At 41.3% G+C, this 142,423-nt stretch overlaps 10 protein-coding genes and 2 long non-coding RNA genes across 12 annotated transcripts in view; 2 read left to right on the top strand and 10 right to left on the bottom strand.

Moving 5' to 3' along the window:
- LOC101469109 (extracellular calcium-sensing receptor-like) overlaps positions 1-1,768 on the top strand; it is a 4,111-nt gene extending 2,343 nt beyond the window's left edge. Inside the window, exons 8-12 of the mRNA XM_076892043.1 lie at positions 1-206; positions 318-441; positions 566-759; positions 985-1,266; positions 1,346-1,768. The exon at positions 1-206 is cut by the window's left edge and continues 4 nt beyond it. Coding sequence (XP_076748158.1) covers positions 1-206; positions 318-441; positions 566-759; positions 985-1,266; positions 1,346-1,768 — 1,229 coding nt within the window. The remainder of the gene's footprint in view (positions 207-317; positions 442-565; positions 760-984; positions 1,267-1,345) is intronic.
- Positions 1,769-4,424: 2,656 nt separating this feature from the next.
- LOC112435945 (extracellular calcium-sensing receptor-like) lies at positions 4,425-8,466 on the bottom strand. The gene is made up of 9 exons (XM_024805050.2): positions 8,357-8,466; positions 7,785-8,079; positions 7,530-7,616; positions 6,980-7,249; positions 6,557-6,763; positions 6,206-6,481; positions 5,641-5,868; positions 5,422-5,545; positions 4,425-5,335 (listed from the first exon to the last, which is right to left on the bottom strand). The coding sequence occupies exons 1-9, from the start codon at positions 8,464-8,466 to the stop codon at positions 4,425-4,427; spliced, it is 2,508 nt and encodes an 835-aa protein (XP_024660818.2).
- Positions 8,467-17,247: 8,781 nt separating this feature from the next.
- Positions 17,248-22,897, bottom strand: LOC101468817 (extracellular calcium-sensing receptor-like). The gene is made up of 11 exons (XM_014408842.3): positions 22,758-22,897; positions 22,190-22,484; positions 21,932-22,018; positions 21,429-21,698; positions 21,033-21,239; positions 20,674-20,949; positions 20,067-20,294; positions 19,847-19,970; positions 18,867-19,760; positions 17,555-17,594; positions 17,248-17,317 (listed from the first exon to the last, which is right to left on the bottom strand). The coding sequence occupies exons 1-11, from the start codon at positions 22,865-22,867 to the stop codon at positions 17,248-17,250; spliced, it is 2,601 nt and encodes an 866-aa protein (XP_014264328.3). The 5' UTR covers positions 22,868-22,897.
- A 10,995-nt stretch (positions 22,898-33,892) lies between these two features.
- LOC101468510 (extracellular calcium-sensing receptor-like) lies at positions 33,893-37,927 on the bottom strand. Its single transcript, XM_004558262.3, has 9 exons — positions 37,818-37,927; positions 37,245-37,539; positions 36,996-37,082; positions 36,494-36,763; positions 36,079-36,285; positions 35,716-35,991; positions 35,109-35,336; positions 34,890-35,013; positions 33,893-34,803 (listed from the first exon to the last, which is right to left on the bottom strand). The coding sequence occupies exons 1-9, from the start codon at positions 37,925-37,927 to the stop codon at positions 33,893-33,895; spliced, it is 2,508 nt and encodes an 835-aa protein (XP_004558319.2).
- A 6,947-nt stretch (positions 37,928-44,874) lies between these two features.
- Positions 44,875-53,651, bottom strand: LOC101468219 (extracellular calcium-sensing receptor-like). The gene is made up of 9 exons (XM_024805049.2): positions 53,542-53,651; positions 52,840-53,134; positions 52,594-52,680; positions 52,049-52,318; positions 49,859-50,065; positions 49,498-49,773; positions 46,092-46,319; positions 45,872-45,995; positions 44,875-45,785 (listed from the first exon to the last, which is right to left on the bottom strand). The coding sequence occupies exons 1-9, from the start codon at positions 53,649-53,651 to the stop codon at positions 44,875-44,877; spliced, it is 2,508 nt and encodes an 835-aa protein (XP_024660817.2).
- Positions 53,652-59,583: 5,932 nt separating this feature from the next.
- Positions 59,584-64,098, bottom strand: LOC101467916 (extracellular calcium-sensing receptor-like). Its single transcript, XM_012921007.3, has 9 exons — positions 63,992-64,098; positions 63,419-63,713; positions 63,170-63,256; positions 62,610-62,879; positions 62,187-62,393; positions 61,113-61,388; positions 60,784-61,011; positions 60,581-60,704; positions 59,584-60,494 (listed from the first exon to the last, which is right to left on the bottom strand). The coding sequence occupies exons 1-9, from the start codon at positions 64,096-64,098 to the stop codon at positions 59,584-59,586; spliced, it is 2,505 nt and encodes an 834-aa protein (XP_012776461.2).
- Positions 64,099-73,445: 9,347 nt separating this feature from the next.
- LOC101467609 (extracellular calcium-sensing receptor-like) lies at positions 73,446-78,351 on the bottom strand. The gene is made up of 9 exons (XM_004558259.5): positions 78,242-78,351; positions 77,667-77,961; positions 77,439-77,525; positions 77,041-77,310; positions 76,617-76,823; positions 76,265-76,540; positions 74,653-74,880; positions 74,444-74,567; positions 73,446-74,356 (listed from the first exon to the last, which is right to left on the bottom strand). Exons 1-9 carry the CDS (start codon positions 78,349-78,351, stop codon positions 73,446-73,448), a joined length of 2,508 nt encoding a protein of 835 aa, XP_004558316.3.
- A 5,480-nt stretch (positions 78,352-83,831) lies between these two features.
- Positions 83,832-87,824, bottom strand: LOC101467305 (extracellular calcium-sensing receptor-like). The gene is made up of 9 exons (XM_014408840.3): positions 87,715-87,824; positions 87,115-87,409; positions 86,885-86,971; positions 86,409-86,678; positions 85,961-86,173; positions 85,602-85,877; positions 85,056-85,280; positions 84,830-84,953; positions 83,832-84,742 (listed from the first exon to the last, which is right to left on the bottom strand). The coding sequence occupies exons 1-9, from the start codon at positions 87,822-87,824 to the stop codon at positions 83,832-83,834; spliced, it is 2,511 nt and encodes an 836-aa protein (XP_014264326.2).
- Positions 87,825-91,753: 3,929 nt separating this feature from the next.
- Positions 91,754-97,268, bottom strand: LOC101467010 (extracellular calcium-sensing receptor-like). Its single transcript, XM_004558257.6, has 9 exons — positions 97,159-97,268; positions 96,584-96,878; positions 96,356-96,442; positions 95,882-96,151; positions 95,458-95,664; positions 95,105-95,380; positions 92,994-93,221; positions 92,782-92,905; positions 91,754-92,664 (listed from the first exon to the last, which is right to left on the bottom strand). The coding sequence occupies exons 1-9, from the start codon at positions 97,266-97,268 to the stop codon at positions 91,754-91,756; spliced, it is 2,508 nt and encodes an 835-aa protein (XP_004558314.2).
- Positions 97,269-100,469: 3,201 nt separating this feature from the next.
- On the bottom strand, positions 100,470-104,592 carry LOC101466742 (extracellular calcium-sensing receptor-like). The gene is made up of 9 exons (XM_076873568.1): positions 104,360-104,592; positions 103,774-104,068; positions 103,528-103,614; positions 103,030-103,299; positions 102,631-102,837; positions 102,260-102,535; positions 101,681-101,908; positions 101,468-101,591; positions 100,470-101,353 (listed from the first exon to the last, which is right to left on the bottom strand). The coding sequence occupies exons 1-9, from the start codon at positions 104,590-104,592 to the stop codon at positions 100,470-100,472; spliced, it is 2,604 nt and encodes an 867-aa protein (XP_076729683.1).
- A 16,085-nt stretch (positions 104,593-120,677) lies between these two features.
- LOC112435891 (uncharacterized) lies at positions 120,678-121,568 on the top strand. Its single transcript, XR_013093054.1, has 3 exons — positions 120,678-120,745; positions 121,308-121,399; positions 121,489-121,568. It is a non-coding gene; the product is annotated as an uncharacterized LOC112435891 (long non-coding RNA).
- A 4,290-nt stretch (positions 121,569-125,858) lies between these two features.
- Positions 125,859-126,564, bottom strand: LOC143421958 (uncharacterized). The gene is made up of 4 exons (XR_013101559.1): positions 126,334-126,564; positions 126,216-126,251; positions 126,037-126,110; positions 125,859-125,936 (listed from the first exon to the last, which is right to left on the bottom strand). It is a non-coding gene; the product is annotated as an uncharacterized LOC143421958 (long non-coding RNA).
- Between the last annotated feature and the right edge of the window lie 15,859 nt (positions 126,565-142,423).

The following is a 142,423-nucleotide window of genomic DNA, read 5'->3' as shown; positions in this document are numbered from 1 at the left end:
TGCAGCACTTGCAAGAAGTGAACTTCACCACACCACAAGATGAAACATTTTACTTTCAAGGAGCCGATATTCCAGCAAAGTATGACCTTGTTAACTGGCAGAAAATGCCTGATGGGACACTAAAAACTGCTTTGATTGGTCAAGTGGATGGGTTTGATCTCCATCTTAATGAATCAGCTATTCAGTGGATCACAGGATCCAATCGGGTATTTTATATGAAAATAATGTAAACTGTACATTTGTAAATTTGTGCATTTCTTGCTCTTAACTGGAATACACATATTGTGCTTAAAAATAAGTGTTGGCTTATTATTTAGGTGCCTATTTCGGTGTGCAGTGAGATCTGCCCCCCAGGGACCAGAAAGGTCAGCAGGAAAGGAAAACCTCTCTGCTGCTTTGACTGTATTCCATGTGCTGCAGGAGAGATAAGCAATAAAACTGGTGATGGAATTGCAATCTAAACCCCTCCTTGTAAATCCATTTGATTTAAAGTCATGTACTTCTGCTGTTCTTGTTTGATTTTCCTTTCTCCTCTTCTTTCCTTCTCCACTCTTTTTACTGTTAGGTTCCCTTGACTGTGAGCGTTGTCCCCTAGAGCTCTGGTCTAATGCTAAACGTACTGCCTGCATCCCTCGCCAGCTTGACTTTCTTGCCTTTAATGAGACTTTGGGAATTACTCTTACTACAGCAGCTGTGACCGGTGTCACTGTGACAACAGTTGTCTTTGTGGTTTTCCTTCACTACCGTCACACACCTGTGGTGAGAAAGAAATGTTCACAACATTATAATGTACATTTTAAAGAAAACATCGTGTGCAGTTGGCAAGTACAGTTTTTTTGTTGTTAGGTTTTATTTGACATCTCATGTCAGTTTTTTCTTCAAGATTAAATAATTGACAAAATATTAAAACAACATAATTATTCCACATGTGGCTGATATTATCTGTGTCACTACTTTTATAAAGCTGCACTTTCTTAATTTTAGGTGAGGGCTAACAATTCAGAGCTGAGTTTCCTGCTTCTTGTGTCAATCAAGCTCTGCTTCCTGTGCTCACTCGTGTTCATTGGTCGTCCATCAGTCTGGTCTTGTCGGTTCCAGCAGGCAGCTTTTGGGATCAGCTTTGTGCTTTGTGTGTCCTGCCTGAAAGTCAAGACCATTGTGGTTCTGGCAGCATTTCGCTCAGCTCGGCCTGGTGCTGAAGCCTTGATGAAATGGTTTGGTCCAGGCCAACAGAGAGGAAGTATCTGTCTTCTTACATGCATACAGGTCATACAGATGTTCTGTTTTGAATTTTTAAGTCTTTGTATTTTTACATCTGTCTAAAAACATTTTATTTTTCATATAGATTATCATCTGTACCATATGGCTATCCCTCATCCCCCCCGTGCCTCGACAAGATCTGGGTTTTCAAGGTTCAAAGGTCACTCTGGAGTGTGCCATGGTTTCTGTGGTGGGATTTTGTCTGATTTTGGGCTACATTGGCCTGCTGGCCTGCACCAGTCTCATATTAGCCTTTTTTGCTAGGAAACTTCCTGATCATTTCAATGAGGCCAAACTTATCACTTTCAGTATGCTGATTTTCTGTGCTGTTTGGGTGGCTTTTGTGCCTGCTTACCTTAGCTCTCCTGGTAAATACACTGTTGCTGTGGAAGTTTTTGCCATCCTGGCTTCTAGCTATGGTTTACTTTTCTGTATTTTTGCTCCGAAGTGTTTCATCATTCTTTTGAGGCCTGAGAGAAACACCAAGAAATATATGATGGCCAGGTAGCAAAAGTAAATTAACAAAATATGACAAATAATTATTATTTATGTATTTATCTATATCAGCACTTCATCTTTATGTATTTATCTTTGTTTGTTGTTAAATTAATAGAAAAACCTTGATTCACTTTATCCAGAATTAAGAATGATCATGCAAAGTTTTAATATATTATTGCAAATGTATATACAATACGACTGTAGTTTTATAGACAAACCTTCGATGAAAACAAAACACCATATTAACTTATCGTGTCAATGTGGGTTTTTTTTTTCTTTCTCTCACCCTCTCTCTCTCTCTCGCACTTTTTTTCCGCTTCACTCAGCATGCGAGCCTTGTGCTTTACGCTGGGAAGAGGGGGGAGGGGCGGTAGTAGTAGTAGGCGGCACTCAGTAGCACAGGAACAGAGCTAAATTTTTTTTTAGGTTTGCTCAGAATCCGGTTGTTCAGTGATGACGCGACGAATCCTACTTCCGGGTCTAAAGTAGTCTGCGTTTAATATGGCTTTTGTGTTGTTAACATGTTTAATGTTATGTATTTTCTTCTATTTGATCTCAAAAAGCTCCTAAAACAGTCAGTGATCACTGTTGACCTCCCTCGTCTTTTATTACCGCTAATCATTTATTTAAGCTCAGTTTTTAAAACCTTAGGATGTAGCTACAGCCCAGCCCATGCAGCAGTATATGAATGACTAACCTCGTATTGTGGATGGATTATCTCAGTTGTTCTCCTGGCTGAAGTTTGGTCCTTTTACAGCATCCTGCCATGCGATTACATTTGTTCCTGACCACCGAGAACACTCACGGTAACTTTTATCGAGTGGAAAAAAGGTTAGCTTGTTTATATTAAGCTAACATAGCTGTGTCGCTAGCGGTCACGTAGCACATCATTATATACCAGCTAGCCCAACTTCAGTAACCCTACAAACGTCACTGCTGTTTAGTTTTCTGTCTTCATTTATGCTGGAAGTGATAACAGAGCTGTACGTTTTAATTTGTTTCCAAAACCCCGCAGTCAGGACATGCTATATTGTATTTAGATAGAAGCTAGCGAGCTAACTCCCTGCTAACTTCTAACTCCGTTAAATGTCATAAATTCCGTTTTCATGGATGCCTGGATGTTAAACTCAATTGTTACACCTGGTAGAGCAGAACGCTGATCATTTTATTAAAGATGAAAGACTTTAGACAGTTTTTCAACTCTAAGTAATGCCATAGTGATCGTTTGATATATGGACCTGCAGCGGAGTTTAGACCCAGACACGGCTAGTGACGTCAGACTGAACAACCGGATAGTGGCACAAAAATAACGCCATACAGAGCGGGAGGGAGAGAGAGAAAGAGAGCCAGGGACAACAACGTCACATTAGAAAGGTACAATCATCCACAACTATTTCCAGTTGAAGATGATAAAGGATTCAGAAAGTTTATTCATACAGGTCCATATGACAGAATATGCATCTTCTTTTTGTTTTCATATTATAATTTATATTTAATTGTATTGTGGTTTGCAGTGTTTTGTGTTGTGTCACTTAAAATTTGTAAAAGGAAAAAGCTGAAAATTCAAATAGTTAAAAGTTGAAATGTGAATAGTTGGTTTTTGTATTATATGATTTATTTATTACATTTTATGTGGAGTGAATAAATAAAAGTATACTTACGGTGGCCCCTACAGACAAAGCACATACAAACTTCTAATCACGTACAAACCCTGAAGCATGTACAAACTCCAAAACACGCAAAAACTCCAAAACACGTAAAAACACGTACAAACCCCGAAGCACGTACAAACTCCAAAACACGTAAAATCTCAGAAGCACGTAAAAACTCAAAACACGTACAAAAGACAACAGAAGTGCTCCAGGATGCTAGGGGCAGTGTTGAACTTTTGTTACCTAGTGGCTACACAAGCCAGCAAGTACCAATGACCATATTTGGTGTGTGGTAATAACAGGTAAATGAACATTTTTTATTTTATTTTTTTTATTTGACTATATATGAATTCTTGTGTATAAATACACAAACAATACACATATGCTTTCATGCTTTCAATTGTGTAATTTAAGTGATCTAGGTAGCTCTGTTTTGGAAGAGTTTGTACGTGTTTTGTCTCTAGGGGCCACCGCATATATTTATATATAAACATTTATAGATAAAACCATTTTTTTTACATTAGTAATTCCTTTTGTGCATAATTTTATATTATTGTTAATAACAAATTAATTAAAGCAACAAAACAACCTGAAGAGCCGGTTCGGAGCCGAAAGAGTCGGCTCATTTTAGTGAGCTGAACCGAAAGAGCCGGTTCTCTAAAAAGAGCCGGAAATCCCATCAGTATTGCACAATGCTTCATGTGTTACTGTGTTTTACATCATATACCACAAAAATGGCTGAAGCACAAAATAAAAAGCTTAGTTTAGTAAAAGAATTATAATTACATTTAACTTACATAATAGATACATTTTGACAATGAAGTGTAACACAGTCAGTCAGTTATATTTGAAAAGATTTATTTAAAAGAAAGAAAAGAGGAAAAAGAGTAAATAACTATTATTTAGATTTCTCAAGAGGTTTTAATATTTACATTTATTATTTTTATTAATATATTTTATTTTCTGATTTACTGCACAGAAAATGAAGATGTTTTTAACATAAATGAAAACATTTTATGACACAATCCCACGGCCCATAACAGCTTTCTTTGTGTTCATCTCTGGTCTCAACAGGATTATGTAACATTTGGGTCCAAACAGTGTGATCAAGAGTCCAAAACTTGAAGCAAGAATGGCAAACACCTCCACTGCATCTGCAAGTTTTCCTGGTGAGCTGATATAAGCAGGAACAAAGGCCACCCACACAGCACAGAAGATCAGCATGCTGAATGTGATGAGCTTGGCCTCATTAAAACTATCAGGGAGATTCCTCACCAGGAATGCAATTAGAAAACTGAGGAAAGCCAGTATGCCAATATAGCCCAATAACACTGCAAAACCAACAGTGGACCCAACTGAACACTCATACACTATCTTGTCATTGTGGTATTGGGTGTTTTTATGTGGAGTTGGAGAGGAAGAGACAAGCCAGGTAGTGCAGATGGCTGCCTGAATAGATGTCAGAAATAGAACTGTTCCTCTCTGCTGCATTGCACCAAACCACTTCAGACTGGCTCCCCCTCCTGGCTTGGAGGCTTTGAACACAGCCAGAACAACCATGGTTTTTACCAGGATGCATGAGACACACAGCACAAAGCTGATCCCAAATGCTGCATGCCTCATTTGGCATGTCCACATCCTGGGTCGTCCGATGAACAAAAGTGAACACAGGAAACACAACTTAAGTGACATTAATAGCTGGAAACTAAGTTCTGAATTGTTGGCACGTACTATAGGTGTTCTGCGATGGCAGATAAAGATCCCCAGAACAACAGCACATATAAATGTTCCCAGTAAGGAGATTGCTGTCAAACAAATACCCAAAGGGTCATGATAAGAGAGAAACTCTGTTTTCCTAAGAACACAGTGGTCACGCTGTGGGTTTGACCAAAAATCCTCTGGACAACTGGTGCACCCCAAGGAGTCTGACAAAGAAGTGTTGATGTTGAAATGCATACTATATTTCACAGAAATTAAATCAAATATGTCATACAGAAAGACAAAGACCTACTGCTCTTGTTAGTGATCTTTCCCTCAGAACAAGGGATGCAGTCAAAACAGCATTCAGGCTCTCTCTTCCTTCTCACCATGTGGGTACCAGGAGGACAACTCTCACTGCATACTGATCGAGGTGGCTATTGGACATAAAAAATAAATATTTATTGCCTGCTACAATTCTATATACTGTAAATGTCATAAAAGGTACTTGTCAAATAAAAACATATCTAACCTGTTTGGATTCAAAGTTCCAGAAGATTTTGCCTTCATCAAGTATGAGTTCTTCACCTTTTAAAGCTGTCCTTTTAACCTCACCCACTTTCTGAATTTTAGTGCTTCCATCAGGGAGCCACAACACATTAGTAACATCATAAATTGGTACCACATCACCATTCTCATCAAATGACACTTGATCGCCAAATGGAGTGGTGAAGTTCACTCTTTCCATGTAATAAACAAGCTGTTTAAAAGGAATGTATAATAAGTAAATTATTTTTTGCTCCAAAACTAATTATAGAACCAATGATTTATTCATAGATGGAGTGTAAAATGATATCACATCTGCCATGGCTCCAGTAACTTTACAGTGCAAACAGTGGCAATTTTTCAGTTCAGTAATCAAATATAATATTATATCTATGGTACCTACATATATAAAGTCATTTATATCTAAGTCTCAATCAACCAAGGCACATTACTAATAATCCTGTATAAAAGTTAATGACCTGAAGTTAATGAAATTCTGAAAGCATGCAAAAACAATTTATCCAAAGGTGGAGTGTAAAATGATAACACACCTGCCAAGGCTCCAGTGACTGCAAAGAGGCACAGCTTTTCCCACTGAAAGGCCCTCTTCCTGGCTTGCACCGCAGCATATCATCAAGGGAATATGCCAGTGCATAAACAGCTTTGTACACATTATACTCAGGCCGCAGGTTGGAAATGTCCAAGTACTCATTGTCCACATTTCCTAGATCTTCCTGTCCAGTGCATAGTGCACCTCCACCTTCCAGCCAGCCTGCTGGAGCTGGAGCAAATCTGCACTGAAATGTAAATTCCCAAAACTGATTCACCTGAAATATTTTGAAAAATGTTTATTACACATTATGAAAATATACACACACAGAGTAAAAGTGTCCAAGTCTCACCAAGCTAATTCCGTAGCTAGTGTTGTGATGTAGATCAGGATGTATTTGCAACAGGAATTCCCTGAGCCCTGGTATTTCTCCTCGGCGAATGGTGATACCCAGTGTGCCACCCAGGTATGGCATAAAGTGAGGTGTTTGGAGCACAGCAGATTCTGTCCAGGCTTCGCTGGCTATCCACTGTAGACCTGTCACATTTTGCCTTACTACCTGTGTATTAAATTAGACCAAATCTATGAAGTAATACTGAGCCTCCAACTTCTTTACTGAAACAGTTTTTGATCTTTAAAATTAATTCTGAATGATTATTCTTCTGTATTCATTTCTGTACTGACAATGATACGTAATACGTGTTTTACACAATTATGAACTATAATTATGAAGACCTCTGTAACTAGTAACTATTAAAGTGTTTTAAAGCGAAACCTCATCCATAAGGTGCATCATGCGACTAGGATCTTCAAAGACAATGACAACTCGAGCTGTAGAGGTTTTCATCACATCAACAATCCTCCGGAGTTCATCTGTGTCTTTGTCCCAGGGTAAAACCTCAGTGTAGGCCAGGCAACCTTCACCAGACACACTCAGCTCAGACTGAAAGGATCTGGCTGCATGAAGCCCATAATCATTATTACTGACAAGCAGACCTGCCCAAGTCAAGCCAAAATGCTTTAGAATCTGGATCATTGCACGTACCTAAGTGAATATAGATTAAAGTGTAAGTGTATTGAAAAGAAGAAACAAAACAAAATTTCTGTGCATAATCTGTCTGTCAGTGTCCACAGAACAGCATTTAAATACAATTGCAATTTAGCTTTATTCTCTGAGACAATAGAGAAAAGAAATAGAGCATAATTCTCAAAACTAATTATTATTATTATTTCTAATATTTTCATATCTGTCTGTGTTCTTCTTTTACACAGATATTGAAACAGACTTTTGCGTTTCCATTTTAATTTTGATGACAAATTTTCACCTGGAAAGTATCACTTGGGATCGTTCTAAACAAGGATGGATACTTTTGACGGTCACTCAGGCAGGAACATGTGGCATAATAACTCACCTGTGAAAGATATAGACTGCATATGTATATTGTGGAGCTATCCATGTAGAGATATCTTAATTTTGTCATCATGACTGCATTATTTTTTATTTCATAAAATGGTTTTACATTTTCAATGAAATCAACGCAATCCAAGAAAACTGTTACATGGTCAAGCAGAAAACTTACCATAGGTACTCTGTACAAGCCTAAGACGTTGGAGATGGCAATAGAAATTGTAGAGGACGGATCACCCACAATCCCTACAACTGGAGGATTTCCAACACATGTATCATCTACTACAATTTGATCCTCTTGACCACTGGCTAATGATAATGCTCCACGGAATCCAATTCCAAGTTCAAAGCAGTTATCATACAGAGTGTATCCCAGAGTCACATTTGGTAGCAGGTTTGAGTTTCTGTTGATCTCATCAATAGCAAATGCCATGGTTTGTGCGAGCTTAAATCCTAGAACATACACACTAAGACGAGAAAAGTTTAATTACTAAAAAGTATAATACAATACAGATTTTTAAAATATAGGAAAATGAGCACAGTGAAAATGTTGCAAAAGGAATAATATTATAAACAATCAAGGAAAGTGAATAACAATTAAAGACATATATTAATGAAAATAAATTTTAAAAGAGAAGATGTTTTGTCTAGTTATTTCAGATATAAAATACATATTCATATTAGGATTAGGTTTGGTGGTTTTCTTTTTCTGTTTTTTTCATTCTGTTTCCCTGTCATAGTTACCCATGGCAAGTAGGCTGTTGTGGCTGCGAGGTAAAAGACAGATCAGGAACACTTGAAAAGAAATGGACTTGAAACAGTCCACCCAGAACCACATCTCCAGTTTTGTGCATCTCATTTAGATGAAACTGTCCCTGCAGCTGACAGGACAAAGAAAACTGAGGAGTGGGTAGAGGAGAAGAAACACAGGAATACAGCAAAACAACCACGACTAAATTGTTTTGCAAAGATAAGCACATGACAGCTTTCTGAATATTTGAGACCAGTCATTAGGTTTTATTGTTTGCCATTCCCTTTTATTGACTTGCTGTGTTGTTTAATCTTGCACACCACCCATCAGGGAAGAAGGAGGTGTATACTTTTCATTTGAGATTGCTTTGTATCCAGGCAAACTCAGGGAACACTGTGAGTAAATTAGTCATCAGTAATAACTCACTGAAGAATTGTCAGAGTAGTTGTTCAGTATTCAGTAGTTGTTTCCGTGTGCATATCAAGTGACATAAAAGACAAATAGCAAAAATAACATATCATAATTCATGTACATCAAAGTTCATGTGTAATGTCTCAACAACATCATATTAAAAACTTCAGTCCATATTTGAGTTGAAAGAGAAAACAAAATTTTTGAGGGGACGATAAAAAACATAACAAAAACAAATCCGCATGAGCATGGGCGGGACGGGACATAAAGCTGCATAGGGCAAAAGGAAACTAGAAAACTTAGTGGATGGGGAAGATTGTCCTGAGTATAATTGAAGAACAGCCCAAGGGGACGGCCCAAATGAGAAACTAGACAGTGAAATTTTTCAGGGCTAATGCATGAATGCAAAACACGGGACAAGCAGATCTTCTGTATTCGAAGTGAAAGCCCACCATCTGAGTCCCGATGACCAAGCTATTTACCCTATCTCTAAGGGAGACCCAGGCACCCTTTGAAGGAAACTCATTTCCACAGCTTATATCCACAACCCTTATTTGATCACTACCCAGAGTTCATGGCCATAGGTAAGGGATGTAATGTAAAATGACCTGTAAATTAAAAACTTGCTCAGCTCTTTCTTTACCGCAACAGACTGGTACAGTGTCTGTTCATTTTCCCCAAATCTGTGAATAAATCTCAGGCTCCACTTTCCCCAAACTTGTGAACAAAACTGTTGAGGGGACAACAAATTACTTATTTGATCACTACCAGAGTTCGTGGCCACAGTTGAATAGTTGTAATCTAAATTGACCTGTAAATGAAAAACTTAGCTCAGACTGTACAGTGCCTGTATCATTGCACATGTTTCCCAAATCCATCAGTGAATCTCATGCTCCACTTTCCCCAAACTCGTGAACAAGACCCTAAGATATTTAAAGTAAAGATGAAATCTTGAGGCCATCATAGTGGAGAACATCCACGAGCCTGGACAGACCAAGATATTATGTCCACACTTGCTCACTTTCTCAAACATCCTTGAGAGGATAAAGAGCTTGTCCAGTTTCACAGCCTGGATGAAAACCTCATTGTTCCTCCTGAATCAGAGGTTCAACTAAGAGATAAACCCTGCAGTGTCCTTCACAGTGTCATGATCAGAGATGGGCAGTAACGCGTTACTTGTAACGCGTTACTGTAATCTGATTACTTTTTTCAAGTAACGAGTAAAGTAAGGGATTACTATTGCAAAATCGGTAATTAGATTACCGTTACTTTCCCGTAGGAACGCTGCGTTACTGCGTTACTAAAACCGTGATTTTTTTTGCGAGAATGTCTCATGACAGTGACGTAAGCAAGTGCGACGTTGGTGACAGCAGCTGTGTGCAGATCAACAATGGATAATATATCGAGTGCAGGAGAGAGTATGAGCGTGCAGCGTTTAAAGTGTGGAAGTACTGACCTTACTTTGAGTTTGATTCCATAAAAAGTGACAAAAACATTAGCGTCCATCGTGCGTGGGAAGAAAACTTCTTTTTACAGCGAAAAAAACCCCTAAACTTCCGAGCAAGCACCGAGTAGCTACGACGTGATGGGAAACTCACAGAGACACTCGCGCAGATTCTTCAACTGACCGCAGCACACCTACACCAGGGTAACCCTCCGCCTACCCTGCTCCTGCTTTACAGGTGAAAATAGAGCAAAAGGACCGCTGAGTCTTTGACTTTATTTATTTTCTGCTGTGTTTTACTTGCATCTGTTTGAAAGAGTGAGTGAAAACACAAAAAATATTTTATTTTATGTGCTGGAATGTGTAGAAAATAGGTTTAAATGTTAAACTAATTTATTCAAGTCAGAGAATGTTGCATATAATTAAATGTTTTGCTTGATGCATAAAGTTAAAAGATTAAAACTGATAAAACAAGTTAAAAAAAGAGACTTTTCCATTTGATTACATTTTGTATGATGGATTATGTAGAAAAAGTAGAATTGGGCTGAAAGATCTATCACTTTATCACCTCTTCAGGTTGTAAATCGTGTTTTTAAAAAGTAACTAAGTAACTAAGTAATTAATTACTTTTGAAAATAAGTAATCAGTAAAGTAACGGGATTACTTTTTGGGGGGAGTAATCAGTAATTAATTACTGATTACTTTTTTCAAGTAACTTGACCAACACTGGTCATGATCCCTCAGCTCAGCTCCATTCAAATGTGAAGAAAAAGGCCTAAAATCCAGCCTTTGTGGTAATGTAAGATAGTCCTGTCACAGAGTTTAATGCATGTGCTTTTGGTGATAGTTATTCCTTCTTTAATCAAATAAGGGATCTAATCAAAATATAATCAAGAAGAAATCCACACTCTATCCAGCTGTTTTTGTCTGAGTGTCAGGCTTGAGCATCCAAATTTTTTCAGAATACTCCCTGATTATATTTACAAAGCATCTGCTGTTGCTCAGCTTACTATGTGCTTCAACTGGACTTGTGTTGGATTAGTTTTAGCAAGATTGTTGTCTGGGGGCTTTTTGCCCCCTGGTAGTGTCTGCCATGGCAAATTGGTACTGGGTGAGGGACCAGACAAAGAGCAATTCAGAAGACGACTATGAGAAGACCATCGAGGGGACTGTTCACCCTACTCGAGATAGAGTTACCCGGTGCAGCCCGGGGAGGGTGCCCTAGGGTGAGCGTCTGGTGGTCGGGCCTTAGTCCATGCGGTCTGGCTGGGTGTGGGAGTAGTTCGGAGAGGCTATGGAAAAAGACTTTTGGACTGCCTCAAAGAGATTCTGGCAAACCGTCAGGAGACTCAGGATACACATACAAGGTCCTAAATTATCAGGCCGCATTTTATCTTAATGACCTTATAGTACCGAATCACTCCATTAGGGCACTTTGCTCTCGCACTGGAGGCTTACTTGTTGTTCCTAGAGTATTTAAAAATAGAATGGGAGGCAGAGCCTTCAGTTTTCAGGCCCCTCTTCTGTGGAACCAGCTTCCAGTTTGGATTTGGGAGATAGACACTATCTCTACTTTTAAGATTAGGCTTAAAACTTACCTTTTTTTAAAAAATCATATACAGTGGGGCAAAAATGTATTTAGTCAGCCACCGATTGTGCAAGTTGCCCCACCTAAAATGATGACAGAGGTCAGTAATTTGCACCAGAGGTACACTTCAACTGTGAGAGACAGAATGTGAAAAAAAAATCCATGAATCCGCATGGTAGGATTTGTAAAGAATTTATTCGTAAATCAGGGTGGAAAATAAGTATTTGGTCAATAACAAAAATACAACTCAATACTTTGTAACATAACCTTTGTTGGCAATAACAGAGGTCAAACGTTTACTATAGGTCTTTACCAGGTTTGCACACACAGTAGCTGGTATTTTTGGCCCATTCCTCCATGCAGATCTTCTAGGCCACTCCAGGACTTTCAAATGCTTCTTACGGAGCCACTCCTTTGTTGCCCGGGCGGTGTGTTTTGGATCATTGTCATGTTGGAAGACCCAGCCTCGTTTCATCTTCAAAGTTCTCACTGATGGAAGGAGGTTTTGGCTCAAAATCTCACGATACATGGCCCCATTCATTCTGTCCTTAACACGGATCAGTCGTCCTGTCCCCTTGGCAGAAAAACAGCCCCATAGCATGATGTTTCCACCCCCATGCTTCACAGTAGGTATGGTGTTCTTGGGATGCAACTCAGTATTCTTCCTCCTCCAAACACGACGAGTTGAGTTTATACCAAAAAGTTCTACTTTGGTTTCATCTGACCACATGACATTCTCCCAATCCTCTGCTGTATCATCCATGTGCTCTCTGGCAAACTTCAGACGGGCCTGGACATGCACTGGCTTCAGCAGCGGAACACGTCTGGCACTGCGGGATTTGATTCCCTGCCGTTGTAGTGTGTTACTGATGGTGACCTTTGTTACTTTGGTCCCAGCTCTCTGCAGGTCATTCACCAGGTCCCCCCGCGTGGTTCTGAGATCTTTGCTCACCGTTCTCATGATCATTTTGACCCCACGGGATGAGATCTTGCGTGGAGCCCCAGATCGAGGGAGATTATCAGTGGTCTTGTATGTCTTCCATTTTCTGATGATTGCTCCCACAGTTGATTTTTTCACACCAAGCTGCTTGCCTATTGTAGATTCACTCTTCCCAGTCTGGTGCAGGTCTACAATACTTTTCCTGGTGTCCTTCGAAAGCTCTTTGGTCTTGGCCATGGCGGAGTTTGGAGTCTGACTGTTTGAGGCTGTGGACAGGTGTCTTTTATACAGATGATGAGTTCAAACAGGTGCCATTCATACAGGTAACGAGTGGGGGACAGAAAAGCTTCTTACAGAAGACGTTACAGGTCTGTGAGAGCCAGAGATTTTCCTTGTTTGAGGTGACCAAATACTTATTTTCCATCCTAATTTACGAATAAATTCTTTACAAATCCTACCATGTGAATTCATGGATTTTTTTTTCACATTCTGTCTCTCACAGTTGAAGTGTACCTCTGGTGCAAATTACTGACCTCTGTCATCATTTTAAGTGGGGGAACTTGCACAATCGGTGGCTGACTAAATACTTTTTTGCCCCACTGTAGTTAAGGCTGGATCAGGTGACCCTGAATCCTCCCTTAGTTATGCTGCAATAGGTGTAGACTGCTGGGGGGTTTCCATGATGCATTTAGTACTTACTTTTCAGTCACTTTTCTCAATCAGCATGTATTAATAGACCTCTCTACTGATTCAGTAAGAGTACTAGATGCTACAGTTCCTGATAATGCTTTGCTTTAAATGGGGAGAATCTTGAAGGATGGCTGTTATGAGGAAAAGCAACCCAGAAACTTTGTCAGCAGCACACATCGTTGTGTGCCTCAACTGTCGGTCTTTTACCCAAGCTAATCTGCCATTTTTTTCTTCTTAGGTTGGGTTTATGGATTAAAGATCTGATCTAAATTATCATATTAAAAATTGGGACACTTAGTCAGTGGTGGACCTTGGATTCATTGGGTGTTTTGGTCATTATCCCTACACCCTCATCCAAGGAGCCCTGCCAGGGTTGGTCAGGCCCGGAGTGTGTCACTGGTTTATGTTAAATTGTTATCGCTCTTTTTCTTTCTACTGTTTATTTTCTTCTTTTAATTCACTGCAACTGAGAAATAATACTTACCTCTTTAGCATTTACGGAGCCACCATACATACTATGACCATAGCTACTGAACGACACAGGAAGTCATTCCTGCCCATGGCCATCTCCCTGTACAACTCCTCCATCTAATACACTGTAAACACTGCAATAGTTACACCCTTTTTGTGGATGCTCTTTTCTACTCCGTAATATTCATTTCAGTATTCTTGATATTTATTTATAAGCACCTCTGTAAATTCTTGATATTCATATTTGATTGATTTGTATATATTAGTGCTATTTCTTAACCCTTTAAGACCTACCATAGAACCAAGTCTGCCAAAGCTTATCTTTATATTTTTACATGCTGTAGTGCCATTTTTGGGAACATTTGCTATACATCAATACAACCATTATAGCCCAAACTTTAATAATATGTATTCATTAAGTGCATAATAACTACACAAATTGCAAAAAAGTGCAATAAACTACAAAAAAATTGAAAATCGTTTTTGTTTTGTTTTTTACATATATTTCTAGTTAGAAAAATTTAAGAGGTTTATCCCTCAAAACTGTAAGTACAAAAAAGTTGCACAAAATAGTTTGCAACAACAGGAAATTTATTTTGAGTTTCTTCACAGTTTTACTTTTGAGATACACCAATTTTTATATACTGCAGGAAAAACGAAAATAAATACTACAATGCAAATTTGCAAAACAAACAAACAAACAAAAAAACAGCATGTGCATTTCCAGCAGTGCAACTTGAGTTCTAAGCATCCCAGAAACTATACAGAAAAGCATAAAGTCAAACATGACTTTTAAAAACACCAGTATAGGATTATAAGACCCTGAAGGTAAAAAACTAAATTTTGCACAAAAATGACATCACTTCCAGTTTCGGGCAGGTAATGGCGGACATGCGATAGTTCGCGCTGACGTATATTCCAACGTAGGAAGTGTTATGAACAGCTGGTCAGATTAGCAAAGCATGTTTCTGAAATATTATGTTTTTGTTGCTGTGCTTTTTATGCAATTTTTGCAAAGCTATATGTGGAAGGAAACTGTGACCTAGGACAAGCTGATGACATAAGATGTAAGTACAACTCCTCTGGTTTCATATGCAAAAAAAATTATTGCGCTAGCTCACGTGGTTGCAGTTCTACAGGGATTTAAAAATAGTTGCGCAAAACGGAGTGTGCCCGCTCTGACTGGTTTTAAAGGGTTAAATTTGTAAAATCTGTAACATATTGTATTGTTTAAATAGTTTAGTCTGTTACTGTTATTGTCTTGGAGCAATTGCATCGGACATAATTACCTTAGGAATTAATAAAATATTCTGATTCTTAGACCTAGACTTAGAGCATTTATTGTCATTGTGCAGTTTCTTGCGCAGTGAAATTGGGTAGCTGGACCACAAAGGTGCAAAAGTAAAGAAAACAATATACAACAAGGGGGAAAAAAGCAATATATATGTATACATTTATGTGAGTAAACTATATACATGGTGTATGTGTAGAAACATTGAAACAGAAACATTGTGGGGCCATATACAAGGGCTGTTATATAATATAATATAATATAATATAATATAATATAATATAATATAATATAATATAATATAATATAATAAATAAATAAATAAGGGTGGAGGGGCTAAGGTCATTTAGGGTGGGGATGGTAATTCCACCGAGACCAAAAATATTGCACATGGGCCAAAAATATTGCACAGAACAATGAAAGACTGAGATACTGAACATGGGATGGCAGCAACATAGTTGATCAATAGCAGAATGGTTGTATGGGAGAAGTCTGTTCACATTCTTAGTTTGCATTACGAGTTCTGACAGCCCACGGGAAGAAGCTGAAGATGATGTTGCAGGGGTGCATGGGGGTGCAGTCATTAGTGTAGATGGTGTGTAGGAGTGGACTCAGCACACATCCCTGTAGTGAGCCAGTGCTGAGTGACAGGATGGATGATCTCTGGTTGCCAACCATGACTGATTGTGAACAGTCTGTGGGAAAGTTCCATACACATATGGGGGGGGAGAGTCCAAGTTTACCAGCTTGGCTATAAGAATGTCTGGGATGATGGTATTGAAGGCCGAGCTGAAGTCAATGAAGAGCATCCTTACTGATGTCCCAGGATTCTCCAGGTGATGGAGAGCGGAGTGGAGGGCAGGGACAGTGGCATGTGACAGGGAGAGGTTGAATAGTCTGGTGAACTGAGGAGGCAGCTGGACAGCGCAGGCTTTGAGCACTCTACCAGGTATTCCGTCAGGGCCAGCAGCTTTCCTTTGATTAACTGCGCTGAACACATTGCGAACCTGGTGTTCTTGGAGGCTAAATGTGTGAGGGCTGTGCTCAGAGGAGGCTGTGGGCAGGGTGGTGTGCATGGTGGGGGTGACTGCAGCTTTCTCGAAGCAGGCAAAGGAGTGGTTAAGTTCCTCTGCTAATGAGATGTCCATGTTATCTGTGTTTTTCCCATTGCACTTGTAATTGGTGATGTGTTTCAGGCCCTCTCATACCTTTCTGGAGTTGTTATCAGAGAGGTGATCTGATAGCTTGTTTGAGAAGTCCAGTTTTGCTGCTCTGATGCCTTTTTTAAGGTCTGCTCTTGCTCTGCTGTACATGTCCTGGCCCCCAGATTTGTATGGCGAGCTGCGTGCCTTTAACAATGCCTGAACCGTACTTGTCATCCAGAGTTTACGGTTGGGGTAGACCTTTTCCGTGGTGACAGTGTCCATGCAGTGCGTGATGTAACCCAGATGTGTGAGTCTCTAGGCCATCATGTTCAAAGACACTCCACTCTGTGAGGGCAAAAGAGTCCTGCAATTGAGCACGAGCTTCCTCAGAAAAGGTGCTAATGGTTCTGATGGTGGGCTTTGTTCTTTTCCTGAGTGGTGTGTATGCCAGGACGATGAGCAGAGAGAGGTGGTCGGACATACTCAGGTGGGGGAGGGGAAAAGATCTGAAGGCTTGCTTAATATTTGAGTAAACATGGTCCAAGGTGTTATTCCCTCTCGTAGGGCATTTCACATGTCGAACAAATTTAGGCACAGTTCTTAAGCATGCTTTGTTGAAATCCCCTGCAATGATACTCCCTCTGGATATTCCCATTTCTTTTTGGAGATTGTGTCGTGCAGGTAGGCAAGGGCTGAGCTAGCTTTAGCGTCTGGTGGTAAGTGGACTGCTGTTATTAGGACTGCAGGCAGTTCTCTGGGCAAGTAGAAGGGTCTGCACATGACAGACATTGCCTCTATGCCTGGGGAGCAGACTGTGGTGATGATCTTAGTGTTTGTGCACCAGTTGTTATGTGTGTAAATGCACAATCCTCCTCCTTGGCTTTTCCCCGCTGTAGTCTTTCTGTCACTGCGGTGCATTGTGTGACCTGATAGCTGCATCGAGGCGTCGGGGATTCCCTATCGTAGCCATGTCTCTGTGACAACCAGGACACAACAGTTGCGTAGAAGTTGCTGTGCTGTGAGAAGTAGGTTCAGTTCGTCTATTTTTTTGATGACCAACCGTGCGTTGGTCAGGAAGATGCTCGGGAGCTGTAGTTTGAAAGGCTGCTTCTTTATCGTAGCTAGCAGTCCCGTCCGGCACTCCTGCTTTTGTTTGCGTTCCTTCCGCCACATGCATTTCTTGGCAGACCCAATAAGAATCCACAGAGCACCGAATTTTCTCACTATCTCCAGGAGTATGTTGTGCATCCTCTGATAATCACTGGTAATGGGGATCTGGCTGTTGCATCGAATGTTGCATAATTCCAGATGGCGGTAGGTAAATTTGGCTTTACAGTAAGAAAAACAAAAGAAAAAGAAATGTGGAAAAAAGAAAAAGAAAAGCACCTAAGTGGAGAGCATAGAGCTGCTGCATCTGTGCGCGCCGCCATCTTGCACTACTCCCAGTTCTCAATGGGAGATAAACTCTGGATGACATGCTTCTTACAGTCTGTTTGGAGAGACCTTCTAGGTAACTGTTGGAGAGCCTTGTGTCTCTGGGAGCCTGGAATTGTCACTATAGTTAAGTATTGATTGTAGCACATTTTGAAATGGAAACCTGTATTTGTCATGATCCTGGGTCCTTTTGACCCAGCGTTTTGGGTTTTCTCTTCGTGATTTTGGTTATGTTCTTCCTCTGGTTAGTGTTTACTCTGTTCTGTGCCCGTATGTTCCTGTATCTAGTCCGCGTTTCTTAATTTGTGTCCTTTCATGTGTAAGTTCCTGTTTTATTGTGAAGGTCTGTGTCTTATGTGAGTGTTTTCATTTTGCCTCCCTAGTCTCGTCATGTTAATCACTCCCAGCTGTGTTCCCACCTGTATGTAATCTCCCTGTGTTCTCTGAGTGTATTTAAGTTGTGTCTTCTGTCATAGTAATTGCTGGTTCGTCTGTGTTGTTTCCCCTCGGTCTCCCTGCGTCTCTCCGTATGTATTTCCCCGGACCTCCCTGCATCTTCGTTTCTGGTTTGTCTTATTAGTTTACCCAGTTTAGGTTTCTAGTTTCATGTTTTGCCACCCTTGCTGTTCGTATTGACCCACTATTATAAATAAACACTCACCTGCACCAGAACTGCCGCCCTTTTGCCCCGCAAACCGTGACAGTATTAGTTGTTTTCTTGAAATGATCAGCATGGTTTTGATCATGATCAGTTCAAGACAGACCAAATATGCAAAAATATATATTAGAACTGCTAAATGAATTCAAGTTGAAAGCGTAGTTTATTAAAAGAGTTTCAATTATATTTAATTTCCGTAATAGGTAAATTTTACAGTGCAGTGTAACAAAGTCAATGCTTCTCTTTGAAAAGTCTGGTTGTTTTGTATGTAAACTGCATTTTAAAAGAACAACAACAAAAAAACCGACTAAATAACTGTCTTTAATATTTAACATTTGTTCATTTTAATTGTTTATTTAATTTTCGGTCAATAGAGTGCAAATAATTTTTTTTTTTTGACTTGAACTGAAAATTTTATGACACAATCCCACGGCCCATAACAGCTTTCTTTGTGTTCATCTCTGGTCTCAACAGGATTATGTAACATTTGGGTCCAAACAGTGTGATCAAGAGTCCAAAACTTGAAGCAAGAATGGCAAACACCTCCACTGCATCTGCAAGATTTCCTGGTGAGCTGATATAAGCAGGAACAAAGGCCACCCACACAGCACAGAAGATCAGCATGCTGAATGTGATGAGCTTGGCCTCATTAAAACTATCAGGGAGATTCCTCACCAGGAATGCAATTAGAAAACTGAGGAAAGCCAGTATGCCAATATAGCCCAATAACACTGCAAAACCAACAGTGGACCCAACTGAACACTCATACACTATCTTGTCATTGTGGTATTGGGTGTTTTTATGTGGAGTTGGAGAGGAAGAGACAAGCCAGGTAGTGCAGATGGCTGCCTGAATAGATGTCAGAAATAGAACTGTTCCTCTCTGCTGCATAGCACCAAACCACTTCAGACTGGCTCCCCCTCCTGGCTTGGAGGCTTTGAACACAGCCAGAACAACCATGGTTTTTACCAGGATACATGAGACACACAGCACAAAGCTGATCCCAAATGCTGCATGCCTGAGTTGGCATGTCCACATCCTGGGTCGTCCAATGAACAAAAGTGAACACAGGAAACACAACTTAAGTGACATTAATAGCTGGAAACTAAGTTCTGAATTGTTGGCACGTACTATAGGTGTTCTGCGATGGCAGATAAAGATCCCCAGAACAACAGCACATATAAATGTTCCCAGTAAGGAGATTGCTGTCAAACAAATACCCAAAGGGTCATGATAAGAGAGAAACTCTGTTTTCCTAAGAACACAGTGGTCACGCTGTGGGTTTGACCAAAAATCCTCTGGACAACTGGTGCACTCCAAGGAGTCTGACAAAGAAGGGTTGATGTTGAAATGCATACTATATTTCACAGAAATTAAATCAAATATGTCATACAGAAAGACAAAGACCTACTGCTCTTGTTAGTGATCTTTCCCTCAGAACAGGGGATGCAGTCAAAACAGCATTCAGGCTCTCTCTTCCTTCTCACCATGTGGGTACCAGGAGGACAACTCTCACTGCATACTGATCGAGGTGGCTATTGGACATAAAAAAATAAAGATTTATTGCCTGCTACAATTCTATATACTGTAAATGTCATAAAAGGTAGTTGTGAAATAAAAACATATCTAACCTTTTTGGATTCAAAGTTCCAGAAGATTTTGCCTTCATCAAGTGTGAGTTCTTCACCTTTTAAAGCTGTCCTTTTAACCTCACCCACTTTCTGAATTTTAGTGCTTCCATCAGGGAGCCACAACGCATTAATAACATCATAAATTGGTACCACATCACCATTCTCATCAAATGACACTTGATCGCCAAATGGAGTGGTGAAGTTCACTCTTTCCATGTAATAAACAAGCTGTTTAAAAGGAATGTATAATAAGTAAATTACTTTTTGCTCAAAAAATAATTATAGAACCAATGATTTATTCATAGATGGAGTGTAAAATGATATCACATCTGCCATGGCTCCAGTAACTTTACAGTGCAAATAGTGGCAATTTTTCAGTTCAGTAATCAAATATAATATTATATCTATGGTACCTACATATATAAAGTCATTTTTATCTAAGTCTCAATCAACCAAGGCACATTACTAATAATCCTGTATAAAAGTTAATGACCTCCATGACTTAAATGACTACTTTTGCTCACAAGTATGGCAAATCCCTTTTCAGAAATTCTGAAAGCATGCAAAAACAATGTGTTCAAAGGTGGAGTGTACAATGATAACACACCTGCCATGGCTCCAGTGACTGCAAAGAGGCACAGCTGTTCCCACTGAAAGGCCCTCTTCCTGGCTTGCACCGCAGCATGTCATCAAGGGAATATGCCAGTGCATAAACAGCTTTGTACACATTATACTCAGTTCGTAGGTTGGAAATGTCCAAGTACTCATTGTCCACATTTCCTAGATCTTCCTGTCCAGTGCATAGTGCACCTCCACCTTCCAGCCAGCCTGCTGGAGCTGGAGCAAATCTGCACTGAAATGTAAATTCCCAAAACTGATTCACCTGAAATATTTTGAAAAATGTTTATTACACATTATGAAAATATATAATTGTTGTGACACACAGTAAAAATGTTCAAGTCTCACCAAGCTATTTCCGTAGCTACTGTTGTGATGTAGATCAGGATGTATTTGCAACAGAAAATCCCTGAGCCCTGGTATCTCTCCTTGACGAATGGTGATACCAAGTATACCACCCAGGTATGGCATAAAGTGAGGTGTTTGGAGCACAACAGATTCTGTCAAGGCCACGCTGGCTATCCACTGTAGACCTGTCACATTTTGCCTTACTACCTGTGAATTAAATTAGACCAAATCTATGAAGTAATACTGAGCCTCCAACTTCTTTACTGAAACAGTTTCTGAATTATTACATTTTTGTACTCATTTCTGTACTGACAATGATACGTAATACGTGTTTTACACAATATAATTATGAAGACCTCTGTAACTACTAATCATTAAAGTGTTTTAAAGTGAAACCTCATCTATAAGGTGTATTATGCGACTAGGATGTTCAAAGACAATGACAACTCGAGCTGTAGAGGTCTTCATCACATCAACAATCCTCCTGAGTTCATCTGTGTCTTTGTCCCAGGGCAAAACCTCAGTGTAGGCCAGGCAACCTTCACCAGACACACTCAGCTCAGACTGAAAGAATCTGGCTGCATGAAGTCCATAATCATCATCAGTGACGAGCAGACCTGCCCAAGTCCAGCCAAAATGCTTTAGAATCTGGATCATTGCACGTACCTAAGTGAATACAGATTAAAGTGTAAGTGCATTGAAAAGAAAAGAAAAACTTTAAATATAATTGCAATTTAGCTTTATTCTTTGACACAATACAGAAACAAAATAGAGCACAATTCTCAAAACTAAGTATATTATTATTTCTAATATTTTCATATCTTTCTTTGTTCTTCTTTTACACAGATATTGAAACATACTTTTGCGTTTCCATTTTAATTTTGATGACAAATTTTCACCTGGAAAGCATCACTTGGGATCGTTCTAAAGAAGGATGGATACTTTTGACGGTCACTCATGCAGGAACATGTGGCATAATAACTCACCTGTGAAAGACACAGACTGTATATTCGGGAGCTATCCATGTAGAGATATCTTAACTTTGTCATCATGACTGCATTATTAGTATTAGTTTTGTTTTCATAAAATGGTTTTACATTTTTAATTAAATCAAATTAATCCATGAAAACTGTTACATGGTCAAGCAGAAAACTTACCATAGGTACTCTGTACAAGCCTAAGACGTTGGAGATTGCAATAGAATTTGTAGAGGTCGAATCACCCACAACCCCTATGACTGGAGGATTTCCAACACATGTATCATCTACTACAATTTGATCCTCTTGACCACTGGCTAATGACAATGCTCCACGGAATCCAATTCCAAGTTCAAGGCAGTTATCATAAAGAGTGTATCCCAGAGTCACATTTGGTAGCAGGTTTGAGTTTCTATTGATCTCATCAATAGCAAATGCCATGGTCTGTGCGGACTTAAATCCTAGGACATACACACTAAGACAAGAAAATTTTAATTACTAATATATATAATACAACACAGGTTTTAAATTACAAGTAAACGAGTGCCTTTTGAAAAAGTTGCAAAAGTAGAAATATTATAAACAATTAAGGATACTGAATAACAATTAAAGACATATATTAAGAAAAAAATGAAAAAGAAGACGCATTGTTTAGTTATTTCAGATACAAAATACATATTTATACTGGCACTAAGTTTGACAGTTTTCTTATTCTATTTTTTTCCTGCTTTTTCCCTGTCTTTGTTACCCATGGCAAGTAGGCTGTTGTGGCAGCGAGGTAAAAGACAGATCAGGAACACTTGAAAAGAAATGGACTTGAAACAGTCCACCCAGAACCACATCTCCAGTTTTGTGCATCTCATTTAGATGAAACTGTCCCTGCAGCTGACAGGACAAAGAAAACTGAGGAGTGGATCGAGTCGAAAAAACATAGGAACACAGCAAAACAACCACGACTAAATTGTTTCGCAAAGATGAGCACATGACAGCTTTCTGAATTGTTGAGATCAGTTATTAGGTTTTATTCTTTGCCATTCCCTTTTATTGACTTACTGTGTTGTTTAATCTTGCATCAGGGAAGAAGGCGGAGTATACTTTTCATTTGAGATTGCTTTGTATCCAGGCAAACTCAGGAAACACTCTGGGAGTAAATTAGTCATCAGTAATAACTCACTGAAGAATTGTCAGAGTAACAGGTGTTTCTGTGTGGGGCGACTGTGGCTCAGGGGGTTGGGAAGCGCATCTGTAACCGGAAGGTCGCTGGTTCAATCCCTGGGCTCTCTGTCCTGGTCGTTGTGTCCTTGAGCAAGACACTTTACCCTACCGCCTACTGGTGTTGGCCAGAGGGGCCGATGGCGCGATACGGCAGCCTCGTTTCTGTCAGTCTGCCCCAGGGCAGCTGTAGCTACAAATGTAGCTTGCCTCCACCAGTGTGTAAATGTGAGAGTGAATGAATAGTGGTATTGTAAAGCGCTTTGGGTGCCTTGAAAAGCGTTATATAAATCCAATCCATTATTATATCAAGTGTCACAAAAGAAAAATAGCAAAAATAACATAACATTATTCATGTACAGTAAAGTTAACGTGGAATGTACAACAGCATCATATTAAAAACTCCAGTCCATATTTGATTTAAAAGAGAGGGACAAAAAATTACTTATTTGATCACTACCCAGAGTTCGTGGCCACAGTTGAATAGTTGTAATCTAAATTGACCTGTAAATTAAAAACCTAGCTCAGACTGTACAGTGCCTGTATCATTGCTCATGTTTCCCAAATCCGTCAGTGAATCTCATGCTCCACTTTCCCCAAACTCGTGAACAAGACCCTAAGACATTTAAATCCCTTCAATTGGGTTAGTAATTTGTCTCAGATGGAGTTGGCATTCCGCCTTTTCCGGCTGAGAACTATGGTCTCTGACTTGGGGGTGCTGATTTTCACACTTGGCTGCAAACCACTCCAATGCAAGTTGGAAGTCACCACCTGATTAAGCAAACAATTTCTCTCACCAGCCATGGCAGGTGCGCCATCCGTAATAATAATATTATTAATATTAATAATAATAGTGACTTTATTCCATGGTAGTTTTATGTCATCTACAGCGGAACAAACAGCAGCAAATGTTCCTCTTTTTTGGTCCTTAAGGCTCTGGAGTTCAAGTAGCTCTTCACTCATCTTCATTTTATTGTCCACTCTTCCAAAAACAATCAGTAATTGAGCGTTGTCAGATGCATCTGTGCTTTTGTCGCAAGCTATCGAAAAAAAGTCAAAATCCACTCCTTTTGCATCCAACTGTTAACTCTTAATATTAGATGAAACTTCTTCAGTTCTTTGTACCACAGTGTTACGAGCAGTGTTGGGCAAGTTACTTTGAAAAAGTAATTAATTATAGTTACTAGTTACTTCTTCAAAAAAGTAAGTGAGTTAGTAACTGAGTTAAAAGATTCTAAAAGTAATTAATTACTTGAAAAGTAACTCTTGCATTACTTTAAAAAAAATGTTTAACCCTCTGGGTTCCAGGGTATAATTGGCCATTTTAGACTACTTTTGATGGTTCCTCTACATTTCACCTTTAAATACTATTTACTTTGCCTTGTTTGGTATCATCCTTTTCAGCACAACCTCACATTTCTGAATTTACAGTTATGTTTTGATTTTGACATACTGTATTAACACAATTAATCTAAAATCAAAGAAAACACATAAAGTCTGAGTAGAAAAAGTTGTATTTTTTACTGTAACAACTACAAACATGTTTATTGAATCATATTTCATATCTTTAAATGCAAATATAAATTGTCAATTTTAAAACCATATGCACAAGTTTTGCAAAGAACTCCTCCTCCTCCTCCTCCTCGCGCTAACGCCCTGGCTTCGAGCATGGGGAGCGCGAGCGCTTTGCCCAGTCGCTCGAGGAAGAGCCGTCGTTTGTTGAGCTTGCCCGCCATCCAGTCAGGGTGAATTTCCCTCCAAAACACGAACGCGTTGTAGGCCGCGACGTCGACCACCTGCAGGTCTTTCTCCTGTAGCTGTACGTGCTCACGACCTTGTCCAGGTTGTCGACGCCTCCCTTGGTGCGGTTGTAATGCAGCACCAAGGGCAGTTTTGCACTGCCGCCGCTGCTTCTGCTGCTGTTGCTGCTGCTGCTGCTGCTGATGCGGCGGCTAGGCTGGGGCCGGAGTGGTGGTGGTGTTGGTAGCGAGTAGCTGTGGTGAGGAGCAGCACGTTCTTGTTCTTCTTGGCCACGTAGGAGAGGATGATCGTGTCGGGCCCTCTTCCTCCTCCTCCTCGTCCCACGGAGCCACCAAGTACTACGGATTCGACGGAGCCCACGGCCCTGCCCTTGACGCAGCGCAGCTCTCTGGGGATCTCGGGTCTGTTTGATCGCAGAGTGCCCAGCACGCGGTGTGGCCTCTTTCGCGATGGAGCCTGTCGGCAAGCTCGCGCGAGGTGAAAAAGTTGTCGCATGTGACGTTGCGTCCCGGCGTCAATCCCTCGGTGAGGTCCACGACCACTCAAGTGGACAGGTGCTTTTCGGGAGGGCCGCGCTTGTCTGGCTTGCCGGGCTTGCCGGTGTAGACTTGCATCTTCCACGTGTAGCTGGAACACGCATCGCATGCCACCCATATCTTGATCCCGTACCTGGCTGGTTTGCTGGGCATGTACTGTCTGAACAGACACCTTCCTGATGGCGAGGGAGAGAGAGACGTGAGTTTGAAAGAGAACACACTTGCAAGCATGGAAGATAAAGTCACGTAAAAGCACAAACGCAGAATCCAACAATGACAATACCAGACGAGAGGGCGAGGGAGAGTGGGAGAGAGAGGGAGAGAGACGTGAGTTTGAGAGAGAACACACGTGCAAGCGTGGAAGATAAGGTCACGTAAAAGCACAAATGCAGAACCCGACAACGACATTAGCAGAAAGCTAGTGTTGTCGTCGTTCCTGCTCCTCTTCCTCCTCTCATCCGCACGCAACACACACACACCACGTACCTCTGAACGGCACCAGTCTCTCGTCGACGGTGACCTCCGGTCCCGGGCGGTACATGGCGGGCAACCTCGCGCACCTCCTCTTCCTCCTCTCATCCGCACGCAACACACGCACCACATACACAAACGCAGAACCAAACAACGACAATACCAGACGAGAGGGCGAGGGAGAGAGGGAGAGAGACGTGAGTTTGACAGAGAATACACGTGCAAGCGTAGAAGATAAGTAGGGTTGCCAACTCCCTGAAAAATAAATAAGGGACACCTTGTGGCCAGGGCCGGGCAACCCAGTTGTCTTCACCCTTCCCAGTGTGGTGAATTTTCTAGCTCTTTTTTTGTGTGTGAAATTATTTTTTTAACCATTTGACTTGAAGTTGATTTAAGCAGATGCATATTCTTTGTGATATGAACACATGGGAAACAAATGATCATTTAGCCATTTATTTTTAGCTCAAAATGAAAACATTAACACAGTAAAACAGGTCTCTTTCTTAAACAGAAGCCTGTCATGCTTAACTTTTGAGAATATAAGTAAATCTTTCTTTAAAAGAACTCTGTCCTGCTTAACTTAAAATTATATAAATTAATAGAAAACAATAGAAAGAAAAATATTCTTGTAACTGTGCACATATAGTGCATTTAGTACAATTGGCTTCAGTTGAGGTATTATTTCAGCTTTTCTAATGCTAATCAGCTGCTCCTGTTTGTAAACCCGCTTGTTCCCATGATTACGCATCATAACTCATCATCATTATTCATCTATGTATTACTTTTATGTATTAGTCATCTATTTGTTGTAATCATCTATCCTTGCAGTTGTTTATTACACAAAATAAGTTATATTATCACACTTCTGGCCACATAGCGCTGATATTCACTGCACATGCCCATATTAACTTTTTCCAGCCAGGTGTTTTCCTTTTCCCATTCCTCCCTGTGCTTTTGCAGCCTATTTTTCTTTCTCTGAGCGAACAAACGTTGCTGCTCTAACGCTGGGCTTACACTGTGCGATTTTTGGCCCATTTTGAGACGATTTCTGAGTCGTGCGACCGATTTGGTGATCAGACCGATTTTGGCCTTCATCGTGCGTCGTGTAGTATACGTGGGGTAACGAGAAGCGATTAACACCTCACGACCAGCTCCCGATCATCAATCGCTCATGAGGGTGTCACCGCAGCCGCTCACACTGCGCATGCGCAGAACGTAAACGTCGGTGAAAAAGATGGAGCAGCACGGCTGTGCAGCGTGTGATCTGGACACAAGCCATGGAGGCACAACTTGTAGAACTCTGGAAAGCTCATCCGAGCCTTTTCGATGTGGCATCACAAAATTATCACGACCACAACAACCGTGAAAATAGTTGGATCTACACTGCTGCTCAATCACAGCTGCCTGATCAATGTTTTTCATTAGCAATTTAGCAAAGTTGATGGTGGTGGTGTGTCTGTGTGAGTGAAAGACAGAGAGGGAGAGAGTGACAGATTTTCTGTTATAACCTTCATTTTATGGACGCACAGTGTGAGCTCTCAGGTCGCATCAGAGCATCGGGCGGTATAGTGTGAGACCTGCATCGTGACCTACCAACTTCTAACCCCTGCGAGTCAATCGTGCAGTTTGAAAATCGCACAGTGTCTGCCCAGCTTTAGGTGTACTGTCATCCGAGACTTGCACCGCAGTGTCGGCGTTTGTTTCCCTGTTGGCCATGCTTCTTGTTGTGGTCATCTGTTGTCTTCCGGTATTTTCTCCGTAAGCGACCTTTCATCGACCAATGAGATGAGCGGTAATCTGAATTGTCATACTCGAATTGTCATAAGTGTGCTGTCAGCTCATTGGTCACAAAGCAGGAGAGGGGCTGGGAATTATGTTTTCAAACAAAGCGTTAATTCCATTAACATTTATAGACTACTTTTGATTCTCACTGTATTACGGGACAAAGTGCGTCCCTTATTAGCTCAATACGGGACGTGTACTTTTGTTTCGAAATACGGGACGATTCCGTATTTTAAGGGACGGTTGGCAACCCTAAAGATAAGGTCACGTAAAAGCACAAATGCAGAACCCGACAACGACAATAGCAGAAAGCTAGTGTTGTCGTCGTTCCTGCTCCTCTTCCTCCTCTCATCCGCACGCAACACACACACACACCACGTACCTCTGAACGGCACCAGTCTCTCGTCGACGGTGACCTCCGGTCCCGGGCGGTACATGGCGGGCAACCTCGCGCACCACTCGTCCCACATGGCTTTGATGGGGGCCAGTTTGTCGTAGCTATCGCCGCCGCCGCCGCCTAACCTGGCTCGTCTGGTCGGCATCGTGGCTCTGAACACGGACCTGCCGCTCTCGGCGTCCCACAGGCTCTCGCAGGCCTCTGCCCGGGACCTGTACACGCCGGCGAGCACGAGCAGCCCAACGTAGGCTCGGAACTCGATGTGGCCCATGGGTTTCAAGTAGGCCATGAACGAGGAGGCCTCGTCTCGCGCCGCAGCCACGGCTTCTTCGGTGGGGCATCGTCCTCGCAGGTCGAGGTCATTGTTGTCGTCGCCGTTGTCGTCGTCGTTGTCGTCGTCGCCGTTGTCGTCTTCTTCCTCCTCTTTGTCGTCTTCTTCGTCGTCTTCTTCTTCTTCATAGTCTTTGTCTTCATAGTCTTTGTCTTCTTCTTCATTGTCATCATCGTCATAATCGTCGGCTACATCTGTGTCGCGAGTTTCACCGACATCGCCATGCCCGCGATCGCGCCCAAGATCATCAACGCCACCTGAAGCACGGCCGGCGTCCTCTCGCCAAAGCTCCGAAACCCCCCGCCCGCAGTTGACGTCTTCTTCGTCTTCCTTGTCTTCTTTGTCTGCTGCTTCTTCTTCTTCTGTGTCTTCGTCTTCTTCTCTGCCTTTTGGCTCGCCTTGTGAGCCATCAGCCTGGCATAATTGCAACCGAATTTCTTGGCCGTGCTCGCGTAGGCCGCGCACACCGCCCGGGAACCCATGGTCCGCTACCTCGTCGTTTTCGCTCTCCTGCTCCTCCGAGCAGCACTCCTCCTCTGCGAGCGTTTGGGCTGTCGAGTCGTTATCCTCCTCGGCCTCTTCCTCTTCTTCCTCCTCTTCCTCCGAGTTCTCCTGTTGTTGTTGCTGCTGTTGCTGCTGCTGCTGCTCTTGGTCTTCTTCGACCCCTAGCCCTCAATAGCGAAACGTGGCCGGTCGCAACAACGGAGCGACCGTAGCCCACCCCGCGTACGCCAAATGCGCTGGTGATGGTGAGCGGGAGGAGGACGACGACGATGACACCGCCGGCGAAAGCGGCGGACCGGCGAAAGTGGACCGGCGAAAGCGGTCCACTAAGGTCGGTGTACCGACCTTAGTGCTCTTTGGCTCCCACGGTCTAGTGCGTGACATTGTCTTCTTTGTCTTCTTCTTTCTCGTGGCACCTTGTTGTTGTTGTTGTACAGCACGCACCCGGACACCGCCTCTGTAACCAAACCCCAACACGCTTAGTACCCGCCATCCACGCTCTTATCATCTCACCGCGCAACACGCTGTGCTTTCGCCGGGGTGTTTCTCAACCCCCCCCCCCCCCCCCCCCCCTTCTCTCCCTCCCATCCCCTCGGGGGATTTCGCGACCCCCGCCTTTCCCTACTCCCTCTCTCTCTCTCTCTCTCTCTCTCTCTCCCTTCCATCCCCTCGGGGGATCTCGCAACCCCAACCTCCTCCCTCCCTCCGTGGGGGACCCGCATCCCCCGACCCCACCGCTCTCCCCCTGGCGGGTGCAACTGTCAGGACAGCAGTCATGTCCATCCTGTGAGTCCTCCTGAAATAGAAAGACGATTTAGAGTCTCAGGAACCCTTTGCAGATGATTTGAATTAATTAACTCATAGTAGAGTGGCACTTTAAGTCTAAAATATTTAACCTTTTCACAATATTCTGGTTTTGAAGTTGGGTTTTTCTTAAGTTCCAAATCATAATCATCATAATTACTAAATGGGCTAAAAATGTCTAGTTTGGCATATAATGAGTATTTAATATCGGTTTTACTTTTTAAGTTGAATTACTGAAATAAGAATAAGAATAATAATGATGGATTGCATTTATATAGCGCTTTTCGAGGCCCTCAAAGTGCTTTACAATTACACTATTCATTCACTCTCACATTCACACACTGGTGGAGGCAGATACAGTTGTAGCCACAGCTGCCCTGGGGCAGACTGACAATAAATCAACTTTTGCACAACATTCAAATTTGTTACACCTTTAAATATCAGGCAAAATGAAATGTTATATTTACCTTCCTTTTCGATATATGGACCACCAGGACTCAATTCGCTGGTTATTCGTTGATGAACCAAACATGTGACTGGACTCTCCGTTGAAGTGGTCATCATGATGGTGACGTAGTGCGCACTGAACTGCAGTCATAATGCCGTTTTCTGTCCCACAGTCAGTTCTCAGTCTCATCGGTACAACACCAAGGCTCCCAACACATGACAATTAATAGTAAGCTATGACCACTGGATTATTATTGGTTGGTCCACATTCTAGCCACAAAACCTTGCGTGAAAATCCATCAATGCACCCTGAAATGGCCAAACCGAATGGTTTGAGCTTGTCATAACCATCAGCATGCCACATGTAGTTGGGTCGCAGCGAATGATAGGTTCTCCTAATGAATCTTCTGCGTGTTCTCATCTGGCATCCATGAGGATTAAGCTCCCGGAGTATTTTCATCACATCATCCCTCTTCACTTTAAGATGATGCTTTTGTTTAAGTACCTGCCACATTGTTCGATACCCAAACAATCGCCCAGGTCCTTGAAGCTCCGCTCTGATTGCGTTAATGATCGTTGTTCTGGAGAAAATGTTTTCTTCGGTAAAGTCCAGCATTATTGAGTTTACTTTTAAGACTCCTTAAACTCATCTTTACACCATGCAAACTTAACATCATGTCCACGATTACACTATATGAGTGACCTTCGTTGAAATATTTAATGCAGTACTGTAGGTTGTCTGACCCTTCTGCCTGGTCTTTGTCCCGCAAAAGCTCCAGAGACCGTCCACAGGAAGCACAAAAAGGGGTGAAGAGGCTGAAGCTAACGCCACAAAACGGGCAAAACATTTTCCGGTTCTCTATGTAGTGCAGCGAGCACTGTCAGGGTAATACGGAAGCGCTGTGAAGGGTGAGTTTCTCGACGTTTGTTGACATCCCGAATCCCTATTTCAAACAATCCTTTTCCGTCAAAGATTTTTAATTTGTTGCATTTTTTAAATTTGTTGTGGATTTTTAATTTGTTGCGGATTTTTAATTTGTTGCGGATTTTTAATTTGTTGCGGATTTTTAATTTGTTGTGGATTTTTAATTTGTTGCGTTTTTTAAATTTGTTGTGGATTTTTAATTTGTTGCGGATTTTTAATTTGTTGCGTTTTTTTTTAGTTGTTGCAGTTTTTTAATTTGCTGTGGATTTTTAATTTGTTGCGTTTTTTTAATTTGTTGTGGCTTTTTAATTTGTTGCGTTTTTTTTATTTGTTGTGGATTTTTAATTTGTTGCGTTTTTTAAATTTGTTGCCGTTTTTTAATTTGTTGCAGATTTTTAATTTCTTGTGCTTTGCACTTCCCAGCCACCGTACTATCAGCCCAAATAGCAAAGAGAAATTAAAAATGCATGCCGTGAAAGAGTTTGGGTCTTAGGAGGTTAATAGCTTAATTTTAAAGGGGAGTGTCAAAAAGTCAATGCTTCCCTGGCGGGTCGCGGAGTGTGGGAGTGCCTACTGGGGTCAGCGGGGGAGCTGGCCCCAGGGAGGGGTTACCTGCCCCTCCCTTCCTTCCCTCCCCATCTCCAGCTGCCTCCCTCTTCCCGCTCCACCACAACCACCCACACATGCAGGGTCTTGGAGTAGGGGTATGTCACCAGGGTGCTGAGGAGGCTACCCCCCCCCCCCCCCCCCCCCCTCCCTCTGTCCCCTTCTGGCTGCCTCTGCCTCAATTTTATCCCACAACTTAGGCATTCACATTATTCACACTCTCATTACACATACATATAGGATCTTGGGGGTGGGCACAATCACGGAGTCCAAATTACCATCAGGCTGTACACCTCACCCCTGGTGTCGTTGCCCACCTCTCAATTTTAAATACACTTAGACATTGAGGGCTATCAGGAGGGACTATGCGCTTACATGCTGCTCCTTGGCAGGTAGCTCCATGCCCTCCTGGGTTTTAATTGCACCTTAGAACACACATGCATCAACACTACAATGAGTGGGTGGAGGGAGGTTTGGAGTCTTCTCCCACCCCCATTCTCTGCGGCCTGCTGGAGCGGGAGGGCTAGGTGGAGTTGGCCGTCCGACTGCGGTCTGGAGTGTGGGGCCTCCCTGCTGCTACGGAGTCGGGGTGGTCTGCCTCTCCCCACCGCAGGGAAAAGGGTAACACCACCTGGGTCTGGGTGCAGTTCCCCCCTCCAGGGGCAAGGGTACCTAGACCCGGTTTGTAGAGTATGCTTGGGGAGTGTGATCGTGTGTACAGCGTCTCTTTATGTCTGTCTCCACGTTGGTTGAGTGTGGAGTGAGTGCATATGAGAGCATGAGGGTGGGAATGGATGTTTGTGTCTGTGTGTGCCTGTATGTCTGTGTCTATATGTCAGGCTGGGTATCAGACGCCACCTCTCTGGGGACACCTCAGGCCCTCCAAGGTTTGGAGGCCTATCTCCACCTACCACCACTTCCCCTGCCGGTGGCGGACTCCCTCAGGTGTCGGTGCGTTGGTGGTTCTTTGTGTCTGGGGGTGGGCGTCCAGGTACACACCGGCTCACTCCTTGGCGGCCGCTTATCGGGGCCTGGAGCCTGGGGCTCGCTCGGGCCCCTTCGGGGGTGGGGTGCCCCCGGCCTCTCGGCCTGGGGCTCGGTCACTCAGGCACAGCTGGCGGCCGGCGGAGCTCACGGGCGCGTCACTGCAACTCCCCCTGGCTTCTGCTCCGCGGCTGCTGAGTGAACCCTCATCTGGGACTCTCCTCAGCTCTTACTGGAACAGTGGCGCGGCTGCCCCTCTGTTGGTCTTCCTTGGTCTCTTGTGTTCTGGGGGCCTCTGGATGTCTGGAGTTTTGATCTCCTCCATACCTGCTTCACACCCTGGAGGACGGGGCTGTGGCCCCCCCACACTCCCTAGTAGATCGTTACATGGAGAAACCTTTGGAATACAAGCGCGCTGATCCACACAGGTATGCACACGGGTGTTCACTGCTCGTAGACCCAAATTACACCTTTCTTGGCTGCTACTTCGAAGCACATCTGTCCTGCGTGCTGCACAACAACATTGAATATTTAGTATTTACTGCTGTTTACACTTAGCTAGATTAATGCGATGGTGTTGTGTTTAGTATGTTGCTTTGTTTTTTTTTTGTCTTTTTTTGCTTGTTTTCTATTCTTCTCCCAACAGGTGATCCAGGAGATTTTTATTTTTTTTCTCCCCCCCTTTCTCACTGTCCCTCTCCCCTTCTGTTTTTCCTTTCCTTCCTCTTTCTTTCTCCCTTTCCTATCTCTCACTCATGTCTGTCCCTTCTGTAACATCTGAAAATAAAATATAATAAATAATAAAAACAAAGATCGACCAAATGGACCAATACGGCAATGCCACGATGATCCATTTGGCAAAGTAAATCCATTGGGTATCCTTGTTGGTCTTCAGACAACAATTCTGATGGCTAAAGAACCAAATGGGACAAAAAAGTCAATGCTTCTCTTTGAAAAGTGTGGTTGTTTTGTATGTAAACTGCATTTTAAAAGAACAGCAACCAAAAGACGACTAAATAACTGTCTTTAATATTTAGCATTTGTTAATTGTATTTTTTTTTATTTAATTTTTGGCCTAAACTGTGCAAAAAAAAAAAAATCCGTTTGACATAAACTGACAATTTTATGACACAATACCACGACTCATAACAGCTTTCTTTGTGTTCATCTCTGGTCTCAACAGGATTATGTAACATTTGGGTCCAAACAGTGTGATCAAGAGTCCAAAACTTGAAGCAAGAATGGCAAACACCTCCACTGCATCTGCAAGATTTCCTGGTGAGCTGATATAAGCAGGAACAAAGGCCACCCACACAGCACAGAAGATCAGCATGCTGAATGTGATGAGCTTGGCCTCATTAAAACTATCAGGGAGATTCCTCACCAGGAATGCAATTAAAAAACTGAGGAAAGCCAGCACACCAATATAGCCCAATAACACTGCAAAACCAACAGTTGACCCAACTGTACACTCATATACTATCTTGTCATTGTGGTATTGGGTGTTTTTATGTGGAGTTGGAGAGGAAGAGACAAGCCACGTAGTGCAGATGGCTGCCTGAATAGATGTCAGAAACAGAACTGTTCCTCTCTGCTGCATAGCACCAAACCACTTCAGACCGGCTCCCCCTCCTGGCTTGGAGGCTTTGAACACAGCCAGAACAACCATGGTTTTTACCAGGATGCATGAGACACACAGCACAAAGCTGATGCCAAATGCTGCATGCCTGAGTTGACACGTCCACATCGTGGGTCGTCCAATGAACAAAAGTGAACACAGGAAACACAACTTAAGTGACAACAATAGCTGGAAACTAAGTTCTGAATTGTTGGCACGTACTATAGGTGTTGTGCGATGGTAGATAAAGATCCCCAGAACAACAACACATATAAATGTTCCCAGTAAGGAGGTTGTTGTCAAACAAATACCCAAAGGGTCATGATAGGAGAGAAACTCTGTCTTCTTAGGAACACAGTAATCACGCTGTGGGTTTGACCAAAAATCCTCTGGACAACTGGTGCACTCCAAGGAGTCTGACAAAGAGGGGTTGATGGTGAAATGCATCCTATATTTCACAGAAATTAAATCAATTATGTCATACAGAAAAACAAAGACCTACTGCTCTTGTTAGTGATTTTTCCCTCAGAACAAGGGATGCAGTCAAAACAGCATTCAGGCTCTCTCTTCCTTCTCACCATGTGGGTACCAGGAGGACAACTCTCACTGCATACTGATCGAGGTGGCTATTGGACATAAAAAATAAATATTTATTGCCTACTACAATTCTATATACTGTAAATGTCATAAAAGGTACTTGTCAAATAAAAACATATCTAACCTGTTTGGATTCAAAGTTCCAGAAGATTTTGCCTCCATCAAGTATGAGTTCTTCACCTTTTAAAGCTGTCCTTTTAACCTCACCCACTTTCTGAATTTTAGTACTTCCATCAGGGAGCCACAACGCATTAATAACATCATAAATTGGTACCACATCACCATTCTCGTCAAATGATACTTGATCGCCAAATGGAGTGGTGAAGTTCACTCTTTCCATGTAATAAACAAGCTGTTTAAAAGGAATGTATAATAAGTAAATTACTTTTTGCTCCAAAAATAATTATAGAACGAATGATTTATTCATAGATGGAGTGTAAAATGATATCACATCTGCCATGGCTCCAGTAACTTTACAGTGCAAACAGTGGCAATTTTTCAGTTCAGTAATCAAATATAATATTATATCTATGGTACCTACATATATAAAGTCATTTATATCTAAGTCTCAATCAACCAAGGCACATTACTAATAATCCTGTATAGAAGTTAATGACCTCCATGACTTAAATGACTACTTTTGCTCACAAGTATGGCAAATCCCTTTTCAGAAATTCTGAAAGCATGCAAAAACAATGCGTTCAAAGGTGGAGTGTACAATGATAACACACCTGCCAAGGCTCCAGTGACTGCAAAGAGGCACAGCTGTTCCCACTGAAAGGCCCTCTTCCTGGCTTGCACCGCAGCATGTCATCAAGGGAATATGCCAGTGCATAAACAGCTTTGTACACATTATACTCAGGCCTCAGGTTGGAAATGTCCAAGTACTCATTGTCCACATTTCCTAGATCTTCCTGTCCAGTGCATTGTGCACCTCCACCTTCCAGCCAGCCTGCTGGAGCTGGAGCAAATCTGCACTGAAATGTGAATTCCCAAAACTGATTCACCTGAAATATTTTGGAAAATATTTGTTACACATTATAAAAATATATAATTGTTGTGACACACACAGAGTAAAAGTGTTTAAGTCTCACCAAGCTATTTCCGTAGCTACTGTTGTGATGTAGATCAGGACATATTTGCAACAGGAATTCCCTGAGCCCTGGTATTTCTCCTTGACGAATAGTGATACCAAGTGTACCACCCAGGTATGGCATAAAGTGAGGTGTTTGAAGCACAGCAGATTCTGTCCAGGCCTCGCTGGCTATCCACTGTAGACCTGTCACATTTTGCCTTACTACCTGTGAATTAAATTAGACCAAATCTATGAAGTAATATTGAACCTCCAACTTCTTTACTGAAACAGTTTTTGATCTTTAAAATTAATTCTGAATTATTACATTTTTGTACTCATTTCTGTACTGACAATGATACGTAATACGTGTTTTACACAATATAATTATGAAGACCTCTGTAACTACTAATCATTAAAGTGTTTTAAAGTGAAACCTCATCCATAAGGTGCATCATGCGACTAGGATGTTCAAAGACAATGACAACTCGAGCTGTAGAGGTCTTCATCACATCAACAATCCTCCCGAGTTCTTCTGTGTCTTTGTCCCAGGGCAAAACCTCAGTGTAGGCCAGGCAACCTTCACCAGACACACTCAGCTCAGACTGAAAGGATCTGGCTGCATGAAGCCCATAATCATCATCAGTGACGAGCAGACCTGCCCAAGTCCAGCCAAAATGCTTTAGAATCTGGATCATTGCACGTACCTAAGTGAATACAGATTAAAATGCAAGTGCATTAAAAAGAAGAAAATTTTTTAAATATAATTGCAATTTAGCTTTATTCTTTGACACAATACAGAAACGAAATAGAGCATAATTCTCAAAACTAAGTATATTATTATTTCTAATATTTTCATATCTTTCTTTGTTCTTCTTTTACACAGATATTGAAACATACTTTTGTGTTTCCATTTTAATTTTGATGACAAATTTTCACCTGGAAAGCATCACTTGGGATCGTTCTAAAGAAGGATGGATACTTTTGACGGTCACTCAGGCAGGAACATGTGGCATAATAACTCACCTGTGAAAGACACAGACTGTATATTCGGGAGCTATCCATGTAGAGATATCTTAATTTTGTCATCATGACTGCATTATTTTTTATTTCATAAAATGGTTTTACATTTTCAATGAAATCAACGCAATCCAAGAAAACTGTTACATGGTCAAGCAGAAAACTTACCATAGGTACTCTGTACAAGCCTAAGACGTTGGAGATTGCAATAGAATTTGTAGAGGACGGATCACCCACAACCCCTATGACTGGAGGATTTCCAACACATGTATCATCTACTACAATTTGATCCTCTTGACCACTGGCTAATGACAATGCTCCACGGAATCCAATTCCAAGTTCAAGGCAGCTATCATACAGAGTGTATCCCAGAGTCACATTTGGTAGCAGGTTTGAGTTTCTGTTGATCTCATCAATAGCAAACGCCATGGTCTGTGCGGACTTAAAACCTAGGACATACACACTAAGACAAGAAAAATGTAATTACTAACATATATATAATACAACACAGGTTTTAAATTATAAGTAAACGAGTGCCTTTTGAAAATGTTGCAAAAGTAGAAATATTATACGCAATCAGGGAAACTGAATAACAATTAAAGACATATGTCAAAGGAAAAAAAATGAAAAAGAAGACGCATTGTGTAGTTATTTCAGATACAAAATACATATTTATACTGGCACTAAGTTTGACAGTTTTCTTATTCTATTTTTTTCCTGCTTTTTCCCTGTCTTTGTTACCCATGGCAAGTAGGCTGTTGTGGCTGCGAGGTAAAAGACAGATCAGGAACACTTGAAAAGAAATGGACTTGAAACAGTCCACCCAGAACCACATCTCCAGTTTTGTGCATCTCATTTAGATGAAACTGTCCCTGCAGCTGACAGGACAAAGAAAACTGAGGAGTGGATAGAATAGAAAAAACATAGGAACACAGCAAAACAACCACGACTAAATTGTTTCGCAAAGATGAGCACATGACAGCTTTCTGAATTGTTGAGATCAGTCATTAGGTTTTATTGTTTGCCATTCCCTTTTATTGACTTGCTGTGTTGTTTAATCTTGCACACCACCCATCAGGGAAGAAGGCGGAGTATACTTTTCATTTGAGATTGCTTTGTATCCAGGCAAACTCAGGGAACACTCTGTGAGTAAATTAGTCATCAGTAATAACTCACTGAAGAATTGTCAGAGTAGCAGGTGTTTCTGTGTGCATATCAAGTGACACAAAAGAAGAATAGCAAAAATGACATAACATTATTCATGTACAGTAAAGTTAATGTGGAATGTACAACAACATCAAATTAAAGAGTTTCAGTCCATATTTGATTTGAAAGAGAGGGACAACAAATTACTTATTTGATCACTACCCAGAGTTCGTGGCCACAGTTGAATAGTTGTAATCTAAATTGACCTGTAAATTAAAAACTTAGCTCAGACTGTACAGTGCCTGTATCATTGCACATGTTTCCCAAATCCGTCAGTGAATCTCATTCTCCACTTTCCCCAAACTCGTGAACAAGACCCTAAGACATTTAAATCCCTTCGATTGGGGTAGTAATTTGTCCCAGATGGAGTTGGCATTCCACCTTTTCCGGCTGAGAACTATGGTCTCTGACTTGGGGGTGCTGATTTTCACACTTGGCTGCAAACCACTCCAATGCAAGTTGGAAGTCACCACCTGATTAAGCAAACAGTAACACATCATCTGCAAAAAGTAAAGATGAAATCCTGAGGCCATCATAGTGGAGAACATCCACCAGCCTGGACAGACCAAGATATTCTGTCAACGCTTGCCCACTTTCTCAAACATCCTTGAGATAAAGACTTATCCAGTTCGACAGCCTGGATGAAAACCTCATTGCTCCTCCTGAATCAGAGGTTCAGCTAACAGATAGACCCTCCAGTATGCTGGTACAGACTTTCCCAGTGTCATGATCCCTCAGCTTAGTTTCATCCACACATGAAGCAAAAGGCCTAAAATCCAGCCTTTGTGGGTGTAATTTAACACAGTCCCATGACAGAGTTTAATGCAGGGGTGTCCAAACTTTTTGCAAAGAGGGCCAGATTTGGGAAGGTGAGAATGTGTGGGGGCCAACCATTCAGCCTGAAATATTTTGAATCATTAACATTAAATGCAAATGAATGACCTTATATTTCTTTCCTTTTTTCACACACAAATTTTATTATAATTTTTTTATTATGAATTATTTATTATTAAATGTTTTTACCAAAATAATGTATTCGAAAAACACAAAATGAAGAAAAATTAAACATCTAAATTCAAAACATGTGAACAGGAAAAAAACATTAAGAGTTAACTTTTTCAAAAGTGCAAAACATTGTGGGCCATATAAATCTGTACATCACTCGTTCTTTAGTTGTCTTGTTTTGTTTTATTGACCATCATTTTGACCACTTTTTTTTACCATCACGGGTTTTTTTTTTTTTACTTTGTTACAGACTAGGGTTGTTAATCCATTTCTCTCACCAGCCTATGGCAGGTGCGCCATCCGTAATAATACCAGTGACTTTATTCCATGGTAGTTTCATGTCATCTACAGCGGAACAAACAGCAGCAAATAAATCTGTTCCTCTTTTTTGGTCCTTAAGGCTCTGAAGGTCAAGTAGCCTCATTGTTCCGACACACAACACAAAACTATCCACAATACTACACACTAACTACACAAGACAACACATTAACTACACACTCCAAAGATGCTAAATGTCACAAATCTCTCACATCTCAAAACTCGCTCTCTTTTTTTCTGCTGTCTCTCTCTCTCTCTTGCCGTCACTCCTAAAACTTCCTCCTCTTCCTAAACGACCAAATGTCATGTTGCCATATCATTTTTTGATTGGTCGACATGGTGCGTTTTTCCACCAACACGAACAGGCTGTTTTTTGTTTTATTTTTTACATTTTTTGGTCATAAGCAGAGCGTGCTTGCCAGCACTGTCCTTAGACATTAAACGTGGTGAAACTATTCAGGAAAAAACTCCGCATATGTATTGTTTATCATGACTGTGATTTTATGTGGCCTATCAGCACAATTTAAAAGCTGGTATATATTACCTTGTTGTTTTTTAATCTTAAAGTGGTCATGTGATTGGCTTACCATGACTACTTTATTCTTCCTCAGTCAAACAACAACACTCATGCGATTGTTTTGCCCCCTTAGCTCCAGATGTTGTGCCAAAAAGTGATCATCTGCTAGAAAATGATTGCTGTCCACAGCTACATCTGTGCAACTGATGGTGCAGTAAGCTGAAGACAGCTTCAACCGACTGTTTGTTGAAAAATAGTAACGTGACTGCACCGCGTTTTCTTGTTAGTAACGGCAACGGTGTTGTAATAATAGGAATAGTAATTAGTTAGATTACTCGTTACTGAAAAAAGTAACGCCGTTACTTGTTACGCCGTTATTCCCATCACCGGTTACGAGCCAGGCAAACATTGGCAAACTCTTGCTTCTTCTCAGGACAAATGTTCTCCACCATTTTCATCACACAGTCTTTAATGAATTCACTATCAGAAAAAGGTTTGCAGTGCTTGGCAATCAGCTTGCCTTTGCGCCATTTTCATGTAACTCATGGGCACTTGTAGAAAAAGTGCTGTGTTAAAACAGCTTCGAGTTGCTTCAATTTTTTACCATGTTCTTTCCCAGTTAGCTTGTCGTAGATAGCGTATTTCGTCTGGTAGTGCCTCTTAATATTGAATTCCCTGAAAACAGCCACAGTATCTTGGCAGATTTTTTAACTTTGCTCTGCTCATTGCTGACATGCAGGACTGGAACTTGGAGGAAGTCTTGGGACGTTTCTACCTCCTCAAAAGGATTTCATCCTGTATGGCTAGAAGAATTCATCTACAGCTGATGTGTTCCCTCTATCCTCGACTATAACCTCATCAAAACTGGAAGTAGCATTAGCAAAAGGTTTTTAGAATTTTTACTTTTTTCAAAATGTTTAATTTTAAAATAATTTGATTATACAGTTGCTATTACCTGATTGAGCTTTTTGCTTGTCCCTGATAAATTGAATATAATTGAGTATTAAAATACAGTTATTTGAGGTTCTTATCTGCTATTCTACCCTTTAACCCTTTAAGACCTACCATAGAACCAAGAACCAGAGCTTACTTTATACTTTTACATGCTGTAGTTCCATTTTTGGGAGCATTTCAAGTTGCTATACATCAATACAACTGTTATAGCCCATATTTTAATAATATGTATGCATTAAGTCCATAGTAACTACAAAAATTGCAAAAAACTGCAGTAAACTAAAAAAAAAAAATTGAAAATCGTTTTTGTTTGTTTTTTTTTTATATATATTTCTACCTGGAGAAATTTAAGAGGTTTATTCCTCAAAACTGTAAATACAAAAAAGTTGCACAAAATAGTTTACAACAACAGGAAATTTATTTTAAGTGTCTTCATAGTTTTATTTTTGAAATACACCAATTTTTATATATTGCAGGAAAAACGAAAATAAATATTATAATGCAAATTTGCAAAAAAAACAAGCATATGCATCAAAATAAACTATTTCCAGCAGTGCAATATGAGTCCTAAGCATCCCAGAAACAACACAGAAAGTCATAAAGTCAAACATAACTTTTAACTCATTCACTGCCATTGACGTCTATAGCCGTCAATTGCAGTGAATGAGTCAATGGGTTTAACTCATTCACTGCCAATGGCTGGCAGTGAATGAGTTAAAAACACCAGTATAGGCTCATAAGGCCTTGATGGTAAAAAACCAAATTTCCGCAAAATGACGTCACTTCCGGTTTTGGGCAAGACATGGCGGACATGCGATAGTTCGCGCTGATGGACGTAGGAAGTGTTACAAACGGCTGATCAGATCGGCAAAGCGTGTTTCTGGAATATTATGTTTTTATTGCTGCAAGTGCTTTTTATGCAGTTTTTACAAAGCTATATGTGGAAGGAAACCGTGACCTAGGACAAGCTGATGGCATAAGATGTAAGTACAACTCCTCTGGTTTCATATGCAAAACAAAATTATTGCGCTAGCTTACGTGGTTGCAGTGCTACCAGGATTTAAAAATAGTTACACAAAACAGAGCGTGCCCGCTCCGACCGGCTTTAAAGGGTTAATGTTGAATTCTCTCACAGCTGCTTTATTCCCATATTGTTGCAGTATATTAATGACTAAAGTGGATTATTTCAGTTGTTCTCCTGACTGAAGTTTGGTCCATTTACAGCATCCTGCCATGCGATTGCATTTGTTCTCCCAATAATTTTTATAGAGTGGAAAAAAGTTAGCGTTCATCCTCCAGCTTCACTGTTTATGTTATGCTAACATAGTTGTGTTGCTATCAATCACGTAGCACATCCTTATATACCAGCTAACCCAACTTCAGTAACCCTAAAAAAGTCACTGCTGTTTAGTTTTCTGTATTCATTTATGTTGGAAGTGATAGCAGAGTTGTACGTTTTAATTTTTTCAGAAATCTCTCAGTCAGAACATGGCATATCATGTTTAGGTGGAAACTAGCGAGGTAACTTCCTGCTAACTTCTAACTCTGTTAAATTAAAAAAATTCTGTTTTCATGAATGCCTGGATGTTAAACTTTATTGTTATACCTGGTAAAGCAGCAACGCTGACCATTTTATTAAAGATTAAAGAATTTAGACAGTTTTTAACTCTCAATGATGCTGCAGTGTTTGTTTGACTTTGGGACCTGAAGCGGACAGAGTTTTGGACCCAGATTAGGCTCCTGACTATGGTAGCCGTAATGCTCAGACAATCCATCAAGCGGTGCAACTTTGTAGTTTACCAAAGTCATACTAAAACATTTTTTGACAGTGTTTTGAATGGTGTGTACCACATAAAATTGGTTCGAGGTCAGTAAGCACAACCAGAATTCATACGTAAGGCACGCCAGATTATACGACACACTGTCGACTTTTGAGAAAATTAAAGGATTTTGACTGCACCTTATTCTGCAGAAAATACGGTACACAGAAGAAAATAATATATCACAATATGGATTTTAGGCCATATTGCCCCCAGCCCTAGTAGTGTCTGAGAGGTGGCTGTTTTCCAAGGTAAAGAAAATGCTGGATGATACCCCCCACCCACTCCATGACATGCTGGCTAGTCACAGGAGCACATTGAGTGAGAAACTGAGATTGCCAAAGAGCACCACTGAACAATGCAGGAAATCATTCCTGCCCGTGGCCATCTCCCTGTACAACTCCACCACCTAATATACTGTAAACACTGCAATAGTTACACCCTTTTTGTGCATGCTCTTTTCTACTCTGTAATATCCTTGTAAATATTCTCGATATTTATTTAAAATCACCTCTGTTAACTCTTGATATTTATAATTGAGTGATTTGTATATATTAGTCCTATTTCTTAAATTTGTAAAAATCTGTAATATATTATATTGTTTAAATTGTTTAAACTGTTGCTGTTACTGTCTTGGGGAAACTGTAACCCACATAATTTCCTTAGGGATTAATAAAGTATGCTAGTATTCTGAATCTGGTTTGGAGATAAACTCTCTGGATGAGAATCTTTTTAGAGTATCTTTGGAGAGACCTAAGAAAACTGTTGGAGAGCTTTGTGTGTCTGGGAGCCTGGCATTGTCACTACTCTTAAGTTCTGATTGTCGCACATTTTAAACTGAAAATAATCTGCACTGAAGTTTGAAAGTTGAGACCTGTATTTGAGTCCTGCCTGAGTTGTTTTTGTGAAATGATCAGCATGGTTTTGATCACCATCAGTTCAAGACAGACCAAATACAAGAATATAGAGTAAAACTGCTAAATGAATCCAACTTGAAAGCTTAGTTTATTAAAATAATTTCAATTACATTTAACTTCCTTAACCTCCTAGGACCTAGCGTCCACATATGTGGACATCACATTTTGGGTTGGCTAGACCAAAATAATAGGCAGCACGGTGGCACGGTGGTTAGCGCTGTTGCCGCACAGCAAGAAGGTCCTGAGTTCAATTCCAACACCAGGCCGGGGTCTTTCTGTGTGGAGTTTGCATGTTCTCCCCGTGTTTGCGTGGGTTCCCTCCGGGTACTCCGGCTTCCTCCCACCGTCCAAAGACATGCAGCTTGTGGGGATAGGTTAATTGGAAAATCCAAATTGTCACTAGGTGTGAATGTGCGAATGAATGTGAGTGCGAATGGTTGTCTGTCCCTGTGTGTTGGCCCTGCGACAGACTGGCGACCTGTCCAGGGTGTACCCTGCCTCTCGCCCTATGACAGCTGGGATAGGCTCCAGTGCCCCCCGCGACCCTGAAAAGGATAAGCGGAAGCGAATGGATGGATGGATGGATAGACCAAAATACTAAATTTTGCTCTACAAGGGCCTGATTTCCACATGTAAGGACGTTATACTTCCACTGTTCTATTGAAATTTAAAACAAATGTCCTCATATGTGGATCTCATTTTTCTCAGACACAAACATCAGGTCAAAAAAATATATCTGGCAATTCTTTGGTTCTTTGGTTTTTCATTCATCAGGTCCCAATCAGCCCAAATAGCAAAGATAAATTAAAAATGCATGCCGTGAAAGAGTTTGGGTCTTAGGAGGTAAATAGGTTAATTTTACAGTGGAGTGTCAAAAAGTCAATGCTTCTCTTTGAAAAGTGTGGTTGTTTTGTATTTAAACTGCATTTTAAAAGAACAGCAACCAAAAGACGACTAAATAACTGTCTTTAATATTTAATATTTGTTAATTGTATTTGTTTATTTAATTTTTGGCCTAAACTGTGCAAAAAAAAAAATCCTTTTGACATAAACTGAAAATTTTATGACACAATGCCACGACCCATAACAGCTTTCTTTGTGTTCATCTCTGGTCTCAACAGGATTATGTAACATTTGGGTCCAAACAGTGTGATCAAGAGTCCAAAACTTGAAGCAAGAATGGCAAACACCTCCACTGCATCTGCAAGATTTCCTGGTGAGCTGATATAAGCAGGAACAAAGGCCACCCACACAGCACAGAAGATCAGCATGCTGAATGTGATGAGCTTGGCCTCATTAAAACTATCAGGGAGATTCCTCACCAGGAATGCAATTAAAAAACTGAGGACAGCCAGCACACCAATATAGCCCAATAACACTGCAAAACCAACAGTTGACCCAACTGCACACTCATACACTATCTTGTCATTGTGGTATTGGGTGTTTTTATGTGGAGTTGGAGAGGAAGAGACAAGCCAGGTAGTGCAGATGGCTGCCTGAATAGATGTAAGAAACAGAACTGTTCCTCTCTGCTGCATTGCACCAAACCACTTCAGACTGGCTCCCCCTCCTGGCTTGGAGGCTTTGAACACAGCCAGAACAACCATGGTTTTTACCAGGATGCATGAGACACAAAGCACAAAGCTGATGCCAAACGCTGCATGCCTGAGTTGGCACGTCCACATCCTGGGCCGTCCAATGAACAAAAGTGAACACAGGAAACACAACTTAAGTGACAACAATAGCTGGAAACTAAGTTCTGAATTGTTGGCACGTACTATAGGTGTTGTGCGATGGTAGATAAAGATCCCCAGAACAACAGCACATATAAATGTTCCCAGTAAGGAGGTTGCTGTTAAACAAATACCCAAAGGGTCATGATAGGAGAGAAACTCTGTCTTCTTAGGAATGCATAGATCACGCTGTGGGTTTGACCAAAAATCCTCTGGACAACTGGTGCACTCCAATGAGCCTAACAAAGAGGGGTTGATGGTGAAATGCATCCTATATTTCACAGAAATTAAATCAATTATGTCATACAGAAAGATAAACACCCACTGCTTGTGTTAGTGATCTTTCCCTCAGAACAAGGGATGCAGTCAAAACAGCATTCGGGCTCCGCCTTCCTTCTCACCATGTGGGTACCAGGAGGACAACTCTCACTGCATACTGATTGAGGTGGCTATTGGATATAAAAAATAAATATTTATTGCCTGCTACAATTCTATATAACTGTAAATGTCATAAAAGGTACTTGTCAAATAAAAACATATCTAACCATTTTGGATTCAAAGTTCCAGAAGATTTTGCCTTCATCAAGTATGAGTTCTTCACCTTTGAAAGCTGTCCTTTTAACATCACCCACATTCTGAACTTTAGTGCTTCCATCAGGGAGCCACAACCAGTTAATAACATCATAAATTGGTACCACATCACCATTCTCGTCAAATGACACTTGATCGCCAAATGGAGTGGTGAAGTTCACTCTTTCCATGTAATAAACAAGCTGTTTGAAAGGAATGTATAATAAATTAATTCGTTTTTACTCTGAAACCAATTATAGAAAGAATGTTTTTTTCATAGATGGACTGTAAAATGATATCACATCTGCCATGGCTCCAGTAACTTTACAGTGAAATCAGTGGCAATTTTTCAGTTTAGTAATCAGATATAATATTATATCTATGGTGCCTACATATATAAAGTCATTTATATCTAAGTCACAATCAACCAAGGCACATTACTAAAGGTCCTGCATAGAAGTTAATGACCTTCATGACTTAAATACATTAACTACTTTTACTCACAAGTATGGCAAATCCCCTTTCAGAAATTCTGTGGGATCAAGGCCCCAGACATCCAGTGGCCCCCAGAACACGAGAGCCCAAGAAGCCCAATGTGCATTTAAAACAATGGAGGGCATGCCCCTCCCATGTTTCAAATGCACTTTAGAACAGCACACAGCAACACCACATATCAGTCGGCAGAGGCAGGCATGGGGTCTTCACACCCCTATTCTCTGGTTACCATCGGGGTGGGGGCTGGGAGGAGGTACCATCACCCCTCTGGGGGTGGTGGTACCTGGACCTGGGGTATAGAGTATTTTTGGGGAGTGTAAGTGTGTGTATAGTGTCCATTTATGTCTGTTTCCATGTTGGGCGAGTGATAGTACATGTGTGTATAAGGGTGGGAAAGTTTGTGTCTGTGTGTGCCTATTCATCTGTGTCAATATGTCAGGTCGAGTCTTAGACTCGACCTCTCTGTGACCATCTCAGGCCCCCCCCCCCACACACACACACACACCACACTCCCTGCCGGTGAGTGATGCCCACAGACGTCGGTAAGTTGGTGGTTCTGGGTTTCCGGGGCTGGGCGCTCAGATGTGTGCCGGCTCACTCCTGGTGGCTGCTTGGTGGGGCCTGACACGGTGGCCCTTCTGATAGTCCTCCTTGGGCTCTCATGCTCTGGGGGCCTCTGAATGTCTGGGGCCTGGATCTCCTCCATGCCTGCTTTATGCCCTGGGGGACGAGGCTATGGCTCCCCACACCCTCTATTTCAATTCAATTTTATTTATACAGCGCCAAATCACAACAACAGTCGCCTCAAGGTAGACCCTACAATAATAAATACAGAGAAAAACCCAGCAATCAAATGATTCCCTATGAGCAAGCACTTTAGCAACAGTGGGAAAGAAAATCTCCCTTTTAACAGGAAGAAACCTCTGGCAGAACCAGGCTCAGGGAGAGGCGGCCATCTGCTAACCAGATTATTACATGAAGAAACCTTTTGAATACAAGCGTGCTCACGCATACACGGGTGCTCACAGACATAAACTATATCTTTCTTGGCTGCTGCTACCTCAAAGCACATTGTGCTTCGTATTAGTATTTAGTGATAGTTACAGTTATCTAGGTTATTGCTGTGGTGTAATGTTTATTGTGTTGCTCTCCTTTTCATTGTTTTCTTTTTCATTTTGTTCTCACTCAACAGGTGATCCAGTGGTTTTTTATTTTTATTTTTTAATTGTCTTCTCTCACTGTCCCTTGTCGGGATGAAATATTATTTTATAATCTATGTTACTATTCATAATCCTTATTTATTACTGTTGCATCATTTATGATTTATCATTATTGTTGTTTCATTGACACATTTGTTGAAGCTGGTCTCTATTTCAGGTGTTAGCATAAGCACATAATAATCTTTCATTGCAGGTGCAACTGTAATCATGTTGTGCGCATATTGCATAATTGAAGGGTTGAGGCTCGGTCAAGTTAATTAATGGTTTGAAGCTACGGGCAGCGCGATGTCTGGCCGATCAATGGAGCAAAGTTCAGCTATTGAAAGGTTGCCTACATGTTTACAGTATAATTTGCTACATATTGTCTGTGTGCATTCAGCAGCCTCCTGCATTGGAGGTGGAGGTGGAGTACTGGTTTGGGCTGGTATCATCAAAGATGAGCTTGTGGGGCCTTTTCGGGTTGAGGATGGAGTCAAGCTCAACTCCCAGTCCTACTGCCAGTTTCTGGAAGACACCTTCTTCAAGCAGTGGTACAGGAAGAAGTCTGCATCCTTCAAGAAAAACATGATTTTCATGCAGGACAATGCTCCATCACACGCGTCCAAGTACTCCACAGCGTGGCTGGCAAGAAAGGATTTAAAAGAAGAAAAACTAATGACATGGCCACCTTGTTCACCTGATCTGAACTCCATTGAGAACCTGTGGTCCATCATCAAATGTGAGATTTACAAGGAGGGAGAACAGTACACCTCTCTGAACAGTGTCTGGGAGGCTGTGGTTGCTGCTGCACGCAATGTTGATGGTGAACAGATCAAAACACTGACAGGATCCATGGATGGCAGGCTTTTGAGTGTCCTTGCAAAGAAAGGTGGCTATATTGGTCGCTGATTTGTTTTTGTTTTGTTTTTGAATGTCAGAAATGTATATTTGTGAATGTGGAGATGTTATATTGGTTTCACTGGTAAAAATAAATAATTGAAATGGGTATATATTTGTTTTTTGTTAAGTTGCCTAATAATTATGCACAGTAATAGTCACCTGCACACACAGATATCCCCCTAAAATAGCTAAAACTAAAAACAAACTAAAAACTACTTCCAAAAACATTCAGCTTTGATATTAATGAGTTTTTCGGGTTCATTGAGAACATGGTTGTTGTTCAATAATAAAATTATTCCTCAAAAACACAACTTGCCTAATAATTCTGCACTCCCTGTATGTGTTTTAATAAAATCATTTGTGTTGACCCACTATGGACTTTCAGTCGTGTGTCTCTTCCTCAAAAATTCGAACCGCAACACTCTCTTCCCCTGTGTTTTTCTTTTCGTCCCTTTCTTTCTCACTTCCTTTCCTATCCCAAAGTCATGTCTGTCCCATCTGCAAAAACTTAAAATAAAATAAAATAAAATAAAATAAATAATAATAACAAAGGGCAATCAAATGGACCAAAACGGCAAGGTTGTGACGATCCACTTGATAAAGTAAATCTGTCCCTCAGACAATAATTCTGATGGCTAAAGAACCAAACGGAACAGGAGAAGAAATCACCCCCCCCCCCCCCCCCTGAAAAAAAACAACAACAAAAAAACAAAAAACAAAACAAAACAAAGCAAAACAAAAAAAAAACACGATGTGTTCAGAGATGGAGTGTAAAATTATACCACACCTGCCAAGGCTCCAGTGACTGTAAGGTGGCACATTTGTTCCCACTGAAGGGCCCTCTTCCTGGCTTGCACCGTAGCATATCATCAAGGGAATGTGCCAGTGCATATACAGCTTTGTACACATTATACTCAGGCCTCAGGTTGGAAATATCCAAGTACTCAGTGTCAACATTTCCTAGATCTTCCTGTCCAGTGCATAGTGCACCTCCACCTTCCAGCCAGCCTGCTGGAGCTGGAGCAAATCTGCACTGAAATGTGAATTCCCAAAACTGATTCACCTGAAATATTTTGGAAAATCTTTGTTACACATTATGAAAATATATAATTGTTGTGACTACCACAGTAAAAGTGTTTAAGTCTCACCAAGCTATTTCCGTAGCTAGTGTTGTGATGTAGATCAGGACGTATTTGCAACAGGAATTTCCTGAGCCCTGGTATTTCTCCTCGACGAATGGTAATACCCAGTGTACCACCCAGGTATGGCATAAAGTGAGGTGTTTGAAGCACAGCAGATTCTGTCCAGGCCTCGCTGGCTATCCACTGTAGGCCTGTCACATTTTGCCTTACTACCTGTGAATTAGATCAGACCAAATCTATGAAATAATATTGTAATTCCAACTTCTTTACTGAAACAAATTCAAATTTTATTTGTCACATACACAACCATACACAGTATGACACGAGGTGAAATGCCTGTAGCTGTGCAATGCCCGACCATTAAATGACAGTGGTTTTACAGTATTTACAATTTACAGGTTATTACAACATTTACAGATTTAACTTAGAAATTTACAGTAAAACTGTGAAAATAGCAGAAAGAGATTATAAATTATAGGAAGTGTGCATGACGAAAAACCAGAGTGCGTGTGGTGATGTGATGTGTGTGAGAGTGTAGTCTTATAGTGATGTGATCTGTGTGGGAGAGTCCAGTCCTACACCTGGTTCAGGGCCCGAATAGCCTGGGGGAAGAAGCTCCTCCTCGTCATTCTCTCTGTTTTGGCCTTAAGGGAGCGGAAGCGCTTCCCAGACCTTAACAGTGAGAAGAGTCCATTGTTGGGATGGGAGAGGTCCATCATAATCTTCCTAGCTTTGGTCTTGCACCGCTTGGTGTAGATGGACAGCAGGTCATGGAGCTCTGATTGAATGATGCGTTCGGCCGAGCGCACCACTCTTTGCAGAGTCTGTCCTGCTTGGTGCTGTTCCCAATCCAGGTGCAGATGTTTCCCGCCAGGACACTCTCGATGGTGCAAGAGTAAAAGTTCTTGAGCACCTTCAGTGGCAGATGGAAGTCTCTAAATCTTCTGAGGAAGAAGAGACGCTGACGGGCTTTCTTAACCAGGGTGTTGATGTGACAGGACCATGACAGGTCCTGAGTGATGTGGACACCCAGGTATCGGAAACTGTCCACTCTCTCCACTGGCGTGCCACTGATGATGTGGGGCTTGTAATTCCTCGCCTGCTTTGTAGTGAAGTCCACGATCAGCTCCTTAGTCTTGCTGACGTTTAGGAGGAGGTTATTCTCCTGGCACCAGGTCTCCAGGTTCCTAATCTCCTTCAGGTAGGCCGTCTCGATGTTGTCGGAGATCAGGCCCACACAACCCGTTCTCACTCCCAAAGCGTAACATTTTACGCTAGGTGACAAATCGTCACCATATTACGTTTTCGGCTACCCACCACGTTCCGAAATGACGACCTCGGAAAAAGAGGAAATATGAGAACCGTCTGGACTGAACCTACACATGTTCGCTCTTTTTCTTCAAATCGCTTAGAAACACGCTATTTAACATCATTAAAGTCCTGGTTAAGGTCAGGAATAAGGTTATGGTCAGGGCTAGGGATAAGGTTAGGTTTAGGGCTGGAATACAGGGCTGGCACGTCTACTACCGCGGGAGCGTCATTGCACTGGATTCAAGCCATAACCCGCCGCGTACCATAAGAACGCCGAAGGTCTCCTTTCGCGTTCCTCAGGAACGCCGCGGGACGTGACAAAACGTCGACATGTTACGCCTCGGGAGTGAGAACGCTCTGGCCCACAACAACAGTGTCGTCAGCAAACTTGACAATGGAGGTGGTGTCTGATGTGGCTACACAGTCATAAGTGTACAGTGAGTACAGCAGGGGGCTTAAAACACAGCCCTGAGGCACTCCAGTGCTGAGTGAGATGGAGGGGGAGACTTGTTTTCCCACCCTCACTCATTGGGGTCTGTCTGTGAGGAAGTTGAGGATCCACTGACACAGTAATGAGCTGAGTCCTAGATCCGTCAACTTGGTGAAAAGCTTGGAGGGAATTATTGTGTTGAATGCTGAACTGTAGTCCACGAACAGCATCCTCTGCCAGTGTCCAGGTGACTCAGGGATGTGTGAAGCAGGTGAGATATGGCATCGGTTTATGAACATAAACATAAACAGTTTATGATCTTTAAAATGAATTCTGAATTATTAAATTTCTGTACTCATTTCTGCACTCACAATGATATGTAATACGTGTTTTAAACAATATAATTATGAAGACCTCTGTAACTAGTAATTATTTAAAGTATTTTAAAGTGAAACCTCATCCATAAGGTGCATCATGCGACTAGGATGTTCAAAGACAATGACAACTCGAGCTGTAGAGGTTTTCATCAAATCAACAATCCTCCGGAGTTCATCTGTGTCTTTGTCCCAGGGTAAAACCTCAGTGTAGGCCAGGCAACCTTCACCAGACACACTCAGCTCAGACTGAAAGGATCTGGCTGCATGAAGTCCATAATCATCATCACTGACGAGCAGACCTGCCCAAGTCCAGCCGAAATGTTTTAGAATCTGGATCATTGCACGTACCTAAGTGAATACAGATTAACGTGTAAGTGCACCGAAAAGAAAAGGAAAACTTTCGGCGTGTTATATTTTTTTTCATCATCCACAATACAGCATTTAAATATAATTGCAATTTAGCCTTAATCTCTGAGATAATACAGATATTAAATAGAGTGTAATTCTCAAAACTAATTATATTATTATTTCTAATATTTTCACATCCTTGTGTTTTCTTCTTTTACACAGATATTGAAACAGACTTTTGCGTTTCCATTTTAATTGTGATGACAAATTTTCACCTGGAAAGCATCACTTGGGATCGTTCTAAAGAAGGATGGATACTTTTGACGGTCACTCAGGCAGGAACATGTGGCAAAATAACTCACCTGTGAAAGATACAGACTGTATATTGGGGAGCTATCCACGTAGCGATATCTTAACTTTGTCATCATGACTGCATTATTTTTTTCATAAAATGGTTTTACATTTTCAATTAAATCAAATTAATCCATGAAAACTGTTACATGGTCAAGCAGAAAACTTACCATAGGTACTCTGTACAAGCCTAAGACGTTGGAGATTGCAATAGAATTTGTAGAAGATGAATCACCCACAACCCCTATGACTGGAGGATTTCCAACACATGTATCATCTACTACAATTTGATCCTCTTGACCACTGGCTAATGACAATGCTCCACGGAATCCAATTCCAAGTTCAAGGCAGTTATCATAAAGAGTGTATCCCAGAGTCACATTAGGTAGCAGGTTTGAGTTTCTGTTGATCTCATCAATAGCAAAGGCCATGGTCTGTGCAAGCTTAAATCCTAGGACATACACACTAAGACAAGAAAATTTTAATTACTAATATATATATAATACAACACAGGTTTTAAATTACAAGTAAACGAGTGCCTTTTGAAAAAGTTAAAAAAGTAGAAATATTATAAACAATTAAGGATACTGAATAAATAAAGACACAATATATATGCAATAAAATATCTGACAATAAAATATATGTACAATGCAGATTTTTGAAAAATAAGAAAATGAGTGCAGTTTGAAAATGTTGCAAAAGTAATGACATTTTAATCAATTAAGGAAACTGAATAACAATTAAATATTATTGAAAAAAAATGAAGATCCATTGTGTAGTTATTTTAGATATAAAATACATATTTATACTGGAAATAAGTTTAACAGTTTTCTTATTCCATTTTTTTCATTCTGTTTCCCTGTCATAGTTACCCATGGCAAGTAGGCTGTTGTGGCTGCGAGGTAAAAGACAGATCAGGAACACTTGAAAAGAAATGGACTTGAAACAGTCCACCCAGAACCACATCTCCAGTTTTTTGCATCTCATTTAGATGAAACTGTCCCTGCAGCTGACAGGACAAAGAAAACTGAGGAGTGGATTGAGTCGAAGAAACACAGGAATACAGCAAAACAACCACAACTAAATTGTTATGCAAAGATGAGCACATGACAGCTTTCTGAATTGTTGAGACCAGTCATTAGGTTTTATTGTTTGCCATTCCCTTTTATTGACTTGCTGTGTTGTTTAATCTTGCACACCACCCATCAGGGAAGAAGGAGGTGTATACTTTTCATTTGAGATTGCTTTGTATCCAGGCAAACTCAGGGAACACTGTGAGTAAATTAGTCATCAGTAATAACTCACTGAAGAATTGTCAGAGCAACAGGTGTTTCTGTGTGCATATCAAGTGACACAAAAGAAGAATAGCAGAAATAACAGCTCATAATTCATGTACAGCAAAGTTCATGTGGAATGTCTCAACAACATCATATTAAAGAGCTTCAGTCCATATTTGATTTGAAAAAGGATAGAAAACAAAATTGTTGAGGGGACGACAACAAAACAAAAACAAAGGGGCATGAGCATGGGCAGGACACCAAGCTACAAAGGGCAAGAGGCGACTCGAAAATGTAATGGATGTGGAAGATTGTCCTGAGAAGTAGCGTTTTTTTATATGGGGGAAATGGGCGGTTGCCCAGAGCGGCATTGTGGTGGGGGCGGCATCATGGCAATGGCATTTTGGGCATTGCATTGGCACCAATTGGTTTTCTCTTGCCCATTTTTGCCCATGTTTGCCCATGTTTGCGAGGTGCTCCTGCTGCTTGTCACACAGGGAGGAGAGGGGCAGGATGGCTGGGTGGAGCGACATCTAATAAGCAGCTCACAAAATAAAACAAAATAAGAACAAACCAACAAACTAGGGCTTTCAATGTAAATGCTGTCATCATGTTTAACGTGATTAAAAGTTTTAACTCAATTAATCTATTTGGAGTGCAGAATGACTCAAAATCCTTGAAATGTCTCTGTCAATGCATTTCGTGCAGTTTTTCCAAAGTTTGTCCATTCTGTGCTCTAGATGGGTTAATTGCATTAAAAATATTAATCACGTTAATCGTGATGAGGCAGTTAACTCATTAACGTTGACAGCCCTACAACAAACACAAAAACTGAAGACATTATGATATAGACTTATAATTTGCACCGACATGTTTTCTAAATTCTATCACACAAATATACGCGAAAAGTGAGCACGAGGGCCCTCAGTGCCTGCTTGCTGCTTGCTGATGCTGTGCTGAAGTCTCACACACAACTTGTCGAAAGGGGACGGGGCGGGCTGCTTCCAAATAGTGCACATTTCATTCATAATATTGTCAATCCAAGCCCATTATGTAGTAATTATTTTTCCTGGGTTGTGTGAAATCCCAGAAAAAAAGCCCTATACAAGGTGTTGGTCTATTAGTTTATGTTGTGGGGTTGGGTGATTATACTGCAGTGCAAAATTACTGATGGAAGATGGACAAGAGGAGGAGAATGTGCAAATGTGCCGATGTGCCAAGACACATCTGCTTACCTGCAAAAGATACAGGTAAGCAGATGTGTTTTTGCATAATGGCAGGTATTATGTATCCTGAAACAAGGTAACATTCATTAGTAAGGATTGGGAAAACTTCTGTTTACGTTTGTTAGCCACTTTGCTATGATAGTAAACAGTAGACCGACAGTAGACACTGAGGCGGCTTATTGAATCTTTTGGACTGTGTTCAGCATAATATTAATTAGCCATTAATTGGAAGAGGTGTACTGTTGATTTGTCTAGTATTCACAATGTATGATGAATTATAATGACTGTTTGTTAGCAATTTGCATACTCTCTCTCTCTCCCTATATAAAATATTTATTTGGTTAAATTCAGTATGGTTCCGAGAACAGTTTTCACAATAACAGATGTTAACGGACAATCCTTAATCCATGTTGTGTGTCTGTTTTGGTGTGTGTGTGTGTGGGGGGGGGGGGCACCAAATTAGCCAGGACCCCCACTATATGTACCAGTCTGTGGTACAGCGTGGGCGACCGTGGCTCAGGGGATTGGGAATCGCATCTGTAACCGGAAGGTTGCCGGTTCGATCCCTGGGCTCTCTGTCCTGGTCGTTGTGTCCTTGGGCAAGACACTTTACCCTAAATTAAATTCTTTCACTTGGGGTAGTAATTTGTCCCAGATGGAGTCAGCATTCCACCCTTTCCGGCTGAGAACTATGGTCTCTGACTTGGGGGTGCTGATTCTCACACCACTCCAGTGCAAGCTGGAGGTCACCCCCCGATTAAGCAAACAGTGCCACATCATCTGCAAAAAGTAAAGAATTTTTGAGCTGATTTTATATTCAGTTCAAAATTTCAATTTTTTAGTGCAATCTTCACATACTTTAACCAAAGCACACTCTTTGTGAAATCACCTGCTAATTATATTCACAGTATTCATTCACTGTGTCTTTAGGGATTCACTACATTAGCTTAGTTTACCTTGTGGCTGACTTGCTATGAGCAGGACTGTGATGGTATCAGCCACACAGGGGTAAATTAGTCCATTTTTTACTTTATTAGTTTGCTTTGCAGTTTTCTTCATTAATCATTTGGTTAAACCTAACACTGGTATTATGAGGCGCACACATAGTAACATTGTGTGGTTTTTCTAAAATGTTTTGTTATATAAATTATGTTTCTCTTTCTTTGAGTTACCTGGGTTTGGGCGGTGGCTGTTTCCTGTCTGGGCAAAAGGCGTGGCTGAGGACTCTGGGAACAAAATGCCTGCTCAGCAGGACCAACCATGGGCTTACCAGGAGCCCCCTGCTCCTGGTAAGCCCATGGTAAGCCAGTGGTCAAGAGGATCAAATTGTAGTAGATGATACATGTGTTGGAAATCCTCCAGTCATAGGGGTTGTGGGTGAGCCGTCCTCTACAAATTCTATTGCAATCTCCAACGTCTTAGGCTTGTACAGAGTACCTATGGTAAGTTTTCTGCTTGACCATGTAACAGTTTTCATGGATTAATTTGATTTAATTGAAAATGTAAAACCATTTTATGAAAAAAATAATGCAGTCATGATGACAAAGTTAAGATATCTCTACGTGGATAGCTCCCCAATATACAGTCTGTATCTTTCACAGGTGAGTTATTTTGCCACATGTTCCTGCCTGAGTGACCGTCAAAAGTATCCATCCTTCTTTAGAACGATCCCAAGTGATGCTTTCCAGGTGAAAATTTGTCATCACAATTAAAATGGAAACGCAAAAGTCTGTTTCAATATCTGTGTAAAAGAAGAAAACACAAGGATGTGAAAATATTAGAAATAATAATATAATTAGTTTTGAGAATTACACTCTATTTAATATCTGTATTATCTCAGAGATTAAGGCTAAATTGCAATTATATTTAAATGCTGTATTGTGGATGATGAAAAAAAATATAACACGCCGAAAGTTTTCCTTTTCTTTTCGGTGCACTTACACGTTAATCTGTATTCACTTAGGTACGTGCAATGATCCAGATTCTAAAACATTTCGGCTGGACTTGGGCAGGTCTGCTCATCAGTGATGATGATTATGGACTTCAGCCAGATCCTTTCAGTCTTTCAGTCTCGGTCGTTGTGTCCTTGGGCAAGACACTTCGCCTGTTGCCTACTGGTGGTGGTCAGAGGGCCCGGTGGCGCCAGTGTCCGGCAGCCTCGCCTCTGTCAGTGCGCCCCAGGGTGGCTGTGGCTACAATGTAGCTTGCCATCAGCAATGTGTGAATGTGTGTGTGAATGGGTGGATGGCTGGATGTGTAAAGCGCTTTGGGGTCCTTAGGGACTAGTAAAGCGCTATACAAATAGAGGCCATTTACCATTTTATTTTCTCTTATTGGGAAAAATGAATTGTGATACTGGAGATTGGAGTTGCTCACCATCAAGATGGTGCTGGAAGAATTACAATTGGCTGAGTGGAGACTGGCTTGAGGACACGGATTGGACGGACCAAACTCCCGAGAGGATGAATGCATGACAAGCCTTGTGGGCCCTTTTCTTTCTTTGCTTCATCTTCTCCATTATCTACAGACTTGGATCATTAAACCAGATGCTTTGTCCAGACCGTTCTCCTCCATGGATAACAAACCCGAAGATGAAACCATCCTACCTCCATCTTGTATCACTGGCTCTCTAACACTGGAAATCATGCCTTTAGAGGATGCTTAGAGGAAGGAACCGGATCCAAGCGGTGGACACCCCAACCAGCTCCACGTGCCCTGCATCCTCTTGAAAAATATTCATTGGGTACTTACAGCAAGATTTTTGTGTCTTTCATACCAAATCTTTTCTTCACAATCTGTTCTGGTGACCCGCTTTAATGACAGAAATCTGAGAATATGTCCTTGCCTGTTCACAGAATAAACCTTCCAAAACCCTGCAAGAAGGTTTGTTGAGGCCTCTTCCCACTTCAAGCTAACCTTGGTCTCATGTAGCCTGAAACATGAGTTATACTTACCACCATTAACCGGTTTTCCAAAGCAGCCCATTTTGTTGCTCTCCTGAAGCTTTTGTCCATCATCAAAACAGCCCAGCTCCTCATTAAACATGTCTTCTGACTTCATGGCATTCCCAGTGATGTCGTGTCTAATATCGACCCTAAAGGTACATCTCCAGTATGGAAGGAGTTCTGTTCAGGGCATGAGCTCAGGTTAGTTTATCCTCTGGTTTCCATCCACAGAGAAACACAGCGTATAAAACAGGAGCTAGAATTCGTACTCTGCTGCATTGCCTGTAGAATACAATCCACCTGGAGGGGAATAAGGTGGAATATGGCCATAACACGATGACATCCTCAGCCACGGGTCTGTCACTGTTTGAGGCATCCTTTGGCTACCAAACTACTCTCTTCCCCTCTGCTTGAGGGTGAACTAATGGTGCCCTCAGCACAGTATCATTTCCACAGGTGTTGCTATCTATGGAAAGCAACCTAATCTGAACTCCTGAGAACCGGAGATCAAAATAAACGTGTAGTCGATCATAATCGAACTCCTGCACCAGCCTATCAACCAGGTCAAAAGGTTTGTTTTTCCACAGAGAACATTCCCCTCCACATGCAATCAAAGAAACCCAATTTCACCAAACATCTTGAAGTTGTTTCTGGCTCTCTGCCTCATCTCTCTCCTTATCTCTTTGTCTGCGTGTGTGTGTGTGTGTGTGTGTGTGTGTGTGTGTGTGTGTGTGTGTGTGTGTGTGTGTGTGTGTGCGAGTGTGTATTCCGTGTACTTTGAGTACTTTGAGTTTTGTGCATTGTCTGGACTTTTCATAGGTTCCTGCCTTTTGGTTTCTACATAACACTGGATGTCCACTCATCTGTCACTGATGACTTTGTTAGTGCCTCTTCTTAATTGGCTGGTCACAGGAGCACGTTAAGTTTGGGAAGACACTCTAGAAAAGTGTTGGAGAGCTATGTGTGTCTGGGAGCCTGGCATTGTCACTACTCTTAAGTTCTGATTGTCGCACATTTTGAACTGAGAACAAACTGCACTGAAGTTTGAAAGTTGAGACCTGTATTTGAGTCCTGCCCGAGTTGTTTTCATGAAATGATCAGCATGGTTTTGATCACCATCAGTTCAAGACAGACCAAATATACAAGAATATAGAGTAAAACTGCTAAATGAATCCAACTTGAAAGCTTAGTTTATTAAAATAATTTCAATTACATTTATCTTCCTTAATAGGTTAGTTTTAGAGTGGAGGGTAACAAAGTTAATGCCTATCTTTGAAAAGTCTGGTTGCTTTGTATGTAAACTGCATTGTAAAAGAACAACAGCAAAAAAGACTGAATAACTTTCTTTAATATTTAACATTTTTCAATTACTTCTTTATTTAATATTTGGTCTATACTGTGCAATATATACAACACACACACACACACACACACACACACACACATATTGACATAAACTGAAAATGTTATGACACAATCCCACGGCCCATAACGGCTTTCTTTGTGTTCATCTCTGGTCTCAACAGGATTATGTAACATTTGGGTCCAAACAGTGTGATCAAGAGTCCAAAACTTGAAGCAAGAATGGCAAATACCTCCACTGCATCTGCAAGATTTCCTGGCGAGCTGATATAAGCAGGAACAAAGGCCACCCACACAGCACAGAAGATCAGCATGCTGAATGTGATGAGCTTGGCCTCATTAAAACTATCAGGGAGATTCCTCACCAGGAATGCAATTAGACAACTGAGGAAAGCCAGCACACCAATATAGCCCAATAACACTGCAAAACCAACAGTGGACCCAACAGCACACTCATACACTATCTTGTCATTGTGGTATTGGGTGTTTTTATGTGGAGTTGGAGAGGAAGAGACAAGCCAGGTAGTGCAGATGGCTGCCTGAATAGATGTAAGAAATAGAACTGTTCCTCTCTGCTGCATTGCACCAAACCACTTCAGACTGGTTCCCCCTCCTGGCTTGGAGGCTTTGAACACAGCCAGAACAACCATGGTTTTTACCAGGATGCATGAGACACACAGCACAAAGCTGATCCCAAATGCTGCGTGTCTGAGTTGGCATGTCCACATCCTGGGTCGTCCAATGAACAAAAGTGAACACAGAAAACACAACTTAAGTGACAACAATAGCTGGAAACTAAGTTCTGAATTGTTGGCACGTACTATAGGTGTTGTGCGATGGTAGATAAAGATCCCCAGAACAACAGCACATATAAATGTTCCCAGTAAAGAGGTTGCTGTCAAACAAATACCCAAAGGGTCATGATAGGAGAGAAACTCTGTCTTCTTAGGAACACAGTAATCACGCTGTGGGTTTGACCAAAAATCCTCTGGACAACTGGTGCACTCCAAGGAGCCTGACAAAGAGGGGTTGATGGTTAAATGCATCCTATATTTCACAGAAATTAAATCAATTATGTCATACAGAATGATAAACACCCACTGCTCTTGTTAGTGATTTTTCCCTCAGAACAAGGGATGCAGTCAAAACAGCATTCAGGCTCTCTCTTCCTTCTCACCATGTGGGTACCAGGAGGACAACTCTCACTGCATACTGATTGAGGTGGCTATTGGACATAAAAAATAAATATTTATTGCCTGCTACAATTCTATATACTGTAAATGTCAAATAAAAACATATCTAACCTTTTTGGATTCAAAGTTCCAGAAGATTTTGCCTTCATCAAGTATGAGTTCTTCACCTTTGAAAGCTGACCTTTTGACCTCACCTACATTTTGAACTTTAGTGCTTCCATCAGGGAGCCACAACCAGTTAATAACATCATAAATTGGTACCACATCACCATTCTCATCAAATGACACTTGATCCCCAGATGGAGTGGTGAAGTTTACCTTTTCCATGTAATAAACAAGCTGTTTAAAAAGGACATAGAATAATTAAATTACTTTTTGCACCAAAAGTAATTATAAAGCAAATGATTTATTCAAAGGTGGTGTGTAAAATTATATCACACCTGCCAAGGCTCCAGTGACTGTAAAGTGGCACAGCTGTCCCCACTAAAAGGCCCTCTTCCTGGCTTGCACCGCAGCATATCATCAAGGGAATGTGCAAGAGCATAAACGGCTTTGTACACATTATACTCAGGCCTCAAGTTGGAAATGTCCAAGTACTCAGTGTCAACATTTCCTAGATCTTCCTGTCCAGTGCATATTGCACCCCCACCTTCCAGCCAGCCTGCTGGAGCTGGAGCAAATCTGCACTGAAATGTAAATTCCCAAAACTGATTCACCTGAAATATATTGAAAATTATTTGCTACACGTGATGAAAATATATATTTGTTGTGACTATCACTATCACTATGAGCTGTTCGCACTTAAGTAAAAAGCACCATCACTTCATGCGGATACCCTTTCGGAGCCAGCTGCGGTCGCAAGGCTGGAGCCGAACAAAAACACCCTGATAACGACTGCGTTTAGTCTGTTCCTTCCTATTCCATGTAAGGCCACCTGGGTTGGCTGGAAGACTGTTTACTTAGCCTAGCAGGGTGAAGGACACTTTCTCAGCTGAACTCTGGACACGCACACACATACATATACACTGATATGCACACACTCATCCCCCCCCCTTTCCAAACGCCTTCAATGCTTGTTGCCTCTTGGGAACACGGCGGTTCTGAGCCCGCGCTGGAATGGTAGCGCTGGGCAGGATGGCTGCTGTGGTTGCTTCGGATTACTCCTCACCCCCCACCCGACCCTGTGGCTTGTCACGTGTTCCATAATGTTGTGTCGTGGACATTTATGTGCTTTTTTGTGCAGAGGAGTTTTTTTGTTTCCTGTTCTCATACTGTCCTCCCAGGAGCCCAGTATGAGTAGAGGTCTCTCTTGTACTTTCCCATTGTAGTGTATATTTCAGTGTTTTTTTTTCTTTAAGGTTACTGATCTCTGAGCTTTATCCCCATGTGATGTCTGTGTTATGTGTGTAAGGTAAGGGGGGGGGGTCCTATTTCACTGCAGGGCAAACTGCACGTGACGAATAAAGCCTTGATTGATTGATTGATTTGATTGATTGAAAGGGTTCAACTCTCACCATGCTATTTCCGTAGCTACTGTTGTGATGTAGATCAGGACGTATTTGTAACAGGAATTCCCTGAGCCCTGGTATTTCTCCTCGACGAATGGTGATACCCAGTGTACCACCCAGGTATGGCATAAAGTGAGGTGTTTGGAGCACAGCAGATTCTGCCCAGGCTTCACTGGCTATCCATTGTAGGCCAGTCACATTTTGCCTTACTACCTGTGAATTAAATTAGACCAAATCTATGAAATGATACTATAAGTAGAACTTCTTTAGTGGCATTATTATGCCAATGAGGCAGCTATTCATCTTGTAAATAAAATTTATGTAATTATTTTCTGTACCAATTCAAATAATGATGTAATACGTGTTTTACATGATATGGTGATTCAGACTTTTGTAACTAGTAATAATTAAAGTGTTTTAAAGCCAAACCTCTTCCATCAGGCTTATCATACGACTAGGAATTTCAAAGACAATGACAACTCGAGCTGTGGATTTTTTCATCACATCAACAATCCTCCTGAGTTCATCTGTGTCTTTGTCCCAGGGTAAAACCTCAGTGTAGGCCAGGCAACCTTCACCAGACACACTCAGCTCAGACTGAAAGGATCTGGCTGCATGAAGCCCATAATCATCATCAATCACAAGCAGACCTGCCCAAGTCCAGCCGAAGTGCTTTAGAATCTGAATCATTGCACGTACCTAAGTGAATACAAATGAAAGGGTAAGGGCATTAAAAAGATTTAAAATAAAACTTTTCAGTGTATTATGTGTTTATCAGCCTTCACAGAACCGCATATATATATACGTATATAACTGCAATTTAGCTTTTTCTCTGAGATAATACAGAAATGGAGTGTAGTTGTTAAAAATAATCATATTATCATTTCAAACATTTTGATATCCTTTTGTGTTCTCCCCCTTTACACAAATATTGTCTTCTTCAAAAATACTTTTGTGTTTCCATTGTTATTTTGGTGACAAATGTTTACCTGGAAAGCATCACTTGGGATCGTTCTAAAGAAGGATGGATACTTTTGACGGTCACTCAGGCAGGAACATGTGGCAAAATAACTCACCTGTGAAAGATACAGACTGTATATTGGAGAGCTATCCACGTAGAAATATCGTAACTTTGTCATCATGACTGCATTATTTTTTTATTCATAAAATGGTTTTACATTTTCAATTATATCAAACTAATCCATGAAAACAGTCACATGGTCAAGTAGAAAACTTACCATAGGTACTCTGTACAAACCTAAGACGTTGGAGATTGCAATAGAATTTGTAGAAGATGAATCACCCACAATCCCTACAACTGGAGGATTTCCAACACATGTATCATCTACTACAATTTGATCCTCTTGACCACTGGCTAATGACAGTGCTCCCCGGAATCCAATTCCAAGTTCAAGGCAGTTATCATAAAGAGTGTATCCCAGAGTCACATTTGGTAGCAGGTTTGTGTTTCTGTTGATCTCATCAATAGCAAACGCCATGGTTTGTGCGAGCTTAAATCCTAGGACATACACACTAAGACAAGAAAAAGTTATTATTGAATAAACAACAAGATTTTTAAAATGTAACATATGTTGCAAAATTACTAATATTATAAACAATTAAGAAAATTCAACAATAACAATTAAATGTATTGTTTAACATTAATAAAAGCAGCTGCATTTTTCAAGATACATGCATTTATTTCCGAATGGCATAGTTATTTTAGATACAAAATATTTTCTTTGAATTAAGTTTGATAGTTTTTCTTTTTCTTTTTCTTTTTTTTTGTAGTTTTTTTCCGTCATTGTTACCCATGGCAAGTAGGCTGTTGTGGCTGTGAGGTAAAAGACAGATCAGAAACACTTGAAAAGTGGACTTGAAACAGTCCCCCCAGAACCACATCTCCAGTCTTGTGCATCTCATTTAGATGAAACTGTCCCTGTAGCTGACAGGAAAAAGAAAACTGAGGAGATGATACACTAGTAGTAACACAGGAATACAGTAAAACAAGCATGACTAAATTGTTATGCAAAGATGAGCACATGGCAGCTTTCTGCATTTTTTACACCAGTGATTAAGTTTTATTGTTTGCCATTCTCTTTTATTGACATGCTGTGTTGTTTAGTTTTGCACACCACCCATCAGAGAAGAAGGCGGAGCATACTTTTCATTTGAGATTGCTTCAAGCAACCTTACCAATCAAGGGACTTAAAAGAAGAATACCAAGAATTCATGCTTAATGTCTCAACAAGGCCATATTAAAAACTTCTATCCATATTTGAATTGAAACAGAAAACACAATAGTTGAGTGGGCAACAAAAATATATGAAAGCGAAGGAGGGTAAAGGGACCACTCTTGGTTTTGATAAGTTTATGTTCCTTCTAATCATAACCCATATCCACTGTCATTCTTTATGGGAGTGCCGAAGTCTAGAGTTCTAAGATGGGGACACAGTCCAGCTCCTCCCTAGGGCACCTCCTGCAACAGACGAGCCCACAAGAGGGCAGACCCATTTTTATCTCTTCAAGCTGCACCTGACCAGTCTCTGTTGATTAAGGTCCAGCCATTAGGCACACTCCCGTAAACCCCTTAGCATTATTTGGTATTGAGATAAAACATGTATTGCATTTTTAGGTCTATGTATGTGACTCACAAAAGGAGTTGACTTGGAAGTGAACAACTGGGACTTTTATTGCCTCAGTACAACTCATAAACACATACAATCACAATCAACCAAGTTTGTACACTAATAGTGCTTTTTTGGGTGAATAGATGTAAAAAAAAGAAAGAAAAGTTTGTCTTGGACTTTGCTGAAGCTCTCTTAAATGAATAAAACAAATTAAAGTCTTCCCATCCTAAAGTTAGAAGTTTCCAATCTGAATTGTCCTTTAAAGTTTGTTGAAATCCATACTGTTAGGGACGTGTCAATGTCCAGACCCTATTGTCTACTACCTGGGTAGGACTAATAGTGCATAAGGCATATCTGAAATCCAAGTTATTGCTTGAATCAGTTCTTCTGAGAATTCCCATATTCTGATTGCATGGCTGGCTACACCATTTCACAATCATCCATTTTTTAAAATCTATTTTTATTATAGTTTACAACATTGCAACTTGTACTTGTCAATGTTCACAAGTAGGACAGTTACAGGAACCGCAATGCAGAAATGTAGATTAAAATAAGAACTGCAATTACGAAGCACAAAACAAAACTAGGAAGCAAAACAAAACCCAAGCAAGCAAACAAACAGACAACAACAAACAAAAACAAAACAAAACAAAAACAAAAGCTTTATGTAATATTAAATAACATGTGACAAACTTAGTGTTAGGAGGTGGTGGGTAGGTGTATTGTTGTTGTTTTGGGTTTTGTTTTCCTTTTTGGTTATAGGTAGGCGAGGCGGGGCTTGATGGCATTCCAACACACCTGCGACGCATCGGACGTCATCTGTGAGCGCTTTTAGGGAGCAGAGTCACGGACGTCTGGTGCCGGAGTATTGTCGCTGTCACAAGTGGTAACGAGTTAGCACAGGCTGCATCTGTTGATTTTACGCTATGGAGCTGTATGTTTTAAAGGATCCACGTTTCGCCTACTTTTCTTTGTCTTAGCCTGTTCCATCGCCTGCCCACCTACCTAGGATTTTGTGTTGACTATTGTGGATCCGCGACGGAGTGCTACGTACCATCAGGCGGTGATCACCGCAGCGACTGTGGTTTGGGTGGTCAAGTAAGCTCTCCAACTCTCTCCGTCCACTTGTGTTTAACGTTCGGCTATCAACGGTATGTCATAAGCCCTGTTTTGTTCCCTGTTGTCAGGTAGCTCCGGTGCGTCTGCTGCCTACCTGCATGCTTCGACTCCGTCTCATCGCCTCGGTGTTTATCTCCTGGCACATTTTTAGTTATCACTGTATATAGCCCCTTCCCTTGTAAATATTCCCCTTACTCGTGTATATAAAAACTTGCATCACAAACTATTCTGCGTCCGTGTGTGTTTCTGCCACGTAATCCATCTGTGTAATCCAGCACACCTAACACTTAGCCATAAATGAACAAAACGAGACAGACCTATGCTAAATTATTGAAACAGTAAAGCATGTATGGGTCGCCAACGCTCAATAAACAATTCTCTCTGAATCCGCAGAGCATATGTTATTTCCTCCATCTGGTAAATTTCTCTTACTTTATCAATCCACATATTATATGAAGGTGGGTCAGGATTCAGCCATTTAATAGTGATACACTTTAGTGCTGCTGTAAGCAAGATTCTTAAGAGATACTTTTTATTGTTTCCCGCAAAACAATTTGGCAATACTCCTAAAATGGCTAGCTGTTGGTCTTTTGTTAATGGTTGTTGGAAAACTGTATTGAGAACTTTAAATATGTCATTCCAAAGTGAACAGATTTTTGGGCATGACCAGAATATACCGTATTTTCACGACCATAAGGCGCACTTAAAAGTCTTAGATTTTCTTCAAAAAGTACGGCGCACCCTATAGCGCAGTGCGCCCTGTGTGTTGTAATGAGGACGTAGTAGAGAACACCATGAGAACGCTAAAGGGTGAAGTGTGGCCGAGTTGGAGGAAAGACTCGAGCGGTGGATCATCGAGCAAAGAACGAGCGGGAGAAGCGTTTCGACGGTCACCATTCGGCTAAAAGCAGTTTCACTTTCACTTTTTATGAAACGGTGCCATTTTTCCATCAGGACCAGAACTACGGTAGCGCAGCAACTTCCAGCGGATTATAAGGAAAAGCTGGCCATCTTCCGCTCCTACTGCAGCAAACACATCGGCGACAAAAACATCCAGCCCAGCCACATCACTAACATGGACGAGGTCCCGCTCACTTTTGACATCCCGGTGAGTCATACTGTGGAGAAGAAGGGGACCAGCACGGTAGCGATACGCACAACGGGGTATGAAAAGTCTTCTTTTACTGTTGTGCTTGGCTGCCATGCTAATGGACAGAAACTGCCACCTATGGTGATATTTAATCGAAAGACTTTGCCTAAAGAGAAGTTTCCAGCAGGAATCATCATTAAGGCAAATGAAAAGGGCTGGATGGATGAGGAAATGATGAAAGAGTGGCTGAGGGAGGTGTATGTAAGGAGACCAGGTGGTTTTTTCCACGCATCACCATCGCTCTTAATCTGTGACTCTATGCGTGCCCATCTCACAGCCGATGTGAAAAAACTAGTGAAACAAATGAACTGTGAGCTTGCTGTCATTCCGGGAGGCCTGACAAAGGAACTCCAACCCTGGACATCGGTGTGAACCGCCTGTTCAAAGTAAGGCTGCGAGCGGCCTGGGAGCGATGGATGACCGATGGAGACCACAGTTTCACCAAGAGTGGAAGGCAGCGCCGGGCGAGTTACGCCACAATTTGCCAATGGATTGTACATGCTTAGGCTAACATGTCTGCTGGCACTGTTGTTCGAGCTTTCGCAAAAGCCGGCATCATTTCCGAGGAGCCGCACGGCACGGAAAGTGACTCTGACGGTGAAGGAAGTGAACCTGGCATGTTTGATGGAGATTTAGCGCAGCTGTTCAATTCAGACACAGAGGATGAGGACTTCCATGGGTTTGATGATAAAAATGTGAGTACCAAACTTTGTTTTGCTCCTGCTTTATTTTTAAATATGCACACTTGTATGCTTGTGTGTTGTTGATGATGACGATTACCGGTAATAGAAATGTGAGTAAGGTACCAAACTAAGGTTTGCTCCCGCTTTATTTTTAAATACGCATACGGTACTTGTATGCGCCCTATAATCCAGTGCACCTTATGTGTGTGTTAAATACAGTAATGGCACACATAACTGAGACTGCGCCTTTTTTTTTTTTTTTTTTTTTTTTTCTTCGCCTGTCCCGTTTGGCTCTTTTTCCATCAGAATTATTGTCTAAAGGCAAAGAAAGATGCCCAACGGATTTACTTTACCAAATTGACCATCCCAGCCTTGCCGTAATGGTCCATTTGATTCACCATTTATTGTTTACTTTATTTTCACTTACTGAATACGGGACAGACTTGACTGGGGGAAAGAAAGAGGGTAAGAGAAACAGCTGAGAAGAGGGACGGGGGAGAAGGGCAAAAAACAAAAACCAACAGAATGAGCAGAAAAAAAAAAAGAAATAAAAAATGCATATATCAATCACCTGGATCACCAAGAGGATCCCAGGTGTCGTCTGAGATTTGAGTGCCAGTCTCAGCTTCCCACCTTGCCTTAATATTCAAAGTTGCATTTGTATTGAAACTCATAAATGCGTTATAAAAATTACTGATTAATTTTGGGGAGGAATTACTTTGAAATATTTTTAGAAATAGTTCCTCAATGGATGAGGGTTCCAAAACTTGCCTCCATTGTTTATGTTTTGTTAAAAAGCTTCTTAGCTGCAGAAATCTAAAAAAGTCAGAAGAAGGAAGCCGAAACTGACCTCTCAACTGTTTAAAGGAGCTCAGGTGCCCATTCCTCACAACAACATTTTCTGTTCTTAACAAGAGATCATTAGCTTCTTTTCCTAGTCAATGACTCATACCACATCACGAGAGAGCTACAGAATCTGTGAGATGTCGTCTTTCAGACCAGAGGGCGTGTCTGTTTACGTGCTGTCAGGTGAGACGAGCTAAAGAGCTTTATCTGCTCTCATTTGCTGTTTTAGCTGTTTGGTGGTTGTTGAAATAGTTGTGAGCTTTAACCTGAGATTCTGGGGTTTCTGGGAAAATACATTTATATTTAAAATTCAGTTCAGGATATAATTAATCAATATTGCAAAAATATCAAGCTAAAATCACTTTGAATCAGGAAATCCATCCTAAATAATCACTGTTTACAATGAAAAGTGCCATTTTCATCCTTACATCTTAACAACTAAATGTACCTTAATATACAGTGCAAATACTTAAAAAAAAAAAACAACCCTAGCCTGGCTTTTTAAGAATGAACCTTTTTAATATAAACGGTGAAAGTACCTATATTTAATTACCTCCCCCTACTGTGATATGGCTAGGGGGCATTCTCATAGCTGAGGTTTCTGAGCTTAATCGGCTAGTAAAATACATTATCTAAGCTTAGATCTCACGGGAAGGGACAGACAATGCTTCCTGTGCACAAGACGCAAGGTCATAAACGCAAGACAGCCTGACAGCACTCCCGTGTGATAATAATAAGCAATAGCTTTAAATGACGAAAAGGGGTTTGTAGCCTTGTATTTCACATGGGTTACACTCATCAATGGTGATGACATAGTACCTGATGCTCTTTATTTGATGCTGCTAATGTGTCAATAAACAGAGTATTACACTGCTCAAAAAATTAAATAAACAATAATTTGAAAACAGATCAGATCTCACTGGGGGAAATTTAGGGGGAAACTTAGAAGTTGAGGCTGTCTCCCCACTGACCTTAACATTAGTCTATTGAAAGATCGAATGAGCAACACCAGAGACTTCAGTTGATAGAACAGGTGGAAACACAAAACAGTCACTAAGAGGAGCATCATGGTTAGCAGTCTCTGAACTAGGAACAACTAGGAGCACGGGGTCTAGTGGCACAGCAACAAAACAATCAGTCTCTGACCCTGTTAGCTTAGCAGTGGTTGGTCCAAAATCAAAATGCTCAGGCTGAGCATGAGAAAAACAGTCACTTTCACTCACCAACAGGGTTTTCTCAGCATGATGGTGGTGTGAACGCCACTTCCTCCAGGAAGAAGGAGGAGGCGTATTGGGCCACAAATCCTCCGGAGGGTTGTGCTCCGAATCCTCCGGTGGGCCAGGCTGAAAATCCTCTGGCACGCCGTGCTGCGGCTGCTGCTCTGGGCGAATGTGCATGACCTACAGACCCTTGCGGCAGGTTAAACCTACACGCGTTTATTTCAAATCCTTGCGGCGGATTAGACCAAAACAGTGTTTTCTCACCAGCAGAGAAGGCAGATCTAGTGGGGTGACCCCAGTGAGGAAGACCTGGTGACCTGGTGAATGGGAATCACCCTGATGGCAAGGATCGAAAGTGAACTCAGTAGTTCTATAGCCCAGCTTCAAACCCGGAAGTGTCACAGAACTGGGTCTGGGACCCAGTGTGTTTTGATTAGTTATATATTTGGATTTGTTGGTTTTCATGGTTTTGATTCTCATTATTGTTTTCTGCTTATGTTATATTCTTAGTTTCTAGTCCTTAGGTTTCTGTTACCTCGCTTTCACTGTGTTCCACGTTTCATGTTCCATGTTCCCATTCCCTCGCCACTCCCTGGTGTATTTAAGCCCTGTGTTTTCAACTGTCCATTGTCGCGTCATTACCCTTTCTGTGCTGTGTGTTTCCTCTGAGCTCCTAGTTTCCGTTGTTACTCGACAACTCCTCTACTCTCTACTACTTCTCGTTCCTAGTTTTCTAATTTCCAGTCATGTTTTCTTTCGTGTATTTTGTATTCAAGTTTTTTATAGGGTAATAAAAGCTGCCTCCTTTAGTTCATCCCTACGTGTCGTAAGTCCTGCCCTGCATTTGGGTCCTACATCCTGCCTGCCATAAAGCCAAAAAGCTGGAGGGTCAGGTGAAACTAGATCTTCAACTTTAAGCCACAAGCCACCCAGCACAAGAGGAACAGAAGATAAGGGAGTCATTCTGTGGGTATGAGGTAGCATATTTGATTTCAGGTAAGGGGAGATAATTAAACTGAAGGTATGTAGTTGTCCCTTTACATAGAGCACCATCCAACCAACCATCCAATGTTTGTCAGAAGCCAGCATGGTGCGCAAAAGTCAGCATAGAAAACAAGACCTTCCTCTCCCCAGTCACTTGCTTAAGTTCATCCATGGGGATTCTGAACCATTCACTGGCAAACACTGGTGAGTTTGCCAATGGAGACCTAAATTATTCAGAAAAGGCTTGGGGAAAAGAGTTGTCTTAATATGAAACCAAAATTGAGTTCTTTGGTATCAACTTGAACCGCTTTGAGAAGAGAAATGCTGAGTATGACCCAAAGGACACCACCCCCACATTCAAGCATGGCTCTGAAAACATATTTTGGGCTGTTTTTCTGCTCAGAAAGATATGATGCATGGGTGCATCTGGTTACTCTAGAGGGTTAAGATCATGAAATGTCTTAGCCACTCTTCAGACCTAAGTAACATAGAAAATCTGTGGAGGGCTCTGAAAACTTTGAACCTAAAGGATTTAGAGAATTCCTGTAAAGAGAAGTAGGGCAAAATCCCTCATGACATGTGTGCAAACCTGGTGACTGACTACAATAAACATTGTACTACAGTGATTGCCAACAAATGTTTTTCCATCAAGCCCTCGTTCATGGGGATCAAATAGTCCTTTTTGTCCTTTTACTTAGTGTCATAGGGCAGCACGGTGGCACGGTAGTTAGCACTGTTGCCGCACAGCAAGAAAGTCCTGAGTTCAATTCCACCATCAGGCCGGGGTCTTTCTGTGAGGAGTTTGCATGTTCTCCCCGTGTTTGCGTGGGTTCTCTCTGGGTACTCCGGCTTCCTCCCACCGTCCAAAGACATGCAGCTTGTGGGGATAGGTTAATTGGATAATCCAAATTGCCACTAGGTGTGAATGTGAGTGTGAATGGTTGTCTGTCCTTGTGTGTTAGCCCTGCGACAGACTGGCGACCTGTCCAGGGTGTACCCCGCCTCTCGCCCTATGACAGCTGGGATAGGCTCCAGCGCCCCCCGCAACCTTGAAAAGGAGAAGCGAATGGATGGATGGATGGACTTAATGTCATGCAAATCAATAAATAAAATCTAAAAAAAAAATACAAATTAAAACATCCTAAAATGAAGCTCTCTGTCCCTTGAATCCTAAACAGCACTATCATAAAGCAGCTGTCTCTGCTCGCCTTTCTGTAAAAGTCCCTGCACACCACTTCTACACAACAATGTAACGTTGACAATATAAGAGAACAGTAAAGTATATGAAGTGATTTATGATTTAAATAATTTAACAAATGCTTCTTGACCATTTTGATTGTACATATTTTATTTGACGTTTCCAGTTGATTTTATAGTCTACAAAAAAATCTGGTATACTCTCTATCTCTGTTTATCATCACATTTACTTCCATGCCTGTCCTAGAATTTCCAATTATCATAAATTTTGTTTTGCTTAAAATCAGTGATAATTTCTTTTATCTAACAATCATTCTAGTTGAGTCAAATTTTGTGAGGATCTCCAAAAAGTCCTGTTTATGCTCTCCATGACATAAAACGTGTCATCCAAAAATAAATTGAACTGTAATATATCTAATGCTCTACATCATTTTATACAACATCATGAGTTTTGGGCCCAATATTTACCCATGTGCACCTTCCCAACCAATGCCTTGAGGGAACCTTTTTGTGATTTGGTGCTATATAAATAAAATTGAATTGAATCAAATTGAATTGAAGTTGATAAAAGCTCTGGCTGTGTACTTTCTTTGATCAATACAATGTTTTGTGTTTATGTGTGTAGCCAGTCTCTATTATGTGAACGACGATGTCATTTTATACAAAATCGTAAGTTTTGGGCCCAATATTTACCCAAGTGGCCTTCACAACCAATGCTCAAACATTTTGATGAATGTTTACCCATCTTCATAATTTGTTGCTTGTTGTTTAAATAACTATTCACCTCTCTAATGGCATTTCCAATTTATTAAATAATATCTGGTCAATTGCATCAAAAGCTTTTTTCAAGTTTCAAGTTTCAATGTATTATTGTAGGGTCTGCCTTACAATATAAAGGCCTTGAGGCAACCTTTTTGTGATTTGGCGCTATATAAATAAAATTGAATTGAATCAAATTGAATTGAAGTTGATAAAAGCTCTGGCTGTGTACTTTCTTTGATCGATACAATGTTTTGTGTTTATGTGTGTAGCCAGTCTCTATTATGTGAACGACGATGTCCACTGTATGCAGGATGGTGAAGGTGGAACATCCCCCTCTGATGTATTTTTAATAAATTAAGTCAAAGCTTATGAGAATATAGAAATTTCTTGGAAGATGCAATAAACACAAGTCAGTATATGTTTATAGGAACAATATTTAATTTCAATTTGTTCTATTTTTCAACTGTATCATGAAAAACAATTAAGGTAGAATGAATCAAGATATCTGCACATTTGCAGTCATTTAACACCAGCACAGACATTTAAAAGGAATATTAACTTTGATAACTATGATAACTAACTTGATAACTATTAACTATGATTTTTATTATTTTTTTCTGTCTGTACTACAAAGAGATAATGTGCTTTTCTTTCTTTTGAAATTAGTTGACTTTTTATGAACCAATGCCACGGCCCATAACAGCTTTCTTTGTGTTCATCTCTGGTCTCAACAGGATTATGTAACATTTGGGTCCAAACAGTGTGATCAAGAGTCCAAAACTGGAAGCAAGAATGGCAAACACCTCCACTGCATCTGCAAGTTTTCCTGGTGAGCTGATATAAGCAGGAACAAAGGCCACCCACACAGCACAGAAGATCAGCATGCTGAATGTGATGAGCTTGGCCTCATTAAAACTATCAGGGAGATTCCTCACCAGGAATGCAATTAGAAAACTGAGGAAAGCCAGCATGCAAATATAGCCCAATAACACTGCAAAACCAACAGTGGACCCAACTGCACACTCATACACTATCTTGTCATTGTGGTATTGGGTGTTTTTATGTGGAGTTGGAGAGGAAGAGACAAGCCACGTAGTGCAGATGGCTGCCTGAATAGATGTCAGAAATAGAACTGTTCCTCTCTGCTGCATAGCACCAAACCACTTCAGACTGGCTCCCCCTCCTGGCTTGGAGGCTTTGAACACAGCCAGAACAACCATGGTTTTTACCAGGATACATGAGACACACAGCACAAAGCTGATCCCAAATGCTGCATGTCTCAGTTGGCATGTCCACAGCCTGGGTCGTCCGATAAACAGCAATGAACAAAGGAAACACAACTTAAGTGACACTAATAGCTGGAAACTAAGTTCTGAATTGTTGGCACGTACTATAGGTGTTGTGCGATGGCAGATAAAGATCCCCAGAACAACAGCACATATAAATGTTCCCAGTAAGGAGGTTGTTGTCAAACAAATACCCAGAGGGTCAAAATAGGAGAGGAACTCTGTCTTCTTAGGAATACAGTGGTCACGCTGGGGGTTTGACCAAAAATCCTCTGGACAACTGGTGCACTCCAAGGAGTCTGATACAAAAGGGAACATTGGTGAAATGCACATTATTCTTCATAATATTGAAATTAAATATGTCATGCAAAAACAAAAATACGTACTGGTCTTATTAGTAATTTTCCCTTCAGAACAAGGGATGCAGTCAAAACAGCACTGGGGTTTCCCCTTCTCTCTCACCATGTGGGTACCAGGAGGACAGCTCTCACTGCATACTGATTGAGGTGGCTATAGGATGAAATCAAATATTAGCCTTTACACTGATATATACTAGACATGTGGCAAAAGTTAAATCTAAAAAAACATATCTAACCTTTTTGGATTCAAGGTTCCAGAAGATTTTGTCTTCATCAAGTATGAGTTCTTCACCTTTGAAAGCGGACCTTTTAACCTCACCCACATTCTGAACTTTAGTGCTTCCATCAGGGAGCCACAACCAGTTCATCACATCATAAATTGGCAATGCATCACCATTCTCATCAAATGACACTTGATCTCCAAACGGAGTGGTGAAGTTTACCCATCTTAAGTAATAAACCAGCTGTTAAAAAGGGATGCATAACAAGTAAATTACTTACTCAGCTGTAACTTTCCAGCTGCCAGCCACACATACACAACAACGACAACAACTTCAGTCAGGACCCAGTACAGACTTAAATGCAATGGAGGCGTGATGAGCTGCTGCAACTCTGGTGTGTCAGCCTCCCTGCAGTGGCGCCACAAATCATGCCCCGCCACATACCCCCATGGCTTGACTGAGGCTGGGGAGCCATCCAGCTGACCCCTCCTACCACACACACATACTCGCACGAGTAGGTGAGGAAATCAATCACAACCGGTGGCGTCCCCAGCCCATGCCCCAGCGACATGGATGTTTGAATCTGTGGGCTCACTGTGGGGCATGCGGTGTGGCGCAGCAGGTGTGGACCAGACTCACCCTGGGGACCAGCATGCTGCCAGAACAGATCAGACACCAGCCACTCACATGCGGTCGAGGGACGTCAGTAAGGGCAGTGGTGGTAGTGGTAAGGACCCGATCTAAGCTGCCAGACTCTCTATCAACTGCATCCGGCAGTGGGATCTGTCCTACAGCTGTTTCAACTGCCGGTGAAACATCGCTACCTGCTCCCTCTGTGTAGCCGGGAGCTTGGCCACCACAACCTGGCTGGCCCGGTCGCGGTTCCACCATGCCCCAATACTGGGTTTTGATACCACTGTAAACGATGCATAGCTGACCCGACCACATTGTCACACTTTTATTTCTAGTTTCTGTTTTTATAATACTCAGCTGCAGCTTTTCCAGCTGCCGGCTGCCACAATGACAATAACTTCTGTCAGGACCCAGTACAGACTTAAATGCAGAGGAGGCGTGATGAGCTGATGTCAGCCTTCTGGCAGCAGCGCCACATACCATGCCCCGCCCCCATCCCCCCGCCCCCACCCCCACCCATTATTAAATAAAGAAATCTATATTACATCGCTAGTAATGCTTTATAAATACAAGCTTCTGATCTAAATATATTAACTGCTAATTTTTTGTGGGTGTCAGCATACCAAACTAACTCAATTGACTCAGACCCGAAGTTCTTCAAATGAAAAGTCAAAAATTTATTTACAATCACCATGTAAAATATATCCAAAGTGTGGGGGTTGGGATATCCAGGGATCCATGGATAGGAGGGGGAAAAGGTCCATACAGAGCGTCTTAATCACACACGCCATGCACCTTTCCAGTGTCACTAGATTAAATGTCACTCCACAACTCCACAACTCCGAAACTGGGAGTGTGTAAAATCCATTTAAGTCACACCAGCTTTTGGATAGTCAACATTATCACATATTATTTAGTTCTATGTGGTAAATTCTATCCTGAAAGTAATTATAAAGCAAAGAATTTATAAACAGAATGTAAAATGATATCACACCTGCCAAGGCTCCAATGACTGCAAAGTGGCACAGCTGTTCCCACTGAAAGGCCCTCTTCCTGGCTTGCACCGCAGCATGTCATCAAGGGAATATGCCAGTGCATAAACAGCTTTGTACACATTATACTCAGGCCGCAGGTCGGAAACGTCCAAGAATTCATTGTCCACATTTTCTAGATCTTCCTGTCCGGTACATATTGCACCTTCACCTTCCAGCAAGCTTGCTGGAGCTGGTGCAAATCTACACTGAAATGTGAATTCCCAAAACTGGTTCACCTGAAATAATTTTTTATTGTTTTTTACAAGCGATGGAAATTGTTCCAACTAGTACATTAAAAGCTTAAACTCTCACCATACTATTTCCATAGCTGTTATTGTGATGTAAATCAGGACGTATTTGTAACAGGAATTCCCTGAGTCCTGGTATCTCGCCTCGACGAATAGCGATACCCAGTGTACCACGCAGGTATGGCATAAGCTGAGGTGTTTGGAGCACAACAGCTGCTGTCCAGGCTTCACTGGCCATCCATTGTAGGCCAGTTACATTTTGCCTCACTACCTGTGAATTAGATTACACCATATTCTATGAAAAGATATTGTAACTATAACTTGATTAGTGACATTATCATGCTATTTAAGCTATTATTCACCTTTAAATGAATTCTGAATGTACAGTTTTCTGTAATCATTCAAATAATGATGTAATAAATGTTTTACACAATACAATGATGCAGACCTTTGCAATTAATAATAATTGGATTGTTTTAAAGCCAAACCTCTTCCATAAGGTTTATCATGCGACTGTAATGTTCAAAGACAATAACAACTCGAGCTGTGGATTTTTTCATCACATCAACAATCCTCCTGAGTTCATCTGTGTCTTTGTCCCAGGGCAAAACCTCAGTGTAGGCCAGGCAACTTTCACTTAATAGACTCAGCTCAGATTGAAATGATCTTGCTGCGTGAAGTCCATAATCATCGTCACTGACAAGCAGACCAACCCAAGTCCAACTGAAATGCTTCAGAATCTGAATCATAGCACGTACCTAAGTGTAAGTGCATAGACAAGAACAATTTTCCACATGATTATTACACCTTTATGGTGGCAAATTAGCTTTGTTCATAACCAAAACATCTTTGTCGACAACAAAAACAATTGTTGACAGATTTTCACCTGGAAAGCATCACTTGGGATCGTCCTAAAGAATGATGGGTATTTTTGATGGTTACTCAGGCAGGAACATGTGGCAAAATAACTCACCTGAAAGATACAGACTACAGATTGTACCGATATTGATGTAGAGATGTCTTAACTTTGTCATGTTACTTCAAGTGTCTTTAAATTTGCAATTAAATTAAAATAATCCAAGAAAACTGTTACATGGTTGAGCAGAAAACTTACCATAGGTACTCTGTACAAACCTAAGACGTTGGAAATGGCAATAGAATTTGTAGAAGATGAATCACCCACAATCCCTATGACAGGAGGATTTCCAACACATGTACTATTTAATATAATTTTCTCTTCTTGACCACTGGCCATTGACAATGCTGCACGAAATCCAATTCCAAGCTCAAGGCAGTCATCATACAGAGTGTACCCCAGAGTCACATTAGGTAGCAGGTTTGAGTTTCTATTGATCTCATCAATAGCAAAGGCCATGGTTTGTGCGAGCTTAAATCCTAGGGCATAAACACTAAGAGAAGAAAAATTTAACTGAAAAATATATTTTCATCAAGATACTTTACTGCAACATGTGGCAAAATTACTTATTATTAAAAAACATTATAAAACAATTAAGGAAACTGAATAACAACGATTAACAAGCTATTTTCATGACAAACAATATAGATGCACCAAGATACATGCATTTATCCTGAATGATAATAAATCAGAAAGTACAGTTACTACTATTACAATCTCATATTTCCTTTGCACTAATTTCCATTTCCCTTTTTCCCACCAGCCTTACTTACCCATTGCAAGTAGGTTGTTGTGGTTTTGAAGTAAAAGACTGAATAGCAACACTTGAAAAGAAGTGGATTTGAAACAGTCCTCCTAGAACCACATCACCAGCCTTGTACATCCCATTTAGATCAAACTGTCCCTGTAACTGACATGAGAGAGAAAACTGAGAAGAGGATATAACCAAAGAAAAGTAAGAAGATAGCAAAACAAGCAAGAGCAAACTGGTTTGTAAAGAAGAGGCCATAACAGCTCTCTGATTTTCTGAGCTCAGTCATTAGGTTTTATTTCAATGCCTTTGTCTTTCATTGACTTTTTGTGTTGTTTAGTCTTGCACACCACCCGAGAAGGAGAAGTGTGGGCGGGGCCTAAAAGAGTTGAAATTGTTTTTGTATTTTGTATCCATATGAAGTTAAGTACTACTGTGAGTCAATTAGATATCACCCCCCCCCCCCCCCCCCCCCCCCCCCGGCCTACACACACACACACACACACACACACACACACACTTAAGGATTGACATCATAAAATTTTTATTTGTGTTTTATTATTTACTTATTTTTATTCATTATTTCATTTATCGAGTGACATAAAGCAAGAATGAAGACCACAACATTTACAGTCTTATTTCATACATAGCAAGGTTCATGCTCAAAAACTCCATATTAAAAACTTCAAGTCCAAATATGAATTGAAACAGAAAATAAAACCATTTAGAGTGTCGAAAAAATTTAGTTGCTTTTTAAGAAGCTGAGTGTAAAGGGCAAGAGGAGACTGGAAAAGTTAGTGGATGGGGAAGACTATCCTGATGGATGTCAAAGGGATGGTTGATTTCAGAAGGACAACCTTCTAGGTAGAACAGGGGAGAGGAATCTCTTTGAAAGTTGAGCAGATGTTCAGTAGTAGTGATGAAAAGCCATTTGAAGCTAAACCAGATGCACTCAGGCAGCCAAGGTGCTGAGTGCGACAGAGACCGTCAATGGCAAGGCAGGGCACATGGCTACAGATAAAGTGGTCTAGCAGAGGACCAGCAATGAGGATGAACCCTTCTGGTGGCTGATTTTTAAGCTCTGGAGGCAACACTTGTGGCCAGTGGAGAGAGCGGTGTTTCAGGTGGTCAAGTAGTAGAAAGGCTCACAGCAAAATAGAGTAGGTAAGTGGCCTGATGTGAAGGCAGAGTTACATATAGGTGATGGATGGGTCCATTCACGTGGTTAAACTTGTGGCAAGCAGAGAAGGCATATGTTCTCATGGGGGTAACCCCAGTGAGATCAACCTGGTGGCCAACAGTAAATTGGAATCACTCTAGTGGCCAGGATGGAAAGTGAAGCCAATTGTTCTGTAGCCCAGCTTCAAACCTGGAAGATTAAACAAGGCTGAGAAGTGGCCAGACCGCTGAGGTCAAATACAAAGTACAAAGATTTTTCCAGGCAGCTCAGGTTCTAATGTTGGAAAGGATGTCAGGATATAAGACTGCGGGAACACAACCTGAGCCTGAAATATTATTCGAGATTATCTTGGGGCCAGCTCAGGCATAGAAACTTAGGCTATAAGGACAACCTCAAACAAAGAAGGCCCAAATTTAGCCAGTACACAAAAGACACAAGACATAGTTTCAATGAATTGGTACCAGGGAAACTGCCACAGGGAAGACAGCAGAAAGGGGGGATTCGCACAGGAGTAAGCTAATCATCACACAGTAAAACAGTTGTCTGTGGAAGACTGGGGACTCCCATCGTTTTAAAGCATATTTCTATTATGAGTTAAAAGTGCAATAGAAATACATTTGACTTATGAAACATGAAACTCTGACAGAGTTCCTGGAGTAGCCAGCACAGGATCGGGACACCCAGTCACAGGAGAGGGTAGCTTGTGTACCAGAAAAAAAAACTCAGGATACACAATCTCAGGCCTAGCTAGCTTAAACGTATATTAAACGTACATTCTCAGTTTTGGGTACCTGCCACAGAGAAAACATGGAGCAGCTCAGCAATGTGTCAAAAAAGGACAGCAATGCTTCCACTAAATGCCACCACGAAATTCTACCACCCCCCACATTCAACCATAGCTGTGGAAACATCATAAATTGGGGGTGTTTTTCTGATAAGAAGATATGGTGTGTAGACACATTGGTTGAGTCTAGAGGGTTAAGGTCATGAAGTGTCTTAGCCACTCTCCAGAATAAGTTCTAGAGAAAATGTGGAGAAAGCTGAAACCTCTGAACCTAGATGAGTGAGGCAAAATCCCTCATGACATGTGTGCAAACCTGGTGACTGACTACATTGTACTACTGTGATTGGCAACAAGGGTTTTTTCCACCAAGACCTAAGCCATGGGGATCAAATACTTTTTTCACTCAGTGACATCAGAATCAGAAATCAGAATCAGAAAGGGGTTTTATTGCCAAATGTTGAGCAGGTTTACAACATTAGGAAATTGCTGCGGTGCTTCAGTGCAAACATAGTGTCATAAATAGCACTTAAATAGTGTCATAAATAGCACTTAAATAGACATGAAAAAATAAAAGTAGGGATAAGAATTAAAAGTGCTACGTAGAAAGATATGTGCATGAGCTATACATGAGATATATACATGAGAATAAGAATTAAGAGTGCTACGTAGAAAGATATATACATGAGTGCAGGTGGTGATCAGTGCCAAACATGGAATGATGCAGTGACACAGCGTAGGGTCATGATTTCAACAGTTAGTGGTGGGAACAGTCATATGGTTATTGTTCATGTGTCCAACAGCAGAGTGGAAGAAACTGTTCTTATGGCGAGAGGTTCTGGTGCGAATGGACCGAAGCCTCCTGCCTGAGGGGAGCAGGTCAAACAGACTGTGTCCAGGGTGAGAAGGGTCAGCTGAGATCCGAGCTGCACGCCGCAATGTCCTGGAGGTGTACAGGTCCTGCAAAGATGGGAGTCTGCAGCCAATCACCTTCTCAGCAGAGCGCACAACACGCTGCAGTCTCTGTTTGTCCCTGATAGTGGCTCCAGCGTACCACACGGTGATGGAGGAGGTGAGGATGGACTCGATGATTGCAGTGTAGAACTGCATCATCGTCCGTGTTGGCAGGTTGAATTTCTTCAGCTGCCTCAGGAAGTACATCCTCTGACATGCAAATCAATGTATGACTTTTAAGTAATGTGTTTTCTGGATTGTAAGTTTGCTCACTTTATTTGGAAGAGAGCAAACTTACAAATTCAGTAGTGATTCAAATAAGTATTTCCCCCAAAGTATATAAACTCTGTAGTATATCCTGAGTCTTCCCTGGGGCCTCTTTCTGAACATGCCTTTAACACCTCACCAAGGAGGCATCCTATTCAGATTCCTAAACCAATCAAACTGGCTCATTTCGATGTGGGTGAGAAGTAGCTCTAGGCTGAGTCCCTCTTGAATGACTATAATCCTCACCCAATCTCTAAAGGACAGCACAGCCCCCCTTTGGAGGAGACTCTTTTTCACCATTTGTATCTGCAGTCTCATTCTTTTGGTCAGGTAAGGGTCACAGCATAGATTGACTTGCAAAATCAACAGGTTTGCTGTCTTTCTCCACTCTCTTCATCACCAATGGAGTGTCACCATAGCTGCAGACATGACCCCAATCTGTCTATCACTAGTGATAGACAGGGTGAGTCCACACTCTTGAACAAGACCCCAAGATATTAACCCTTTAAGACCTACCATAGAACTAAGTCCGCCAGAGCTTATATTATATTTTTACATGCTGTAGTGCCATTGTTGGGAGCATTTCAAGTTGATATACATCAATACAACCATTATAGCCCAAATTTTAATAATATGTCTGCATTAAGTGCATAATAATTACATAAATTGCAAAAAAAATGCAATAAACTACAAAAAAATTGAAAATTGTTTTGGTTTTTTTTAACATATATTTCTAGTTAGAGAAATTTAAGAGGCTTATCCCTCAAAACTTTAAATACAAAAATGTTGCACAAAATAGTTTCCCACCACAGGAAATTTATTTTGAGTGTCTTCATAGTTTTATTTTTGAAATACACCAATTTTCATATACTGCAGGAAAAACGAAAAAAAATATTAGAGTGCAAATTTGCAAAATAACAGCATATGCATCAAAATAAACTTTTTCCAGCAGTGCAATATGAGTCCTAAGCATCCCAGAAACGACACAGAAAGTCATAAAGTCAAAGATAACTTTTAAAAACACCAGTATAGGCTCATGAGGCCCTGATGGTAAAAAACTACATTTCTGCAAAATGACGTCACTTCCGGTTTCGGGCAGGTCATGGCGGACATGCGATAGTTCACGCTGATGGACGTAGGAAGTGTTATGAACAGCTGATCGGATCGGCAAAGCGTGTTTCTGGAATATTATGTTTTTGTTGCTGCAAGTGCTTTTTATTCAGTTTTTGCAAAGCTATATGTGGAAGGAAACTGTGACCTAGGACAAGCTGATGGCATAAGATGTAAGTACAACTCTTCTGGTTTCATATGCAAAAAAAATTATTGCGCTAGCTTACGTGGTTGCAGTGCTACCAGAATTTAAAAATAGTTACGCAAAATGGAGCGTGTCCGCTCCAACCGGCTTTAAAGAGTTAAACTCCTCCACTTTTGGCAGCAACTCGTCCCTTACTTAGATTGGGCACTTCAGGGTTTGTCAGCTGAAAACCATTGCCTGTAACTTGGAGTAGTTGATTCTCATTCCTTCCACTTCAAATTTTGTTGCAATGCTGACAACCACCCCAGTATGAGCTGAGACCACAACCTAATGAGGCCAACAGAACTACATCAACTGCAGAAAGTAGAAACAAAAGCCTGAAATGACCAAAGCAAGAACCTTCTTCGGGTGACAAAGGACCCGGCACACACAGCATTACAAGTTAAATGATGCAAATGTTTACAATATTCACGCAGATGGGACTCTGTGGGAAAACCATTGCTCAAAAATTTTGATAATTGAACATTGGTTTGATTCATAAGTTGTCACTTGTTTATTAAAAAACTCTTTACCCAGTCCAATGCCACATCTCTAAGCGCATACCTTTCCAGTTTATCAAAAACTATCTGTTCAAATGTGTCAAAAATTTTCTTCCTGTTAATTTTTTTGTGTTTATGTGTGTGCCCGCTCTCTCTTTATTTACATAAAATGCAATTAGGTGAAAAACGATATCCACTTTATTCAAGCTGGTGAAGGGGGAAGATCCATGTCCTATGTATTTTTAATGGATTCATTCAAAGTTCATGAGGATGCAAAAATTGTTAGGATGATGTAATTGAACACTAATCAATTAAGATTCATAGGAACAATTTTTTTTTAAATTAAATAAACAAAAAAATCTGTATGTTTAAATTCGGGTTAAATTTCACGAATAAACATCAACGAGTAGGTAATTACATATTAAGAGTAAGATTAGTGTGTACGTTAGCTGCATCTTAAAAAATAAATGAAAGTAGAATGAATCACAATATTTGTACATTTGCAATCATGTGACACCAGCGCCAAGATTTGAAAGAAATATAAAATTAATTTAAATACACATTTTTTTTTCTGTCTGGAGAAAAACTGAAAAGAGAAAAGTTTCTCTCTCCATTCTTTTGAAAATAGTGAACTGTTTATGACTCAACGCCACGACCCATAACAGCTTTCTTTGTGTTCAACTCTGGTCTCAACAGGATTATGTAACATTTGGGTCCAAACAGTGTGATCAAAAGTCCAAAACCTGAAGCCAGGATGGCAAACACCTCCACTGCATCTGCAAGATTTCCTGGTGAGCTGACATAAGCAGGAACAAAGGCCACCCACACAGCACAGAAGATCAGCATGCTGAATGTGATGAGCTTGGCCTCATTAAAACTATCAGGGAGATTCCTCACCAGGAATGCAATTAGAAAACTGAGGAAAGCCAGCATGCCAATATAGCCCAATAACACTGCAAAACCAACAGTGGACCCAACTGCACACTCATACACTATCTTATCATTGTGGTATTGGGTGTTTTTATGTGGAGTTGGAGAGGAAGAGACAAGCCACGTAGTGCAGATGGCTGCCTGAATAGATGTAAGAAACAGAACTGTTCCTCTCTGCTGCATAGCACCAAACCACTTCAAACTGGTTCCCCCTCCTGGCTTGGAGGCTTTGAACACAGCCAGAACAACCATGGTTTTTACTAAGATGCATGAGACACACAGCACAAAGCTGATCCCAAATGCTGCGTGTCTGAGTTGGCATGTCCATAGCCTGGGTCGTCCGATAAACAGCAATGAACAAAGAAAACATAACTTAAGTGACACTAATAGCTGGAAACTAAGTTCTGAATTGTTGGCACGAACTATAGGTGTTGTGCGATGGCAGATAAAGATCCCCAGAACAACAGCACATATAAATGTTCCCAGTAAGGAGGTTGCCATCAAACAAATGCCCAAAGGGTCATGATAGGATAGAAACTCTGTCTTCTTAGGAATACAGTGGTCACGCTGGGGGTTTGACCAAAAATCCTCTGGACAACTGGTACACTCCAAGGAGTCTGATACAAAAGGGAACATTGGTGAAATGCATATTATTCTTCATAATAATGAAATTAAATATGTCATGCAAAAAGAAAAATACGTACTGCTCTTATTAGTGATTTTTCCTTCAGAACAAGGGATGCAGTCAAAACAGCATTGGGGTTTCCCCTTCTCTCTCACCATGTGGGTACCAGGAGGACAGTTCTCACTACACACTGATTGAGGTGGCTATAGGATGAAATTAAATAGCTTTGCTATGAGTTAATTAGCTTTTACACTGATATATACTGGACATATGCCAAAAGTTAACTTTTAAAACTCATATCTAACCTTTTTCGATTCAAAGTTCCAGAAGATTCTGTTTTCATCAAGTATGAGTTCTTCACCTTCACCTGACCCCTTAACTTCACCCACACTTTGAACTTTAGTGCTTCCATCAGGGAGCCACAACCAGTTCATCACATCATAAATTGGCTCCACATCACCATTCTCATCAAATGACACTTGATCACCAAATGGAGTGGTGAAGTTCACTCTTTCCAAGTAATAAATAAGCTGTTAAAAAGGAAAGTATAATAAATAAATTACTTTTCACACTGAGGTGAAAAGTTACCTAGTATGGCATCCAGTATTAAATAGTCAAATAGAATATTACATCACTAGTAATGATTCATGCATACATGCCTCTGATCTAAATATATCAACTGCTAATTTTTGGGGGGAGTGCGGAAAATCTGTTGAGCTCACTCCAGCTTTTTCATAGTTAATATTATCACATTGTATTTAATCCTACATGTTAAATTCTGTGGTAAATTCTATCCTGAAAGTAATTTTAAAGCAAAGAATTTATAAACAGAATGTAAAATGATATCACACCTGCCAAGGCTCCAGTGATTGCAAAGTGGCACAGCTGTTCCCACTGAAAGGCCCTCTTCCTGGCTTGCACCGCAGCATTTCATCAAGCGAATATGCCAGTGCATAAACAGCTTTGTACACATTATACTCAGGCCGCAGGTCGGAAACGTCCAAGAACTCATTGTCCACATTTTTCAGATCTTCCTGTCCGGTGCATATTGCACCTCCACCTTCCAGCCAGCCTGCTGGAGCTGGTGCAAATCTGCACTGAAAGGCAAATTCCCAAAACTGGTTCACCTGAAATATTTTAATATTGTTTTTTACACATCATGAAAATATATGATTCTTCCAACTAGTATATTAAAAAGTTAAACTCCCACCATGCTATTTCCATAGCTATTGTTGTGATGTCGATCAGGACGTATTTGTAACAGGAATTCCCTGAGCCCTGGTATTTCTCCTCGACGAATAGCGATGCCCAGTGTACCACCCAGGTATGGCATAAGTTGAGGTGTTTGGAGCACATCAGGTACTGCTACTGTCCAACTTTCACTGGCCATCCACTGTATGCCAGTTAGATTTTGCCTCACTACCTGTGAATTAGATTAAACCTAATAGCATACATACACCTACACCATCTATGAAGTGATATTGTAACTACAACTTCTTTAGTGACATTATCATGCAATTGAAGTCATTATTCATCTTCAACTGAATGATTGGTTTTCTGTACTCATTCAAATAGGATGTAATACATGTTTCACACAATATACTTTTGTGATTCAGACCTATGAAACTAGTAATAATTAAAGATTTGTAAAGCCAAACCTCTTCCATAAGATTTATCACGCGACTGTAATGTTCAAAGACAATGACAACCCGAGCTGTGGATTTTTTCATCACATCAACAATCCTCCTGAGTTCATCTGTGTCTTTGCTCCAGGGCAAAACCTCGGTGTAGGCCAGGCAAGATTCACCCGAAAGACTCAGCTCAGACTGAAAGGATCTGGCTGCATGAAGTCCATAATCGTCATCAGTGACAAGCAGACCTACCCAAGTCCAGCCAAAGTGTTTTAGAATCTGAATCATAGCACGTACCTAAGAGTAAATGAAGAAACAAGAACAATTTTCCACATGATTATTTTTGCATCAGTTTCCAATGCACACCACAGCTTTATGGTCACAATTTAGCTTTTTCTCATACAAAAAAACTGTAACTGAAAAGTATATTGTTGCAAAGCAGGTAATTTCTTTAACCAGAATTCATTAGCTTTTCCATTTTAACTTTGTTGACAGATTTTCACCTGGAAAGCATCACTTGGGATCGTTCTAAAGAAGGATGGATACTTTTGATGGTCACTCAGGCAGGAACATGTGGCAAAATAACTCACCTGTTAAAAATAGAGACTATATGCAGTGATATCCAACATTTTTTTTAACTTTGTCATGCATTGCTTTGTACAAGTGGTTCTACATTTGCTATTAAATGAAAACAATCAAAGAAAACTGTTACATGGTCAAGCAGAAAACTTACCATAGGTACTCTGTACAAACCTAAGACGCTGGAGATGGCAATAGAAGGTGTAGAGGACGGATCACCCACAATCCCTATGACTGGAGGATTTCCAGAACATGTATCATTTAATATAATTTTCTCTTCTTGACTATTGGCTAATGATAATGCTGCACGGAATCCAATTCCAAGTTCTTGGCAGCTATCATAGAGAGTATATCCCACAGTCACATTAGGTAGCAGGTTTGAGTTTCTGTTGATTTCATCAATAGCAAAGGCCATGGTTTGTGCGAGCTTAAATCCTAGGGCATAAACACTAAGACAAGAAAAGGTTAATTATTGAAAAAATACATTTTCCTCAACATAGATATTTATCTAAGATACTTAACATGTGGCAAAATTACTTATTTTCATAGGCAAATAAAGAAACTGAATAACAATTAACAGGATATTTTGATGAACAAATATAAATTTATAATTCAAGATACATGCATTTATCCTGAACGATTTTAAACTGAAAAGTACAGTTACCTTAGGCATGAATTAAAAACCCATATTTCCATAACAATAGTTTTCATTTCTTTTTTTTCTTTTTCTATGCTGTTTTCCTGTCATACTTACCCACTGCAAGTAGGCTGTTGTGGTTGTGAAGTAAAAGACTGAATAGCAACACTTGAAAAGAAGTGGATTTGAAACAGTCCCCCTAGAACCACATCTCCAGTCTTGTACATCCCATTTAGATCAAACTGTCCCTGTAACTGACATGAGAGAGAAAACTGAGAAAAAGATATGACCGAGGTAAAGTAGCAAGACAGCAAAACAAGCAAGAGCAAATTGGTTCTCATGACAGCTTTCTGAATCACTGATCCCAGTCATTAGGTTTTATTTCTATGTCATTCTCTTTTATTGACATTTTGTGTTGTTTAATCTTGCACACCAACCATTAAGGAAGAAGGGTGAGTATGGGTGGGGCCTAAATGACTTGCCATTTGAGACATTTTGTTTTTCTATCCAGTAACTTAATTATTTACTACTGTGAGTTAATTAGTTATCAGCAAAAAAATCGCTGAAGAGTAACATTTTTGTGTTCTGTTTATTTATTTTTGTGTTTATAAGTGTCATAAAGGAAGAATGAAGCCCAAGTCACATAAAATCGTATTCAGTTTATACCAAGGTTTATAACAACACTTATTGTGTTATAGCACCACTGGGGGGGGGGGGGGGGGGGTTGTCCTGCTATTGTAGTAGCTGGGGGAGTCTCTTACTGGGTGTGTGAGTATTCTGTGGCAGCCATTACATGCTGCCATTTTAACAGGCCGGCACAGGCGCCTACCCATTCTACCAAATGTATGTACAGCTGGAGTAGAGCCATGGAGCCCTGGCTTGTATGTCCTTATGTTGCTGACATCAAACAAAGATCTGTTGTTCGATTTAACTGACTGGCCTCGAGTTATCCGGCTAACCTCTGCACCACATGCCCGCTGGACCTGCTAGCCGCTTCTTCCTCAGAAGACTGCTGTTACAAACTGGTGGCTGAAAAGGGACTGTTACAGGTTCATGTTCAAAAAGGCCATATTAAAATTATTCTTATTATTAAAATTGAGTTGAAACAGAAAATAAAACAATTGAGGTGTCAAAAAATCCAGTGTATGGGTAGGTAGCTGATTGCAAAGGGCAAGGGGAGACGCTAGTGGGGAAGAGTGTCCTGAGGGCAAAGCAGAATTGAGGGACAGTCCAAGGGATGGCCTAGTTCAGGGGTAGAACAGGGCAAACTTCCAAACTTTTATGGAAGTCGAGCAGTTGTTCACAATGTTCCCTCTAGTTTTTCATTTATCTGAGCGAACACACAAACTCCCTGAGCGGTCCCTTGAACCACTGTGAGCAACATTAGGCGTATGCACTGTGGTCACGCCAGCATCGAATCCATCCAAGTTACATGGTTTATTAAAATAATCAAATTACTGCATTTACATTTATGTTAGACTACTTTTAATGAACTTCTTTAGCCCACTTACAATGAAAATTTAAAAAAATCTTGTTCATAACCTGTGTAGTATGTTAACACTATTGGAAGTTAAAAATAACTTGAACTTAGCAATTAATTATATGGTTACTTCTTTAAAAAAGTAACTGAGTAATGCAAACAACAAAGTTTTTTGCAGCTGTTTACCTAAAAATGCAGCCAAGGCGTTTTTAGGTATTTCAAACTATTGACAGAACAATCAGCTGTTCTGCATCAAATTTGATGCCACACAAATTATTTATGCCACTCCAAAAATTATTTCTGTCCACTATGAGATAAAGGAGAACATCACAAGCCTGATACCTGCAGGCCTGACAACAGGAGATCTATCACTCCTGTAACACCTGTAACATTCAGCAGTGGCCTCATTGTTCTGACGCACACAAGAAAACTATTGACTACACTACACACTAACTACGGTACACAAGATTTGCACTAAACATTGCAAATCTCTCACATCTCAGAACACCGCCGTCACTCCTAAAACTTCCCCCTTTCCTAAACAACTAAATGCCATTTTGCCATATCATTTTTGGATTTTTTGGTTTTGTTTTTGCTCACAGGCATAACGCCGTTTTTACCGTTTCTTCCCACAGTAAATATAAACAACGATAGTTCTCAGAAAGAAAACCAAACATTGCATATATTTTTATCATAACTCTGGTTTTACGTGGCCTATCAACACAATTTAAAAACTGGTATAAAGTCCACACTTTTTCCATCAATTGTTCCGTCTGTCATGCTCATATCTCCAGTAGTTGTACACGTTGTCATTAACTTCACTCCATATCAGTCACACCGCTTTGCTAGCTAAAACACCGGTGTTGGCACATAAGGACGCTGTCATAGCCTGTCAACGACATTGATTAGCTGTGTATATACGAATATGAATCACATTATTGGCTGGACTATGGGATAAGGTGGCATTGTTCTAATCCCATACGGGAGCAGCCAGTCACTTACTGACTAACACAGCAAAACAAAATTGTTAAAGTATTAATTTCAATTCAAGTTAGATTTTTTTTTTCTGTGCACAACGCAGATTTTATGTGCGCAGAGACCGAATGCTTGCAATGCACAATTGCGCACGTAAAGGGATTGAGCCGGGGGGGCAGACCAGAGCCCAGCATTGACACGCTCCATTATCTCCTCATTGAATTTCAGGTGTGGGGAGGAGGGAGAAAGGGAGGGGGAGGAGGGTGATGACCTGTCACAGGTTTGGGCGACTGGGGAAGGTCGTGGTTCCTGGTCTAAATCAGCGGTCGCCAACCGTGACAATATTTTCACGGACTGGCCTTTAAGGTGTCGCGGATGAATACAACAAAATAAAATGACAAGGCAAAAACTGTGGTATGTTGTAAATATAATAATAAATCCGAATATGCTGTGTAATTGTGTAACTTTATTGGCAGCGAAATGCGGCAACAACATTGAGAGTAACATCCTCCTCTCTGCCCCTTAATGCTCTCTGGTCACTATGGTCAATATTTCTTGTGGCAGGCTGCCAGTATTTAACCTTCTCCCTCCACAAATACTCATTGTCTTATAAAATCTAAAAGAAAATACAAATTAAAACATCCTAAAATGAAGCTCTCTGTCCCTTAAATCCTAAACAGCACTATCATAAAGCAGCTGTCTCTGCTCGCCTTTCTGTAAAAGTCCCTGCACACCACTTCTACACAACAATGTAACGTTGACAATATAAGAGAACAGTAAAGTATATGAAGTGATTTATGATTTAAATAATTTAACAAATGCTTCTTGACCATTTTGATTGTACATATTTTATTTGACGTTTCCAGTTGATTTTATAGTCTACAAAAAAATCTGGTATACTCTCTATCTCTGTTTATCATCACATTTACATCCATGCCTGTCCTAGAATTTCCAATTATCATAAATTTTGTTTTGCTTAAAATCAGTGATAATTTCTTTTATCTAACAATCATTCTAGTTGAGTCAAATTTTGTGAGGATCTCCAAAAAGTGCTGTTTATGCTCTCCATGACATAAAACGTGTCATCCAAAAATAAATTGAACTGTAATATATCTAATGCTCTACATCATTTTATACAACATCATGAGTTTTGGGCCCAATATTTACCCATGTGCACCTTCCCAACCAATGCCTTGAGGCAACCTTTTTGTGATTTGGCGCTATATAAATAAAATTGAATTGAATCAAATTGAATTGAAGTTGATAAAAGCTCTGGCTGTGTACTTTCTTTGATCGATACCAATGTTTTGTGTTTATGTGTGTAGCCAGTCTCTATTATGTGAACGACGATGTCCACTGTATGCAGGATGGTGAAGGTGGAACATCCCCCTCTGATGTATTTTTAATAAATTAAGTCAAAGCTTATGAGAATATAGAAATTTCTTGGAAGATGCAATAAACACAAGTCAGTATATGTTTATAGGAGCAATATTTAATTTCATTTTCTTCTATTTTTCAACTGCATCATGAAAAACAAAGTAGAATAAATCAAGATATCTGCACATTTGCAGTCATTTAACACCAGCACAGACATTTAAAAGGAATATTAACTTCATTTAAATATAGGATTTTTATTATTTTTTTCTGTCTGTACTACAAAGAGATAATGTGCTTTTCTTTCTTTTGAAATTAGCTGACTTTTTATGATCCAATGCCACGGGCCATAACAGCTTTCTTTGTGTTCATCTCTGGTCTCAACAGGATTATGTAACATTTGGGTCCAAACAGTGTGATCAAAAGACCAAAACTTGAGGCAAGAATGGCAAACACCTCCACTGCATCTGCAAGTTTTCCTGGTGAGCTGATATAAGCAGGAACAAAGGCCACCCACACAGCACAGAAGATCAGCATGCTGAATGTGATGAGCTTGGCCTCATTAAAACTATCAGGGAGATTCCTCACCAGGAATGCAATTAGAAAACTGAGGAAAGCCAGCATGCCAATATAGCCCAATAACACTGCAAAACCAACAGTGGACCCAACTGCACACTCATACACTATCTTATCATTGTGGTATTGGGTGTTTTTATGTGGAGTTGGAGAGGAAGAGACAAGCCACGTAGTGCAGATGGCTGCCTGAATAGATGTCAGAAATAGAACTGTTCCTCTCTGCTGCATAGCACCAAACCACTTCAAACTGGTTCCCCCTCCTGGCTTGGAGGCTTTGAACACAGCCAGAACAACCATGGTTTTTACTAAGATGCATGAGACACAAAGCACAAAGCTGATCCCAAATGCTGCATGTCTCAGTTGGCATGTCCACAGCCTAGGTCGCCCGATAAACAGCAATGAACACAGGAAACACAACTTAAGTGACACTAATAGCTGGAAACTAAGTTCTGAATTGTTGGCACGTACTATAGGTGTTCTGCGATAATAAATGAAGATCCCCAGAACAACAGCACATATAAATACTCCCAGCAGTGATGTTGTTGTCAAACAAATACCCAGAGGGTCAAGATAGGAGAGGAACTCTGTCTTCTTAGGAATACAGTGGTCACGCTGTGGGTTTGACCAAAAATCCTCTGGACAACTGGTGCACTCCAAGGAGTCTGATACAAAAGGGAACATTGGTGAAATGCATATTATTATTATTATTATTATTATTATTATTATTATTTTTCATAATAATGAAATTAAATATGTCATGCAAAAAGAAAAATACGTACTGCTCTTATTAGTAATTTTTCCTTCAGAACAAGGAACACAGTCAAAACAGCACTGGGGTTTCCCCTTCTCTCTCACCATGTGGGTACCAGGAGGACAGCTCTCACTACATACTGATTGAGGTGGCTATAGGATGAAATTAAATATTAGGCTTTACACTGATATATACTAGACATGTGGCAAAGTTAAATCTAAAAAAAACAAAACATCTAACCTTTTTGGATTCAAAGTTCCAGAAGATTTTGTCTTCAACAAGTATGAGTTCTTCACCTTTGAAAGTTGACCTTTTAACCTCACCCACATTCTGGACTTTAGTGCTTCCATCAGGGAGCCACAACCAGTTCATCACATCATAAATTGGCAATGCATCACCATTCTCATCAAATGACACTTGATCGCCAAATGGAGTGGTGAAGTTCACTCTTTCCAAGTAATAAACAAGCTTTTAAAAAAGGATGCATAACAAGTAAATTACTTTTCACAATGCAAACAGTGGCACCCTGTAAATTATGCATGGCAGACATATTGTCACTTATTTAAACACTTTTATTTCCAGTAGCTGTTTTTCAAACCTCAGCTCTAGCTTTCCATCTGCCAGCCACACATACACAACAACGATAACAACTTCAGTCAAGACCCAGTACAGACTTAAATGCAATGGAGGCGTGATGAGCTGCTGCAGCTCTGTTGTGTCAGCCTCCCTGCAGCGGCGCCACAAATCATGCCCCGCCACATACCCCCATGTCCACCGGGTCGGGTTGAGCAGGTAAGTGAGCAGGTGGTAAAAGTGGAATGGGTAAAGACATCTGCTGGGCACTAGCCGCTCCCACCAAAGGAGTGGGTACAGGTGCGGAGTTAGGGTGTGTCTTGCCGGGTCTCACCCTGAGGACCAGTATGGTGCCAGAACAGATTGGACACCAGCCACTCACATGCGGCGAGGGACGTCAGTAAGGGCAGCGGCAGCAGTGGTAAGGACCCGATCTGAGCTGCCAGACTCTCTATCAACTGCATCCGGCAGTGGGATCTGTCCTACAGCTGTTTCAACTGCCGGTGAAACATCGCTACCTGCTCCCTCTGCGTAGACGGGAGCTTGGCCACCACAACCTGGCTGGCCCGGTCGCGGTTCCACCATGCCCCAATACTGGGTTTTGATACCACTGTAAACGATGCATAGCTGACCCGACCACATTGTCACACTTTTATTTCTAGTTTCTGTTTTTATAATACTCAGCTGCAGCTTTTCCAGCTGCCGGCTGCCACAACGACAATAACTTCAGTCAGGACCCAGTACAGACTTAAATGCAGAGGAGGCGTAATGAGCTGATGCAGCTTCGGTATGTCAGCCTTCTGGCAGCAGCACCACATACCATGCCCCGTCCCCATCCCCACCTAACCCTATATTACATCGCTAGTAATGCTTTATAAATACAAGCTTCTGATCTAAATATATTAACTGCTAATTTTTTGTGGGTGTCAGCATACCAAACTAACTCAATTGACTCAGACCCGAAGTTCTTCAAATGAAAAGTCCATCCATCCATCCATCCATCTTCATCCGCTTTATCCGAGGCCGGGTCGCGGGGGCAGCAGCCTAAGCAAAGAGGCCCAGACCTCCCTCTCCCCAGCCACCTCCTCCAGCTTATCCGGGGGAACACCAAGGTGTTCCCAGGCCAGCCGAGAGATATAATCTCTCCAGCGTGTCCTGGGTCTGCCCCGGGGCCTCCTCCCGGTGGGACATGCCTGGAACACCTCACCCAGGAGGCGCCCAGGGGGCATCCTTGTCAGATGCCCGAACCACCTCAGCTGGCTCCTTTCGATGTGGAGCAGCAGCGGCTCTACTCCGAGCCCCTCCCAGATGGCCGAACTTCTCACCCTATCTCTAAGGGAGAGGCCAGCCACCCTTCGGAGGAAGCTCATTTCTGCCGCTTGTATCCGCGATCTCATTCTTTCGGTCACTACCCACAGCTCGTGGCCATAGGTAGTGACTGAAAGAACAAATGAAAAATTTATTTACAATCACCATGTAAGATATATATCCAAAGTGTGGGGGTTGGGATATCCAGGGATCCATGGATAGGAGGGGGAAAAGGTCCATACAGAGCGTCTTAATCACACACGCCATGCACTTTTCCAGTGTCACTAGATTAAATGTCACTCCACAACTCCACAACTCCAAAACTGGGAGTATGTAAAATCCATTTAGCTCACACCAGCTTTTTAATAGTCAATATTATCACATTGTATTTAGTTCTATGTGGTAAATTCTATCCTGAAAGTAATTATAAAGCAAAGAATTTATAAACAGAATGTAAAATGATATCACACCTGCCAAGGCTCCAGTGACTGCAAAGTGGCACAGCTGTTCCCACTGAAAGGCCCTCTTCCTGGCTTGCACCGCAGCATGTCATCAAGGGAATATGCCAGTGCATAAACAGCTTTGTACACATTATACTCAGGCCGCAGGTCGGAAACGTCCAAGAACTCATTGTCCACATTTTCTAGATCTTCCTGTCCAGTACATATTGCACCTTCACCTTCCAGCAAGCTTGCTGGAGCTGGTGCAAATCTACACTGAAATGTGAATTCCCAAAACTGGTTCACCTGAAATAATTTTTTTATTGTTTTTTACAAGCGATGGAAATTGTTGCAAATAGTACATTAAAAGCTTAAACTCTCACCATACTATTTCCATAGCTGTTATTGTGATGTAAGTCAGGACGTATTTGTAACAGGAATTCCCTGAGTCCTGGTATCTCGCCTCGACGAATAGCGATACCCAGTGTACCACGCAGGTATGGCATAAGCTGAGGTGTTTGGAGCACAACAGCTGCTGTCCAGGCTTCACTGGCCATCCATTGTAGGCCAGTTACATTTTGCCTCACTACCTGTGAATTAGATTACACCATATTCTATGAAAAGATATTGTAACTATAACTTGATTAGTGACATTATCATGCTATTTAAGCTATTATTCACCTTTAAATGAATTCTGCATGAACAATTTTCTGTAATCATTCAAATAATGATGTATCAAATGTTTTACACAATACAATGATGCAGACCTTTGCAATTAATAATAATTGGATTGTTTTAAAGCCAAACCTCTTCCATAAGGTTTATCATGCGACTGTAATGTTCAAAGACAATAACAACTCGAGCTGTGGATTTTTTCATCACATCAACAATCCTCCTGAGTTCATCTGTGTCTTTGTCCCAGGGCAAAACCTCAGTGTAGGCCAGGCAACTTTCACTTAACAGACTCAGCTCAGATTGAAATGATCTTGCTGCGTGAAGTCCATAATCATCGTCACTGACAAGCAGACCAACCCAAGTCCAACTGAAATGCTTCAGAATCTGAATCATAGCACGTACCTAAGTGTAAGTGCATAGACAAGAACAATTTTCCACATGATTATTACACCTTTATGGTGGCAAATTAGCTTTGTTCATAACAAAGTAAAACTGGAACTGAAAAAACATTTTAGTATCATTGTATGCATATTGTTGCAAAGTAGGCAATTTCTTTAACCAAAACATCTTTGTCGACAACAAAAACAATTGTTGACAGATTTTCACCTGGAAAGCATCACTTGGGATCGTCCTAAAGAATGATGGGTATTTTTGACGGTTACTCAGGCAGGAACATGTGGAAAAATAACTCACCTAAAAGATACAGACTACAGATTGTACCGATATTGATGTAGAGATGTCTTAACTTTGTCATGTTACTTCAAGTGTCTTTAAATTTGCAATTAAATTAAAATAATCCAAGAAAACTGTTACATGGTTGAGCAGAAAACTTACCATAGGTACTCTGTACAAACCTAATACGTTGGAAATGGCGATAGAATTTGTAGAAGATGAATCACCCACAATCCCTATGACAGGAGGATTTCCAACACATGTACTATTTAATATAATTTTCTCTTCTTGACCACTGGCCAGTGACAATGCTGCACGAAATCCAATTCCAAGTTCAAGACAGCTATCATACAGAGTGTACCCCAGAGTCACATTTGGTAGCAGGTTTGAGTTTCTATTGATCTCATCAATAGCAAAGGCCATGGTTTGTGCGAGCTTAAATCCTAGGGCATAAACACTAAGAGAAGAAAAATTTAACTGAAAAATATATTTTCATCAAGATACTTTACTGCAACATGTGGCAAAATTACTTATTATTAAAAAACATTATAAAACAATTAAGGAAACTGAATAACAACGATTAACAAGCTATTTTCATGACAAACAATATAGATGCACCAAGATACATGCATTTATCCTGAATGATAATAAATCAGAAAGTACAGTTACTACTATTACAATCTCATATTTCCTTTGCACTAATTTCCATTTCCCTTTTTCCCACCAGCCTTACTTACCCATTGCAAGTAGGTTGTTGTGGTTTTGAAGTAAAAGACTGAATAGCAACACTTGAAAAGAAGTGGATTTGAAACAGTCCTCCTAGAACCACATCACCAGCCTTGTACATCCCATTTAGATCAAACTGTCCCTGTAACTGACATGAGAGAGAAAACTGAGAAGAGGATATAACCAAAGAAAAGTAAGAAGATAGCAAAACAAGCAAGAGCAAACTGGTTTGTAAAGAAGAGGCCATAACAGCTTTCTGATTTTCTGAGCTCAGTCATTAGGTTTTATTTCAATGCCTTTCCTTTGTCTTTTATTGATATTTTGTGTTGTTTAATCTTGCACACCACCCATTAAGGAAGAAGGATAAGTGTGGGCGGGGCCTAAAAGACTTGAAATTGTTTTTGTATTTTTGTATCCATATGCAGTTAAGTACTACTAGGAGTCAATTAGCTATCACCGCCCCCCCCCCAAAAAAAAAAAACACACACACACACACACACACACACACACACACACACTTAAGGATTGACATCATACAATTTTTCTTTGTGTTTTATTATTTACTTATTTTTATTCATTATTTCATTTATCGAGTGACATAAAGTAAGAATGAAGACCAAAACATTTACAGTCTTACAGCCTCTTTCTGAACATGCCTTTAACACCTCACCAAGGAGGCATCCTATTCAGATTCCTAAACCAATCAAACTGGCTTATTTCGATGTGGGTGAGAAGTAGCTCTAGGCTGAGTCCCTCTTGAATGACTATAATCCTCACCCAATCTCTAAAGGACAGCACAGCCCCCCTTTGGAGAAGACTTATTTTCACCATTTGTATCTGCAGTCTCATTCTTTTGGTCAGGTAAGGGTCACAGCATAGATTGACTTGCAAAATCAACAGGTTTGCTGTCTTTCTCCACTCTCTTCATCACCAATGGAGTGTCACCATAGCTGCAGACATGACCCCAATCTGTCTATCACTAGTGAGAGACAGGGTGAGTCCACACTCTTGAACAAGACCCCAAGATATTAAACTCCTCCACTTTTGGCAGCAACTTGTCCCTTACTTAGATTGGGCACTTCAGGGTTTGTCAGCTGAAAACCATTGCCTCTAACTTGGAGTAGTTGATTCTCATTCTTTCCACTTCAAATTTTGCTGCAATGCTGACAACCATCCCAGTATGAGCTGAGACCACAACCTAATGAGGCCAACAGAACCACACCATCTGCAGAAAGTAGAAACAAAAGCCTGAAATAACCAAAGCAAGAACCTTCTTCCTGGTCCATACAAATCTGTGTCCCTGGCAAAGTCCAAACCCTATTAAGAATGAGTCTGACTTGCTGACAATATCAAACAAGCTCTCAAAGCCCTTCACCTTTTTTTTCCACTCTCCACTATCGATGGATAGTGGACAGTTAGTTGGTACCTACCAACTAACTTGGAGCTACAGCTTAGTGAAGCAACTGCAATAATGGAGGCATGGAAGATTGTTGATCAAGATCAAGATTGTTGAAATTTTGCTGGAGGTAGGGATTAAAGATCTTGTAAAGTGCCATTACTGCCAGATGCTCCCAGCAGACCCTAACTATATGCTTGGGACAGGCTTGGGAGAAAACACAGCGACAAGACTGGACACAGAAGGGAGTTGGAAGTGTACAAATTTGTCTTTTATATGCACGGAATAGTTTTCTATAGGAGATTGCTGCAAAAAGTGCAGCCTTACCTAATGTCCACCCTACTGTTACTCATTTTATATTAAGATTTAAAAATCTAGTTGGTAAAGTAAGCCAAAGTATTCAGAATGCGTTACTCTCATTGAATAACGTAACGGAATACGTTACAAAATACATTTTGGGGCATGTATTCTGTAATCTGTAGTAGAATACATTTTAAAAGTAACCTTCCCAACACTGTCTTTGACAAATGACCCAGCACACACAGCATTACAAGTTAAATGATGCAAATGTTTATTCACAGTTGATTTTTAATTCAATTTTCAATTCAATTCTGTTCAACTCAGTTAAAATCTGTTTTATTTATACAGCACCAACAAACAGTCAACTCAAGGCACTTTATATTGCAAGGTTGTCATGGTTCTGGGACATTGTAACCCAGCTTTTTGAACTTCTGATGTTTGGTTGTCTTTTTGTATTCTGGTTTATTATTTAAGATTCATTTAGTAGTTTATTCTATTTTATTGTACATTTAGACTCTCCTTGTGTCTTTATCGTGTGTCCCTTGCTGTGTGTCTGTGTTTCAGTGTGTTTGTGTCAGCCCTTGTGTCTTGTTTCCCTCTGCTGTTCCCATGTTTCCCTCCCTATGTGTCATGCCATGTTTCCCCTGAGTGCTATGTCTTCTGTGTCGCGTCGTTGTTGTGTTGTGCTTTCATGTGTACTCTCTTGTGTCCCCTTGGCTCCTGTGTCATGCAGTATATGAAGTGCTTTATGATTTAAATGATTTAACAAATACTTCTAGATACATCTGATTGCACATATTTTATTTTAAGTTTCCAGTTGATTTTGTAGTCTACAAAATAATAAAAAAATGTAATCTGGTATAGTCTCCATTTTGACGTTATTTATCATCACATTTACAAAAGATCATGAGATTTGGGCCCAATATTCACGCAGATGGAACTCTGTGGGAAAACCATTGCTCAAAAATTTTGATAATTGAACATTGGTTTGATTCAGAAGTTGTCACTTGTTTATTAAATAACTCTTTACCCAGTCAAATGCCACCTCTCTAAGCGCATACCTTTCCAGTTTATCAAAAAATATCTGTTCAAATGTGTCAAAAAAAAATTGTGTTTATGTGTGTGCCCACTCTCTCTTTATTTACATAAAATGCAATTAGGTGAAACACGATATCCACTTTATTCAAGCTGGTGAAGGGGGAAGATCCACCTCCTATGTATTTTTAATGGATTGATTCAAAGTTCATGAGGATGCAGAAATTGTTTGGATGATGTAATTGAACACTACTCAATGTAGATTCATGGGAACAATTCTTTTTTAAATTAAATAAACAAAAAAAAATCAACAATCTGTATGTTTCAATTGGGGTTAAATTTCACGAGTAAGCATCAACGAGTAGGTAATTACATATTAGGAGTAAGATTAGTGTGTACTTTAGCTGCATCTAAAAAAAATAAATGAAAGTAGAATGAATCACAGTATTTGTGCATTTGCAATCATGTGACACCAGCGCCAAGATTTAAAAGAAATATAAAATTGATTTAAATACACATTTTTTTTCTGTCTGGAGAAAAACTGGAGAGAGAATTTTTTCTCTTTTCTTTCTTTTGAAATTAGTGAACTTTTTATGACTCAATGCCACGACCCATAACAGCTTTCTTTGTGTTCATCTCTGGTCTCAACAGGATTATGTAACATTTGGGTCCAAACAGTGTGATCAAGAGTCCAAAACTTGAAGCCAAGATGGCAAACACCTCCACTGCATCTGCAAGTTTTCCTGGTGAGCTGATATAAGCAGGAACAAAGGCCACCCACACAGCACAGAAGATCAGCATGCTGAATGTGATGAGCTTGGCCTCATTAAAACTGTCGGGGAGATTCCTTACCAGGAATGCAATTAGAAAACTGAGGAAAGCCAGCATGCCAATATAACCCAATAACACTGCAAAACCAACAGTGGACCCAACTGCACACTCATACACTATCTTATCATTGTGGTATTGGGTATTTTTATGTGGAGCTGGAGAGGAAGAGACAAGCCAGGTAGTGCAAATGGCTGCCTGAATAGATGTAAGAAACAGAACTGTTCCTCTCTGCTGCATAGCACCAAACCACTTCAGACTGGTTCCCCCTCCTGGCTTGGAGGCTTTGAACACAGCCAGAACAACCATGGTTTTCACCAGGATGCATGAGACACACAGCACAAAGCTGATCCCAAATGCTGCATGTCTAAGTTGGCATGTCCAAAGCCTGGGTCGTCCAATGAACAGCAGTGAACACAGGAAACACATTTTAAGTGACAGCAATAGCTGGAAACTAAGTTCTGAATTGTTGGCACGCACTATGGGTGTTCTGCGATGGTAGATGAAGATCCCTAGAACAACAGCACATACAAATGTGCCCAGTAAGGAGGTTGCTGTCAAGCAAATACCCAGAGGCTCATGGTAGGAGAGAAATTCTGTCTGCTTTGGAATACAGTGGTCACGGTTGGGGTTTGACCAAAAATCCTCTGGACAACTGGTACACTCCAAGGAGTCTGATACAAAAGGGAACATTGATGAAATGCATATTATTTTTCATAATAATGAAATTAAATATATCATGCAGAAAGAATAAAACGTACCGCTCGTGTTAGTGATTTTTCCCTCAGAACAAGGGATGCAGTCAAAGCAGCATTCGGGTTCCGCCTTCCTTCTCACCATGTGGGCACCAGGAGGACAGTTCTCACTACATACTGATCGAGGTGGCTACATGAAAAAAATTACATCTTACATCTTACAATGTTATTTTCCTTTTGTCACATGTACAGTATAAGTCTACAAAAACTATATATAACCTTTTTGGATTCAAAATTCCAGAATATTTTGTCTTCATCAAGTATGAGTTCTTCACCTTTGAAAGTTGACCTCTTAACCTCACCCACATTCTGAACTTCAGTGCTTCCATCAGGGAGCCACAACCAGTTCATCACATCGTAAATTGGTAATGCATCGCCATTCTCATCAAATGACACTTGATCACCAAATGAAGTGGTGAAGTTCACCCTTTCCAAGTGATAAACAAGCTGTTACAAAGGAATGTATATTAAATTCATTAATTTTGTGTGGAACTGCTACTTAATAATCAAATAAGATCTATTATACTTGTATATATGAACTCATTACATTCTGACTCTAAATCAAACAAGTCACTTCACTAAAAATTTTGTATATTTATATATGTTAATTATTATTATTAATTAATTAAAGACATTAAACATTACTTTCAGTCCTGAGTACAGAAAATTCATTTAGCTATTTTCAGCAGAGTTTTTCTCATGGCATTGTACTGAATCCTGCAGTGTAAAATTCTGTTCTGAAAGTAATTATAGAGTAAAAGAATTAGGTCATCGGTGGAGTGTAAACTGATATCACACCTGCCAAGGCTCCAGTGACTGCAGAGTGGCACAGCTGTCCCCACTGAAAGACCCTCTTCCTGGCTTGCACTGTAGCATATCATCAAGGGAATACGCCAGAGCATAAACAGCTTTGTACACATTGTACTCAGGCCGGAGGTTCGAAATTTCCAAGAATTCAGTGTCTGCATTTTCTAGATCTTCTTTTCCAGTGCATATTGCTCCACCACCTTCCAGCCAACCTGTTGGAGGTGGTGCAAATCTGCACTGAAATGTAAATTCCCAAAACTGAGTAACCTGAAATATATTTAAAACAGTTTGTCACAAATAATTAAAATATATTATGAAAATATATAATTCTTGCAAGTACACACAGTAAAGGGTTCCCTCACCATACTTCTTCCGTAGCTAGTGCTGTGGGGTAGATTGGGACGTACTTGTAACAGGAATTCCCTGAGCCCTTGTATTTCTCCTCGACGAATTGCAATACCCAGTGTACCACCCAGGTATGGCATAAGTTGAGGTATTTGTAGAACAGCAGCTGCTGTCCAGGCTTCACTGGCAATCCACTGCAACCCTATTAAATTGTGTGCCACTACCTGTGATTTGTATTACAAGAAATTTATAAAGTGAAATTGTAAGTTGTAGATTTATTAATGTCATTACAATGACATTAAAGTAATTGCTTATCTCCTAGACTAGCTTTAGAGGATTATTTATCTGTACTTGTTCAAAGATATTATACATGATTTTTGTAACTTGTAAAAACAAAATTGTTTTAAAATCAGAACCTCTTCCATAAGATTGATCATATGACTCTCATGCGCAAAGACAATGACCACACGAGCTGTGGATTTTTTAATCACATCCACTATCCTCCTTATTTCATCTGTGTCTTTGTCCCAGGGCAAAACTTCAACATAGGCCAGGCAACCTTCACCTGACAGACTCAGCTCAGATTGAAAGGCTCTGGCTGCGTGAAGTCCATAATCATCATCACTGATCAGCAGACCTGCCCAAGTCCAGCCAAAGTGTTTTAGGATCTGAATAATAGCACGTACCTAAGTGAAAATATATTAAATTCATTTACTTATATCAGTATTTGGTCATCACCACTGACAGCAATTTAGCTATGTTCTCTATACAAGAACAAAACAGAATATAGCTGTATATACACAAAATATGATTTTAATATGTTTATGTTGTTATGTATTATGTTGTTAAATGGGAATTTTCTTCTTGAAAATCACTTTAGTCTTTCTATTTTAATTTTTCTGATATATTTTCACCTGGAAAGCATCACTTGGGATCGTCCTAAAGAAGGATGGATACTTTTGACGGTCACTCAGGCAGGAACATGTGGCAAAATAACTCACCTGTGAAAGATACAGACTGAATATTTTAGAACTACTAAAAGCCTTTGTTTTCTTTAGCTTTGTCAGTTGTTATTGCAGTGTGTTTTTAAAAGTGACATTAAATTTGCAATAAAATCTAAATAATAGAAGAACTATTACATAGATGAGTAGAAAACTTACCATTGGCACTCTGTACAAACCTAAGACAGTGGAGATAGCAATAGAACGTGTAGAGGAAGAATCACCAACAATCCCTATGACTGGAGGATTTCCAGCACATTTATTATTTAATATAATTTTCTCCTCTTGACCACTGACTAATGACAGTGCTGCACGGAATCCTATTCCAAGTTCAAGGCAGTTGTCATAAAGAGTGTATCCCAGAGTCACATTAGGTAGCAGGTTGGAGTTTCTGTTGATCTCATCAATAGCAAAGGCCATGGTTTGTGCCTGCCTAAATCCTAAGACATCAAAACTAAGAAACAAGAAAGATTACTATTAAAAATATAGCAAACTTGGAAAACATATTACAAAAATATAGATTCTGTAAATACTGACTAAATAACTTAATAGAAGTAATTATAGTAATATTTAATGAAAAAAATAAATAAAGAATATGATATGTGCATCTTTTAACATTAGTATTTTTTTAGTGTAATTTAGAGATATAAATTACATTATTCATATTTCCCTTCCATTGATTTCACTGTTTGTTTGTTTTTTGTTCTTCTTTTTTTTGTTCCCCAGATATACATCCCAGACTTACCCATGGCAAACAGACTGCTGTGACTGTGAGGTAAAAGACAGGTCCTGAATGCTTGAAAAAAAGTGGACTTGAAATAGTCCTCCTAAAATCACATCTCCAGTCTTGTGCATCCCATTCAAATGAAACTTTCCAAGTAACTGACAGGAGGAGGGAAACAGAGAAGAACATGAAGCAGAAGAAAAGGAATACACCAAAATAAGTAAGAAAAAAATAGTTAGCAAATATGACCACATGACAGCTTCCTGATTCCTGAGCCTAGTGATTAGGTTTTATTGCTTTGCTATTCCTTTTTATTTGCATGCAGTGTCGGTAATTCTTTCACACCACCCATTAGGGAAATTGAAAGAGTAGGGGCAGGGCCTAAAATACTTTTCAGTTGAGGTTGCTTTTGTATGGCAGACTTAGGCAATACTGTGAAAAAATTAGGTCTCAAAAGAACTGAGTTTACTTTTGTATGTTGTTACTATCAAGTTTTACATTTATCATCTGCTATAAAGGCACAATGAATATTCTTGTAGTTCCACCACCATGCAATATGTACATTGAGAAAGCATATATAATTCATGTACAACAATTTTCATTGTGAAAGTCTCATTGAGGTCTTATTAATTCAATTATATTCAATTATATTCAATTCAGTTCAATTTAATTCAGTTTTATTTATGTACCACCAAATCATAACAGTGATCTCAAGGTGCTTTATATTGTAAGGTAAAGACCTTATAATAATACAAAGGAAACAGTAAAAACTCCAACAATCATATGACCCCATATAACCAAGTGCTTTGGTGACATTGGGAAGGAAAAACTACCTTTTAACATGAAAAAGCCTCCAGCAGAACCAGGCTCGGGAAAGGGCAGCCATCTGTTATGACTGATTGTGGCTGGGAGACGAAGATTGGACAAAGACACACTGTGGAAGAGAGCTAGGGAGTTAATAGCAACTAATAATTAAAAGCGGAGAGCTGTATAAACACATAGCAAATAAAAAAGATGACTGAAGAAGAAGTACTCAGTGCATCCTGGGAATCCCCCAGCAGCCTACACTTATTGCAGCATAACCAACGGAGCATTCAGGGTCTTCTGGTCCAGCTCTAACTATATGCTTTATCAAAAGCATAGGCTCATTTCATAGGCTCGGGGTACAGCTGAACCTGTCTAGCCTTCAGATTTGAGACGTAACAAAGTACAAATACTTTGTTACTGTACTTAGTTTTCAGGTATCTGTATGTGGCGGAGGTGTGGTCTCTGGCTCAGCTGAAAGGACGGGTCAGTGCAGTGAGCTCAAGGGGCGGTGCCAGTGAGGCTGGAGGGACAGGTGGAGATGATTGAATGAGGTTTTTCCTTCTTATAGTGAGGTGTGTGCAGCCAGCTGAAAAGTTGGTTGTTGTGGATGCTGAACCTTGAAAGTTATGTGTGCAAAATCAATAAAAACTTGGTGTGTTGGGTCCTGGTACTTTACACTGTACTTTACTTGAGTAGTTTTTCTGACTACTTTTACTCCTTACATTTTTAAACAAATGTCTGTACTTTCTAATCCTTACATTTTTAAAAAAGGCTCATTACTTTTAATTTGACGCATTTCAGTCGAGTTATTTTGTCAATGTGAGTCTTGATACATCAAACTGTTCTGAGCCTAAACAGTAAAACATGAATGGCACTCCCATTTGTTTATCACCATAGGATGTTGCATAAAAAGAGATAATGTGCACCAAAGTCAGTTGTGAAAAGTGGGACTGTGTTCTTCTGTTTGTTTGTTTGTTTTTGCCACAATACTGGAATGACTGCAGGTGTCCATAAGTTGCAAGTTCAGCATCTAGCTAGCCCTACTGAAGAGGAGTGAGCATAAAGAGGGTTACTTTTTTAAGTGGGAGGTTATTTCAAATGCAGCATTTCTATCAGCACAACAAACATCAGCAAACACACAAACTGTGTGCAGTCTGTCTCACAGTGTGTTGCTAAAATTCCAGCTGCTGTATTTCACAGGGAAAGAAAGAGAGCTAACTTCACTCAGAGAGAGAGAAAGGATAAGAAAGAAAAAGAGAAGTTAGATTTAAAAATAAGAACTGCTCAGTGGTATTTGATAAACTGGAAATTTGAAGCATCCATGCAAGTTCTCATGTTTTTAAATCAGTTATTTGGTCTGTGTCACGGCCAGGTGGCCAGATTGCAGTGTGGACCCAAGTGCAAGACACAATAATGGAGGCAAAATAGGATTTTACACATTTTTTTCTTTACAATGACATGAATCAGTGAGCATAGGAACTGCCATGGGGAGTGTCTGTGCGTAATGGCAAGCCTCAGAGGACAAAGGCACTGAAACAGAGGAGAGGGATATTACTGACCTGAGCAATTTGGAACAAGGGAGAGCACTACTGGTGTGGACTGTGGCTTACTTGGGTTTGCACACGATTGAGTTAAGAGAAGGGGATTCTTTCCAAATGAATGTCCGGGGAAAGGCAATATCCAACCTAAGTTCCATTTTGTTAGCGGAGCCATTGGATAGGAGGACAGGCAGGCAAAGTTGGTGAGTAGTTGCAAATCCTGAGAAGTGTGGTGCAAGACTGGAAGAAAACCTTAGTTAGAGATCACCGTCCAGAGGTGAACAAGGAAGGTAAGTGTGGTATGGAAATATGGCATGACTGCATGAAACGAGAGGAGAACAAGGTAAATATAACCCAAAAACAAGGAATTACTGTGAGGCCTGCTACCACCATAAGGTACCTGACAAAATGGCAAAGAACTGGTGGGGATGCTGATCTTAAATACACCTGCTGATTATCGGTGACGAGGAACAGATGGTCGAGGCAAGTGTGGTCTCCAAAGCTCCACCCCAGAGGGGCGAACACCGTAGGTCCAGGCCAGAGTGGAAATTCTTAAACACGCACTCAGATCTGTATATGTGACATTATGTTTTTTCATATTGTGCAAACTTCTTGTAACTCAAACTGAGGTAGACTTACTGCTATTTAAAGGCTGGATGAAAATACTAAATAAAAGGATAAACTGGTTAGTTTGTTGTACCTTGATGGGTTTAAAGTAAAGAACAGTGTGTGACTGGCACACAGTGGCTGTGGTTTCATGGTGGGAGTTAGGTTACATCAAGTGTAGCAAAGATTCTAATGATTTTTAGCTGAAGATGCTTAGATTCCACCTTCATACCAGCTTTGTACCATCTAGACAAAAGACAGCATAAACCAGAGGTGTCCAACACCGGCCTCAAGGGCTGGTGTCCTGCAGGTTTTAGATGTGTCCGTGATCCAACACAGCTGATTTAAATGGCTAAATGACCTCCTCAACATGTCTTGAAAAGTCTAAAGTTTGTATCCCCATCACTGATATAATTTATCATTATGTTAATATAGCACAAGGTTCACTTATCTTTGCACAGAAATAGAAACCTACTCCAAAAAGCTAATTTTTACTTTCTTACTTTCAGTACATTTAACTGCCTGTGGTTTTTTACTTTTACTTAAGAAGTTGAATCAGTACTTCAGCTTTTACTGGAGTATTTTTAATAGAACTATTTGTACTCAGAATGGGAGCACACACCGCCTCCACCTTCATTCTGAATGTAGGTATCCCACAGGGGTGTGTCCTCAGTCCCCTCTTATACTCACTTTTCACCCATGACTGTTCTCCAATCCACACCAGTATCATCATTATAAAATTTGCTGTTGACACCACCATCATATGACTGATCGACAACAACAATGAATCAGCCTAAAGAGAAGAGGTTCAGCATCTGAAGCAATGGTCTAAAAACAACAACCTGTATCTGGACACAGCCAAGACCAAGGAGATGGTAATCAACTTCAGAAGAACAAAGCAATCTGAGCACTCTACCCTCTACATTGGTGGGGAGGAGGTAGAAAGCTTTAAGTTCCTCGGAGTCCACATCTCGGCCGACCTTACCTGGTCCACAAACATTTCCCACCAGGTAGGGAAAGCACAACAAAGGCTGTACTTTCTCAGGAAACTGCCTCAGGCCCAGTTACCCCAGAGACTGCTAGTAAACTTCTACTGCTCCACCATCGAGAGCCTTCTGACCTACTGCTGCACACTCTGGTTCAACCGCTGCACCGCGGAGGACAAGAGCAAACTGCAGCGGGTGGTGAGGGCAGCAGAGCGGGCAATTGGCACCTCACTAATCAGGGTTCATATGCCTTTTCAAGCTTTTCCAGCACCCCCCCCCCCCCCCCCCTCCGCCTAAAAAAAAAAGAATGCATGTTTCAATTCGCATCACCTCAGTAAGAATGTGAAAATTAAATCATCCTAGGTAAACTTAAACACATCTGTTCCCCTTTTGTTAAGACATAGAAAAACGCACCACATAAAAATACTGCAAAAGGAAACGATCGCCTTATATACATAGTGTATTAACTCAAAATACACACAATAAATCAACTTGTCAGAGATATTCTTCTCCTGTTGAAAAAAAAACCAAAAATGAAATAAATAAGTCTTCTCATCAGATATTGATGCTTCTTTCCTGTGTGACAAGAAATTGGAGACAGATGTTTGCAGAGGTGTGGACTCGAGTCACATGACTTGGACTCGAGTCAGACTCGAGTCATTAATTTTATGACTTTAGACTTGACTTGAAAAAATGTTCTAAGACTTGTGACTTGACTTGGACTTTTACACCAATGACTTGGGACTTGAATTGGACTTGAACCGGTTTACTTGAAAAGACTTGATATTTCACCCCAAATATAAAATTTAACATGCATATTATATAGAGATTGAAAATGTGACGTCATTCACGGGTAGAACCGCAAAGGATTCTGGGAACTCGTGACAAGAGTTACTAGCGCACGCAGGCTTTCAATTGAAATCAGTCACACAGCGATAAAAAGAAACACAAAAATGTCAAGAAGCTGTTGTATTATTAAATGCAATAGCCGGTCGCATGACAGCCACGGGAAGCCGACGGGTAAAGAGATCGGTTGTTATCGGATTACGTCGTTGAAGAGAAATTGTTCGAGCCATGTTTCCGAAGTAACAAAGACGCGACTGGATGGCCTGGATTGCAGCCATTCAAAGACCAAATATAACGTCCCAGAACCCTCCAGCTCACAGGTTAGTCTGCTCCAAGCATTTCCACGAAGGTCAGTCTGCTGTTGTAGTTAATGCGTCATTTTCATAACATAATTGGTGATATAGGTTACAAGCAAGTCTGGCGCTGAACAGAAATTGTCGCGCTATGCTCCTTTGTTTATTGTGCATAAATAGTGAATTGTCCTGACACAATATTGCGTTTCGCTTCTGTTATTATGGTACATTGACAAAAACATATACTTTTATTCACAGGGTAAAACAGTTGTTTTGTATCACTAATTGTCCAGTGCGATTACAGCATACAGTATTATTGTCACTGCTACATTTCTGTGATGCTACCAGAAATTATTTCCACTACTAATTAATTACCGTTGAGCTCAAAGGTCCTATTAATAAACGGTTAAGGAATGTGTATTTATGACGACAATTTGTGAGACTGGTAAACTTACCTTTGTTCGTACGATGGTCTTTCGTTCTACACGGTGCATTTCAAGGTCCTGTACCCATCCGTCGGTAAACTGTACCTGGGCTTGTTGCAGTGACCGTAAGTTACTAAACTTCACGAGTGTATGCACTCACTCCAAGAACCGTATAATTATAAATATGCATATAAATATGCTACAATGAGATAGCTGACTTCATCTAACTAGAAAATGTTGTCCAGGCTACGTTGGTGATGCAGTTTTTTTTTTTTTATATGTATGATATTTTTATCATGCGATTTTAAAGCCGGTCCTACAACCGCATCCAAGAATAACATGCAGCTTATCTTAGAACCGTCGGTGAAAATTATTCTTGGAGCTAGGTTTAATTGAGCCTGATTCTAAAGAGGTGCAATTTCACAATTTGTGTATATTTTCTAAGTTCACTATTTTGTCATGTGTTGAGAAAAACACAGATTTAAAAATTACATGGTCTAATATTTACATTTAGCATATAACTGCAACATGCTTTTTTTCGTTTTTTTTAATGACTCGAAAGGACTTGAAATTCAAAATTTCAGACTTGTGACTTTACTTGGACTTTTACACCAGTGACTTGAGACTCGACTCTGACTTGCCTGACATTACTTGAGACTTGACTTGAGACTTGAGGATAAAGACTTGAGACTTACTTGAGACTTGCAAAACAATGACTTGGTCCCACCTCTGGATGTTTGTTTGTTTTTTAAGTTAATTCCCAATAAAACTGTTTTATTGCTAACTACATTGCTGTCTGTATTATTGCCGAAGTCCTAAATGATCACCTTTAAAGTGTTTGTGCTAATAACATCATGTACAATCAGCCAGGCATGGAGAACAGCACTGACTGGGAGAGGCTTTGAACCGATTGATTGATTGATTGATTGAATCTTTATTTTGAACATGTTGAAAAAGTACAACAAAATAGAATTAAAAGAGACAAATGAACAAAGCAAAACAAAAGGAAAACTAGCAACCACAACTCCAAATAACGTTCATGTTCAAAAAGGAGCAGGAAGAAGCATAAGCTTATTTAATCCCACCCCTTTTCCACTATCTAGTATCAATAGACTACAGAAATACCTCCTTGCAATTACATTATATGTTATGTGTAATTTTTTTTAATTTTTATATTTAATATACATATATGTTTCTATCTATCCATACATACGTATATACACACATACGCAAATATACACATTTTCAATAACCCCATTAACACCTCAAGGATACACAACCTACAAATATATATATATATATACCCATACCAATATACCCGTGCACGCACACACACATGAAAATATTAGACAAGAACACCCTCACATAGTTCAATTCAACAGACTTTAAGAATGCAAAAGCATCTACTTAAAATCTATTGAATTTATCACCTGTGATACCATTATGTACAATTCTAATGTATTTTATTCATCTCCCTTAAATAAACAGGCAGCCTTAAAGTATGAAATATTCATATACAAATACACATATAAATGTGTCTACTGTCTCAGTGGCTGATAGTGCCCCACAGGCCTCAGTGTGAGCTTGAAGCCATTTATAATTGTGGCGGGGCGTGGCTTGTGGTGCCGTGCAGGGAGGGCAGACGCACCTGCATGGCATCCGCAATCATGCCCCGCCTACTTAAATACTGTAGTGGGTCCTGCGTGTGGTACGTTGAGCTGGCAGCGGGAGAGCTGCAGCGCTGTGTGTATTGTGGACAGCAACCGTCAAGTATTAATAAAGAATGATTAAAATGCCACTGGGTCTGCGTGGTCATTTACAGTGGTGCCGAAACCCGGGAAGGGAGGCACGGCAGACCCAGGACTGGGCCAGCAGAGGGAGGAGCTGGTGCAAATGGTGGCCAAGCTGGCGGCCCCCAGGTTGCGACCAGCCAGGGACCAGCCTGCCGCTGCACCCATCCCCACTCCACGGGTGGGAGTGGCTTGTGCCCGGGAGGGGCCTGCACCCATTCCTGCTCCCCGGAGGAGGGATGTGGAGCAACTGCTGGGCCCACCACCAGCTCACCCACCTGCCCAGCCCGAGCCGGAGGTCAGCGCGGGGAGAGTGCGCGTGCCGGTGTTCGAGGAGGCGCGCGAAGGTCTGCTCGTGCCGGTGGTCGAGGAGGTGCGCGAGGGTCCGCACCTGCCCGGTGAGGAGGAGGATGAGAAGGTGGAAGAGCTGCTCGAGCCGGGAGTGGCGGCGGAGGAGGTGCCGCGTGAGGGGCTGCTTCAGCCGGGAGCGGCGGCGGCGGAGCAGTCCGAGGTCCCCGTGCCAAGGGAGCCTGCTCGGCTGGAGGGCTAGCTGTGTGACGGCCCCGCCAAGTCTGAGGGCAGCGTGCTCGCCAGACCGGCCTCATCTCCACCAGAGGCCAGCGCACCAATTGATCTTAGGTCGGCCCAGTCACCTGTGAGCCGTGACCACCTGCCACGCGACTGACCTCCGGACCAGCTTTGCCAGCGCCGCTGGAGCGGGCGACCACCTGAACTCATACCCCCCTGTCGCTGGACCTGGAGCTGGGGATGCCAACGGTCTCTCTCCCGCTCGCGGGGGGAGGGGAGTAGGTTTGGCCGGATGGCTCCCCGGCCTCAGTCGGGCGATGGGGGTATGTGGCGGGGCGTGGCTTGCGGTGCCGTGCAGTGACGGCAGAAGCACCTGCATGGCATCCGCAATCATGCCCCGCCTACTCAAATACTGTAGTGGGTCCTGTGTGTGGTTGTTGTGGTTGGTACATTGAGCTGGCAGCGGGAGAGCTGCAGCTCTGTGTGTATTGTGGACAGCAACCGTCAAGTATTAATAAAGAATGATTAAAATGCCACTGGGTCTGCCGTGGTCGTTTACAATAATGTTTAAGTAGTTTAATGTGTAGGTGCTGAGGATAAACACATTTTGAATGAAAGCCGGGGAACTTTGGTAGCACAGAAACAAGTGGCTATTCTTTGTGACCATATGGATCGGTCCCTCATATTACCACTATTTCACCCAAAGGCACCAAGTTAACACTTTAAAAAAGTGCAGCAATACACACAAATATAAACAGTATTTGGTGACAACTTTGCTTTCAGCCTCTAACCCTCTGGGGTCCAGGGTATAATTGGCCGTTTTTGACTACTTTTGATTTGGCCTCTATATTTCACCTTTAAAAACTGTTTATCTTGCCAATCTCTTATTTTCTCATTTGGACATACTTTACATACATACACAATTTATCTAAATTCAGACAAAATTCCAAGTAGAAAAGTGATATTTTTGACTGTAAAAACCACAAACATGTTTACCGAATCATTTTCATAACTTGAAATGCAAATAGAAATTGTACATTTTAAAAAAATATGCACAAGTTTTGCAACAACAAAGTTATATGGTACTATTTACCTAAAAATGCAGCCAAGGCTCAGACGTTTTTTATATAACCATTTCAAACTATTTACAGAACAATCAGGTGTGCTGCATCAAATAAGAAGGCACACAAATTATTTATGCAACTCCAAAAAATAGTTTGTGTCCACTATAACACAGATGAGAACAGCGCAGGGATAAATCCTGCAGGTCTGACAGCAGGTGTGTCACTCCTGTTTTCCATGTGAGGACAGCGTTTACACTGCAATTTGCCTTTGGTGGCTTTTTTGCAGCAACTGTGACATTCACTAGTAGAACTGACACACAAAACAAAACAACGACTACACTACACACTAACTACACTAGAAAACACACTAACTTGAGACTCCAAACACGGTAAACTTCACAAATCTCTCACGTACCAAAACTCTCTCTCTTTCGCTCACTCACTTTCTATCGCTGGTCACTCCTAAAACTTCCCCCTCTTCCCAAACAACCAAATGCCACATGTTGCCATATCATTTTTTGATTGGTCGACATGGTACATTTTTCAACCAATAGGGAAGGAGTGTTTTTTCTTTTTCGTTTTTCACTCACAAGCAAAGCGTGTTTGCTAGCGCTCTCCCTAGAAAACACAGTTTTTACCGTTTCTTCCCAGAGTAAATGCCACTGTTTTATTAAAAAAAAAACATCAGTTTTACGTGGCCTATCAACACAATTTAAAACCTGGTATATAGTTTGAAGTCCGCACGTTCCACCCAAGTTGAAATGGAGACTCTGGGTCCATCGACCCCAGAGGGTTAATCAGAAAGCCTTAAGTTGGCTAGTTATGTATCGGGCTAATGTTTAAAGCTTTCACTTGAGTAAATTAACTCATATTACTGCTAAGGAATGTTAGCTAAGTTCACAGCATATTCCATAATAGCGCTGCCATACTGCATCACACTCAGTGGATTTCAATCATTTCTCCAGCGAGTTTAATAGCTAGCAAAATAATAATCATAATTTTGAAAAAATAGCATGTGTAACGTACACGTACTGGAAAATTATTTATTAGGACTCACCTAGCATATGACTAGAGAGCGCAAACTCCGCCATTGTCGTTTTCCATCAAACACTCATTAAAACGGCAACCTACAGGTATGTTAGTGCACTCATCACCGACTGTCCAAGGGAGGGGCGGGGTCACATGTTGAAACAGACAGAGGCGCAAGGCACCCCAGGCGGGGAAATTTTGCTTGTACATTTTGGGACTCATTTTATTTCTCTATCTGATAAGAAAACTATTCAATCAGATAGTTATTTGTGTTGAATGAAATACAGTTACACTTTCAAGCAGTTTTAAGCACCACATCTGAAATTCAAGCACTTCAAACCTTGAAAAGACAACATTAAAATTCAAGCATTTTTAAGGATTTCAAGCACCCGTACGAACCCTGACTAATCCCCCTCAGAGACATTTATACTGGCAAACCCGTACCCCCCCCCCCCCCCGGTAAACGCTACAGGTCTATCGAGATGAAGACAAACAGACTCAATAGAAGTCTGTCAAACATGCCCTACCTCCACCCTGATTGGAGGTGTGCCATGGGCATTACACCTTATTTATAAACTGTATATCTGTGTATGCTTTAATGAAACCAACATTCCTACCTCTTTAAACTGTATTTACTGTGACACTATTTAACCCCCCTCCCCCCCTCACACACACACACACTCACACACACTCAATGTGTATGTGTGTGTATGTGTGTATGTGCGTGTGTGTATGCATGGGTGTATCCGTATGTATGCAGGTATGCAGGTGTATGTATAAGTTGTACATACATTTCTTGTGTAAATGTAAATTTGTCTGTGTTATAGTGTAAATACTTATGCTATTGTGTACTTCACACACATGGAGAGATGCTAAACTGTAACAATGACAATAAAGAGCTACTCAATTCTATTCTATTCTATTCTTCTACTTAAGTATAGAATGTCTGTAGTTTTGCAAACTCTGCCAGCCTCCTGCGGACTTCATGCTGCCACCACTATGGCGTTATTTTTGTGCCACTATTCTGAGCGCACGTAAAAAAAAATTGAGCGCACGTAAAAAAAAATTGCAGGTGCAAGTGTTGCATTTTGAGGAGAAATTTATTTTGAGCGTACAAAAGCTGAATTTGAGTGAACAAAATTCATTGCTGCGCGCAAAAAACGTATTTCAGTGTTTGCGCTTATCCATATACACACACAATAGCACCCCCTCTCGCTCAGTTTTTTCATTTGCGCTTGCTCGCAATGTGTTGCTTGCGCTCACAACATTCTCTGCTTTGTATGCTCAACTCTCTGTACACTGTTATAAGTGTGCCACAAAACCAACCAATCACAGACTTGGTTTCAAAAATTCTGATTGGCTCTTACGGTCTCCAATCAGCTCGCTAGCTACTGCATTCCGGAAACACTGTCCGAAATGTAGCTAAATCCAGCTAAACTCTATTAAACCCCAATTTGCGGATAATATTTTTAATTATTTTATTTTAAAATATATTATTTTTTAAGACTATTGTTGGTGTAGTATAATGTAGTTGCATCATACAACCATGCCATCTGACTCATTTTTCCAAATTATATTTGAGTAGCTCTCTTTTATGTCGTCGAATACTGAACAGCAGCACGAAAACAGCATGTCCCGGCCACATGTAAGTAATATAAAATCATTTTGTACATTATTATTCGCTTGATAACTGACGTTAGCTAATTTGAAAACTATGCAAACTTGAAAAATGATGTACCTCATGTAGTTTGTTTTATGGGTTGTTTATTTTTGTCTGAGATACATCATTTCATTGTATTTTTCTAATTACTTGTCCATGTTCTTTGCTGCTTTTAACTAATTCACTGCCAGGGTTTTTGAGCATTTTTACTCATTTTTGAAGAGCCACAGAAAACTGTGTGTTATGATCATATAAACGCTGAACCTACCAAAATGAAGAACAGACTCTCTTCTTCCATCCAAAAAAAAAGCTTGTTTCTACCATTTTCCATTCTTTAGTAATCAGCTGTAGAAGAGAGGTGGGTTCCACCAAAAATGCCTGTTTTGACCACAAAAAGGGAGAAAACGAGCTTTTTGTGAAAAATACATTTCAAGCAGTCTGATGTTCACTGACAAGCTGCCCGAGGTTGTATTCTAGCCCCTCCCATTGGAAACGTAATTGACGTCTATAGACGTCAATGGCAGTCAACGTAAGTTTTTCAATTGAGACAGCAAATGATGCATAGACTCCTCTCTAAACTGGAAGCTGCTTTAAACCAACAACCACTAAATCTGGATTATTTGGAGTTCTTGACTCGTCATGAGCTTCTGTTTGAATCTTTCTCTCAGCAAATAGGCGGTCTGTCAGAGATTACCAGTGTTGGGGAGTAACGGAATACATGTACCGCCGTTACGTATTTAAAATACAAAATATGAGTAACTGTATTCTGTTACAGTTACCGTTTAAAAAGGTGGTATTCAGAATACAGTTACTTTGTTGAAATAAATGGATTACACTGCGGTACTTTCCTGTTTCATTTTGTCGCGGGTCAGGCCTGTTTGGGTTTTGTTTGACAGCTACGTTCTATTGTTCCAGGCGGCAGCGTTACGGTTGCCATGGTTACAGGGCGACGCGCTCTCTCTCTCTCTGCGACTGTGTGTTTCCTGGGTGAGAGAGCGCCTTTTCGTTGTTGTTGTGCTAAGCTAACAGGCAGAATGCTACAAGCATAGCTCTAAAGAATGTAGCATCATGGGCAGTGTAGTCCGTGTTGCAGGGAGAATGGACTGCCATACACGTTATGGGTCTGTAAGCGCGAGGAGGGAGAAAAAGGGGAGTGGAAAGGTACGAGTTGTCATCGAGGAAAAACGGGAGCTGGAAGCATGTAAATATTATAATAACCACTGCAGCCAAACAGAGAGCCTGACGAGTCCAGTTGTAAGTAAGCTATTAAGACTCGACTGTACACCGTGTTCGTGTTTTCCTCCGAAAACAATAAGTTCCGTTGGAGCAGTCTTTCAACGCCTCTCTCTGTCAAGTTGACCTACACAACAAAGTAAAGCTATTTTTCGGCTACGAGCCGACAGGGACCCCGCCGTATTAGTCAGAGGTCCCTTTACTACAGTTCGGAGTCGCGGACGTTCAGTAATAGTAATAAATCACACAGCAATAGTACATTCACGTTGTTGTAAAAAGTATGATAATATATTAAGTAATCCAAAGTATTCAGAATACGTTACTGTCATTGAGTAACGTAACGGAATACGTTACAGAATACATTTTGGGGCATGTATTCTGTATTCTGTAATGGAATACATTTTAAAAGTAACTAGGGTTGCCAACCGTCCCTTAAAAAACGGAATCGTCCCGTATTTAGAAACAAAAGTACACGTCCCGTATTGAGCTAATAAGGGACGCACTTTGTCCCGTAATACAGTGAGAATCAAAAGTAGTCTATAAATGTTTATGGAATTAACGCTTTGTTTGAAAACATAATTCCCAGCCCCTCTCCTGCTTTGTGACCAATGAGCTGACAGCACACTTGTGACAATTCGAGTATGACAATTCAGATTACCGCTCATCTCATTGGTCGAGGAAAGGTCGCTTACGGAGAAAATACTGGAAGACAACAGATGACCACAACAAGAAGCATGGCCAACAGGGAAACAAACGCCGACACTGCGGTGCAAGTCTCGGACGACAGTACACCTAAAGCTGGGCAGACACTGTGCGATTTTTTCAGTCACGTTATTCAGCTCCTGCTCAAACTGCACGATTGACTCGCAGGGGTTAGAAGTTGGTAGGTCACGATGCAGGTCTCACACTATACCGCCCGATGCTCTGATGCGACCTGAGTGCTCACACTGTGCCTCCATAAAATGAAGGTTATAACAGAAATCGCTCTCCCTCTCTGTCTTTCACTCACACAGACACACCACCACCATCAACTTTGCTAAATTGCTAATGAAAAACATTAATCAGGCAGCTGTGATTGAGCATTTTCACGGTTGTTGTGGTCGTGATAATTTTGTGATGCCACATCGAAAAGACTCGGATGAGCTTTCCAAAGTTCTACAAGTTGTGCCTCCATCGCTTGTGTCCAGATCAGACGCCGCACAGCCGTGCTGCTCCGTCTTTTTCACCGACGTTTACGTGTTTGCACGTGAGCAGCGTGAGCGGCTGTGGTGACACCCTCACGAGCGATTGATGATCGGGAGCTGGTCGTGAGGTATTAATCGCTTCTCGTTACCCCACGTATACTACACGATGCACGATGAAGGCCAAAATCGGGCCGATCACCAAATCGGTCGCACGACTCAAAAATCGTCTCAAAATGGGCCAAAAGTCGCACAGTGTAAGCCCAGCATTAGAGCAGCAATGTTTGTTCCCCTCAGAGAAAGAAAAAAAGGGCTGCAAAAGTACAGGGAGGAATGGGAAAAGGAAAACACCTGGCTGGGAAAATGCACGATAACACCTATAAAGCGCACTGCACTGTGTGCCGGCGCACTTTTTCCATAGGCATGCTCCTAAGGATGGGCACATGAAGAACATGAGGGGCGTGAAAGCTCGGGGAACCCTTAACCAATTTCTTGTCCACCAGGCCACGGCAGAAGCAGATATGGTATGTAAACACTGGTTTGTGTTTTTTTTAAACCCTCTGGTTAAGGTTAATATGGGCATGTGCAGTGAATATCAGCGCTATGTGGCCAGAAGTGTGATAATATCATTTATTTTGTGTAATAAACAACTGCAAGGATAGATGATTACAACAAATAGATGACTAATACATAAAAGTAATACATAGATGAATGATGATGATGAGTTATGTGTAATCATGGGAACAAGTGGGTTTACAAACAGGAGCAGCTGATTAGCATTAGAAAAGCTGAAATAATACCTCAACTGAAGCCAATTGTACTAAATGCACTATATGTGCACAGTTACAAGAATATTTTTCGTTCTATTGCTTTCTATTAATTTATATAATTTTAAGTTAAGCAGGACAGAGTTCTTTTAAAGAAAGATTTACTTATATTCTCAAAAGTTAAGCATGACAGGCTTCTGTTTAAGAAAGAGACCTGTTTTACTGTGTTAATGTTGTCATTTTGAGCTAAAAAATAAATGGCTAAATGATCATTTGTTTCCCATATGGTCATATCACAAAGAATATGCATCTGCTCAAATCAAATTCAAGTCAAATGGTTAAAAAATAATTTCACACACACAAAAAAAAGAGCTACCACACTGGGAAGGGTGAACTGGGTTGCCACGAGGTGTCCCTTATTTATTTTTCAGGGAGTTGGCAACCCTAAAAGTAACCTTCCCAACACTGGAGATTACAGAGGCTCTACAAAACGTTCATCATCTGGTTCAGTGTTAAATTAATCAGCTCTGTGGCCATTATTGAACTGGAAACAGAAGTTGATCTGGGACCTGGCCACCCCAAAATTGTACTAGAGAGAGAAAAACTCAAGAATTTGTTGGACATTCAGCTGCCAGTCAGCTGCATTGCTAAATGTCTTGGTGTTTCAAGAAGAACAATCTACAGGAGGATGCAAGAATTTGACTTGTCTGTGAGAGGAACATACAGCACAATGAATGACCAAGACCTGGACAACATCATATCGGCTATCAAAAATCAGATGCCAAATGGTTCAAGGACATTTGGTTTCTATGGGTCTCCGTGTTCAGTGGTGGAGAATGATGGCCTCCATGCATCGAGTTGATGCTGTAGGGATCTTCAAACGGATCACAGAACTAGGCTGTGTTGTGCGAAGAAGCTACTCGGTGCGAGGCCCTCTCTCCCTGGTCCACATATGACATGTGATGTGTCATATCGTGTCGTGTTGTGTTATATGTAGTGCCGACGTAGGACAGTTTTTCCAATTTCATTGTACTACTGTACTATGTATGACTGTGCAATGACAATAAAGAGTTATCTTATCTTATCTTATAGACACAAATCACAAGCTAATAAGGTAAAATACCCACTTATATAGCTCTAACACAAGTTGGGCAGAAAGATGCACGTTATACTTTAAATCTGCTTTAATCAACCTTATCTGATAGGTCTTTCAGTGTATTTATAATATTTTAAAAAGCACTTGATAGAGTAATATTAAGTAAAAGGATTACAGGATGTGTAACAAAACCAGTAATATTGTTAATTGTAAATTTTCTTGAGCAATTATTTACACTTTGTATATCAATATTTTCCATGATAACAAGCCTATCAACACATAATATGTTAAGTGCTCCAGAAAACTTCAAAAAAAAAAATCATGACAAGAGAACTAAAGTATTTAGTCTCATTGAACTTATAAACATATAAAAATGTTGGTATTATTTTCAGCACACCTGACAAGTGTCCAGTTTAAGTCAGTGGCAAGTGTGCATACTGAAAAATGTATTTTCAATGTCTTACATGTTCTGCAAATCAAGCCTTAATGAGATTGTTTTCCCTCTGAAACAGGTACAATGTTGTGATCTTTGGTGGAGTGGATGGCTACTCAAGGAAGGTAAAATTTTAACTGTTATGTAGAATATCCTGTCTTCCTTCTCTCACCCCAACCGGTCGCAGCAGATGGCCGCCCCTCCCTGAGCCTGGTTCTGCCGGAGGTTTCTTCCTGTTAAAAGGGAGTTTTTCCTTCCCACTGTCGCCAAAGTGCTTGCTCATAGGGGTCATATGATTGTTGGGTTTTTCTCTGTATCTATGAAGCGCCTTGAGGCGACTTTTGTTGTGATTTGGCGCTATATAAATAAAATTGAATTGAATTGAATATTTGGTAGTTTTGAAATGAGAGCTTTATTAGGTTATTTTTTATGAACATCAATTATTCAGCAAGCCAACATAGTGGACGATTAGCAATTTATTTTTTAAATTTATAATCAGTTCTTTACAAAAAAAGGTGATAAGTACTACCAATATTGATGTATAGACTACTCAAGCTTTGAATTATGGTTATGAACATAGAACCGTACCATATTCCTTGAACACTTATTATGAAACTGCATTATTAACTGAAAAACTATACATCATCTGAAACCAGATCTTTAATTTTCCATTTGTTTTTACTGCAGGTCCTGTACTTGGATGCAGCAACTAACAACAGGGCAAAAACTGCATTCTCATTTTTCCTGAGATCAGCCCAGCTTCACGGCTTGCCATCAAGGTTTTATGCCCTGATTTAATTTATATGCTAGCAACAAGTTTCATTAAAGAAAACTTTAAAAATTCCTTAAAAATGTATTTTTATCATAGGGTTAGGGCAGATCAAGGAGTAGAAAACCTGGACATTGCACATTTCATGTTTGCCACAAGAGGAACAGGGAGAGCGAGTTTCATATCAGAGGTTAGTCTTTTGATGTTTTTTATATTATTATTGACTGCATGGGTAGATTGTTGGAGCAGTTCTGATATTGATTTGAAGCATGAAATACCTGAAATCCAAATTCAAATGTATTTACAGAGTAGAACGACTTTGGCGTGATGTCTGGATTGCAGTCACTAGCAAGTACCATGATATTCTTCACTCACTCGAGGAGGATAGTAGTATCCTATAGTATTGTGTATATGTATATATACACAATACTATAGGTGCCATGAACCGAAGTTCAGCGCACAAGCTGGACCTAGAAGCAGAGCCAACACACACAGGAGTACGAGAAAATAAACTTTATTTTAACTGAAGGTGTCCCGGGAGGGTAGAAGGAAAACGCGTGAAACTAGAGAAACCAAGGGACCGGGAGATGAGTCGCGCAGGAACGCCGAAAACGGGACTGTGAGAAGGCTGCAACAGAAAAAGGAAAAGCATTATTGGGGCGCGGGGAAATAGCAGCATACGTGGGGGAAGAGTATGAGTCTTATGGTGACAGCGGGGCCGTGGGAGCCGGAGGGAGGGTCCGCGGGGGAGCTCCAGGAAAGTCGAGGTGGCGAGTACTGAAGGCGATCCAAATTCCAGACGGGCAGGTGGACAGGCTCAAAAAAACACGCCGAGTTGTTATCTGAGTGCACAGGACAGAATTAGCGCTAGTTCAGACAGATGAGTTTTCACAATCGCTTTCCCGCAGGTGTACGTTACCGCTGTGAGACGACTACGGACTGGCGTGGAGCAGCAGGCTGGGCTGGATCAAATAGTCCACCTGATGATCGCCTGGGATGGGGTGCAGGTGTGGAGTTAACAGCCACGCCCGTGGGCGTGGGCATCCCATCAGCTCCTCGGACGCCGGGCCGCAGACCATGACAATAGGTATATACAGCTCATCATAATGAAATCAGCATCTGGCTGTAAATAAGGAAATAAAGTAGGTTATATTTTAGATATATTGTTCATTCAAAACTAATAAATAAATACAGGATAACTACAATACAGATAAGTGGACTGTCTTTGGATCAGACTGAAGCTGCTATGTTAATACTTACTTTGAGGATTTTCCCAGGAACAAACAAACTGTGGCAAGCTTCAGGATTTACAGCCATCAGGTTCACAAGACCATACAGTTCCATGCCCTTTCGGAGCTGCTGTAGCTTTGGAATCAGTCTTGTTGTAGAGTGTAAGACAATGGCACTTAAAAAAAACAAACAAAAAAAACAAAATGAAAAACTAGTTGGGGATGGGGGGGTGGGTTAATGATCTCTCTGATTTTTTCTCTCTTACCGGATCATGCTTTCCTTACTATCCATCTTTATCTGGTTTGTGTATCCACAGTTGACAATTTCATCAGCCCACATCATCAGAGACTGTATGTCTGCTGCATCTTCAACCTGGAAATGTATAATGTGAAAGAGGAAATACAGAAGGTTAAAAGTGTTTAAAAACACCATACTCATAATATATCATGTGCCAGAGCTAAACCAGGTGCTCACTTTGCGGATGAGCAGGGAAGATTCCACATCTGCAACATCCTCCTTAGACAGACAGCTGAAATCAACCTCTCCTGAGCAGAGGAAATTGTAGCACCATTCTTTGAAAAAGGCAGGAGATGGGCCTCCTTGGGCGAGGCTGACTACAATTATTTCACCAACAGTTCTGTGTAGACAAATGATTATAATTCATTTTCAGGTAACATTTACAAAAATATCGGATGCGTATTAAATGTAATACACAAAGCTCGTATGGACTGCGGACTATAACGGACTATAAACGACCAGCTTCTTCAATGATGAATGCCGATGCTTCACTGGCTGATGAGCTGAACACGTTTTATGCTCGCTTCGACGCCGCAGCAATTAAAACAACAAACGGCTGCGCGCGCTCGGAGTGCACCAGTGAAGAAAATGCATTCGTCATCACAGAGCATGCCGTGAGGAACACCTTCAGGAGGGTGAACACCAGGAAGGCAGCAGGACCAGATACAATCCCTGGCCGGGTCCTTAGAGCCTGCGCTGATCAACTAGCACCTTTGTTCACGGAGATCTTCAACCTCTCCCTGGCCCAAGCTGTGGTTCCCACGTGCTTCAAACGGTCCATTATTGTCCCTGTTCCAAAGAAACAACAGCCCGCTTGCCACAATGACTACCGTCCACTAGCACTTACTTCAATTGTGATGAAGTGTTTTGAAAGACTGATGAGAGATCACATCACTTGTTCACTTCCTCCCACCATCGACTCACTTCAGTTTGCTTACCGGACTAATCGTTCCACAGACGATGCCATATCTCACCTGCTCCACACATCCCTGAGTCACCTGGACACTGGCAGAGGGAATTATGTTAGGATGCTGTTCGTGGACTACAGTTCAGCATTCAACACAATAATTCCCTCTAAGCTTTTCACCAAGTTGACGGATCTAGGACTCAGCTCATCACTGTGTCAGTGGATCCTCAACTTCCTCACAGACAGACCCCAATCAGTGAGGGTAGGAAAACAAGTCTCCCCCTCCATCTCACTCAGCACTGGAGTGCCTCAGGGCTGTGTTTTAAGCCCCCTGCTGTACTCACTGTACACTTATGACTGTGTAGCTACATCCGACACAACCTCCATTGTCAAGTTTGCTGACGACACTGCTGTTGTGGGCCTGATCTCCGACAACATCGAGACGGCCTACCTGGAGGAGATTAGGAACCTGGAGACCTGGTGCCAGGAGAATAACCTCCTCCTAAACATCAGCAAGACTAAGGAGCTGATCGTGGACTTCACTACAAAGCAGGCGAGGAATTACAAACCCCTCATCATCAGTGGCACGCCAGTGGAGAGAGTGGACAGTTTCCGATACCTGGGTGTCCACATCACTCAGGACCTGTCATGGTCCTGTCACATCAACACCCTGGTTAAGAAAGCCCGTCAGCGTCTCTTCTTCCTCAGAAGACTTAGAGACTTCCATCTGCCACTGAAGGTGCTCAAGAACTTCTACTCCTGCACCATCGAGAGCGTCCTGACGTCAAACATCTGCACCTGGTTTGGGAACAGCACCAAGCAGGACAGACGAGATCTGCAAAGGGTGGTGCATCAGAGCTCCCTGACCTGCTGTCCATCTACACCAAGCGGTGCAAGTCCAAAGCTAGGAAGATTATGATGGACCTCTCCCATCCCAACAATGGACTCTTCTCACTGTTGAGGTCTGGGAAGCGCTTCCGCTCCCTTAAGGCCAAAACAGAGAGAATGAAGAGGAGCTTCTTCCCCCAGGCTATTCGGGGCCTGAACCAGGTGTAGGACTGGACTCTCCCAAACACGTCACTATAAGACTGGACTCTCACACACGTCACCACACGCACCACCACACATTTCCTATAATCCTATAATTCCTATAATTTATAATCCTTATCTTTATAATCTCTTCTGCTATTTGCACATTCTTTACTGTAAATTCCTAAGTTAATTTGTAAATTTTTGTAGTAAATTGTAAATATTGTAAAACTTTTCTTCTGTCATTTAATGGTCGGGCATTGTACAGCTACAAGCATTTCACCCCCATGTCATACTGTGTATGGTTGTGTGTGTGTGACAAATAAAATTTGAATTTGAATTTGAACCAACCTGAAGTTTTCAATATCAAGATCGGTCAGAGAATACTTGGGGTTTTTGCCCTTGTTCTCAGGTCCTTCAAAGAATCTGCTTTCAATACCTGAAATCATGTCTTTCATACAAAAAATATCCGCATTTTTAAGTTATCCATTATTTATTGACACTAGGACAAAACAGGTAATAGGCAACTCACCACTCAAAAACTCTTTCCTAAGTGCTCCTGTATCCTCGCCTGCCTCTCCAATGAAAACCACCCTAAGGACACTGGTGGGAGATGCAGCTTTTTTTCTCTGCCACTGGAGAATGCCTCTGTCTGGAAGGTCTTCTCTGTCCACACACAACTTAAATTCTGTTGTGGTGTCGACTTGTTGTTCAAGGCAACGCAATACATCTTCCACGCTTAACAAAAACAGGGTAGAAAACATCCTAAGTTCTCAAAGAAAAATAATCATCTTTAGATTAAAAGAGGCTACCACGCTAAACGTGATTAGAAATTATTGCAGCATGTTCTGTGAAACAACCTTTAACAATAATTTAAAGTAGTCTGATCATAAAAGGTTTTATATGAAATTAAACCCCAGTTATTGTGTAAAAGATCTTACACATAATTTTAACAAATGGTTCTGCGCAATAGTGTGTATATGAACTATAATAGAGCAAAAAGTACCTGTCTGTTGTGCGTACTGAAGTTTGAGCTGGTGTCCCTGTAGTTTGGTCATTTTCTTCAGGCACCATGCATTGAAAGCTGTTGACAAAACAAAGTAAAAAAAAAAAAAAAAACTACATATGTTTGCGTGGACTGTTACTGATTAACATTTTTTCATAAACGGCTGAAAAAAGATTACCTATCCCCACACAGACTCGCATGGACTGTGATCTCATCTTCAGGAAAATCCTTAGTGCATATTGGACAAATAACCTACAATTTCAAAAAAGGGGTACATGTTATGCATAGTGGGAAAAAGATCATTACCGATAAAATTCATTGTAGTTACTATGGTTTTTAGTAATGTGCTAGGTTTACCTTGCATTTGCTTTTCACAATGCATAACTCCGATTCCTGCAGAATCAAAAAACAGTAATTGTGATACTATATTATTTAATCAAAATTGCTCATTTTGATTTCATCAAAATTGTCTCACCTCATCATCAGTCTCATCAGGAGAGAATTTTCCTTTGCACGTATTGATGTGTACTGCAAGCATCTGCAGAGGCATAACTTCATTACACTGGTAACATATCTTCTTTGGCATCTTTGAAAAGTGCTGTGAGTCGGGAGGTAGAGGAGATGTGTCTAATGTTTCCTGAAGAGGTACTATGTAAAAAGTGGATTTGCCACCTCCTGACACAGCTTTCAGTGTTTTGACAGAATATCCTTCTGTTTCAGGTGGGATTACAGTGAGCTTTCGTCGACCACCGCCACCTTTATTGACAGAAAAATAGCATAAACAATCAAGCAGCAAAAGTATCAACCAGGGGCGGAGCGTGGGGGTGGCTTACTGGGCTTAAGCCCGGGTTGTTTTGTCAGAAGCCCGGGGTCTTTTGGAGTGTAATTTTTTCATAGTTAGATGCCTGGCTGACAACTGTATAAAACAAAAAGTGCAAGCAATATTCGAAGCACATAGTGCACACTGTGGGAATTTACGACTGTGCGTGAATCCCCCCTGATGTCTGTGAAGGTTCTCAGTCATCCAGGTCATCGTAGTCAAAGGAGCTTGCAAAGAAAAGCGTCTGGACTTCTTTAAGTTGCTTGAAGACGTTTCACCTCTCATCCGAGAAGCTTCTTCAGTTCTAAGGTCAAATGGTGGAGAGTCCCAGATATAAACCTAGTGGGTGTTCATTGTGAAAACCTGGCCCCACAATGAACACACCCGAAACTCTGGCTGATTGGGACCCACGCCCAGTTTCCCACCTTGGCTCAGGCGATTAGAGGATCATCAGGGGGTCTTTTTGTCCCTCTGTGGGGGGTCACTCCCACTAGGTTTATATCTGGGACTCTCCACCATTTGACCTTAGAACTGAAGAAGCTTCTCGGATGAGAGGTGAAACATCTTCAAGCAACTTAAAGAAGTCCAGACGCTTTTCTTTGCAAGCTCCTTTGACAATCCCCCCTGATATTGGTATGATCCGAGCTCAGGCACTAAGCGACTGAGCGAGGGGGCGGGGCAGCTGCTGCCTGTGAGTGCGCTGTTGGAGAAACGGAGCCAGCCATACTTTTTTTTTTTTTTTAAACATTTTCTGTTTTTTTAATAAAATGGAAGTATTTCTTGCAACCAGAAACACTAAAACTCTTACACATATAAATTTTTTTTTTTTTTTTTTGTCTCCCGTTTGGATCTTTAGCCATCAGAATTGTTGTCTTAAGGCCGAGAAAGATGCCAAGCGGATTTATTTTACCAAGTGGATCATCATGGCCTTGCCATATTGGTCCATTTGATTGACCTTTATTATAATTATGAATTTATTTTATTTTCAGTTGCTACAAACGGGACAGACATGACTGGGGGATAGGACAGGGAGAAAGAATGAAAGAAAGAGAGGGAGAGAAAGAAAACCAAAGGGGAGAAGAGACGGTGAGAAGGGGGGGAAAAAAGAAAGAAAAAACAAAACAAAACACCTGGATCACCTGTATGGAGAAAAAAAACAGAAGAGAAAGCAAACAACAAAGAGCAACATAATAAAAAAAAACAGCACCATCACAATAAACTAGCTAGCAGTAGATATCAGTAGATACTAAATAATAAACGATATTGTGCAGCACGCAAGATAGACAGCGCACAATATGCTTTGAGGCAGCAGCCAAGAAAGCTGTAGTGCGCGTCTGTGAATACCCATGTGTACACCTGTGCGCATACCTGTGTGGATCAGCATGCTTGCATTCCAAAGGTTTCTCCATGTAACGATCTGCTAGGGAGTGTGGGGAGCCATAGCCCCGTCCACCAGGGTATGAAGCAGGTATGGAGGAGATCAAAACTCCAGACATCCAGAGGCCCCCAGAACACAAGAGACCAAGGAAGACCAACAGAGGGGCAGCCGCGCCACTGTCCCAGTAAGAGCTGAGAAGAGCCCCAGATGAGGGCTCACTCAGTAGCCGCGGAGCAGAAGCCAGGGGGAGTTGCAGTGACGCGCCCGTGAGCTCCGCCGGCAGCCAGCTGTGCCTGAGTGACCGAGCCCCAGGCCGAGAGGCCGGGGGCACCCCACCTCCGAAGTGGCCCGAGCGAACCCCAGGCTCCAGGCCCCGATAAGCGGCCGCCAAGGAGTGAGCCGGTGTGTACCCGGACGCCCACCCCCAGACACAAAGAACCACCAACGCACCGACACCTGAGGGAGTCCGCCACTGGCAGGGGAAGTGGTGGTGGGTGGAGATTGGCCTCCAAACCTTGGAGGGCCTGAGATGTCCCCAGAGAGGTGGCGTCTGATACCCAACCTGACATATAGACACAGACATACAGGCACACACAGACACAAACATCCATTCCCACCCTCATGCTCTCATATGCACTTACTCCACACTCAACCAACGTGGAGACAGACATGAAGAGACGCTGTACACACGATCACACTCCCCAAGCGTACTCTACGAACCGGGTCTAGGTACCCTTGCCCCTGGAGGGGGGAACTGCACCCAGACCCAGGTGGTGTTCCCCTTTTCCCTGCGGTGGGGCGAGGCAGACCGCCCCGACTCCGCAGCAGCAGGGAGGCCCCACACTCCAGACCGCAGTCGGACGGCCAACTCCTCCTAGCCCCCCCGCTCCAGCAGGCCGCAGAGAATGGGGGTGAGAGAAGACTCCAAACCTCCCTCCACCCGCTCATTGTAGTGTTGATGCATGTGTGTTCTAAGGTGCAATTAAAACCCAGGAGGGCATGGAGCTACCTGCCAGAGAGCAGCAGGTAAGCGCATGGTCCCTCCTGCTAGCCCTCAATGTCTACGTGTATTTAAAATTGAGAGGTGGGCAATGACGCCAGGCAAAAAAGAAAGAAAAAAAAAAACATACACTTTAGGGAGAAAACATAAAACATTTTTACTGTAAAACATCAATTTAGAGTAAACTTTTGTTTTAGATAAATATTGAAATATATTTTGAATTAGTTAAATGTCAGAATAAAGAGAGACAGAGCTGTCTATTTTTTATCACTTTGATCAAAATTAGGAGTACATATACACTAAGTTTATTGTTAATTAATAAGAAACTCCAGATGATTCCATTCTGAGCTGAAGAAGCTCCTGATAGGTTAGTAGAGTCCATGTGAGTAAATTGGTGGCACACCTGTGGATGCATATAAGGCAAAACACAGAGCCTGTTTCTGTGACATGGGAAAATCCAGAGATGTCAACCAAAACACCAGGAACAGAACTGTGGAGCTCCATAAGTGTGGCTCAGTTTGAATACAATTATATTAACTGCACTCCAGATAAGAACCCGCTACACTCTTTTCTTATTCATTCACACTCTCTCCTTTAACATGAGTTTAAGCTAGTAATATCAATATGATGTCATAGCAGATATAACACCGTCACCCTCCGTCATTGCTTTAATTGGAATGTTTCCGTTTCGTTTCTTTTTTTTTGTTGTCGCTCACAGTTCATGTGGTTTCTTTCTTTCTCTTGTCTTTCACTGCTGTGGTCACCTACTTCCCCACTCACCTACAAACAACACCCTCTATCTCTCCATATTTTCACAACACGATCACGCAAACACATCAGCTCAACGGCAGCACATTCACAACAGCCTCACAGCACGCACAGACTTGCAGGACACATAAGCAAGCCACGCTTGTTCATATTAGTGAATATTCACACACATAGTCAGACTTATGGAGTCTCTCACCACACTTCTTTTTCTCTTTCTATTTACAAACAAGGGATGTTTCCATATTCTCTCCACCTGTCTAAACGAAACACCCAGCATACATCATTAGACATACACGCACAATTAAGGGCATGCTGAGGTTTGTCACATGGAATGTAAATGGAGCTGGCACCAGAGGAAAGAGGTTAAAAATATTTAACCAGCTTAAAAAACTACAGGCAGATGTTGTTTTATTACAAGAAACTCACAAACCTGTCACAGGTTTAAATGAACTTAAAACACCTGAGTTTCCTAACGTGTTTGCAGCCGGTTATAATTCTAGACAACGGGGAGTAGCAATTTTAATACATAAAAATGTTAATTTTACAGTACTCGATACAGTTATAGATCCAGAGGGTAGATTTCTAATTATTAAACTATCAATATTGAACAAAAAACTATGTATTGGTAGTATATATGGTCCAAATGTTGATGAACCCTCATTCTTCCACGGTTTTTTTAGTGCACTCTCTGAACACCTTGATTGCACACTCATTCTTGGCGGTGACCTCAACCTTGGACTAAATGAAGAAATGGATAGGCTCAACACAACAGGAACTCAGCGTAATTGGCAGTCCACAAATATAATCAAACAGTATATGAACGACTTTGGTCTTTGCGATGCATGGCGCTCTCTTCACCCCACCAGTAAGGAATATACTTTTTTCTCGCATGTTCATCACTCTTACTCTCGTCTGGATTATTTTTTGGTCAGCAGCTCACTGCTGTGTGACATTTCAGACACTGAGATTCATCCTATAGCTGTCAGCGATCATGCTCCTGTATCTTTAACACTAATGCACAAGAATAATACTACGCCAAGTAAAAACTGGAGATTTAATATATCACTACTTAAAGATGAAGACTTTATTAAATACTTTAAAAAGGAATGGACTTCATATTTAGACTTTAATGACACTCCCGGAATATCTGCTTCTGTTCTATGGGAAGCAGGGAAAGCTATGATGAGAGGTAAAATAATTTCTTTCTCATCACACAAAAAGAAAGAAGAAAACAAAAATATTCAGGAATTAGAAAAAAACATCAAATCACTAGAAGAAGCCTACGCGTCCCACCAAGATCAGGAAACATTGAACAAAATATGCAAAACAAAACTAGAATTAAATGAAACTATTAATAAAAAAACACAATTCCTTATACAAAGACTTCGCTTGCAGAATTTTGAACACAGTAACAAATCAGGTCGATTTCTAGCTAACCAGCTAAAAATAAATAAAGAAAAAATAACTATATGTGCTGCTAAAGATTTATCGGGGAACACAATATATGATCCTGGAAGAATAAACAACATTTTTAGGGATTTCTATGAAACTTTATACTCACCACAAATAAACCCATCTAAAAATGAAATTGATCTGTTTCTTGACAACGTAACTCTTCCAAAATTACTAGACAGTCAAGCAATGGAACTGGATTCGCCACTGACGCCAAGTGAACTCCAGGAAGCCCTGATAAGTATGCCCAATAATAAGGCTCCAGGTCCAGACGGCTTCCCTGCAGAATTCTACAAAGAATTCTGGACAATTTTGGCACCAGTATTCCACAGCATGTTGCAGGAAATCGAGGAAAAGGGCAGACTACCACCAAATATGAATTCTGCCAACATTAGTCTCCTGCTAAAACCAGGCAAAGACCCTTTATTTCCCTCAAGCTATCGTCCAATTTCTCTTTTAAATGTAGACCTTAAAATAATCTGCAAAGCTCTCTCAAAGAGATTAGAGAAAATGACCCCCCTCTTAATTCATCCTGACCAAACTGGTTTCATAAAAGGTCGGCACTCCTCAACAAACACTCGTAGATTACTTAATTTAATAGACTACTCATACGATAAAAACATCGAAACCATAATATTATCTCTAGATGCAGAAAAAGCATTTGACAGAGTTAATTGGAAATTTTTATTCGCAACTTTACACAAATTTGGTTTTGGAAACTCTTTCATAAACTGGATAAGAATATTATACAATTCCCCAACGGCTCGTATCAGAACAAATGACCAGACATCCTCCAGCTTCTGTCTCCTGAGGGGCACCAGACAGGGATGCCCACTCTCCCCTTCACTTTTTGCAATTTTTATCGAACCTCTAGCAGCAGCATTTAGACAGGCTACAACAATTAAGGGCATAAAATGTAAGAACATAGAACATAAAATCAGTCTCTATGCGGATGATGTGTTGCTTTTTCTGCAAAACACACAAACCAACCTCTCTGAGGTAATTACTTTAATAAACTGGTTTTCAAGAGTTTCAGATTATTCAATTAACTGGCCAAAATCTACAGTTCTCCCCATTAACTGCTCCTTCCATAATTCTTCCTCTGCCCCACTGCAATCCGGAAATATTAAATATTTAGGTATTAATGTCTCTCCTAAGCTTTCAGACTTAACTAAACTAAACCACATCCCACTTCTAAAGAAAGTAGAAGGCGATCTGACTAGATGGAAATCTTTACCCATATCACTCATGGGAAGGGTCGCCACTATAAAAATGATGATCTTGCCAAAAATAAATTACTTATTTTTGATGATCCCTAACAAACCATCACAAGATTGGTTCAGATCTCTGGATTCATATATTTCCAAATTCCTTTGGAAAGATAAACCCCCGCGTATTAGCTTAAAAATGCTACAAAGAACCAAGGATAGAGGAGGATTAGATCTGCCTAATTTTCACCAATACTTCTTAGCCAACAGGCTTCAGTTCATCTCAGAATGGTTAAAACATACCTTCTTAGTTGAGCCCTGGCTAGATGTTGAACAGGCACTATGCAAGGATCTAGAGATTTCAGACCTACCATTTATAAGCTCAAACATCAAAAGACATGAATGCTTTAAAAGTATCAACATCAGCTTTTCTCTAACAGCATGGTGGGAGTTTCTAAAAATAACGGAGTCTTCATTAATCCCATGCAAACGTACACCTATCTGGAATAACCCTGACATATTACAAAACAATAATATGATTAATTTCCCAGAATGGAGTTGTAAAGGAATTAAATACTTAGAACATATATTAGAGGGAACAGAATTTATTCCATTTGACAGACTAGTTGAACAATATGGGATCAACAAGACAAGGTTTTTAGAATATCAACAAATTAAATCCATAGTAAAAAAGAAATTTAACCTCAGTCAAGTTGAATTACAAACACCACTAAGTGCGGCACATTTTCTTACTCTTAAATCCTCCAAATTATTATCTAAAATATACAGAACACTTTCTAAATTAGATGAATCAATATCCCTTCCTACTGCAAAGTGGGAAGCAGATTTATCAGTCAACCTAGACCAAAACTTCTGGTCTCAGATTTGCTTAAAAACTTTTAAATTAATTAAAAATCCCAGTCTGCAATTAATACAATACAAAATACTTCATAGAGTGCACTATACAGGTCATCGGATGTTCAAGATGGGCTTTACATCTTCCAACAACTGCTCACACTGTCAAGGCAATACACCAGACAATTACATCCACGCTCTTTGGTTCTGTCCACCAGTGCAAAAGTTTTGGCGCGAGATATGTGAAGACTTATCAAAGTGTCTGAAATGTAACATTCCAACTTCCCCCTTAGTGTGTCTACTGGGCAGCTTAGATAATGTCACTTCAGAAAAGAATATAGCCCATATGATCTTCACTGCCCTATGCATAGCCAAGAAAACAGTCCTCATGAACTGGAAAAATAAAAATAATCTTAATTCTAACCAATATAGAAATTATCTATTAGATTACATTAGTCTTGACACAGCCTCTGCCACCACATTAGATCATTTGCTCTGGGCCCCTTTTATCAGCTCCATCACCTAGTGGGGGTGGGGGGTCATAGTTTGGTCCCGCCTTCACTGTTGTGATTGGTGAGGGGGTAGGGACAGGCTTAGGGCGTCGGGGGGTTCCCCGGAGGCAACTTCCTTGGGGGGCTCAACCCGGGGTAGCGGTCACGTCCGGTTGGGGGCTCTGTTGGCTCTCAGGTGACTGTTTCCTCGCGGCTGCGTGCAGCGGGGCTAGGGGAGGGTCTGTGCTGACGGACGTGGGTTACTGACCTGGCAACCTGGCTGCCCCTGGGTGGGTCCGGGATGGGCGTGAGGTTCTGGGGGCGCTCCGTCTCTGGGCTGGGGCCCGGGCCGGGCCTCGGGGGCTTGGGTCCTGGTTGGTGTGTTGCCGGGGTTGTGGGCGGGTGGGTGCATGGGGGCCCGGCCCTGGAGCAGGGTGCCGCCGGTGCGTCGAGCCGCCTGGGGGGCTCTTCAACTGGTGGGGGGGACGGTCACATCTTGCAGGAGCTTTCTTCTCTTCAGGAACTCTCTGCAGGAGGGGGAGATACAGGAGAGGTGGAGGAAGATCTCAGCCTGGGCGTTTACCGTCTTATGTAGTCTGGAAGATGAGTGGATGGTGGGGTGGGTGCAGTTTTCTCTGTGGTGGGGTTGGGTGGACTGTCCAGGGCTCTGTGGAGCCGGGGGGCGCTACTGCACTGGGCCCCGGTCTGATGGGCCTGGGCCCCCCTTCCCTGGCGGGTCGCGGAGGGTGGGAGTGCCTACTGGGGTCAGCGGGGGAGCTGGCCCCAGGGAGGGGTTACCTGCCCCTCCCTTCCTTCCCTCCCCATCTCCAGCTGCCTCCCTCTTCCCGCTCCTCCACAACCACCCACACATGCAGGGCCTTGGAGTGGGGGTATGTCACCAGGGTGCAGAGGAGGCTACCCCCCCCTGTCCCCTTCTGGCTGCCTCTGCCTCAATTTTATCCCACAACTTAGACATTCACATTATTCACACTCTCATTACACATACATATAGGATCTTGGGGGTGGGCACAATCACGGAGTCCAAATCACCATCAGGGTGTATACCTCACCCCTGACGTCGTTGCCCACCTCTCAATTTTAAATACACTTAGTCATTGAGGGCTAGCAGGAGGGACTATGCGCTTACCTGCTGCTCCTTGGCAGGTAGCTCCATGCCCTCCTGGGTTTTAATTGCACCTTAGAACACATATGCATCAACACTACAATGAGCGGGTGGAGGGAGGTTTGGAGTCTTCTCCCACCCCCATTCTCTGCGGCCTGCTGGAGCGGGAGGGCTAGTAGGAGGAGTTGGCCATCCGACTGCGGTCTGGGGTGTGGGGCCTCCCTGCTGCTGCGGAGTCGGGGTGGTCTGCCTCTCCCCACCGCAGGGAAAAGGGTAACACCACCTGGGTCTGGGTGCAATTCCCCCCTCCAGGGGCAAGGGTACCTAGACCCGGTTTGTAGAGTACGCTTGGGGAGTGTGATTGTGTGTACAGCGTCTCTTTATGTCTATCTCCACGTTGGTTGAGTGTGGAGTGAGTGCATATGAGAGCATGAGGGTGGGAATGGATGTTTGTGTCTGTGTGTGCCTGTATGTCTGTGTCTATATGTCAGGTTGGGTATCAGACGCCACCTCTCTGGGGACACCTCAGGCCCTCCAAGGTTTGGAGGCCTATCTCCACCCACCACCACTTCCCCTGCCGGTGGCGGACTCCCTCAGGTGTCGGTGTGTTGGTGGTTCTTTGTGTCTGGGGGTGGGCGTCCGGGTACACACCGGCTCACTCCTTGGCGGCCGCTTGTTGGGGCCTGGGGCCTGGGGCTCGCTCGGGCCCCTTTGGAGGTGGGGTGCCCCGGCCTCTCGGCCTGGGGCTCGGTCACTCAGGCACAGCTGGGGGCCGGCGGAGCTCACGGGCGCGTCACTGCAACTCCCCCTGACTTCTGCTCCGCGGCTGCTGGGCGAGCCCTCATCTGGGACTCTCCTCAGCTCTTACTGGAACAGTGGCGCGGCTGCCCCTCTGTTGGTCTTCCATGGTCTCTTGTGTTCTGGGGGCCTCTGGATGTCTGGAGTTTTGATCTCCTCCATACCCGCTTCACACCCTGGAGGACGGGGCTGTGGCCCCCCCACACTCCCTAGCAGATCATTACATGGAGAAACCTTTGGAATGCAAGCATGCTGATCCACACAGGTATGCACACATGTGTATTCACAGACGCGGACTAAAGCTTTCTTGGCTGCTGCCTCAAAGCACACTGTGCGCTGTCTATCTTGCGTGCTGCACAATATCGTTTATTATTTAGTAAATATTGATATCTATGACTAGCTAGTTTATTGTGATGGTGCTTTGTTTTCTCTATTATTATGTTGCTCTTTGTTGTTTGCTGTCTCCTCTGTTTGTTTTTTTTGTTTTTTTGTTTTTTTTTTTTCTCCATACAGGTGACCCAGGAGTTCTTTTTTTTTTTTTTTTTTTTTTCTCCCTCTTCCCCCCCCTTCTCACCGTCTCTTCTCCCCTTTGGTTTTCTTTCTTTCTCTCCCCCTCTTTCTCTCATTCATTCCCCCTGTCCTATTTATTAATAAAAAAAAAAAAAAAAAAAAAAAAAAAAAAAGACAAAGGATGAACTGAAGCTCTGCCATCACGTAATGTCACATACTGCTGTTTCTGATGTCATTTAAGAAAAAAAAAAAAAAAAAAAATGAATACAATTTGGTGCCATTTGCAATTAAGAAATACAGATAGTTTCTCTCTTTACTCTTAAAGTTAACAAATGTGTTTTTTATATTTATCAATCTAAAAAAATAAACATTTAGTCTGATTTGATGTTACAATTAAAAAAGTGTTTGTGTTTTGATCTGAAGAGTATGTAAATATCTGGTTTTCCCCTGTATATTTGATGATTGTCAGCACAAAGAGGGAGAGAGAGGAGAATGAGGACAGAACAGAGATGAACAAGAGCAGGTGAGACACACATGTTAGTCAAATGGTTGTTTACCAAAAGTATCACCGTATCATAGGTCCTCATGTATCTCAGAATCAGAATCAGAATCAGAATGGGTTTATTGCCAGATGTTGAGGTTTAAAACATTAGGAAATTGCTGCGGTGCTTCAGTGCAAACAATAAGAATTAAAGTGCTATGTAGAAAGAAAGATATGTGCATGAGATATACATGAGATATATACATGAGAATAAGAATTATGAGTGCTACGTAGAAAGATATATACATGAGTGCAGGTGGTGATCAGTGCCAGACATGAAATGATGCAGTGACACAGCGTAGGGTCATGAGTTAGTGGCGGGGACAGTCATATGGTTATTGTTCATGTGTCCAACAGCAGAGGGGAAGAAACTGTTCTTGTGGCGAGAGGTTCTGGTGCGAATGGACCGGAGCCTCCTGCCTGAGGGGAGCAGGTCAAACAGACTGTGTCCAGGGTGAGAAGGGTCAGCTGAGATCCGGGCTGCACGCCGCAGTGTCCTGGAGGTGTACAGGTCCTGCAGAGATGGGAGTCTGCAGCCAATCACCTTCTCAGCAGAGCGCACAACACGCTGCAGTCTCTGTTTGTCCCTGATAGTGGCTCCAGCGTACCACACGGTGATGGAGGAGGTGAGGATGGACTCGATGATTGCAGTGTAGAATTGCATCATCGTCCGTGTTGGCAGGTTGAATTTCTTCAGCTGCCTCAGGAAGTACATCCTCTGCTGGGCTTTCTTGATGACGGAGGTGATGGTGGGCTCCCACTTCAGGTCCTGGGTGATGGTGGTACCCAGGAAGCGGAATGAGTCCACAGAGGTGATGGGGGTGTCAGTCAGGATGATGGGGGGGAGTGGGGCTGTGTGCTTCCTGAAGTCCACAATAATCTCCACTGTCTTCTGGGCATTCAGCACCAGGTTGTTGTGGCTGCACCAGGACACCAGACGTTCAACCTCCCTCCTGTAGGCAGACTCATCCCCGTCAGAGATGAGCCCAATGACGGTGGTGTCATCTGCGAACTTGATTAGCTTGACAGACTGGTGGGTGGAGGTGCAGCAGTTGGTGTACAGGGAGAAGAGCAGAGGAGAAAGAACACAGCCCTGAGGGGAGCCGGTGCTGATGGTCCGGGAGTCCGAGACATTCTTCCCCAGCCTCACGTGCTGCTTCCTGTCCGTCAGGAAGTCAGTGATCCACCGGCAGATGGGATCAGGCACATTCATCTGGGAAAGCTTGCCTCGGAGATGGTCTGGAAGGATGGTGTTGAAGGCAGAGCTGAAGTCCACAAACAGGATCCTGGCGTAGGTTCCTGGGGAGTCCAGATGCTGCAGGATGAAGTGTAGGGCCATGTTGATGGCGTCGTCTACAGACCTGTTGGCTCTATATGCAAACTGCAGGGGGTCCAGGAGGGGGGCCGTGAGGGTCTTGAGATGGGAGAGAACTAGGCGCTCAAAAGACTTCATGACCACAGATGTCAGAGCCACGGGTCTGTAGTCATTTAGTCCAGTGATCCTAGGTTTCTTGGGGACAGGGATTATGGTAGAGGACTTGAAGCAGGCAGGCACATGACATGCCTGCAGTGAGGAGTTGAAGATGCCAGAAAACACTGGGGCCAGCTCGTTTGCACAGTGTCTGAGGGTGGCAGGAGACACACCGTCTGGGCCGGGAGCTTTCCGAGCATTCAGACTCCTAAACTGCTTCCTCACATCTGCTTCATGAATATGAAGAGTTGTGGTCGGAGGAGGTGGTGTGAAATCCTCTTTTGTGTGGGGTGAGGGGGCGGGTGTTGCAGGTGAACAGTTTGAAGGTGGTGATGGCTCTATGGAGGGGGGAGAGGTGGGGGAATGAGTGTCCAAAGTGCCTCTATTGTTGGGGTCGTTGGAGGTGTGAAGGCTGCCTGATGGCTCGTCAAAACGACAGTAGAAGTCGTTGAGGGTGTTGGCCAAGAGCAAGTCGTCAGTGGAGTGGGGGGTTTTAGGCTTGTAGTTTGTAATATTCCTAAAACCTTTCCACACAGAGGCCGAGTCATTCTCTGAGATCTGCTGCTGCATCTTCTCAGAGTACCTAGTGTTTCTTTTTAGGTTTGCTATTTTTCAAATTCTACATTTATTAAGTTATGCAGGCTTGTTTGCACAACAAGGCTAAATAATTATATCAACTTTTCTCAATCTAAATAGTGTACTTTGGTAGAATTAAAAAAACAAGTGTAGTGCAGGTCTATGATGATTTTTAGTGCTAGTATCATCTAGTTCTGATTCTGGTTCTGTCTTGGTTAAATCCCAAGTAGTCCTGATTTTGAACTGTTGTAGTCCTGTTTTAATTCTGGATCAGTTCTGGGTCTGGTTGAATTGGGGTTTAGTCCTCGTGTCTTGATACAGCCCTGACCTTGTTCTGCCTTGCTGCTTAATTAAAAAACTAGTTTAAGGTGTCCTGCACATGTGGTGCAAAGGTTTCTTCCAGAAGTCTAGAAATCTTAGTTAAAAACACAGTTAAGCAGAATGGAACACTAAATGGACTGTGGCATATGATTCAGGCTAAATGCGTCTGCCAATGACTGATTTTAATACTGACGACACAAACTTACCTCTGCATGGTCACCATCTTCTGGAAGAGACACTGTTTGTCTCCCCATGCCAGCTTGTAGGAGTTCAAGCTCTTCAGCTGGCAAAGGTGTGTAAGGATGTAATTTTTGATTTTTGACAGCAAATAAAAACTGAGGCCTGTGGTCTTACTGCCTGCCTTAACACGCTGCTTAGTAGATGTTAAACATCACTTTTTACCACGGCTCAAGTGTGATTTGAAATATCCTGGAAATGATCTGTGTGATGAAAATGCATGAGTTTAAAAAATGCAGTGTTGCATAACATAAGGGTTATTGTTTAATAAAGTTATTAAATATGACATCAGTCCTTAATAGCACATTTTAATTTAAAAATCAATGTTGATAAATCCACAAACCAAATAACTTTAACAGAAAAGATTGCAAAAAGTAAAAAAAAAAAACCCCAAAAAAACCCCACACAAAACAAGCAAAAACCTTGTCATCTCTTGCTGGATAGTCAGATTTCTAGGCTCCGGCTGCCCACTCTCTGTTGGCCTCCCTGAAGGATTTGTGGATATGTTGTTAAGCAGCAAAGACACCAGATTTCTTACTGCTGACTCAACTGCACCATTACCCTAAAAAGCATGATTAGGATACACTGCCTCAGTAAGACAACTACGCTGGTAATTACCCATAAGGCTAGCTTAAACTCTACAGCTGCATCTGTAACTACAATTTCACAGCATATTAAACAGAAAGGACAGCAAATTACAAAATTCAGAAAAAATTATTTTTAACTCACCCGATACTGTGGTGTAGTATTATTGGAGCCATTGTTTGATTCTGCCATCTCTTCTGTTAGGTTTTGTATTGTTCATTGTCATTTATGCTTAGAAATATTTAACCATATATGCTTAGAGGTGTATAATCATTTGTAGATTGAAAGAATGTCTCATCCTAGGAGGTCTGTAACAACTCTGTGTAGCATGAAGAGGGGAGTGCGTTCACTCCTCTCTAGAGTGTTCTGGCATAGATCACACACCTCCTAGGAGAGGCCGTATCTTCTCTTGCTGATATATGGTTTAGCAAACACACGTATATAACTGTTTAAGTATAAGAGCCTTTTGTTCAGATGGACCCGCTAGACTCTTCACAGGGTCACATCTTGACCTCACACAAATCACACACACACACATACACAGTATTCTTTGTTCACATGTATACCTATGTAAGATGTTATATGTTAATGACCCTATGCATATTCATGTAACCACAATAAAAGGAGTTCTATGGGGGACCTGGCTGAGAGTCTGACGGAGGTCAAGTGGTGGAACGACGCTTGGCTCCAGCCAGGTCTCCCTCATGCATGAGTAAACATGAAGAACCTTGCCTACTTGTGTCTTGCTTTGCAGTGTAATTATATTGTCTTCAACGTTCCAGCGAATAGGTTCAAGCTACAGACCTATCATCTTCTTTAGCTGCAGAGTAAATCAAAAATCCCTCTATCTGCAAGAAGCGAGGCTGAGTGGACAGTGTTTCTGGTGTCCGGAAGGCAATAGCTAGCGAGCTGATTGGAGACCGTAAGAGCCAATCAGAATTTTTGAAACCAAGTCTGTGATTGGTTGGTTTTGTGGCACACTTATAACGGTGTACAGAGAGTTGAGCATACGAAGCAGAGAATGTTGTGAAACTGAGCGAGAGGGGGTGCTATTGTGTGTATATATGGATAAGCGCAAACACTGAAATACGTTTTTTGCACGCAGCAATGAATTTTGTTCACTCAAATTCAGCTTTTGTACGCTCAAAATAAATTTCTCCTCAAAATGCAACACTTGCACCTGTTGCACCTGCAATTTTTTTTTACGTGCCCTCAATTTTTTTTTCGTGCGCTCAGAATAGTGGCACAAAAATAACGCCATACATCACCGCCATCTGCCATGGACTACCCTGTCTGCTCTGTCTCCGCCATCTAGACCATTGGGTCCTGCCTCATCCCAGCCAGAGGCCTCGGGTTTCAGGTTTCATGTTCTCACATGTCACGTTCTGTGTACCTAGTGTTTAGTGTTTAGGTTTTCCCATTTTAGTTTTTGTTAGTTTAATCTTAGTCTCTCTTTATTTTGTATTTTGTGCAGTCGAAAATAAAAGTCTTGCTTTACGGTCCAGTTCCGTCTCCATTGTCTGCATGTGGGTCCACTCTTTCTGCACTCCACCTGGTCTGCCATCCCAGACCTGACAATTAGTTTATAATTCTTAAATCTTAATCCTAAATCCTTAGTTATTTAATAATTTATATCATGAAAGATAAAGATTCCTTTATTGTAGCTGTAGTTGGGCATTGTACATTGAAATTGGAGCAGACTTTATGTTTCAGCAGAGCTTATGTTTTAGCAAATTAGTATACACACTGTAATGATGGTTAAAGGTTATTTTACTGTGTTAGAAAAAAATGGTAAATGGCCTGCATTTGTATAGCGCTTTACTCAGTCCCTAAGGACCCCAAAGCGCTTTACACTACATTCAGTCATTCACACACTGGCAATGGCAAGCTACATTGTAGCCACAGCTGCCCTGGGGTTTACTGACAGAGGCGAGGCTGCTGGACACTGGCACCACCAGGCCCTCTGACCACCACCAGTAGGCAAACGTGGGGTTAGCATCTTGCCCAAGGATATTTGACATGCAGCCAGGAGGTAGCCTGGGATCGAACCACTGACCTTTTGATTAGTGGCTGACCTGCTCTGCCACCTGAGCTACAGCCACCCCAGGTTAGGTTGGCTATCTCTGTGCACTGTTGTTGTTTCTTTAAGATACATGTTTGGTTGTGATGCAGGAAGAAGTGAGTTAGTGTGTGCGGGAAGGGGAGGGGGGGTTCTTGTTGTTGTTGTCTAAAGCTGGAGGAAGTTGAGCTATACCTATAATGAACATTACAGGCCTCTCTCATCTTTTTAAGTGGGAGAACTTGCACAATTGGTGGCTGACTAAGTTTTGCCCCACTATATGTTTCTCAGTGAACATCAGTTCCAGAAAGACCAAATACCCTGGAATATAACATAACAGTATGAAACCATATTTATTGCTTTGTTCATTTA

This window comes from Maylandia zebra, linkage group LG14, assembly GCF_041146795.1.
Source record: "Maylandia zebra isolate NMK-2024a linkage group LG14, Mzebra_GT3a, whole genome shotgun sequence".
In the NCBI taxonomy this organism is placed as follows: domain Eukaryota; kingdom Metazoa; phylum Chordata; class Actinopteri; order Cichliformes; family Cichlidae; genus Maylandia; species Maylandia zebra.
Note: the sequence above shows the minus strand (reverse complement) of the source record. Positions and strands in the feature narration are given on the sequence as shown.

Coding starts and splice junctions, on each gene's coding strand:
- LOC101467010 (XM_004558257.6), bottom strand. CDS start 97,268: ATGTACAAGGCTGGTGATGTGGTTCTAGGAGGACTGTTTCAAATCCAC. Junction 96,443..96,583: donor GTTTGTACAGAGTACCTATG/GTAAGTTTTCTG, acceptor TGTATCTTTTAG/GTGAGTTATTTTTCCACATG. Junction 93,222..95,104: donor AGTCACTGGAGCCTTGGCAG/GTGTGATATCAT, acceptor CTTTTTTAAAAG/CTTGTTTATTACTTGGAAAG.
- LOC101468817 (XM_014408842.3), bottom strand. CDS start 22,867: ATGCACAAAACTGGAGATGTGGTTCTGGGTGGACTGTTTCAAGTCCAT. Junction 21,240..21,428: donor TAATACACCTTATAGATGAG/GTTTCACTTTAA, acceptor TTTAATTCACAG/GTAGTAAGGCAAAATGTGAC. Junction 17,318..17,554: donor GGAGATAGTGAGAAAATTCG/GTGCTCTGTGGA, acceptor TGGTTGTCACAG/AGACATGGCTACGATAGGGA.
- LOC101467609 (XM_004558259.5), bottom strand. CDS start 78,351: ATGTACAAGGCTGGTGATGTGGTTCTAGGAGGACTGTTTCAAATCCAC. Junction 74,881..76,264: donor AGTCATTGGAGCCTTGGCAG/GTGTGATATCAT, acceptor CCTTTTTAACAG/CTGGTTTATTACTTAAGATG. Junction 74,568..74,652: donor GGAACCTTGAATCCAAAAAG/GTTAGATATGTT, acceptor TTCATCCTATAG/CCACCTCAATCAGTATGCAG.
- LOC101466742 (XM_076873568.1), bottom strand. CDS start 104,592: ATGTGGTCATATTTGCTAACTATTTTTTTCTTACTTATTTTGGTGTAT. Junction 102,536..102,630: donor CTAGCTACGGAAGAAGTATG/GTGAGGGAACCC, acceptor AATATATTTCAG/GTTACTCAGTTTTGGGAATT. Junction 101,592..101,680: donor GGAATTTTGAATCCAAAAAG/GTTATATATAGT, acceptor TTTTTCATGTAG/CCACCTCGATCAGTATGTAG.
- LOC101468510 (XM_004558262.3), bottom strand. CDS start 37,927: ATGCACAAAACTGGAGATGTGGTTCTGGGTGGACTGTTTCAAGTCCAT. Junction 36,764..36,995: donor TCCCAAGTGATGCTTTCCAG/GTGAAAATTTGT, acceptor GTATTCACTTAG/GTACGTGCAATGATCCAGAT. Junction 35,337..35,715: donor AGTCACTGGAGCCTTGGCAG/GTGTGTTATCAT, acceptor CCTTTTAAACAG/CTTGTTTATTACATGGAAAG.
- LOC101467305 (XM_014408840.3), bottom strand. CDS start 87,824: ATGTACAAGACTGGAGATGTGGTTCTAGGGGGACTGTTTCAAATCCAC. Junction 86,972..87,114: donor GTTTGTACAGAGTACCTATG/GTAAGTTTTCTG, acceptor TATTTTTAACAG/GTGAGTTATTTTGCCACATG. Junction 84,743..84,829: donor AAAAATCACTAATAAGAGCA/GTACGTATTTTT, acceptor CTTTTGTATCAG/ACTCCTTGGAGTGTACCAGT.
- LOC101467916 (XM_012921007.3), bottom strand. CDS start 64,098: ATGCACAAGACTGGAGATGTGGTTCTGGGGGGACTGTTTCAAGTCCAC. Junction 61,012..61,112: donor AGTCACTGGAGCCTTGGCAG/GTGTGATATAAT, acceptor CTTTTTAAACAG/CTTGTTTATTACATGGAAAA. Junction 60,705..60,783: donor GGAACTTTGAATCCAAAAAG/GTTAGATATGTT, acceptor TATGTCCAATAG/CCACCTCAATCAGTATGCAG.
- LOC101468219 (XM_024805049.2), bottom strand. CDS start 53,651: ATGCAAAAAACTGGAGATGTGGTTCTGGGTGGACTGTTTCAAGTCCAT. Junction 49,774..49,858: donor CTAGCTACGGAAATAGCTTG/GTGAGACTTAAA, acceptor AAAATATTTCAG/GTGAATCAGTTTTGGGAATT. Junction 45,996..46,091: donor GGAACTTTGAATCCAAAATG/GTTAGATATGTT, acceptor TATATCCAATAG/CCACCTCAATCAGTATGCAG.
- LOC112435945 (XM_024805050.2), bottom strand. CDS start 8,466: ATGCACAAAACTGGAGATGTGGTTCTGGGTGGACTGTTTCAAGTCCAT. Junction 8,080..8,356: donor CAACAGCCTACTTGCCATGG/GTAACTATGACA, acceptor TTCTCGTCTTAG/TGTGTATGTTCTAGGATTTA. Junction 5,546..5,640: donor GGAACTTTGAATCCAAACAG/GTTAGATATGTT, acceptor TATGTCCAATAG/CCACCTCGATCAGTATGCAG.